Consider the following 144,179-nt stretch of genomic DNA (forward strand, 5'->3'; position numbering starts at 1 on the left):
GCACCCGGAAGAGAGGACAGACAAAGGAGAGAAGCAAAGTACAGAGGAGAGGAGAGGGGAGACGATGGTGAGGACAGGAGAGGACAGGAGAGGACAGGAGTGGAGGGGACCTGAAAAACCTACCTGGACAAAGTCAGCATACAGACATCCAGGAAGGCAGGCAGGCATGCAGGCAGCTCTGGCCTGGGCTCCCTGGATCCCGGGCGCACCTCCACCTGTCTTCTCTTGGCTGCCAGCCCTGAGGTCCCTCGTCGGTCAGCACTGTCTTCCCATCCTTCCGTCCCTCTGTGCCAGGGTCCAGGCGTCTGGGCGCTGTTGCCTGACCTAGTGGCTGGGCAGTTGGGCTGCCCAGTGCCAGTGTGGCCAGCACAGATTGCCATGGGTTAGGACATCACAGAGGTCTCCTATGGTTGCTAGGCCACGGGGACCCCGCCCATCCAGTTGACCAGCAGCTATGATCCCCACCCTGAACTTGACCTGAGGGGTGGTGGCCAGCCACCAGAGCCAGATCCCCAGGCCAAAGCAGGTACCTGTCGGCCGGGCCAAGGTGATATGGACAGATTGGTGTGTGTCTGGGCATGGGGCTGGCATCTGACAGCCCAGGGCTGGGGACCAAGGTCCGCCGGGCCCCTGTTCCCCCATGTGCACTGACACACAGTCTTGCTGACGGACTGACAGTCCCTGCCCCAGAGATACCCACACCAGGTCCCTGGGTGCCCTGAGCTGCCCCTGATGGTTGGTGGGTGCCTGCCTGGGCACATGCCTCCGTAATGGCGGCCTCTATTAATCCCTTTGCCTACTGACAGCTGCCCTCTTGCCCCTCCTCCTCCTCCTCTTCTTCGTGCTCCTCTTCCTCCTCCTCCTCCTCCTACTCCTCCTCCTCCTGCTACTCTACCTCCTCCACCTCATCCTCCTCTTCCTCATCCTCAGAGGGACTCACTCAGGGCCCTTGGCCTAGGCAAGCCAGGGCTGCTGCTCTGGCTGCTGCAGCTTCTATCCAGTGGGAGGGTGCAGGAATCTGTTCCTGTCAGTCCCTGAATCCTGGGACCTTCCTTGACTCCAGATTCTCCCACTCTCTAGTCCAGAGCCCTCCTCAAGGATGCCCCCTTTCCCCTTGCCCTCTGTCCCCCAGCTCCCCAAATAACATCTACTGTGTGCCTCCCTACGCTACTTTACTGCCACCGTGCTTCAGCCCTTCAGCCCTGGGGGCAAAGGGCCAGCACAGCTGCCATCTCACCATCCAGCAGGGGGACCTGCCCTAACCCCCAGCCACCACTCCCACACACACAGCCCTGCACACACTCAGAGGCTCCCCTGCCTGCAGCCTGCCTCTCAAACTGTCTCCTTCTGCCCCCTAGCCCCCTTACAGACTCTGCCACGGTCCTCCTCAGACACCTGGGCATGAGCAGCGCAGACATGCAAACAGCTCCCCTGGCCCACTCTCCATTTGCTCCAAGGTTGTCAGGAATATTTTTTTCATGCTGTAGGGGAGGGAGTTAAGACAGTCCAATGTCCTGGGGAGCAAGAACTGCAAACAGTCCATCTACAATGTAACATTTGGGTCTCCTGCCACCCAATTCCTAGTGTGCTCTGCAGACCTTTGACTGGCAAAAACACCCCATCTGAGTGTGAGATCTGGCTGGGCTAGTGGCTCTTTCTGTGGACTAGGAGACAGACAGGCAGAGTTTTCAGGTTCAAAACCTGTACTTCACAGAAGATGGCCATGAGCTACTGTTAAAAAAAAAAGGCTTTTTATTTTTTTCCCCCTTCCTGGGTAACCTGTCTGCTGCCTGTTTCTCAGTGAAAAAAGGTAATAATCTTTTTTGGAGAGAAAAGGACCAAAATGCAGACAGGTGGACTCCATGTAGGGTGGATGGGGAGTTGCTCCTGCCCTGGCACTATATCCCCAGCTGCTGTTCCAGGTGCTCTCTGATAACAGAGATCTCCGTGTGTAGTGTCATGACACTGTCTCCAGGACTGACCCTCAGGATAATGAGGTTCAAAACGAGGCAGGTCATATTGCCTTCAAAAGTAAATCCAGGGAGGTTTGGCGGTATGTCAGAGGGTTAAGGGCTTGTGGCGCTCACGAAAAGAGGGGACAAATGTAAGGGTCTGGGGTCTAGCGCCCAGACCCCCAACTGCACTGGAGTCGCTTTACAGGGGGTGAAGCAGGTCTTTAGGGGCTCTATCTTTCTCTCCCACTCTGTATTTCCCCTGCTCTCTCCTTTTCTCTCTGTCCGATGCAAGGTCAGTAACAACAACAACAACCGCAGCAATAACCACCACAGTGACCAAGCAACAAGGGCAGTGAAAGGGAACAAATGGAGTGCAGGAGCTTTGGATTATTCGTGGCACAGGCACTGAGCTGAGGCAATAACCCCTTGAGGCAATCAATCCATAAATGAATAAATAATACAGGTAACAGAGATGTATATGTCCCTGTGTGTTTCCACTGAGTTAATGTAAATGCACTTTTATTTATTTATTCATTTATTTATTACCTTGCCACGAGAATTTCTTTTCATTGCTAAAAAAAGTGTCCCATCAAGGGTACCAGCTGGTGCCACACCCAGTTAAGCACTCATGTTACAAAGTAGGGGGACTGGGCTTCAAAACCCTGGTCCCCACCTGCCGGGGGAAATCTTTACAAGTGGTGCAGAAGTGCTGCAGGTGACTCTCTCTGTGTCTCAAACTCTCTATCCCTCCCTTCCTTCTCAATTCCTGTCTATTTATTCCAATAAATAATCAAGAAAATAGAAAGTAAAAAAAGAAAAAGAAAAAGGAAATATTCCACTTCTTCAATGGGGCTACTCAGGACAATGCTTTCCTTGTTAAGATCCTCATAGCATACCATATGCAGAAAGGCAAAGACGCCATGTATATTTTAACCCAGTTTATTTATTTATTCATTTATTTATTATTTAGGTGCTTATTCATTTTTGTTATTGATGAATTAATCTTTTACATTTGACATAGACTAGGGCTCTGACACCAGCGGTCTCAAGTACCCCTAGATGGTACTCTGCCTCTACAAAATCAATCCATTGACCTGTCCATCGATCCATCCACCCATCCATCTATCCATCCATCCATCCACCAGTCAACAAAGCTAAGTACAAAAGGAGATCTCTCCTGGAATGGTGAAGACAAACGATGCATAGGTAGCTTGCAAAGGGGCCGATTTGGCTGAATAGGGCAGAGGGGCTGAACCAGGGATTATGTTGAGGGTGTGGGTGTGGCTGGGTTGAGCTGGAGACCCTGTGAGCTGGGTCCCTTCAGGGGCAGGGAGGGGGTGGAAAGGGTTGGGAACAGCTGTCACTGGAGAACCATCACAAGTTCTGGAGCTGTTGAGCAGGGCACCCGGAAGAGAGGACAGACAAAGGAGAGAAGCAAAGTGCAGAGGAGAGGAGAGGGGAGACGATGGTGAGGACAGGAGAGGACAGGAGTGGAGGGGACCTGAGAAACCTACCTGGACAAACGCAGCATACAGATATGCAGGTTACAGAGCTGTATATGTCCCTGTGTGTTTCCACTGAGTTAATGTAAATGCACTTTTATTTATTTATTCATTTATTTATTACCTTGCCACGAGAATTTCTTTTCATTGCTAAAAAAAGTGTCCCATCAAGGGTAGCAGGTGGTGCCACACCCAGTTAAGCACTCATGTTACAAAGCAGGGGGACTGGGCTTCAAGACCCTGGTCCCCACAAGCCGGGGGAAATCTTTACAAGTGGTGCAGAAGTGCTGCAGGTGACTCTCTGTGTCTCAAACTCTCTATCCCCTCCTTTCCTCTCAATTCCTGTCTATTCATTCCAATCAATAATTAAGAAAATAGAAAGTAAAAAAAGAAATAGGGAAAGGAAATATTCCACTACTTCAATGGGGCTACTCAGGACAATGCTTTCCTTGTTAAAATCCTCATAGCATACCATATGCAGAAAGGCAAAGACGCCATGTATATTTTAACCCAGTTTTTATATTTATTTATTTATTTATTTATTTATTTATTTAGGTGCTTATTCATTTTTGTTATTGATGAATTAATGTTTTACATTTGACATAGATTAGGGCTCTGACACCAGGGGCCTCAAGTAACCCTATATGGTACTCTGACTCTACAAACCAATACATTGACCTGTCCATACATCCATCCACCCATCCATCTATCCATCCATCCATCCATCCATCCATCCACCAGTCAACGAAGCTAAGTACAAAAGGAGATCTCTCCTTGAATGGTGAAGACAAACAACGATGCATAGGTAGGTTGCAAAGGAGCCAGTTCGGCTGAATAGGGCAGAGGGGCTGAACCAGGGAATGTGTTGGGGGTTGTGGGTGTGGCTGGGTTGAGCTGGAGACCCTGTGAGCTGGGTCACACAGGGGCAGGGAGAGGGTGGAAGGGGTTGCGAACAGCTGTCACTGGAGAACCATCACAAGTGCTGGAGCTGTTGAGCAGGGCACCCGGAAGACAGGACAGACAAAGGAGAGAAGCAAAGTGCAGAGGAGAGGAGAGGGGAGACGATGGTGAGGACAGGAGAGGACAGGAGTGGAGGGGTCCTGAGAAACCTACCTGGACAAAGGCAGCATACAGACATCCAGTAGGCAGGCAGGCATGCAGGCAGCTCTGGCCTGGGCTCCCTGGATCCTAGGCGCCCCTCCACCTGTCCTCTATTGGCTGCCCGCCCTGAAGTCCCTCGTCGGTCAGCACTGCCCTCCCATCCTTCCGTCCCTCTGTGCCAGGGCCCAGGCATCTGGGCGCTGTTGCCTGACCTAGTGGCAGGGAAGTTGGGCTGCCCAGTGCCAGTGTGGCCAGCACAGATTGCCAGGGGCTAGGACATCACAGAGGGCTCCTGTGGTTGCTAGGCCACGGGGACCCCGCCCATCCAGTTGACCAGAAGCCATGACCCCCACCCTGAACTTGACCTGAGGGGTGGTGGCCAGACACCAGAGCGAGAGCCCCAGGCCAAAGCAAGTGCTGGTCGGCCGGGCCAAGGGGCTATGGGCAGATTGGTGTGTGTCTGGGCATGGGGCTGGCATCTGACAGCCCAGGGCTGGGGACCAAGGTCCGCCAGGCCCCTGTCCCACCATGTGCACTGACACACAGTCTTGCTGAATGACTGACAGTCCCCGCCCCAGAGATACCCACACCAGGTCCCTGGGTGCCCTGAGCTGCCCCTGATGGTTGGTGGGTGCCTGCCTGGACACATGCCTCCATAATGGAGGCCACTATTAATCCCGTTGCCTACTGACAGCTTCCCTCCTGCCCCTCCTCCTCCTCCTCCTCCTCCTCTTCTTCTTCCTCCTCCTCTTTCTCCTCCTCCTCCTCCTCCACCTGCTCCTCCTCTTCCTCATCCTCAGAGGGACTCACTCAGGGCCCTTGGCCTAGGCAAACCAGGGCTGGTGCTCTGGATGCTGCCTCTTAATTCCAGTGGGTGGATGCAGGAATGTGTTCCTGTCAGTCCCTCATTCTGGGGACCTGCCATGCCTCCAGCTCCCCCCACTCTCTAGTCCAGACCCCTCCTCAAGGATGCCCCCTTTCCCCTTACCCTCTGTCACCCAGCTCCCCAACAAACATCTACTGTGTGACTCCCTGCCCTACTTTACTGCCACTGTGCTTCTGCCCTTCAGCCCTAAGGATCCAGGGCCAGCCCAGCTGCCAGCTCACCATACAGCAGGAGGATCTGCCATAACCCCCGGCCACCACACCCACAAACACAGCCCTGAACACACTCATGGGCTCCCCTGCCTGCAGCCTGCATCTCAGTCTCCTTCTGCCTCCTTGCCCCCTTACAGCCTCTGCCTAGGCCCCCCGCAGACACCTGGGCATGAGCAGCACAGAAATGCAAACTGCTCCCCTCGCCCCCACTCCATTTGCTCCAAGGTTGTCAAGAGTCTTTTTTTCATGCTGCAGGGGAGGGAGTTGAGACAGTCCAATGTCCTGGGGAGCAAGAACTGCAAACAGTCCATCTACAATGTAACATTTGGGTCTCAGGCCGCCCAATCCCTAGTGCGCTGTGCAGACCTATGACTGGCAAAAACACCCCATCTGAGTGTGAGATCTGGCTGGGCTAGTGGCTCTTTCTGTGGACTATGAGACAGACAGACAGAGTTTTCAGGTTCAAAACCTATACTTCCCAGAAGATGGTCATTCACTTTGGTAAAAAAAAAAAAAAAAAAAAAAAAAAAAAAAAAAAAACTATTTTTATTTTTTTTTCCCCTGCCTTGGTAACCTTTCTGCTGCTTGTTTCTCAGTGACAAAGGGAAAAATCTTTTTTGGATGGAAAAGGACCAAAATGCAGGCAGGTGGACTCCGTGGAGGGTGAATGGGGAGTTGCTCCTGCCCTGGCACTAGAGGCCCAGCTGCTGTTTTAGGTGCTCTCTGATACCAGAGATCTCCGTGTGTCATGTCATGACACTGTCTCCAGGACAGACCCTCAGGATAATGAGGATTCAAAACGAGGCAGGTCATATTGCCTTCAAAAGTAAATCCAGGGAGGTTTGGCGGTATGTCAGAGGGTTCAGGGCTTGTGGCGCTCACGAAAAGAGGGGACAGGTGGAGGGATCCGGGGTCTGGCCCCCAGACCGCCACCTGCAGGGGATTCGCTGTTCAGGGGGTGAAGCAGGTCTTTAGGAGCTCTATCTTTCTCTCCCACTCTGTATTTTCTCTGCTCTCTCCTTTTGTGTCTGTCAGATGCATGGTCAGTAACAACAACAACAACAATAACCACCACAGTGACCAAGCAACAAGGGGAGCGAAAGGGGAACAAATGGAGTGTAGGAGTTGTGGATGATTCGTGGCGCAGGCACTGAGCTGTGGCAATAACCTCTTGAGGCAATCAATCCATAAATGAAGAAGTAATACAGGTAACAGAGACATATATGTCCCTGTGTGTTTCCACTGAGCTAATGTAAGTGCACTTTTATTTACTTCTTCATTTATTTATTACCTTGCCACAAAAATTTCTTTTCATTGCTAAAAAAAAGTGTCCCATCAAGGGTACCAGGTGGTGCCACACCCAGTTAAGCACTCATGTTACAATGCAGGAGGACTGGGCTTCAACACCCTGGTCCCCACCTGCAAGGGGAAATCTTTACAAGTGGTGCAGAAGTGGTGAAGGTATCTCTCTCTGTGTCTCAAACTCTCTCTCCCACCCTTCCCTCTCAATTCCTTTCTATTTATTCCAGTGAATAATCAAGAAAATAGAAAGTAAAAAAAGAAAAATGAAAAGGAAATATTCCACTACTTCAAAAGGGCTACTCAGGACAATGCTTTCCTTGTTAAGATCCTCACAGCATTCCATATGCCGAAAGGCAAAGACGCCATGTATTTTTTAACCCAGTTTTTATATTTATTTATTTATTTATTTAGGTGCTTATTCATTTTTGTTATTGATGCATTAATGTTTTACATTTGACATTGACTAAGGATCTGACACCAGCGGTCTCCAGTACCCCTAGATGGTACTCTGCCACTACAAAACCGATCCATTGACCTGTCCATCCATCCATCCACCCATCCAACTATCCATCCATCCATTCATCCATCCATCCATCCATCCATCCATCCACCAGTCAACCAAGCTAAGTACAAAAGGAGATCTCTCCTTGAATGGTGAAGACAATCAACGATGCACAGGTAGGTTGCAAAGGGGCCAGTTTGGCTGAATAGGTCAGAGGGGCTGAAGCAGGGAATGCGTTGGGGCGTGTGGGTGTGGGTGTGGGTGGTGTGAACCGAAGACCATGTGAGCTGGGTCACGTCAGGGGCAGGCAGGGGGTGGAAGGGGTTGCGAACAGCTGTCACTGGAGAACCATCACAAGTGCTGGAGCTGTTGAGCAGGGCACCCGGAAGAGAGGACAGACAAAGGAGATAAGCAAAGTGCAGAGGAGAGGAGAGGGGAGAGGATGGTGAGGACAGGAGAGGACAGGAGAGGACAGGAGTGGAGGGGTCCTGAGAAACCTACCTGGACAAAGGCAGCATACAGACATCCAGTAGGCAGGCAGGCATGCAGGCAGCTCTGGCCTGGGCTCCCTGGATCCCGGGCGCTCCTCCACCTGTCTTCTCTTGGCTGCCAGCCCTGAGGTCCCTCGTCTGTCAGCTCTGCCTTCCCATCCTTCCGACCCTCTTTGCCAGGGCCCAGGCATCTGGGCGCTGTTGCCTGACCTAGTGGCAGGGCAGTTGGGCTGCCCAGTGCCAGTGTGGCCAGCACAGATTGCCAGGGGCTAGGACATCACAGAGGGCTCCTGTGAATGCTAGGCCACGGAGACCCTGCCCATCCAGTTGACCAGCAGCCATGACCCCCACCCAGAACTTGACCTTGAGGGGTGGTGGCCAGCCACCAGAGCCAGAGCCCCAGGCCAAAGCAGGTGCTGGTCGGCCGGGCCAAGGGGCTATGGGCAGATTGGTGTGTTTCTGGGCATGGAGCTGCCATCTGACAGCCCAGGGCTGGGGACCAAGTTCCGCCAGGCCCCTGTCCCACCATGTGCACTGACATACAGTCTTGCTGACTGACTGACAGTCCCCGCCCCAGAGATACCCACACCTTGTCCCTGCTTGCCCTGAGCTGCCCCTGAGGGTTGATGGGTGCGTGCCTGGAAACATGCCTCCATAATGGAGGCCTCTATTAATCCCGTTGCCTACTGACAGCTGCCCTCCTGCCCCTCTTCCTCCTCCTCTTCTTCCTCCTCCTCTTCCTCCTCCTCTTCCTCCTCCTCCTCCTCCTACTTTTCCTCCTCCTGTTCCTCCTCCTCCTCCACCTCATCCTCCTCTTCCTCATCCTCAAAGTGACTCACTCAGGGCCCTTGGCCTAGACAAGCCAGGGCTGCTGCTCTAGCTGCTGCAGCTTCTATCCAGTGGGTGGGTGCAGGAATCTGTTCCTGTCAGTCCCTGATTCCTGGGACCTTCCATGCCTCCAGCTGCCCGCACTCTGTAGTCCAAAGATGGTACTCTGCCTCTACAAAACCAATCCATTGACCTGTCCATCCATCCATCCACCCATCCATCTATCCATCCATCCATCCATCCATCCACCAGTCAACCAAGCTAAGTACAAAAGGAGATCTCCCCTTGAATGGTGAAGACAAACAACAATGCATAGGTAGGTTGCAAAGGGGCCAGTTCTGCTGAATAGGGCAGAGGGGCTGAACCAGGGAATGTGTTGGGGTGTGTGGGTGTGGCTGGGTTGAGCCGGAGACCCTGTGAGCTGGGTCACGTCAGGGGCAGGGAGTGGGTGGAAGGGGTTGCGAACAGCTGTCACTGGAGAACCATCAAAAGTGCTGGAGCAGTTGAGCAGGGCACCCGGAAGAGAGGACAGACAAAGGAGAGAAGCAAAGTACAGAGGAGAGGAGAGGGGAGACGATGGTGAGGACAGGAGAGGACAGGAGAGGACAGGAGTGGAGGGGACCTGAGAAACCTACCTGGACAAAGTCAGCATACAGACATCCAGGAAGGCAGGCAGGCATGCAGGCAGCTCTGGCCTGGGCTCCCTGGATCCCGGGCGCACCTCCACCTGTCTTCTCTTGGCTGCCAGCCCTCAGGTCCCTCGTCGGTCAGCACTGTCTTCCCATCCTTCCGTGCCTCTGTGCCAGGGCCCAGGCGTCTGGGCGCTGTTGCCTGACCTAGTGGCTGGGCAGTTGGGCTGCCCAGTGCCAGTGTGGCCAGCACAGATTGCCATGGGTTAGGACATCACAGAGGTCTCCTATGGTTGCTAGGCCACGGGGACCCCGCCCATCCAGTTGACCAGCAGCTATGATCCCCACCCTGAACTTGACCTGAGGGGTGGTGGCCAGCCACCAGAGCCAGATCCCCAGGCCAAAGCAGGTACCTGTCGGCCAGGCCAAGGTGATATGGACAGATTGGTGTGTGTCTGGGCATGGGGCTGGCATCTGACAGCCCAGGGCTGGGGACCAAGGTCCGCCGGGCCCCTGTTCCCCCATGTGCACTGACACACAGTCTTGCTGACGGACTGACAGTCCCTGCCCCAGAGATACCCACACCAGGTCCCTGGGTGCCCTGAGCTGCCCCTGATGGTTGGTGGGTGCCTGCCTGGACACATGCCTCCGTAATGGCGGCCTCTATTAATCCCTTTGCCTACTGACAGCTGCCCTCTTGCCCCTCCTCCTTCTCCTCTTCTTCGTGCTCCTCTTCCTCCTCCTCCTCCTCCTACTCCTTCTCCTCCTGCTACTCCACCTCCTCCACCTCATCCTCCTCTTCCTCATCCTCAGAGGGACTCACTCAGGGCCCTTGGCCTAGGCAAGCCAGGGCTGCTGCTCTGGCTGCTGCAGCTTCTATCCAGTGGGAGGGTGCAGGAATCTGTTCCTGTCAGTCCCTGAATCCTGGGACCTTCCTTGACTCCAGCTTCTCCCACTCTCTAGTCCAGAGCCCTCCTCAAGGATGCCCCCTTTCCCCTTGCCCTCTGTCCCCCAGCTCCCCAAATAACATCTACTGTGTGCCTCCCTACGCTACTTTACTGCCACCGTGCTTCAGCCCTTCAGCCCTGGGGGCAAAGGGCCAGCACAGCTGCCATCTCACCATCCAGCAGGGGGACCTGCCCTAACCCCCAGCCACCACTCCCACACACACAGCCCTGCACACACTCAGAGGCTCCCCTGCCTGCAGCCTGCCTCTCAAACTGTCTCCTTCTGCCCCCTAGCCCCCTTACAGACTCTGCCACGGTCCTCCTCAGACACCTGGGCATGAGCAGCGCAGACATGCAAACAGCTCCCCTGGCCCCCTCTCCATTTGCTCCAAGGTTGTCAGGAATATTTTTTTCATGCTGTAGGGGAGGGAGTTAAGACAGTCCAATGTCCTGGGGAGCAAGAACTGCAAACAGTCCATCTACAATGTAACATTTGGGTCTCCTGCCACCCAATTCCTAGTGTGCTCTGCAGACCTTTGACTGGCAAAAACACCCCATCTGAGTGTGAGATCTGGCTGGGCTAGTGGCTCTTTCTGTGGACTAGGAGACAGACAGGCAGAGTTTTCAGGTTCAAAACCTGTACTTCACAGAAGATGGTCATGAGCTACTGTTAAAAAAAAAAAGGCTTTTTATTTTTTTTCCCCCTTCCTGGGTAACCTGTCTGCTGCCTGTTTCTCAGTGAAAAAAGGTAATAATCTTTTTTGGAGAGAAAAGGACCAAAATGCAGGCAGGTGGACTCCATGTAGGGTGGATGGGGAGTTGCTCCTGCCCTGGCACTATATCCCCAGCTGCTGTTCCAGGTGCTCTCTGATAACAGAGATCTCCGTGTGTAGTGTCATGACACTGTCTCCAGGACTGACCCTCAGGATAATGAGGTTCAAAACGAGGCAGGTCATATTGCCTTCAAAAGTAAATCCAGGGAGGTTTGGCGGTATGTCAGAGGGTTAAGGGCTTGTGGCGCTCACGAAAAGAGGGGACAAATGTAAGGGTCTGGGGTCTAGCGCCCAGACCCCCAACTGCACTGGAGTCGCTTTACAGGGGGTGAAGCAGGTCTTTAGGGGCTCTATCTTTCTCTCCCACTCTGTATTTCCCCTGCTCTCTCCTTTTCTCTCTGTCCGATGCAAGGTCAGTAACAACAACAACAACCGCAGCAATAACCACCACAGTGACCAAGCAACAAGGGCAGTGAAAGGGAACAAATGGAGTGCAGGAGCTTTGGATTATTCGTGGCACAGGCACTGAGCTGAGGCAATAACCCCTTGAGGCAATCAATCCATAAATGAATAAATAATACAGGTAACAGAGATGTATATGTCCCTGTGTGTTTCCACTGAGTTAATGTAAATGCACTTTTATTTATTTATTCATTTATTTATTACCTTGCCACGATTATTTCTTTTCATTGCTAAAAAAAGTGTCCCATCAAGGGTACCAGCTGGTGCCACACCCAGTTAAGCACTCATGTTACAAAGTAGGGGGACTGGGCTTCAAAACCCTGGTCCCCACCTGCCGGGGGAAATCTTTACAAGTGGTGCAGAAGTGCTGCAGGTGACTCTCTCTGTGTCTCAAACTCTCTCTCCCTCCCTTCCTTCTCAATTCCTGTCTATTTATTCCAATAAATAATCAAGAAAATAGAAAGTAAAAAAAGAAAAAGGAAAAGGAAATATTCCACTTCTTCAATGGGGCTACTCAGGACAATGCTTTCCTTGTTAAGATCCTCATAGCATACCATATGCAGAAAGGCAAAGACGCCATGTATATTTTAACCCAGTTTATTTATTTATTCATTTATTTATTATTTAGGTGCTTATTCATTTTTGTTATTGATGAATTAATCTTTTACATTTGACATAGACTAGGGCTCTGACACCAGCGGTCTCAAGTACCCCTAGATGGTACTCTGCCTCTACAAAATCAATCCATTGACCTGTCCATCCATCCATCCACCCATCCATCTATCCATCCATCCATCCACCAGTCAACAAAGCTAAGTACAAAAGGAGATCTCTCCTGGAATGGTGAAGACAAACGATGCATAGGTAGCTTGCAAAGGGGCCGATTTGGCTGAATAGGGCAGAGGGGCTGAACCAGGGATTATGTTGAGGGTGTGGGTGTGGCTGGGTTGAGCTGGAGACCCTGTGAGCTGGGTCCCTTCAGGGGCAGGGAGGGGGTGGAAAGGGTTGGGAACAGCTGTCACTGGAGAACCATCACAAGTGCTGGAGCTGTTGAGCAGGGCACCCGGAAGAGAGGACAGACAAAGGAGAGAAGCAAAGTGCAGAGGAGAGGAGAGGGGAGACGATGGTGAGGACAGGAGAGGACAGGAGTGGAGGGGACCTGAGAAACCTACCTGGACAAACGCAGCATACAGATATGCAGGTTACAGAGCTGTATATGTCCCTGTGTGTTTCCACTGAGTTAATGTAAATGCACTTTTATTTATTCATTCATTTATTTATTACCTTGCCACGAGAATTTCTTTTCATTGCTAAAAAAAGTGTCCCATCAAGGGTAGCAGGTGGTGCCACACCCAGTTAAGCACTCATGTTACAAAGCAGGGGGACTGGGCTTCAAGACCCTGGTCCCCACATGCCGGGGGAAATCTTTACAAGTGTTGCAGAAGTGCTGCAGGTGACTCTCTCTGTGTCTCAAACTCTCTATCCCCTCCTTTCCTCTCAATTCCTGTCTATTCATTCCAATCAATAATTAAGAAAATAGAAAGTAAAAAAAGAAATAGGGAAAGGAAATATTCCACTACTTCAATGGGGCTACTCAGGACAATGCTTTCCTTGTTAAAATCCTCATAGCATACCATATGCAGAAAGGCAAAGACGCCATGTATATTTTAACCCAGTTTTTATATTTATTTATTTATTTATTTAGGTGCTTATTCATTTTTGTTATTGATGAATTAATGTTTTACATTTGACATAGATTAGGGCTCTGACACCAGGGGCCTCAAGTAACCCTATATGGTACTCTGACTCTACAAACCAATACATTGACCTGTCCATACATCCATCCACCCATCCATCTATCCATCCATCCATCCATCCATCCATCCATCCATCCACCAGTCAACGAAGCTAAGTACAAAAGGAGATCTCTCCTTGAATGGTGAAGACAAACAACGATGCATAGGTAGGTTGCAAAGGAGCCAGTTCGGCTGAATAGGGCAGAGGGGCTGAACCAGGGAATGTGTTGGGGGTTGTGGGTGTGGCTGGGTTGAGCTGGAGACCCTGTGAGCTGGGTCACACAGGGGCAGGGAGAGGGTGGAAGGGGTTGCGAACAGCTGTCACTGGAGAACCATCACAAGTGCTGGAGCTGTTGAGCAGGGCACCCGGAAGACAGGACAGACAAAGGAGAGAAGCAAAGTGCAGAGGAGAGGAGAGGGGAGACGATGGTGAGGACAGGAGAGGACAGGAGTGGAGGGGTCCTGAGAAACCTACCTGGACAAAGGCAGCATACAGACATCCAGTAGGCAGGCAGGCATGCAGGCAGCTCTGGCCTGGGCTCCCTGGATCCTAGGCGCCCCTCCACCTGTCCTCTATTGGCTGCCCGCCCTGAAGTCCCTCGTCGGTCAGCACTGCCCTCCCATCCTTCCGTCCCTCTGTGCCAGGGCCCAGGCATCTGGGCGCTGTTGCCTGACCTAGTGGCAGGGAAGTTGGGCTGCCCAGTGCCAGTGTGGCCAGCACAGATTGCCAGGGGCTAGGACATCACAGAGGGCTCCTGTGGTTGCTAGGCCACGGGGACCCCGCCCATCCAGTTGACCAGAAGCCATGACCCCCACCCTGAACTTGACCTGAGGGGTGGTGGCCAGACACCAGAGCGAGAGCCCCAGGCCAAAGCAAGTGCTGGTCGGCCGGGCCAAGGGGCTATGGGCAGATTGGTGTGTGTCTGGGCATGGGGCTGGCATCTGACAGCCCAGGGCTGGGGACCAAGGTCCGCCAGGCCCCTGTCCCACCATGTGCACTGACACACAGTCTTGCTGAATGACTGACAGTCCCCGCCCCAGAGATACCCACACCAGGTCCCTGGGTGCCCTGAGCTGCCCCTGATGGTTGGTGGGTGCCTGCCTGGACACATGCCTCCATAATGGAGGCCACTATTAATCCCGTTGCCTACTGACAGCTTCCCTCCTGCCCCTCCTCCTCCTCCTCCTCCTCCTCTTCTTCTTCCTCCTCCTCTTTCTCCTCCTCCTCCTCCTCCACCTGCTCCTCCTCTTCCTCATCCTCAGAGGGACTCACTCAGGGCCCTTGGCCTAGGCAAACCAGGGCTGGTGCTCTGGATGCTGCCTCTTAATTCCAGTGGGTGGATGCAGGAATGTGTTCCTGTCAGTCCCTCATTCTGGGGACCTGCCATGCCTCCAGCTCCCCCCACTCTCTAGTCCAGACCCCTCCTCAAGGATGCCCCCTTTCCCCTTACCCTCTGTCACCCAGCTCCCCAACAAACATCTACTGTGTGACTCCCTGCCCTACTTTACTGCCACTGTGCTTCTGCCCTTCAGCCCTAAGGGTCCAGGGCCAGCCCAGCTGCCAGCTCACCATACAGCAGGAGGATCTGCCATAACCCCCGGCCACCACACCCACAAACACAGCCCTGAACACACTCATGGGCTCCCCTGCCTGCAGCCTGCATCTCAGTCTCCTTCTGCCTCCTTGCCCCCTTACAGCCTCTGCCTAGGCCCCCCGCAGACACCTGGGCATGAGCAGCACAGAAATGCAAACTGCTCCCCTCGCCCCCACTCCATTTGCTCCAAGGTTGTCAAGAGTCTTTTTTTCATGCTGCAGGGGAGGGAGTTGAGACAGTCCAATGTCCTGGGGAGCAAGAACTGCAAACAGTCCATCTACAATGTAACATTTGGGTCTCAGGCCGCCCAATCCCTAGTGCGCTGTGCAGACCTATGACTGGCAAAAACACCCCATCTGAGTGTGAGATCTGGCTGGGCTAGTGGCTCTTTCTGTGGACTATGAGACAGACAGACAGAGTTTTCAGGTTCAAAACCTATACTTCCCAGAAGATGGTCATTCACTTTGGTAAAAAAAAAAAAAAAAAAAAAAAAAAACTATTTTTATTTTTTTTTCCCCTGCCTTGGTAACCTTTCTGCTGCTTGTTTCTCAGTGACAAAGGGAAAAATCTTTTTTGGATGGAAAAGGACCAAAATGCAGGCAGGTGGACTCCGTGGAGGGTGAATGGGGAGTTGCTCCTGCCCTGGCACTAGAGGCCCAGCTGCTGTTTTAGGTGCTCTCTGATACCAGAGATCTCCGTGTGTCATGTCATGACACTGTCTCCAGGACAGACCCTCAGGATAATGAGGATTCAAAACGAGGCAGGTCATATTGCCTTCAAAAGTAAATCCAGGGAGGTTTGGCGGTATGTCAGAGGGTTCAGGGCTTGTGGCGCTCACGAAAAGAGGGGACAGGTGGAGGGATCCGGGGTCTGGCCCCCAGACCGCCACCTGCAGGGGATTCGCTGTTCAGGGGGTGAAGCAGGTCTTTAGGAGCTCTATCTTTCTCTCCCACTCTGTATTTTCTCTGCTCTCTCCTTTTGTGTCTGTCAGATGCATGGTCAGTAACAACAACAACAACAATAACCACCACAGTGACCAAGCAACAAGGGGAGCGAAAGGGGAACAAATGGAGTGTAGGAGTTGTGGATGATTCGTGGCGCAGGCACTGAGCTGTGGCAATAACCTCTTGAGGCAATCAATCCATAAATGAAGAAGTAATACAGGTAACAGAGACATATATGTCCCTGTGTGTTTCCACTGAGCTAATGTAAGTGCACTTTTATTTACTTCTTCATTTATTTATTACCTTGCCACAAAAATTTCTTTTCATTGCTAAAAAAAAGTGTCCCATCAAGGGTACCAGGTGGTGCCACACCCAGTTAAGCACTCATGTTACAATGCAGGAGGACTGGGCTTCAACACCCTGGTCCCCACCTGCAAGGGGAAATCTTTACAAGTGGTGCAGAAGTGGTGAAGGTATCTCTCTCTGTGTCTCAAACTCTCTCTCCCACCCTTCCCTCTCAATTCCTTTCTATTTATTCCAGTGAATAATCAAGAAAATAGAAAGTAAAAAAAGAAAAATGAAAAGGAAATATTCCACTACTTCAAAAGGGCTACTCAGGACAATGCTTTCCTTGTTAAGATCCTCACAGCATTCCATATGCCGAAAGGCAAAGACGCCATGTATTTTTTAACCCAGTTTTTATATTTATTTATTTATTTATTTAGGTGCTTATTCATTTTTGTTATTGATGCATTAATGTTTTACATTTGACATTGACTAAGGATCTGACACCAGCGGTCTCCAGTACCCCTAGATGGTACTCTGCCACTACAAAACCGATCCATTGACCTGTCCATCCATCCATCCACCCATCCAACTATCCATCCATCCATTCATCCATCCATCCATCCATCCATCCATCCACCAGTCAACCAAGCTAAGTACAAAAGGAGATCTCTCCTTGAATGGTGAAGACAATCAACGATGCACAGGTAGGTTGCAAAGGGGCCAGTTTGGCTGAATAGGTCAGAGGGGCTGAAGCAGGGAATGCGTTGGGGCGTGTGGGTGTGGGTGTGGGTGGTGTGAACCGAAGACCATGTGAGCTGGGTCACGTCAGGGGCAGGCAGGGGGTGGAAGGGGTTGCGAACAGCTGTCACTGGAGAACCATCACAAGTGCTGGAGCTGTTGAGCAGGGCACCCGGAAGAGAGGACAGACAAAGGAGATAAGCAAAGTGCAGAGGAGAGGAGAGGGGAGAGGATGGTGAGGACAGGAGAGGACAGGAGAGGACAGGAGTGGAGGGGTCCTGAGAAACCTACCTGGACAAAGGCAGCATACAGACATCCAGTAGGCAGGCAGGCATGCAGGCAGCTCTGGCCTGGGCTCCCTGGATCCCGGGCGCTCCTCCACCTGTCTTCTCTTGGCTGCCAGCCCTGAGGTCCCTCGTCTGTCAGCTCTGCCTTCCCATCCTTCCGACCCTCTTTGCCAGGGCCCAGGCATCTGGGCGCTGTTGCCTGACCTAGTGGCAGGGCAGTTGGGCTGCCCAGTGCCAGTGTGGCCAGCACAGATTGCCAGGGGCTAGGACATCACAGAGGGCTCCTGTGAATGCTAGGCCATGGAGACCCTGCCCATCCAGTTGACCAGCAGCCATGACCCCCACCCAGAACTTGACCTTGAGGGGTGGTGGCCAGCCACCAGAGCCAGAGCCCCAGGCCAAAGCAGGTGCTGGTCGGCCGGGCCAAGGGGCTATGGGCAGATTGGTGTGTTTCTGGGCATGGAGCTGCCATCTGACAGCCCAGGGCTGGGGACCAAGTTCCGCCAGGCCCCTGTCCCACCATGTGCACTGACATACAGTCTTGCTGACTGACTGACAGTCCCCGCCCCAGAGATACCCACACCTTGTCCCTGCTTGCCCTGAGCTGCCCCTGAGGGTTGATGGGTGCGTGCCTGGAAACATGCCTCCATAATGGAGGCCTCTATTAATCCCGTTGCCTACTGACAGCTGCCCTCCTGCCCCTCTTCCTCCTCCTCTTCTTCCTCCTCCTCTTCCTCCTCCTCTTCCTCCTCCTCCTCCTCCTACTTTTCCTCCTCCTGTTCCTCCTCCTCCTCCACCTCATCCTCCTCTTCCTCATCCTCAAAGTGACTCACTCAGGGCCCTTGGCCTAGACAAGCCAGGGCTGCTGCTCTAGCTGCTGCAGCTTCTATCCAGTGGGTGGGTGCAGGAATCTGTTCCTGTCAGTCCCTGATTCCTGGGACCTTCCATGCCTCCAGCTGCCCGCACTCTGTAGTCCAAAGATGGTACTCTGCCTCTACAAAACCAATCCATTGACCTGTCCATCCATCCATCCACCCATCCATCTATCCATCCATCTATCCATCCATCCACCAGTCAACCAAGCTAAGTACAAAAGGAGATCTCCCCTTGAATGGTGAAGACAAACAACAATGCATAGGTAGGTTGCAAAGGGGCCAGTTCTGCTGAATAGGGCAGAGGGGCTGAACCAGGGAATGTGTTGGGGTGTGTGGGTGTGGCTGGGTTGAGCCGGAGACCCTGTGAGCTGGGTCACGTCAGGGGCAGGGAGTGGGTGGAAGGGGTTGCGAACAGCTGTCACTGGAGAACCATCAAAAGTGCTGGAGCAGTTGAGCAGGGCACCCGGAAGAGAGGACAGACAAAGGAGAGAAGCAAAGTACAGAGGAGAGGAGAGGGGAGACGATGGTGAGGACAGGAGAGGACAGGAGAGGACAGGAGTGGAGGGGACCTGAGAAACCTACCTGGACAAAGTCAGCATACAGACATCCAGGAAGGCAGGCAGGCATGCAGGCAGCTCTGGCCTGGGCTCCCTGGATCCCGGGCGCACCTCCACCTGTCTTCTCTTGGCTGCCAGCCCTCAGGTCCCTCGTCGGTCAGCACTGTCTTCCCATCCTTCCGTGCCTCTGTGCCAGGGCCCAGGCGTCTGGGCGCTGTTGCCTGACCTAGTGGCTGGGCAGTTGGGCTGCCCAGTGCCAGTGTGGCCAGCACAGATTGCCATGGGTTAGGACATCACAGAGGTCTCCTATGGTTGCTAGGCCACGGGGACCCCGCCCATCCAGTTGACCAGCAGCTATGATCCCCACCCTGAACTTGACCTGAGGGGTGGTGGCCAGCCACCAGAGCCAGATCCCCAGGCCAAAGCAGGTACCTGTCGGCCAGGCCAAGGTGATATGGACAGATTGGTGTGTGTCTGGGCATGGGGCTGTCATCTGACAGCCCAGGGCTGGGGACCAAGGTCCGCCGGGCCCCTGTTCCCCCATGTGCACTGACACACAGTCTTGCTGACGGACTGACAGTCCCTGCCCCAGAGATACCCACACCAGGTCCCTGGGTGCCCTGAGCTGCCCCTGATGGTTGGTGGGTGCCTGCCTGGACACATGCCTCCGTAATGGCGGCCTCTATTAATCCCTTTGCCTACTGACAGCTGCCCTCTTGCCCCTCCTCCTCCTCCTCTTCTTCGTGCTCCTCTTCCTCCTCCTCCTCCTCCTACTCCTTCTCCTCCTGCTACTCCACCTCCTCCACCTCATCCTCCTCTTCCTCATCCTCAGAGGGACTCACTCAGGGCCCTTGGCCTAGGCAAGCCAGGGCTGCTGCTCTGGCTGCTGCAGCTTCTATCCAGTGGGAGGGTGCAGGAATCTGTTCCTGTCAGTCCCTGAATCCTGGGACCTTCCTTGACTCCAGCTTCTCCCACTCTCTAGTCCAGAGCCCTCCTCAAGGATGCCCCCTTTCCCCTTGCCCTCTGTCCCCCAGCTCCCCAAATAACATCTACTGTGTGCCTCCCTACGCTACTTTACTGCCACCGTGCTTCAGCCCTTCAGCCCTGGGGGCAAAGGGCCAGCACAGCTGCCATCTCACCATCCAGCAGGGGGACCTGCCCTAACCCCCAGCCACCACTCCCACACACACAGCCCTGCACACACTCAGAGGCTCCCCTGCCTGCAGCCTGCCTCTCAAACTGTCTCCTTCTGCCCCCTAGCCCCCTTACAGACTCTGCCACGGTCCTCCTCAGACACCTGGGCATGAGCAGCGCAGACATGCAAACAGCTCCCCTGGCCCCCTCTCCATTTGCTCCAAGGTTGTCAGGAATATTTTTTTCATGCTGTAGGGGAGGGAGTTAAGACAGTCCAATGTCCTGGGGAGCAAGAACTGCAAACAGTCCATCTACAATGTAACATTTGGGTCTCCTGCCACCCAATTCCTAGTGTGCTCTGCAGACCTTTGACTGGCAAAAACACCCCATCTGAGTGTGAGATCTGGCTGGGCTAGTGGCTCTTTCTGTGGACTAGGAGACAGACAGGCAGAGTTTTCAGGTTCAAAACCTGTACTTCACAGAAGATGGTCATGAGCTACTGTTAAAAAAAAAAGGCTTTTTATTTTTTTTCCCCCTTCCTGGGTAACCTGTCTGCTGCCTGTTTCTCAGTGAAAAAAGGTAATAATCTTTTTTGGAGAGAAAAGGACCAAAATGCAGGCAGGTGGACTCCATGTAGGGTGGATGGGGAGTTGCTCCTGCCCTGGCACTATATCCCCAGCTGCTGTTCCAGGTGCTCTCTGATAACAGAGATCTCCGTGTGTAGTGTCATGACACTGTCTCCAGGACTGACCCTCAGGATAATGAGGTTCAAAACGAGGCAGGTCATATTGCCTTCAAAAGTAAATCCAGGGAGGTTTGGCGGTATGTCAGAGGGTTAAGGGCTTGTGGCGCTCACGAAAAGAGGGGACAAATGTAAGGGTCTGGGGTCTAGCGCCCAGACCCCCAACTGCACTGGAGTCGCTTTACAGGGGGTGAAGCAGGTCTTTAGGGGCTCTATCTTTCTCTCCCACTCTGTATTTCCCCTGCTCTCTCCTTTTCTCTCTGTCCGATGCAAGGTCAGTAACAACAACAACAACCGCAGCAATAACCACCACAGTGACCAAGCAACAAGGGCAGTGAAAGGGAACAAATGGAGTGCAGGAGCTTTGGATTATTCGTGGCACAGGCACTGAGCTGAGGCAATAACCCCTTGAGGCAATCAATCCATAAATGAATAAATAATACAGGTAACAGAGATGTATATGTCCCTGTGTGTTTCCACTGGGTTAATGTAAATGCACTTTTATTTATTTATTCATTTATTTATTACCTTGCCACGAGAATTTCTTTTCATTGCTAAAAAAAGTGTCCCATCAAGGGTACCAGCTGGTGCCACACCCAGTTAAGCACTCATGTTACAAAGTAGGGGGACTGGGCTTCAAAACCCTGGTCCCCACCTGCCGGGGGAAATCTTTACAAGTGGTGCAGAAGTGCTGCAGGTGACTCTCTCTGTGTCTCAAACTCTCTATCCCTCCCTTCCTTCTCAATTCCTGTCTATTTATTCCAATAAATAATCAAGAAAATAGAAAGTAAAAAAAGAAAAAGGAAAAGGAAATATTCCACTTCTTCAATGGGGCTACTCAGGACAATGCTTTCCTTGTTAAGATCCTCATAGCATACCATATGCAGAAAGGCAAAGACGCCATGTATATTTTAACCCAGTTTATTTATTTATTCATTTATTTATTATTTAGGTGCTTATTCATTTTTGTTATTGATGAATTAATCTTTTACATTTGACATAGACTAGGGCTCTGACACCAGCGGTCTCAAGTACCCCTAGATGGTACTCTGCCTCTACAAAATCAATCCATTGACCTGTCCATCCATCCATCCACCCATCCATCTATCCATCCATCCATCCACCAGTCAACAAAGCTAAGTACAAAAGGAGATCTCTCCTGGAATGGTGAAGACAAACGATGCATAGGTAGCTTGCAAAGGGGCCGATTTGGCTGAATAGGGCAGAGGGGCTGAACCAGGGATTATGTTGAGGGTGTGGGTGTGGCTGGGTTGAGCTGGAGACCCTGTGAGCTGGGTCCCTTCAGGGGCAGGGAGGGGGTGGAAAGGGTTGGGAACAGCTGTCACTGGAGAACCATCACAAGTGCTGGAGCTGTTGAGCAGGGCACCCGGAAGAGAGGACAGACAAAGGAGAGAAGCAAAGTGCAGAGGAGAGGAGAGGGGAGACGATGGTGAGGACAGGAGAGGACAGGAGTGGAGGGGACCTGAGAAACCTACCTGGACAAACGCAGCATACAGATATGCAGGTTACAGAGCTGTATATGTCCCTGTGTGTTTCCACTGAGTTAATGTAAATGCACTTTTATTTATTCATTCATTTATTTATTACCTTGCCACGAGAATTTCTTTTCATTGCTAAAAAAAGTGTCCCATCAAGGGTAGCAGGTGGTGCCACACCCAGTTAAGCACTCATGTTACAAAGCAGGGGGACTGGGCTTCAAGACCCTGGTCCCCACATGCCGGGGGAAATCTTTACAAGTGGTGCAGAAGTGCTGCAGGTGACTCTCTCTGTGTCTCAAACTCTCTATCCCCTCCTTTCCTCTCAATTCCTGTCTATTCATTCCAATCAATAATTAAGAAAATAGAAAGTAAAAAAAGAAATAGGGAAAGGAAATATTCCACTACTTCAATGGGGCTACTCAGGACAATGCTTTCCTTGTTAAAATCCTCATAGCATACCATATGCAGAAAGGCAAAGACGCCATGTATATTTTAACCCAGTTTTTATATTTATTTATTTATTTATTTAGGTGCTTATTCATTTTTGTTATTGATGAATTAATGTTTTACATTTGACATAGATTAGGGCTCTGACACCAGGGGCCTCAAGTAACCCTATATGGTACTCTGACTCTACAAACCAATACATTGACCTGTCCATACATCCATCCACCCATCCATCTATCCATCCATCCATCCATCCATCCATCCATCCATCCACCAGTCAACGAAGCTAAGTACAAAAGGAGATCTCTCCTTGAATGGTGAAGACAAACAACGATGCATAGGTAGGTTGCAAAGGAGCCAGTTCGGCTGAATAGGGCAGAGGGGCTGAACCAGGGAATGTGTTGGGGGTTGTGGGTGTGGCTGGGTTGAGCTGGAGACCCTGTGAGCTGGGTCACACAGGGGCAGGGAGAGGGTGGAAGGGGTTGCGAACAGCTGTCACTGGAGAACCATCACAAGTGCTGGAGCTGTTGAGCAGGGCACCCGGAAGACAGGACAGACAAAGGAGAGAAGCAAAGTGCAGAGGAGAGGAGAGGGGAGACGATGGTGAGGACAGGAGAGGACAGGAGTGGAGGGGTCCTGAGAAACCTACCTGGACAAAGGCAGCATACAGACATCCAGTAGGCAGGCAGGCATGCAGGCAGCTCTGGCCTGGGCTCCCTGGATCCTAGGCGCCCCTCCACCTGTCCTCTATTGGCTGCCTGCCCTGAAGTCCCTCGTCGGTCAGCACTGCCCTCCCATCCTTCTGTCCCTCTGTGCCAGGGCCCAGGCATCTGGGCGCTGTTGCCTGACCTAGTGGCAGGGAAGTTGGGCTGCCCAGTGCCAGTGTGGCCAGCACAGATTGCCAGGGGCTAGGACATCACAGAGGGCTCCTGTGGTTGCTAGGCCACGGGGACCCCGCCCATCCAGTTGACCAGAAGCCACGACCCCCACCCTGAACTTGATCTGAGGGGTGGTGGCCAGCCACCAGAGTGAGAGCCCCAGGCCAAAGCAAGTGCTGGTTGGCCGGGCCAAGGGGCTATGGGCAGATTGGTGTGTGTCTGGGCATGGGGCTGGCATCTGACAGCCCAGGGCTGGGGACCAAGGTCCGCCAGGCCCCTGTCCCACCATGTGCACTGACACACAGTCTTGCTGAATGACTGACAGTCCCCGCCCCAGAGATACCCACACCAGGTCCCTGGGTGCCCTGAGCTGCCCCTGAGTGTTGGTGGGTGCCTGCCTGGACACATGCCTCCGTAATGGAGGCCACTATTAATCCCGTTGCCTACTGACAGCTTCCCTCCTGCCCCTCCTCCTCCTCCTCCTCTTCTTCTTCCTCCTCCTCTTTCTCCTCCTCCTCCTCCACCTGCTCCTCCTCTTCCTCATCCTAGAGGGACTCACTCAGGGCCCTTGGCCTAGGCAAACCAGGGCTGGTGCTCTGGATGCTGCCGCTTAATTCCAGTGGGTGGATGCAGGAATGTGTTCCTGTCAGTCCTTCATTCCGGGGACCTGCCATGCCTCCAGCTCCCCCCACTCTCTAGTCCAGACCCCTCCTCAAGGATGCCCCCTTTCCCCTTACCCTCTGTCACCCAGCTCCCCAACAAACATCTACTGTGTGACTCCCTGCCCTACTTTACTGCCACCGTGCTTCTGCCCTTCAGCCCTAAGGGTCCAGGGCCAGCCCAGCTGCCATCTCACCATCCAGCAGGAGGATCTGCCCTAACCCCCGGCCACCACACCCACAAACACAGCCCTGAACACACTCATGGGCTCCCCTGCCTGCAGCCTGCATCTCAAACAGTCTCCTTCTGCCTCCTTGCCCCCTTACAGCCTCTGCCTAGGCCCCCCGCAGACACCTGGGCATGAGCAGCACAGACATGCAAACTGCTCCCCTCGCCCCCACTCCATTTGCTCCAAGGTTGTCAAGAGTCTTTTTTTCATGCTGCAGGGGAGGGAGTTGAGACAGTCCAATGTCCTGGGGAGCAAGAACTGCAAACAGTCCATCTACAATGTAACATTTGGGTCTCAGGCCGCCCAATCCCTAGTGCGCTGTGCAGACCTATGACTGGCAAAAACACCCCATCTGAGTGTGAGATCTGGCTGGGCTAGTGGCTCTTTCTGTGGACTAGGAGACAGACAGACAGAGTTTTCAGGTTCAAAACCTATACTTCCCAGAAGATGGTCATTCACTTTGGTAAAAAAAAAAAAAAAAAAAAAAAAAAAAAAACTATTTTTATTTTTTTTTCCCCTGCCTTGGTAACCTTTCTGCTGCTTGTCTCTCAGTGAAAAAGGGAAAAATCTTTTTTGGAGGGAAAAGTACCAAAATGCAGGCAGGTGGACTCCGTGGAGGGTGAATGGGGAGTTGCTCCTGCCCTGGCACTAGAGGCCCAGCTGCTGTTTTAGGTGCTCTCTGATACCAGAGATCTCCGTGTGTCATGTCATGACACTGTCTCCAGGACAGACCCTCAGGATAATGAGGATTCAAAACGAGGCAGGTCGTATTGCCTTCAAAAGTAAATCCAGGGAGGTTTGGCGGTATGTCAGAGGGTTCAGGGCTTGTGGCGCTCACGAAAATAGGGGACAGGTGGAGGGATCCGGGGTCTGGCCCCCAGACCGCCACCTGCAGGGGAGTCGCTGTTCAGGGGGTGAAGCAGGTCTTTAGGAGCTCTATCTTTCTCTCCCACTCTGTATTTCCTCTGCTCTCTCCTTTTGTGTCTGTCAGATGCATGGTCAGTAACAACAACAACAACAATAACCACCACAGTGACCAAGCAACAAGGGGAGCGAAAGGGGAACAAGTGGAGTGTAGGAGTTGTGGATGATTCGTGGCGCAGGCACTGAGCCACGAATGGCAATAACCCCTTGAGGCAATCAATCCATAAATGAAGAAGTAATACAGGTAACAGAGACATATATGTCCCTGTGTGTTTCCACTGAGTTAATGTAAGTGCACATTTATTTACTTCTTCATTTATTTATTACCTTGCCACAAAAATTTCTTTTCATTGCTAAAAAAAAGTGTCCCATCAAGGGTACCAGGTGGTGCCACACCCAGTTAAGCACTCATGTTACAATGCAGGAGGACTGGGCTTCAAAACCCTGGTCCCCACCTGCAAGGGGAAATCTTTACAAGTGGTGCAGAAGTGGTGAAGGTGTCTCTCTCTGTGTCTCAAACTCTCTCTCCCACCCTTCCCTCTCAATTCCTTTCTATTTATTCCAGTGAATAATCAAGAAAATAGAAAATAAAAAAAGAAAAATGAAAAGGAAATATACCACTACTTCAAAAGGGCTACTCAGGACAATGCTTTCCTTGTTAAGATCCTCACAGCATTCCATATGCCGAAAGGCAAAGACGCCATGTATTTTTTAACCCAGTTTTTATATTTATTTATTTATTTATTTATTTATTTATTTAGGTGCTTATTCATTTTTGTTATTGATGCATTAATGTTTTACATTTGAAATTGACTAAGGATCTGACACCAGCGGTCTCCAGTACTCCTAGATGGTACTCTGCCACTACAAAACCGATCCATTGACCTGTCCATCCATCCATCCACCCATCCAACTATCCATCCATCCATTCATCCATCCATCCATCCATCCATCCATCCACCAGTCAACCAAGCTAAGTACAAAAGGAGATCTCTCCTTGAATGGTGAAGACAATCAACGATGCACAGGTAGGTTGCAAAGGGGCCAGTTTGGCTGAATAGGGCAGAGGGGCTGAACCAGGGAATGCGTTGGGGCGTGTGGGTGTGGGTGTGGGTGGTGTGAACCGAAGACCATGTGAGCTGGGTCATGTCAGGGGCAGGCAGGGGGTGGAAGGGGTTGCGAACAGCTGTCACTGGAGAACCATCACAAGTGCTGGAGCTGTTGAGCAGGGCACCCGGAAGACAGGACAGACAAAGGAGAGAAGCAAAGTGCAGAGGAGAGGAGAGGGGAGAGGATGGTGAGGACAGGAGAGGACAGGAGTGGAGGGGTCCTGAGAAACCTACCTGGACAAAGGCAGCATACAGACATCCAGTAGGCAGGCAGGCATGCAGGCAGCTCTGGCCTGGGCTCCCTGGATCCCGGGCGCTCCTCCACCTGTCTTCTCTTGGCTGCCAGCCCTGAAGTCCCTCGTCGGTCAGCTCTGTCTTCCCATCCTTCCGACCCTCTTTGCCAGGGCCCAGGCATCTTGGCGCTGTTGCCTGACCTAGTGGCAGGGCAGTTGGGCTGCCCAGTGCCAGTGTGGCCAGCACAGATTGCCAGGGGCTAGGACATCACAGAGGGCTCCTGTGAATGCTAGGCCACGGAGACCCTGCCCATCCAGTTGACCAGCAGCCATGACCCCCACCCTGAACTTGACCTGAGGGGTGGTGGCCAGTCACCAGAGCCGGAGCCCCTGGCCAAAGCAGGTGCTGGTCGGTAGGCCCCGCCAAGGGGCTATGGGCAGATTGGTGTGTCTGGGCATGGGGCTGGCATCTGACAGTCCAGGGCGTGGGACCAAGTTCCGCCAGGCCCCTGTCCCACCATGTGCACTGACACACAGTCTTGCTGACTGACTGACAGTCCCCTCCCCAGAGATAACCACACCATGTCCCTGGGTGCCCTGAGCTTCCCCTTAGTGTTGGTGGGTGCCTGGCTGGACACATGCCTGCATAATGGAGGCCTCTATTAATCCTGTTGCCTACTGACAGCTGCCCTCCTGCCCCTCCTCTTCCTCCTCCTCTTCTTCCGCCTCATCTTCCTCCTCCTCCTCCTCTACCTGCTCCTCCTGTTCCTCATCCTCAGAGGGACTCACTCAGGGCCCTTGGCCAAGGCAAGCCAGTGTTGGTACTCTGGCTGCTGCAGCTTCTATCCAGTGGGTGGGTGCAGGAATCTGTTCCTGTCGGTCCGTGATTCCTGGGACCTTCCATGCCTCCAGCTCCCCCCACACTCTAGTACAGACCCCTCCTCAAGGATGACCCTTTCCCCTTGCCCTCTGTCCCCCAGCTCCCCAACTAACATCTACTGTGTGGATCCCTGCGCTACTTTACTGCCACCCTGCTTCAGCCATTCAGCCCTGGGGGCCCAGGGCCAGCACAGCTGCCATCTCACCATCAAGCTGGGGGACCCGCCCTAACCCCCTGCCACCACACCCACACAGAGACCTGCACACACACACTGGCTCTCCTGCCTGCAGCCTGCCTCTCAAACAGTCTCCTTCTGCCCCTTAGCCCCCTTACAGCCTCTGCCACGGCCCCCCACAGACAACTGGGCATGAGCAGCACAGACATGCAAGCAGCTCCCCTCGTCCCCACTCCATTTGCTCCAAGGTTGTCAGGAGTCTTTTTTTCATGCTGTAGGGGAGGGAGTTGAGACAGTCCAATATCCTGGGGAGCAAGAACTGCAAACAGTCCATCTACAATGTAACATTTGGGTCTCAGGCCGCCCAATCCCTAGTGCTCTGTGCACAACTTTGACTGGCAAAAACACCCCATCTGAGTGTGATATCTGGCTGGGCTAGTGGCTCTTTCTGTGGACTAGGAGACAGAAAGGCAGAGTTTTCAGGTTCAAAACCTGTACTTCCCAGAAGATGGTCATTCGCTATGGTTAAAAAAAAAAAAAAAAAAAAAAAAAAAAAGCTTTTTATTTTTCCCCCTTCCTGGTTAATCAGTCTGTTGCCTGTTTCTCAGTGAAAAAATGGAAAAACCTTTTTTTGGAGGGAAAAGGACCAAAATGCAGGCAGGTGGACTCCGTGGAGGGTGGATGGGGAGTTGCTCCTGCCCTGGCACTAGAGCCCCAGCTGCTGTTCCAGGTGCTCTCTGATACCAGAGATCTCCGTGGCATGTCATGACACTGTCTCCAGGACTGACCCTCAGGATAATGAGGATTCAAAACGAGGCAGGTCATATTGCCTTCAAAAGTAAATCCAGGGAGGTTTGGCGGTATGTCAGAGGGCTCAGGGCTTGTGGCGATCACGATAAGAGGGGACAGGTGTTAGGATCCTGGGTCTGGCCCACAGACCGCCACCTGCAGGGGAGTCGCTTTACAGGGGATGAAGCAGGTCTTTAGGAGCTCTATCTTTCTCTCCCACTCTGTATTTCCTCTGCTCTCTCCTTTTGTGTCTGTCAGATGCAGGGTCAGTAACAACAACAACAACAACAATAATAACCACCACAGTGACTAAACAACACGGGCAGCGAAAGGGGAACAAACGGAGTGCAGGAGCTGTGGATTATTTGTGGCGCAGGCACTGAGCTGTGGCAATAACCCCTTGAGGCAATCAATCCATAAATGATGAAGTAATACAGGTAACAGAGACGTATATGTCCCTGTGTGTTTCCACTGAGTTAATGTAAATGCACTTTTATTTACTTCTTCATTTATTTATTTATTACCTTGCCACGAGAATTTCTTTTCATTGCTAAAAAAGAGTGTCCCATCTGGGTACCAGGTGGTGCCACACCCAGTTAAGCACTCATGTTACAATGTAGGAGGACTGGGCTTCAACACCCTGGTCCCCACCTGCCAGAAAAGTAAAAAAAGAAAAAGGAAAAGGAAATATTCCACTACTTCAATGGGGCTACTCAGGATAATGCTTTCCTTGTTTAGATCCTCACAGCATACCATATGCAGAAAGGCAAAGACGCCATGTATATTTTAACTCAGTTTTTATATTTATTTATTTATCTATATATTTAGGTGCTTATTCATTTTTGTTATTGATTAATTAATGTTTTACATTTGACATAGACTAGGGCTCTGACACCAGCAGTCTCAAGTACCCTAGATGGTTCTCTGCCTCTACAAAACTAATCCATTGACCTGTCCATACATCCAAGCACCCATCCATCTATCCATCCATCCATCCATCCATCCATCCATCCACCAGTCAACCAAGCTAAGTACAAAAGGAGATCTCTCCTTGAATGGTGAAGACAAACCAGGATGCATAGGTAGGTTGCAAAGGGGCCGGTTCAGCTGAATAGGGCAGAGGGGCTGAACCAGGGAATATGTTGGTGGGTGTGGGTGTGGCTGGGTTGAGCCGGAGACCCTGTGACCTGGGTCACGTCAGGGGCAGGCAGGAAGTGGAAGGGGTTGCGAACAGCTGTCACTGGAGGACCATCACAAGTGCTGGAGCTGTTGAGCAGGGCACCCGAAAGCGAGGACAGACAAAGGAGAGAAGCAAAGTGTAGAGGAGAGGAAAGAGGAGATGATGGTGAGGACAGGAGAGGACAGGAGAGGACAGGAGTGGAGGGGACTTGAGAAACCTACCTGGACAAAGGCAGCATACAGACATCCAGGAACGTAGGCAGGCATGCAGGCAGCTCTGGCCTGGGCTCCCTGGACCACGGGCGCACCTCCACCTGTCTTTTCTTGGCTGCCAGCCCTAAGGTTCCTCGTCGGTAAGCACTGACTTCTCATCCTTCCGTCCCTCTGTGCCAGGGCCCAGGCATCTGGATGCTGTTTCCTGACCTAGTAGCAGGGCAGTTGGGCTGCCCTGTACCAGTGTGGCAAGCACAGATTGCCAGGGGCTAGGACATCACAGAGGGCTCCTGTGGTTGCTAGGCCATGGGGACCCTGCCCATCCAGTTGACCAGCAGCCATGACCCCCACCCTGAACTTGACCTGAGGCGTGGTGGCCAGCCACCAGAGCCAGAGCCCCAGGCCAAAGCAGGTGCTGGTCGGCCGGGCCAAGGGGCTATGGGCAGATTGGTGTGTGTCTGGGCATGTGGCTGGCATCTGACAGCCCAGGGATGGGGACCAAGGTCCGCCAGGCCCCTGTCCCACCATGTGCACTGACACTCAGTCTTGATGACTGACTGACAGTCCCCGCCTCAGAGATACCCACTCCTGGTCCCTGGGTGCCCTGAGCTGCCCCTGAGGGTTGGTGGGTTCCTGCCTGGACACATGCCTTCGTAATGGCGTCCTATATTAATCCCGTTGCCTACTGACAGCTGCCCTCCTGCCCATCCTCCTCCTCCTCCTCCTCATCTTCTTCCTCCTCCTCTTCCTCCTCCTCCTCCTCCTATTTCTCCTCCTCCTCCTTCACCTCATCCTCCTCTTCTTCATCCTCAGTGGGACTCACTCAGGGCCCTTGGCCTAGGCAAGCCAGGGCTGCTGCTCTGGCTGCTGCAGCTTCTATCCAGTGGGTGGGTGCAGGAATCTGTTCCTGTCAGTCCTTGATTCCTGGGAACTTCCATGCCTCCAGCTCCCGCCACTCTCTATTCCAGACCCCTCCTCAAGGATGCCCCCTTTCCCCTTGCCCTCTGTCCCCCAGCTCCCCAACTAACATCTACTGTGTGCCTCCCTGCGCTACTTTACTGCCACCCTGCTTCTGCCCTTCAGCCCTGGGGGCCCAAAGCCAGCCCAGCTGCCATCTCACCATCCAGTAGGGGGACCTGCCCTAAACCCCTGCCACCACACCCTCACACACTGCCCTGCACACACTCACAGGCTCCCCTACCTGCAGCCTGTCTCTCAAACAGTCTCCTTCTGCCCCCTAGCCCCCTTACATCCTCTGCCACAGCCCCCCACAGACACCTGGGCATGAGCAGCGCAGACATGCAAACAGCTCCCACTGCCATAGCTCCAAGGTTGTCAGGAGTCTTTTTTTCATGCTGCAGGGGAGGTAGTTGAGACAGTCCAATGTCCTGGGGAGCAAGAACTGCAAACAGTCCATCTACAATGTAACATTTGGGTCTCAGGCCGCCCAATCCCTAGTGCGCTGTGCAGACATTTGATTGGAAAAAACACCCCATCTGAGTGTGAGATCTGGCTGGGCTAGTGGCTCTTCCTGTGGACTTGGAGACAGACAGGCAGAGTTTCCAGGTTCCAAACCTGTACTTCCCAGAAGATGCTCATTCGCTACGGTAAAAAAAACAAACAAAAAAAACGCTTAATTTTTTTCCCCCCTACCTGGTTAACCTCTCAGTGAAAAAAGGGAAAAATCTTTTTTGAGGGAAAAGGACCAAAATGCAGGCAGGTGGACTCCATGGAGGGTGGATGGGTAGTTGCTCCTGCCTTGGCACTAGAGCCCCAGCTGCTGTTCCAGGTGCTCTCTGCTACCAGAGATCTCCGTTTGTCGTGTCATGACACTATCTCCAGGACTGACCCTCAGGATAATGAGGATTCAAAACGATGCAGGTCATATTGCCTTCAAAAGTAAATCCAGGGAGGTTTGGCGGTATGTCAGAGGGTTAAGGGCTTGTGGCGCTCACGAATAGAGGGGACAGGTGGAAGGGTCTGGGGTCTGGCATCCAGACCCCCACCTGCAGGGGAGTCGCTTTACAGGGGGTGAAGCAGGTCTTTAGGGGCTCTATCTTTCTCTCCCACTCTGTATTTCCCCCCGCTCTCTCCTTTTCTCTCTGTCTGATGCAAGGTCAGTAACAACAACAACAACCGCAACAATAACCACCAGAGTGACTAAGCGACAAGGGCAGCGAAAGGGGGACAAATGGAGTGCAGGAGCTGTGGATTATTCGTGGCGGAGGCACTGAGCTGAGGCAATGACGCCTTGAGGCAATCAATCCATAAATGAATAAGTAATACAGGTAACAGAGATGTATATGTCACTGTGTGTTTCCACTGAGTTAATGTAAATTCACTTTTATTTATTTCTTCATTTATTTATTACCTTGCCACGAGAATTTCTTTTCATTGCTAAAAAAAAGTGTCCCATCAAGGGTACCAGGTGGTGCCACACCCAGTTAAGCACTCATGTTACAAAGCAGGGTGACTAGGCTTCAAGACCCTGGTCCCCACCTGCCGGGGGAAATCTTTACAAGTGGTGCAGAAGTGCTGCAGGTGTTTCTCTCTGTGTCTCAAACTCTCTATCCCTCCCTTTCCTCTCAATTCCTGTCTATTTATTCCAATAAATAATTAAGAAAATAGAAAGTAAATATAGAAAAAGTAAAAGGAAATATTCCACTACTTCAATGGGGCTACTCAGGACAATGCTTTCCTTGTTAAAGATCCTCATAGCATTCCATATGCAGAAAGGCAAAGATGCCATGTATATTTTAACCCAGTTTATTTATTTATTTATTAGGTGCTTATTCATTTTTGTTATTGATGAATTAATGTTTTACATTTGACATAGACTTGGGCTCTGACAACATCGGACTCAAGTAGACCTAGATGGTACTCTGCCCCTACAAAACCAATCCATTGACCTGTCCATACATCCATCCACCCATCCATCTATCCATCCATCCATCCATCCACCAGTCAACCAAGCTAAGTACAAAAGGAGATCTCTCCTTGAATGGTGAAGACAAACCAGGATGCATAGGTAGGTTGCAAAGGGGCCCGTTCGGCTGAATAGAGCAGAGGGCCTGAACCAGGGAATGTGTTGGGGTGTGTGGATGTGGCTGGGTTGAGCTGGAGACCCTGTGAACTGGGTCACGTCAGGGGCAGGGAGGGGGTGGAAGGGGTTGCGAACAGCTGTCACTGGAGGACCATCACAAGAGCTGGAGCTGTCGAGCAGGGCACCCGGAAGAGAGGACAGACAAAGGAGAGAAGCAAAGTGCAGAGGAGAGGAGAGGGGAGACGATGGTGAGGGCAGGAGAGGACAGGAATGGAGGGGACCTGAGAAACCTACCTGGACAAAGGCAGCATACAGACATCCAGGATGGCAGGCAGGCATGCAGGCAGCTCTGGCCTGGGCTCCGTGGAATCCGTGCACACCTCCAACTGTCTTCTCTTGGCTGCCAGCTCTGAGGTCCCTCGTCAGTCAACACTGTCTTCCCATCCTTCCGTCCCTCTGTGCCAGGGCCCAGGTGTCTGGGCGCTGTTTCCTGACCTAGTGGCTGGGCAGATGGGCTGCCCAGTGTCAGTGTGGCCAGCACAGATTGCCAGGGGCTAGGACATCACAGAGGGCTCCTGTGGTTGCTAGGCCATGGGGACCCTGCCCATCCAGTTGAACTACAGCCATGACCCCAGCCCTGTACTTGACCTGAGGGGTGGTGGCCAGCCACCAGAGCCAGAGCCCCAGGCCAAAGCAGGTACTGGTCGTTGGGCCATCCCAAGGGGCTATGGGCAGATTGGTTGGTGTCTGGGCATGGGGCTGGCATCTGACAGCCCAGGGCTGGGGACCAAGGTCCGCCAGGCCCCTGTCCCACCATGTGCACTGACACACAGTCTTGCTGACTGACTGACAGTCCCCGCTCCAGAGATACCCACACCAGATGCCTGGGTGCCCTGAGCTGCCCCTGAGGGTTGGTGGGTGCCTGCCTGGACACATGCCTCCATAATGGAGGCCTCTATTAATCCCGTTGCCTACTGACAGCTGTCCTCCTGGCCCTCCTCCTCCTCCTCCTCCTCTTCCTCCTACTCTTCATCCTCCTGCTCCTACTCCTCCTTCTTCACATCCTCCTCCTCCTCTTCCTCATCCTCATAGGGACTCACTCAGGGTCCTTGTCCTAGGCAAGCCAGGGCTGCTGCTCTGGCTGCTACAGCTTCTATCCAGTGGGTGGGTGCAGGAATATGTTCCTGTCAGTCCCTGGTTCCTGGGACCTTCCATGACTCCAGCTGCCCCCACTCTCTAGTCCTGACCCCTCCTCAAGGATTCCCCCTTTCCTCTTGCCCTCTGTCCCCCAGATCCCCAACTAACATCTACTGTGTGCCTCCCTGCGCTACTTTACTGCCACCCTGCTTCTGCCCTTCAGCCTTGGGGGCCCAGGGCCTGCCCAGCTGCCATCTCACCATCCAGTAAGGGGACGTGCCCTAACCCCTTGCCACCACACCCACACACACAGCCCTGCACACACTCAGGGCTCCCCTGCCTGCAGCCTGCCTCTCAAAAAGTCTCCTTCTGCCCCCTAGCCCCCTTACAGCCTCTGCCACGGCCCCCCACAGACACCTGGGCATGAGCAGCACAGACATGCAAGCAGCTCCACTCGCCCCCACTCCACTTGCTCTAAGGTTGTGTCAAGAGTCTTTTTTCATGCTGTAGGGGAGGGAGTTGAGAAAGTCCAATGTACTGGGAAGCAAGAACTGACACCAGTCCATCTACAATGTAACATTTGGGTCTCAGGCCGCCAAATCCCTAGTGCGATGTGCAGACCTTTGACTGGCAAAAACACCCATCTTAGCGTGAGATCTGGCTGGGCTAGTGGCTCTTTCTGTGGACTAGGAGACAGACAGACAGAGTTTTCAGGTTCAAAACCTGTACTTCCCAGAAGATGGTCATTCGCTACTGGTTAAAAAAAAAAGGCTTTTTATTTATTTTTTATCCCCCTGCCTCTGTAACCTGTCTGATGCCTGTTTCTCAGTGAAAAAAGGAAAAATCTTCTTTGGAGGGAAAAGGACCAAAATGCAGGCAGGTGGACTCCGTGGACGCTGGATGGGGAGTTGCTCCTGCCCTGGCACTAGAGCCCCAGCTGCTGTTCCAGGTGCTCTCTGCTACCAGAGATCTCCGTGAGTCGTGTCATGACACTGTCTCCTGGACTGACCCTCAGGATAATGAGGATTCAAAATGAGGCAGGTCATATTGCCTTCAAAATTAAATCCAGGGAGGTATGGTGGTATGTCAGAGGGTTAAGGGCTTGTGGCGCTCACGAATAGAGGGGACAGGTGGAAGGGTCTGGTGTCTGGCACCCAGACCCCCACCTGCAGGGGAGTCGCTTTACAGGGGGTGAAGTGTTGGGTAGTTGCCATCTCCCCCTGGCTTCTTCTTATCCATATGCCTATATAGGGATTTACTGATCCAAATGTTTGGTCTATTTACATAAATCACTTTTACATAAAGCACTCCAGGGCATTGGTGGTTCAGTTATAGGATTCTCGCCTGTTCCGCCCCCTCCTTGTCACACTCTGATTTTCACCAGTCACTTTTCTCTCCACCCTCTCTATATCACATCCTGTTTCCACCCTACTTGGAGAGTATAAAAACAGCTGCTCTTCTGATTAAAGACACTTGGAAATTGCTTTCCGGCTCCGAGAGTTCCAGAGTGTATCTCCTGCGGAAGTTGGTGCAGCACGCGTTCCTGATCCCTCTCCCACACAGCAGCCTAGATCAGCTCCAGTTGAGTTCTCTCCAACCCAGAGAGCACCGGCTCGGGAAGAAGTACCCTCAGGCTATCCCGGCATCTGGCGCCCGAACAGGGACCCGTAAGCAGCAGATTTACAAGAAGACATCTTAGATAAGTACACACCTTTTGGGTATCTGCAATATTGTGTTAAGGCACTGTGATTTTTTTTTCTTTTTTATTGTTTTCCGGAGATCTTTCCACCATGGAAAATCTTTTCCAAATCCTGCATTCTTTTTCCAGTATACAATTTTTATATATCTGGGACATTTTTCTCAGGGCTTCACCTTATATCCTGTTGATCATCATAGCAGCTTTTAAGGGATATATAGGGCAACCTCTCAAAAGGCTTAAGAAACTAGAGGCTGAGGTCCAAGTGATAAAGGAAGTAATCATAGAACTTAACCAGCACCTTAAAAACAAGAAGAAGCAAAGGCCTGTCGTGATCTTGACCCACCCTAATTCCTCTGCATCTTGCCCTGAGGCCCCTATTTTGGCATCTTGCCCTGAGGCCCCTATTTTGGCAGACACGTGTCCGAATTCTCCTTTGGACTCCACAGCCACTTCTTCGGCCACCCCCATTTTGGCAGAAACGTGTCCGGAACCTCCTGCTGCCTCCACGGCTGCTTCTTCACCCCACCCTGTTTTGATAGACACATGTCCGAATTCTCCTGTAGCCTCCAAAACCACTTCTTCGGCCACTTGTCCAGAAGCTTCCACTTCAGTGACTCCTCCTACCGCTACACACTTATCAGAGGAAGTCCACACATTTCCGGTCAATGTTGCCCCCAATAGACAAAAACCTCAGGCCTGGTATCCATATTCCACCACAGACCTGAAGGAACTACGCCAGGCTATCAAAGATGACGGTGTTCATGCCCCATGGACCAGTTCCATTTTACAAGGCCTGCTTCAGAACCTTAATACCTCTCAAGATTGGAGAGATGTGACTCGTGCTACGCTCCCAGGCCCCCTCTTCCTGCAATGGGAGGCATTCTTTCGCGATGAATGTTTACAACAATCGCGGAAAAATATTCAAAATCAGCCAGAGGGTAATTTTGATGCATTGTTTGGAACAGGCCAATTAGAAACAGGGATTCAACAGGCGGAAGCCAAGTTTCCAGCGGGGTATTTTGATCAAGTACACCTGTGTGCATTAAAAGCATGGGAGCGATTAACACCACCCATGGGAGCAGCCTCAGCCCCCATTCTCTCCCTGCAACAAGAACCTGATGAATCCCTCGCTAAATTCATTGCCAGGGTCCAGTCGAGTTTGGAAAGGAAGATTTATAATCCTGATGCTCGTTTTCTCCTACTGCGATCCATAGTCTGGGATGGAATGCTTCCGCATTTTCGACAGGCCTGTATCACTCTTAAAAATGAACACCCAGATACTTGGATTCTAGCTACACAGGATCTCAGATCAAGCTCTTTTCAAGGACCTATGTTACAGGCCTATGCAGCTACCTTACATAAGCAAAAAGGAGCTTGCTTTCAGTGCGGTCGCCAAGGGCATTGGCGTAACCAATGTCCAGAAAATAGACCGCGACCCCGCCTCCAGTCAGGGCGACCCCACCTCCAGTCAGGGCAACCCCGCCTCCAATCAGGGCAACCCCGCATCCAGACAGGGAATCAGAGACCACGAATGCCTTGTCCCAGATGCCAGAAAGGATTTCACTGGAGGAGAGATTGTTGGTCAAGGTTCCATAGGAACGGCACGCCTCTGCCAAATGTAAACAGGGATTTAAACTAGGTATGGGGCTTCCCTTAGCCCCGCCCCCAAGAGGGAAGGAAGCAGGTCGCCCGCTTGGTGCTGTGCCCTTCTTCCACAAACAGAAGCCCAGCTTGGGACCCAATCCGTCGCTATACCCACCACGCCAAGTAACAATAACAGAGGGTGAGCAGAAGGAGGAACCCGTGGTATGTGGGAACTTCCAGCATAGAAATAACCGGCTGGAGCAAGAGAACAGCTCGAATTCAGAGCCTGAGATTTTATGGACCACCCCTGTTTTAGAAAGGGGTCACCCAACTATGACAGTAAAGATTGGTAATATTCCTTTTAAGTGTTTGATTGACACGGGAGCAGATAAGACAATATTAAGACAAGCAGAGGTTCCCCAGAGTTGGGAACTCCTCCCAGGACCACGCTTACATGGTGTTGGAGGATTGACTCAGGCATTCCGCACACGAGATTCCCTTGTGTGGGAAGATCCAGAAGGGACTACCGGACGCTTTCAGCCTTTAATAGCTGATATAAGCACCAATTTATTGGGAAGAGACTTGCTGGAATCTTTAGATGTAGTGATATCCTCAGACACCTCTGCAGGACACCACACTCACTCCTGTGAGACTGCTAGACCCAACCAGCACCCCCAATACTAACTGCCACTGTTCGTAACAGAACTCCCCGCTTAGATTGGCTTTCTAATGAGCCTGTCTGGGTGGAACAGTGGCCTTTGCCTAGGGAGAAGCTAGAAATTTTTAAAAAAACTCATCCAAGAGCAGTTATCGTTGGGACACATTCGTCATTCTCGGAGCCCATGGAATACTCTAGTCTTTGTAATTAAAAAGCACTCAGGAAAATGGCGCCTCCTCCAAGATCTTCGTGCAGTTAATAAAACCATGCAGGTTTGGGGCTCCCCCCAAAGGGGTTTGCCTCTTGCTTCCGCAATTCCCACAGGAATTCCAATCATAGCTATTGATATACAGGATTGTTATTTCTCTATTCCCTTACACCCACAAGATTGTAAACGTTTTGCTTTCTCTGTTCCTTCTATTAATAATGCCAGCCCTGCCGATAGATTTGAATGGGTGGTACTGCCCCAGGGCATGGCTAATAGTCCTACTATTTGTCAAGAGGTTGTTAAATCTGCCCTTTTTCCATATATTCATAAGGGCCTTAAGGTTTTTCATTATATGGATGACGTGTTAATATGGGAAGAATTAGATACAGATCTCTCCGCCCTACGTGATTTTCTAATCCCTGCCTTAAAGAGAAGTGGACTTAATGTAGCTCCTGAGAAGATACAGCTAATCCCTCCAATATCTTTCTTAGGCTCAGAGATTTCCCTAACGCAGATTCGTCCTTTAAAACCTTGTGTTACTTTTCCTTCTAATCTCACTCTTGCTTCTTTACAAAGTTTTCTTGGAAATTTGAATTGGCTTAGGCAGTATCTTTATTTGCCTACGAGCTGCCTGCAACCACTGTTCGATCTGTTAAAAGGAAACAAACAGCCCTCCTCAAAGCGTATGTTAACCCCCGAAACATCCTTGGCTCTGGAAAAAGTTAACCAGGCTCTCCAGGACATGCACCTCGTTCGATTCTCCCCCTCCTCTCCAGTAAATCTTCTAATCTTTAACTCCACCCCCACGGTAGTGGGGGCATTGTGGCAGAAACATGGCGTTCTCGAATGGCTTCATACGCCAGTAGGCGGAGCTCCAAGACTCCTTACCGAGATTGATGCCTTAGCATTTATGGTTCACCAAGGAAGAAACAGATCGGTTCAGGTCTTAGGAAGGGAACCAGATTCAATCATTCTTCCCTTTTCTCTCACTGATACAGAATGGCTCATACGCCACCATTCTCGTTTTGCCATAAGTTTAATGGGTTTTCCAGGACAATTAGATAATCATTTTCCCTCTAATAATTTGATAGCTTCTTTACCTCTGTTGCCTCTACTAGTACCTAAACTTTTCTCTCGAGATCCCATCCCCTCTGCTCCTACAGTGTTCACTGATGGTGGAAAAAAGGGAGCTGCTGCCCTTATATATTATCCAGACCAGCAATACCCCAAACCTCTCTTTACTGAACTTCCTGATAATTCCCCTCAGTACAAAGAACTTTATGCTGTTTTCCTTGCATTAAAAGCTGTACCAGAATCCTTCAACCTTTTTTCTGACAGTGTGTATACTGTTAACTTACTTCCATGGCTTGCTCGATCTTATGTAAGAATTGATGACAACCCACTTTCTCCTCTTTTAATTCAAATTGCCTCTATGCTCTGTTCTCGAACCCATCCACTGTATGTTCAGCACCTACGTTCCCACAGCCCTCTTCCTGGTCCCCTGTCCGAAGGGAATGCTGCAGCTGACCGCCTTGCCTCCACAGGAATTCTCCTAGCCTCTGTCTCTAATCCTGCTGACTTTCATTCCCTAACCCATGTTAATCTTAAAGGTCTTCGAGCTCGATTTCCTGATATTCCTCTGCCACAGTTAAAACGTATTCTTGCTACATGTTCCTCCTGTGCAGGTCTAATCAAAACACCTGCTATTCAGACTCTAGGGGTTAATCCTCGAGGTTTAAAAGCCAACGCTCTTTGGCAAATTGATGTTACCCACATACCTAACTTTGGCAAACAAAAATATGTGTTCGTCTCAATTGATACCTTCTCTAAGTTTATGTGGGCTACAGCTCAGACTGGAGAAAACTCAAAAAAGCTTATAAGCCATATGCTCTCCTGTTTTGCTGTAATGGGCTTACCTCTTCAACTTAAAACGGATAATGGACCTGCTTTTACCAGCAAACAATTTAAAGATTTTTGTTCCCTCTGGAACATTACTCATACTACAGGCATTCCGTATAATCCACAGGGACAAGGCATTGTTGAGAGGGCCCATCAAACTCTTAAGGCTCAATTAAATAAAGAAAAAGGGGAAATGTACCCCCCTAATATCCAGCTGGCAAAAGCCTTAACTACATTAAATCTCTTTAATATTTACAAAAACTCCGACCAACCTCCTATAATTCTTCATTGGCAAACATCACCCACCCTCCCAGCTATTAAAGTCAAATGGAAAGACCCACTTGATAAAATTTGGAAAGGACCTGACCCCCTGTTGACTTTGGGGAGTGGTTTCGCATGTATTTTTCCACAAAATTACTCCAAGCCTGTTTGGGTTCCTGCCTGCCATGTCCGGCAATACCCACATGATGGCGCTGATATCCCTGAAGAACAAGAAACACTGCAAGAGGACTGGCTGCAAGAGGACAGGCTACAGGATGCACCCCAGGATCCATAATACAGCATGGCAGAATCAAAAAAAACAAATCTGATTCACAGAACTTCCCCCCCCCCGAATGAATGTCTTATGCTATGACTGGCCAGTTGTGTTTTGTGAGTGAGTGAGTGAGTGAGTGAGTGAAAAAAAAATTGAGTGACCAAAATTTTTGTATGACCCATTGTGCTCAGAGTACTCTGAAAGTTAACTGACTTTATATCAAACGGCTGGACGCAGCCATGGTTTCTGGAGACGTCCAGAAACAGTCCAAAAATTGTTCATTCCCCCTTTTGATTTCTTTTTTAAGTCTTGATATCAATATGAAATGTTTAGTCTTAAACTGTGTGAGTAAAGATGGTTCAACTATGACAGTAGTTCTAAATTCACATTTGAAATGATATATCTTATTTACAAGTTTTTATCCTCCTGTGTGTTATAAACTATATATTTAATATGCGTGTTTCAAGTTTGGTAAACATTAACTTGACAGTTAAATCGTAACTTCGAAGTTACATTTTTACGAGAAGAGGTAAAATCAATTCATTTAAGTAACTGAGTGTTTAAGGTAAAACTCTAAATATTCAATGTGACAATTCATCATCTCCTAAGTTAAAATACAAATTCTCTATACAGGACATTTTTGGAGGGCCCCCCAAAATGTCCTGTAAGCTATCTTGTGGAAATTAATCCACAACAAATTTGGCATCAATCTGATATTGTAAATGTACCAAAAAAAAATTGTCACTAAAATGTGTTAACTCTAGTAACCTGAGTTTGCTTAAAAACCCAATGTAAAAATAATCAAGAATCAATATATGTAACTTAAACTCGGTATGAAAACTTTGCTATATAAAGACTGCTACATGAGGTCACGTAAGATGACCTTTACACAAAATTATAAAGATACCTAAACCAGTTATAATCATTGAGTTATCAATTGTAGTAAACTTCTAATTTTTTACAAAGTTTTTTCATAAGTAATTGACTACAGCTATGACAAGCCTTCGCATAAAGAAGCATCTGCTCATATAGAATCCCGAGAAATCCATCTTGGACCCCTGACCTCTGACATCACCCACAATTACAGCCATCCCCAGAAACCCATGATGTGACCTGACACGATCTGGAGAACCTGATTCACAGACTCCGAAGGACAAGACTTTCCTACTGCCTTTCTCTCAACCATCGGTGTCTGCTCTTCCTGCTTCTGTTTCGCCCATCATGTTTTGGCGGTTCCAGGTCACTCTCTACAGAGAAGAAAAGTTCCGGTGGCCGTCCTCCTCCATCAAGATAGACGTGTGGCATTTATTTCCTGGCCGTTGACATTGGACTGATGCTTCTATAGAACTTGCTGGACACTCCTTTTATACTCCTGGACTTCTTGAAGAATGACTGTAGCAGGCTGACTTGGGATTTTGCAATGCCAGATCACCCCTCTAGCCCCTCGGCTTATCAGGCCCCCACTCCTCCACCCATCAGGCTCACTCTGTCTCTTGCTACTCTTACTTATCCCTCCGTCTTGTGCTAGTTCTTTTTAAAGACACTTACACACTATCATTCTGCTTTCTTCCCAACAGGTTTCCGTTCACCCCTACACTGCTATTCCCCTGACAGAGATGAAGCCTTTTACAGACATTGACCCAGTTATATATGGCCATTAAGTAAGAGGAAGATGTTGGGGAATTGTGAGGATATGGTTGAGCTTGGAAGGGCTTGAGCCTGAGGGGTGTGTCAATCCTGTTAGTCTCTCTCTCCACGGAGAGGTTGAGCAAGGAGGGACAGTAGAACCCCAAAAAAGGTGTGCCTCTTATCAGTCTCCCTGCCTCACAAAGTGCCCCACACTCCTGATACTATGGCAAAAAGTTAAAAAGAAAGGGGGAGATGTTGGGTAGTTGCCATCTCCCCCTGGCTTCTTCTTATCCATATGCCTATATAGGGATTTACTGATCCAAAGGTTTGGTCTATTTACATAAATCACTTTTACATAAACACTCCAGGGCATTGGTGGTTCAGTTATAGGATTCTCGCCTGTTCCGCCCCCTCCTTGTCACACTCTGATTTTCACCAGTCACTTTTCTCTCCACCCTCTCTATATCACATCCTGTTTCCACCCTACTTGGAGAGTATAAAAACAGCTGCTCTTCTGATTAAAGACACTTGGAAATTGCTTTCCGGCTCCGAGAGTTCCAGAGTGTATCTCCTGCGGAAGTTGGTGCAGCACGCGTTCCTGATCCCTCTCCCACACAGCAGCCTAGATCAGCTCCAGTTGAGTTCTCTCCAACCCAGAGAGCACCGGCTCGGGAAGAAGTACCCTCAGGCTATCCCGGCAGTGAAGCAGGTCTTTATGGGCTCTATCTTTCTCTCCCACTCTGTATTTCCCCTGCTCTCTCCTTTTCTCTCTGTCTGATGCAAGGTCAGTAACAACAACTGCAACAATAACCACCACAGTGACCACGCAACAAGGGCAGCGAAAGGGGAACAAATGGAGTGCAGGAGCTGTGGATTATTCGTGGCGCAGGCACTGAGCTGTGGCAATTACCCCTTGAGGCAATCAATCCATAAATTACCCCAACCAGCAGGGCGGTGAACAGGGGCTAGGAATCCAATTAGACCTGAAATGAAGGAACATGAGACACGAGAGAAAGACAGCTGCTGATCAAGCTGCAAATTTTTATTGTGAACACAGGCATTATAAGTCTTTGGGGAATGAGAAAGAATGCTGGAGGACGGGGGAGGGGGAGCAAACTTCAAAGCGGAATTGTCCTTGCAACAAATGGCATGAACCAAACTGTGTGTTGACTCACTTGTGTTGACTCACTTGATTACTGATAAATGGTTTACCTAAGGGGAATTGGCCTGCCCAGGGGGGAATTAACGCTTGTCTTGAGGGGTTCCGTTGTCTCAAAGCTTATCATCTATAAAGCAGAGAAATGGTTCCTGGCATATCACCCTTTGTTATAATTTTAAATTGAGGCAGGTAATGGGGGTGAGGAGCAGAGACCCTAACAGCAGGTTTGGTGGGCGTAACCAGAGGAGGGAAGTATTGACCCGATTCCTCCCATGGGGTGGGTGCAAAACCAACCTTCCCGCATCTTATAAGGCTCTTGGTTTCTTTTTGGGGAGGGGAGGCAGAGCCACAGTTTCTAGGGAATCAATTTTTTTTGCTGACACCAACCTCCATGCAAATCAGGTTTGCTTCACAGGGGACTCAGAGGCGGACGATAGGGTCCTCCCCCTGCAGTGCTTTGCCTTGCACCCCTTACTGGTGTCCTTGCCCTGCCAAGGTTGGATGTCTCCATGCATAATTCTGAGTTTTATGCCATCCGAAAAGGGGGTCTATGCCTTCCGAAAAGAGGGTCTGTCATCCTCTGGTTCAGCCATGCCTCTGTCTGCCAAATCAAGTCTGTGATAATATATTTGCAAAGGTTTTGATGCCAAGGAGTCAATATGCCATTTTATAAAATCAGTAACCTTATTAAAAATAAAGGACCTTAAGGTAATCATTAACAAAAGACTAATAAAGGTCTCATAATGGGCTCTGTAGTGACTCAAGACTATTTGTGGTGGAGTCTATAACCTGTTGTAATTTGTCAGAAAATTCATGGGAGGATTATATAGAGTGTCCTAGCATGCCACCAGCAAGTCTAAGGGAAGCATCACATCCCTGGATGTGATGTCCAGGGGAAGAAACACAGCATGTCTGGTCTGGTCAGCGCCAACTGATGAACTTTTTGTTCTTCATAGAGGGTAAGCTGTGGAACAAGCAAAAATAGGAGGCAAGGACCAGGTAGAGAAGAATTGACATGAAAATATAGGATGGTGTTGTACCAAAACACAGAGGAGGTACATACACATTAGGAGTTAAGGTGAGGTTCCTTGAACATCGAGGGATATTTTGAGAAAAGTGAGCAGTCAATAAACATGCAAAGATGAAGTCAGCAGTGGTAGGTCAGCAGAAAGAGAAGACTTGGTTAGGCTGGTGAGGTTAGCTGGAGTATATACTGCCATGGCGTCCTTTATGGTAAGGACTTGCTAACAGAGACTCTGTGGATTTTGCAAGAGAAATGTCATCCACCATAATAAAAGGAAAACATGGACATCCAGTGTTGAAAAAAGAGAAAAGGGAAATATGTCTCTAACTGTAAAAGTGGGTGGCTTTGTCAATGAGATATAATAAATGGACAATTCAAATTTTTGTAAATATTAAAAAGGTTTAGTATGTTACTTCAATGACACTTTAGCCAACTGAATACTCCTTTTTTATTAATTAAGCTTAAGGGTTTTAGTTTTTCTTGTTTGAGCTTTAGCCCACAAAATTTTTGAGATTAATCTTAAAAGTCTGAATAGCAGGATCTTAATTAAACAATGCAGGAGCCAGTAAAGTGCTCTCACTATGGCGGGTCAAGCATTAAAATTTTTATGAGGCTTGTAAAAAATGAGAAAAATTTTAGGATATGAGTGACTTTAGGAGTCATCACACACCCATAAATAAAAAAAAATTAAAAATGTTTAGTTTTAAATCTTATCATATGAGCTATCAGTTCTTCATGTGCAGATGTACCTATAATTATTTACTTAGGGAGAGAACTTGTACCAAGTTAATTGATGATCTAATGGTTAGAATTGGCTTGAGGTTTTTTCTATGATTTTAGAAGGCTCTTTATTAGAATATACCAATATGTTATAGAAAGTCAATACCTAATGTGTTGACATGATAAAATGTTTACCATTTTTGGCATTATTTTAAACTGATTAGACAGTTTAAGTACAATACTATAACTTTAGTTTACTAAGATCTTTACTCATCACAAGGCTATCATGAGTAAGCATAGATATAAAACTCTTAATAGATTTTACTCTTTAGAACTCTAATATGGCAACTTAAAAGGCTAAAATAAAACCTCATAGTTTAAATGTTCAAAATTTTAATTTTGTTAAATCAGGATTTGCCAAAACAAATCTTCTATCAGACCAAAAACACCATTTATTACCTTAATTTATCAAGAATAAACCTCTTAAAACAAACCAGATAATTTTTAAAAGCAGAAAGATATAAAGAGGAAAACCAGCGCAAAAGCCTCTGGCATGTAAATAATTAACATAACTATTGTGTTATCTTTCACTAACCCAAGCAGTCTTAAAAACAATTTTAAGTAAAATGTTAAACTTTGTTTGCTAGGACATTTGTTTATCACAAAGCTATCACACCCTTAGGGCAGCTATGAACAAGGGTGGGTACACAACTTAATTGATCTTTCACTTTGATTTGGATGGGTAACTTAAAAAGCTAAGATAAACTTTATAGCTGAAATGTTAAAATAAATTTTTACTGTTAACATTTTTAGATGACCCTTTTACACTAAATAATTTTGTTGAATCACATCTGTTGAATAAAAATTTTTTTATCAGGCCAGGAATAGCACGTTTAACCCTTTTTTTCCTGGCAAGGCCACTGCTCTACACTGACTGGGTTATTAGAAAGTCAGTTCAAGCATGGAATTAAATTAACAAACAGTGGCAGTTGATATTGGGGTGCTGGTAATATCTACAATTTTCACAAGAGTGAGAGAGACTACAGAGGCATATTACCAAACCTAGATATCTCAGAAAATCTTTTTAACTAATGAATTGATGCTGATATTAGCTATCAAAAGGACGGAACTGTCCTATATTTTACTCTGGTAAAGGTGTGCCAACTCTATGAGTCTGGATCTTTAAAACCACATTTAACTTAACTAAATCTTATTTAAAATTTAAAACAATCTTTAGTTACTTAGGGGTTAACACACATTAATGAAAACAAGGTTAGCACAGACCTAAAATATACATTTTTGGTGAAGAGAAAAATTTTCCCTTTGAAAAACCGCTTTGGTTTTTGGATTCCTAACTCACAGCCTATCTACCCAGGAGGGGCGTTAGTGGCTAGGGAATGATTGACTGCAGTCTTTGCCAATCTGTGGAGCAGGGGCTCTGTGCTGTGATTGGCTGTGAGGGCGGAACAGGCGGGCTTAGTTTACCACTGCACCACCACGCAGAGAAAAATCTTTGAAATTTTTTTTTCTAGGCTAAGGTATATTTTACAGTTTTAAAGAAAGTGTTCTAATCAGTATTATTGGCCAAGTCAGGGACCAGAGCACAAAACAGAGGGACGGTGGTGTAGGGAGGCAGTCTGGACAAGGAAGAGCATAGGGGTTAGGGTTAGCCAGTTTGAGCCTGGCTCTGAGTAACTTGGAAAGCCAAAACCGGTTTTGATTTGGATGGTTTAGTTTTAGCTTTAGTTTTAGGGATTGGGTTTAGGTTTTTTGGTGAGGCTAAAAATGTAAGCTCTTCTGTAACTGCAGCTATTTCTTTCATTAATTGAAGCTGCTCTCTCCGGTCAGCAAGGACCTTGCAGAGGGTGAAAATTCCTGTAAGGGCTCCTAAGCTTGCCCACCTGACAGAAGGATTGTCAAGAATAGGGTCAGGCTGGAGAGCAGGGGCATGGATATAGGGAGGGGAATTAAAGGGCGGATGACACCAATCAGGATTTTAGTATCTTGCAGCCTCTTTCTAGTAAAGCCTCATTCTCCGTGGGAAGTGCTTCAGGAGAGGGGGGGGTTTGTAAAACTGGATAGAGGCGGGGGGAGGAATGCTGGGTTTCATTCTCATGTGAATTAGCAATAGGAGGGTCAATGGAGGGAACTTTAGTGAGTGAGGTGGAACCTGTAGGGAGGGGAACAGGGCTTTTACATTCATTGGGTGCTGGGAGGCTTTTATTTTGACTGGGTACTGGGTGATGAAGATCAATAATCACAGAAAGGCATGGAGATGGGGTCTTTGTCCTGGACGGCGGACTAGAAAGTTGCCGGAGGACCTTTTCGCCCTCTGTAATAAGGTTTTCAATATCAGTGTGATTATTATAGATTTTTAAGATATCATTAATTAAATTCCAGTAACAAAATGCAGAAACAGGTACACGTTCAGGACCAAAAGATTGATAGTAATCATTAAGACAGTCACCAATTCTCCTCCAAGGTTTCTCATCTATAGTGTCTTCCTGGGGGAACCAGGGGCAAATATTCCAATATAATCTAAAAACTTCTTTAATTTTTTTTCTTTTTAACCCTAGTTCCTTGTGTCTTGAGTGACTCCTTGAGTCCTTTAATAAATAAATCTTGTTTGCTAAATTCATGTCCCATGGTTTTGCTTACCTCAGCCACTGACACTCTCCTCCAGATGCTACTCATGGTCAGGTATTTCCGTGGCGATCTCTGCGAGTCTTTGCATTACCCCCCTTGGGCTGCGGTGCCTCAGTGAATTCGGGTAGTCCTACCCCCTTGATCAGCAGAGTTTCTAGGTCCGGAAGATTTCTTCGCCCCACGCTCAGGCACCAGAATGCCCCGGCCAGCAGGGCGGTGAGCAGGGGCTAGGAACCCAATGAGACCTGAAATGATAGGGACACGACACACGAAGAATGGCAGCAAGTCACGTTTCTGATCAAGCTGTAAATTTTATTGTGAACACAGGCATTATAAGGCTTTGGGGAAGGAGGGGGGAAGTGCTGGAGGAGGAGGAGGGGGAGCAATCTTCAAAGGGGGAATGTTCCTTGCAACATACAATGGATGAAATCATGTTTGCTACCACAACTATGTGTTGTGTCACTGTTTCTGGTAAATGGTCTACCTGAGGGGAAAATGGCCTGCCCAGGGGGAAATGAAACTTGTCTCTAGGGCTTCCATTGTTTCAAAGCTTATCATCTATCAAGCAGAGAAATGGATCCTGGCAGGCAGCAGTCTCATGTCAGGGGAACCCAGACAACCCCAGCCTTCACCATTTGTGTGGAGTATTTACGACAGGAAATGTATTATGAGTGTAAACTTCCCTTCAATTACAAGAGAAATATCTATCAAGCAGAAGAAATGACCACTCGTGTAATATAGGACTAAATAAATAAATATGCAAATAAATGGGGATGATCGAGGAGGATTTGAAAAAATGAAAAAGAAAAAGAAAAAGCAGAAGAAGACCTGATTACAGCAGAAACATAGAAACCATCTGCTGAGAAACAGAGGGCAGCTTAAAAAATCCCGAGACACTTTAGAGTCCAGGGAAATTAAGATTTCAGGAGAATGAAAAGAAACTCATATGTATTGAACCTTACACTAGAGAAAGGAGGCAAGTTCTGTACTATGATAATTACAATAAGGATGCTGATAGAAATGCTATTAGAAATGCTACTGGAAGGTTCTATTATTTATAATTGTATTGATCCTGCTCCAACTATGTGGCCAATTATTAATAAAAAAGGAAGCTGTTATAAATGTGTTAATTCTGATTAAGATCAATTACCTAGGTTGACAATTCTAAAAATGACAGAAATATATAGATATATATGTACATTTATATATGTATATGGATATATATCTCTTTTATAAAGTCTGAGAGATACAGCCATGGATACGAGGAGACATAATATGGCTTGTGTCAGAGAGAGTTACAAAGCTGAGGCTCCAGTAGCCTAGGTGAAATCACCAACAAAACAAGCCAGAGCTCAGCAGTGCTCTGGCAACTCTCTTTGTATATCTGGGCCTGTCTATAAAATAAGGATATAAGTAAAATATTACTGAGTGCAGACAGAGTGAGTGAGAGCCTGTGAGAGTCAGAGACAGTGAAGGCGAGTAGAGAAATAGAAGAGTTGGAAAGAGACCAGAAAATCAAAACCCCCCTAGACTGTGTTCATTCATGAAAGGTTCAAACCTGGGTCATAGAGATTGTAAGGCAGCAGCTCTAAAGCCCACAGACCCCAGACAACACAAGCCTACACCATATGTGTGTAGTATTTGCCCCAGGAAATGTATTGTGCGTCAAAAGTTCCCTTCAATTATAAGAGAAAATATATCAAACAGAAGAAAGGACCCTCATGTGATACCTGACTAAATAAATATGCAAATAAATGGGGATGATCTAGGAGGACTTGAAAAAATAAAACAAAAATAAAAACAAAAACCACAAGAAGACCTGATTACAGCAGAAACATAGAAACCATTAGCTGAGAAACAGAGGGCTTCCTTAAAAAATTCCCTAAATCTTCAAGGTCCAGGGAAATTAAGATTTCCAGAAAAAGAAAACAAACACATATGTATTGAAGCTTACCCTAGAAAAAGGAGGGAAGTTCTGGGCTATGATAATTACAATAAGGATGCTGATAGAAACACGATTAGAAATGCTACTGGAAGGTTCTATTATTTATAATTGTATTGAATCCTGTTCCAATTATATGGCCAATTATTTCTGAAAAACTAGGCTGTTATAAATGTGCTAATTCTGAATTAAGGTCAAATACATAGGTTGACAATTCTAAAAATGACAGATATATAAATATATATGTATATATGTATATATATGTATGTATATCTTTATTATAAACTCTCAGTGATACTGGCATGGAAATCAGGAGACAGAATATGGCTTGTGTCAGAGAGACTTACAAACTGAGGCTCCAGTAGCCTAGGTGAAAGCGCCAACACAACAAGCCAGAGCTCAGCAGTGCTCTGACAACTCTCTTTGTATATCTGGGCCTGTCAGTAAAATAAGTATATAAGTAAAATATTAATGAGTGAGACAGAGTGTGTGAGAGCATGTGAGAGTTAGAGACAGAGAAGGCGAGAAGAGACATAGATGAGTTGGAAAGAGACCAGAATTCAAAAACCTCCTACACTGTGTTCATTGATGACAGGTTGCAACCTGACTTGTAGAGATTGTAAGGCAGCAGCTCTCATGCCCACAGACCCCAGACAGCCCCATCCTTCACCATATGCTGTACTACCAGACCTGACAGTAATGTGTGTGTATGTGTGTGTCTGTCTGTCTGTCTGTCTGTGTCTGTGTGTGCTCAGAACTCACCTATAGTAGTCGCAGAGCATGGGTGGCAAGGTAGCCAGCCTCACCTGCAACTTATGTACAGAGAACCTAGATGCTTAGGGCAAGCCAGAAAAGGACTGAAATTCTGGTCCTGTGTTGATCATTGCCAGAGCACTGAAGACAAACGCTCCATGCCCATGCATACTTCTTACAAGTGGCATTGCTATTTTATGTTGTGAGGAAAGTAACACTTAGAACATCTAGATCTTAGCCCACTCTGAGAAGCAACACTTGGCCTGCCGCCCACTCTCCAAAACTGCCCTCGCCTCTCCAAATTAGAAGTAGTCTTAGTGATGCTCCAGCTAAGATGCAGGCTGACGTATTGCATCTCCTTGGTCCAGCCTCAGCCTGTCCTGTGTGCAGGGAACTGCACTATATCTATTTGTTCTTTGATTTACAGTTTTGGGATAGGAGTCGTTGGACAAAATGAGCAAGAGGGAGGTAGATGATTTGACAGCTGTAGTTTGTGCTGAGAGAGATTTTTAGAGTGATAAGAGGTATACGAATGGCTCTGTGAGATGTATCTCATGACTGTGACTCAGAAGGGCCAGGGGTTTCCGCATTACTACACTAATCCAGAGCTGTGCAGGTCTCTAGCTAAAAAATATTTTCAGACATCTACATGTTACATATATATATATATAGAGAGAGTGAGCGAGATACTGATGTAGTCATTTTCTACAATGGATTCGATATGACATTCAAACAATTTATTGCTAAAACCTGGAGGGAAACAGTGCATCAGGAAAAGAATTGTCCAAAGGAGTAAAATCTCCAAATCATTAGCTATATGCAGCTCCAACGGGACTGAGCAAAAAAGGCTTGAGTAGAAACTCATACAGGAGACACTCCACATGGACAGTCTCACAAGTTTCCTAGTCTGGGAACAAACTCAGGGCAGCTGCTAGTTCCCAGTGCAAGCCACAGCGCAAAAACCTCACCCTCTTCAGTGTCTTCACATCTGAAAAGAAGAAAAGTGGCCAATGGCCTAGGAGAGCTATAATGGTGTCATATTGAGCTATAAATCAGAATGTGGCAAGTGCTTTGCACAAAATCACCTGTGCCACAGTGATTCTGTTGTTCTCTCTCTCTATCCCTCTCTCTCTCTCACACACACACACACAGAAACACACACTCTCACAGCCACACACACGCACACATCCACAGAGGCACAGGCACCAACGGAGTTATACACATGCGCACTGGACAGCTTCTGCAAGGCAGGGCCCTGGGCTGAACCCTGCTTCGAACTTCCTGGAAGCATGCCCAGCCTTTTAAGGCCAGCTCTGAGCTCCCATTGGCGGGCTTCCTTCAGAAGGCCCACACACAGGGCGCCAGCCAGGCTCTGATAGGCCAGAGGCCTAGGCCACGTCCAGAACCCCTGCCAACCAATCTCATTGGCCAGTGTGCTTGGACAAGCCCAGGAGGGTCAGGGCCTCTAGTCAGTGATAGGACAGCAGCCTTGAGTACCATGAGTGAAGACAGAGTGTGTGAGAGCATGTGAGAGTTAGGGACAGAGAAGGCAAGAAGAGAAATAGATGAGTTGGAAAGAGACCAGAATTCAAAAACCTCCTACACTGTATTCATTGATGACAGGTTCAAACCAGGCTTGTAGAGATTGTAAGGCAGCAGCTCTCATGCCCACAGACCCCAAACAGCCCAAGCTTTCACCATATGCTGTACTACCAGACCTGACAGTAGTGTGTGTGTGTGTGTGTGTGTGTGTGTGTGTGTGTGTGTGTGTGTGTGTGTCGATCTCTCCCTCTCTGTGTGTCTGTGTGTGTTCAAAGCTCACCTGTAGTAGTCTCAGAGCATGGGTGTCAAGGTAGCCCACCCCAACTGCAACTTATGTACAGAGAACCTAGCTGGTCAGGGAAAGCCAGCTAGCCCAGATTCTGGCTAAGGAAGAATGCCAGAGAACTATGTGGAAGCCCAGGACCCCATTTTGAGCCCCTGGCTCAATACATACGTATTGAAGCTTACACTAGAAAATGGGGGCAAGTTCTGTGCTATGATAATTACAATAAGGATACTGATAGAAAGGCTATTGGAAATGCTCCTGGAAGGTTTCTAACTTAAAATTGTAGTGAATCCTGCTCCAACTATGTGACCAATTATTTATGAATAAGGAGGCTGTTATAAATGCAGTAATTCTGCGTTAAGATCAAATAAAAAAGTCAACAATTCTAAAAATAACAGATATATATATATATATGTATATATATGTACATATATGTATGTGTATATTTATTATCAACTATGAGGGATACTGGCATGGTTATGAGGAGACAGAGTATGGTTTGTGCCAGAGAGACTTACAAAGCTGAGGCTCCAGAAACCTAGGTGAAATCGCCAACAAAACAAACCAGAGCTCAGCAGTGCCCTGGTGACTCTCTTTGTATATCTGGGCCTGTCAGTAAAATAATATATAAGTAAAATATTAATGAGTGCAGACAGAGTGAGTGAGAGCCTGTGAGAGTCAGAGACAGAGAAGACAATAAGAGAAATAGAAGAGTTGGAAAGAGACCAGAAGTCCAAAATCTTCCACACTGTGTTCATACATGACAGGTTCAAACCTGGGTTGTGGAGATTGTGAGGCAGCAGTCTCATGTCCACAGACCCCAGACAACCCTAGCCTTCACCATATGTGTAGTATTTACCACAGGAAATGTATTGTTAGTGTAAACTTAGCTTCAATTATAAGAGAAAAATCTATCAAGCAGGATAAATGACCCCTCATATAATATAGGACTAAATAAATAAATAAATATGCAAATAAATTTGGATGATCTAAGAGGATTTGACAAAAATGAAAAATAAAAACAAAAAGCACAATAAGACCTGATGAGAGCAGAAACAGAGAAACCATCTGCTGAGAAACAGAGGGCTGTTTCAAAAATTCCGAGTCACTTCAGAATCCAGGGAAATTAGGATTTCAGGATTTTGAAAAGAAACTCATATGTATTGAAGCTTACACTAGAGAAAGGAGGCAAGTTCTGTACTATAATAATTACAATAAGGATGCTGATAGAATGCTATTAGAAATGCTACTGGAAGGTTCTATTATTTATAATTGTATTGAATCCTGCTCCAACTATGTGGCCAATTATTAATGAAAAAGGAAGCTGTTATAAATGTGTTAATTCTGATTAAGAACAATTACATAGGTTGATAATTCCAAAAATGACAGATATATATGTATATATATATATATATATATATATATATATATATATATATATATATATATATATATGGATTTATATCTTTATTATAAAGTCTGAGACATACTTCCATGGATATGAGGAAACAGAATATGGCTTGTGTCAGAGAGACAAAGCGGAGGCTCCAGTAGCCTAGGTGAAATCACCAACAAAACAAGCCAGAGCTCAGCAGTGCTCTGGCAACTCTCTTTGTATATCTGGGCCTGTCAATAAAATAAGGATATAAGTAAAATATTACTGAGTGCAGACAGAGTGAGAGCCTGTGAAAGTCAGAGACAGAGATGGCAAGAAGAGAAATAGAAGAGTTGGAAATAGACCAGAAGACAAAACCCCCCTAGACTGTGTTCATTCATGACAGGTTCAAACCTGGGTTGTAGAGATTGTAAGACAGCAGTTCTAATGCTCACAGACCCCAGACAACCCAAGCCTTCACCATATGTGTGTAGTATTTCCCCCAGGAAATGTATTGTGCGTCAAAAGTTCCCTTCAATTATAAGAGAAAATCTATCAAGCAGAAGAAATGACCTATCATGTGATACCTGACGAAATAAATAAATATGCAAATAAATTTGGATGATCTAGGAGGACTTTAAAAAATAAAAAAAAATGAAAACAAAAACCACAAGAAGACCTGATTACAGCAGAAACATAGAAACCATCTGTTGAGAAACATAGGGCTGCTTCAAAAATTACCTAACACTTCAGGATCCAGGGAAATTAAGATTTCCAGAAAAATAAAACAAACACATACGTATTGAGGCTTACACTAGAAAAAGAAGGGAAGTTCTGGGCTATGATAATTACAATAAGGATGCTGATAGAAACACTATTAGAAATGCTACTGGAAGGTTCTATTATTTATATTTGTATTGAATGTTGCTCCAACTATATGGCCAATTATTTCTGAAAAACTAAGCTGTTATAAATGTGGTATTTCTAAATTAAGGTCAAATACACATGTCAACAATTCTAAAAATGACATATATGTAAATATATATGTATATATTTTTATATATGTATCCATATCTTTAATATAAACTCTGAGTGATACTGGCATGGAAATGAGGAGACAGAATATGGCTTGTGTCAGAAAGACTTACAAACTGAGGCTCCAGTAGCCTAGGTGAAATCGCCAACACAACAAGCCATATAAAGTCGCTCTGCTTGAAGCAAGCACAAACTCCCAGGGCCCTTGCTATGGAGAGACAAAAGGAAGATGGATGCCTCCATTGGCTGAATTAGGAGTTTCCAGTGGAGATCACAGCCCTGCCCCTCGCCTGAGGGCCTGGCTGCTGCTAATACAGGCAATTGGAAACACCTGTTACCACTTGGGACCTGAGGACATACTCAGGAATCCCTCCAGGAGCTAGCAGGCTGGCAGACCTCCTGACCCCAGGATAGCTGTGCTCCTAGTTGGGGATGACTTCGGGCCAGAGGTGAGAATATTCCCTAGATACAAGAAAGAACTTCAGGTTTCAAAAGGATTTGAAACCCCATGAGACACTTGGAAAAGACATTTCACAGCCATCAAAAAACCTTCTTTCTGAACCCTGGAAGCTTCCGTTTTGCGTGGAAAATATGGACACTGGTGTGGCCATCAGTACCACAGATCCTTTACATTCAGCCCAATAGAGGGAAAGCACAATGTGTGTGCCAGGGTGGTAGAGTTTCACTTCTCTTGACCTGGGCTCTCATGGAATAAGGACAAGGATGTGGTGCAGGAAATTGAGGAGGGCTGCATTTAGGGTGAGTGTCAGCCTCAGGGCCCTGGAGAATGGGAGTCAAGCACAGAGGGCCTGGACAGCTGGGGCTGGAGATGGACATATGCCTGTTACCTGCAGCAGGATCGCTGTCTCCTCAGTTCTCCAATGTACTACGCCATATGCAGGAGACTGAATAATCCAAAGGGAATAGAAAGGAAAATTTCAACACCAGGAAGTCGGAGATCACGATGCATGCACTGACTTACATTAGGGCCCAATGAAGAAGGCAAGTAGAGACAGTCAGAGAGACAGGATGACAGAGACAGAAAAGGACTGAAATTCTGGCCCTGTGTTGATCAGTGCCAGAGCACTGAAGACAAACCCTCCATGCCCATGCTTACTTCTAACAAGTGGCATTGTTATTTTATGTTTGTGAGGAAAGGTTACACTTAGAACATCTAGGTCTTAGCCCACTCTGAGAAGCAACACTTGGCCTGCAGCCCACTCCCCAAAACTGCACTCACCTCCCCAATTTGGAAGTAGTCTTAGTGATGCTCCAGCCAAGATGCAGGCTGGTGTATTGTATCTCGCTGGTCCAGCCTCAGACTGTCCTGTGTGCTGGGATAGTTTTGGGATAGGACTCGGTGGACAAAAAGAGCAAGAGGGAAGTAGATGATTTGGCAGCGGTAGTTTGTGCTGAGAGAGATTTGTAGAGTGATAAGAGGTATACAAATGGCTCTGTGAGATGTCTCTCATGACTGTGGCTCAGAAGGGCCAGGTCTATCCGCATAACTACCCTAATCCCGAGCTGTGCAGGGCTCTAGCTAAAAAATATTTTCAGATCTCTACATGGTATATATATATATATATACACAGAGAGAGAGAGAGAGAGACACTGATGTAGTCATTTTCTACAATGGATTCAATATGACATTCAGACAATTGATTGCTAAAACTTGGAGAGAAACGGTGCATCAGGAAAAGAATTGTCCAAAGGAGTAAAATCTCAAAATCATTAGCTATATGCCGCTACAACAGGACCTAGTGAAAAAGGATTGAGAAGGAACTCATCAAGGAGACTCTCCACATGGACAGGCACCACAAGTTTCCTAGTCTGGCAACACACACAGGGCAGCTGCTAGTTCACAGTGCAAGCCTCAGGGCAAAAACCTCTCCCTCTTCAGTGTCTTTACATCTGAAAATAAGAAAAGTGACCAAGGGCCAAGGAGAGCTACAATGGTGTCAATATTGAGCTGTAAATCAGAATGTGCCAAGTGTTTTGCACAAAATCACTTGTGACACAGTGATTCTGTTGTTCTCTCTGTCTCTCCCTCCCTCACACACACACACAAACACACACAGACACACACTCTCACAGTTACACACACGCACACATGAACAGAGGCACAGGCACAAACGGCGTTATACACATGCACACTGGACAGCTTCTGCAAGGCAGGGCCCTGGGTGAACCCTGCTTCGCACTTCCTGGAAGCACGCCCAGCCTTATAAGGCCAGCTCTGAGCTCCCATTGTCGGGCTTACTTCAGCAGGCCCTCAGACAGTTCACTAGCCATGCTCTGATATGCCAGAGGCCTAGGCCATGCCCAGAACCCCTGCCAGCAATATCATTGGCCAGTGTGCTAGGACACGCCCAGGAGTGTCAAGGCCCCTAGTCAGTGATTGGCCAACAACCTTGAGCACAGCACACACGGCCCTGCAGCACGCTCATTGGGCAGCCTCTAGAAGGCCCGCCCACCAACCACTTCTGCTGGAAAGAGATGAGAATTCAAAAACCTCCTACACTGTGTTCATTGATGACAGGTTCAAACCTGGCTTGTAGAGATTGTAAGAGAGCAGCTCTCATGCCGACAGACCGCAGACAGCCCCAGCCTTCACCAAATGCTGTACTACTAGACCTGAAAGTAATGTGTGTGTGTGTGTGTGTCTGTCTGTCTGTCTGTCTGTGTCTGTGTGTGCTCAGAGCTCACCTATAGTAGTCTAAGAGCATGGGTGGTAAGGTACCCAGCCTCACTTGCAACTCATGTACAGAGAACCTAGCTGGTCAGGAAAAGCCAGCTAGCCCTAATTCTGGCTCAGCAAGAATGCACATGCAAAGGGACTCTCATGTCTCCCTCTCCTGAGTTTCCGATTCAATCTCATGCCTCACTGTCATCCAAACACTGCCAATAGGGTAAGCTGGGGCACCCCTCAGAATTCAAGGGCAGGAGCCTGTCCAGTCACGTTTGGCTGTCTACTCAGCCTGCAGACTCTCAGTCCACTGCTCAGGGCAGCTGATTACAAGCCAGAATGAACCCAGAAAGAGCTTTGTTTCAACATAGATGGGAACTGTGTTTGACCAAACAATAGTGTATGAACCCGTCCCCTTACACCTACCCTTTGGGTCTGGCTAAGACAATTGCTCCTGTGGCCTCACAATCCCTGATCACGGTGTCCTGGTGTCCACACATCACACTCAGACAGATTCCCAGAGTAGGTATGCATGAGTGTCCCATACAAAGTCGCTCTGCTTGCAGGAAGCACAAACTCCCCGGGCCCTTGCTACAGAGAGACAAAAGGAAGATGGATGCCTCCATTGTCTGAATTAAGAGCTTCCAGTGGAGATCACAGCCCCACCCCTCACCTGGAAGGGTCCGTTTTGTATGGAAAATCTGGACACTGGTGTGGCCATCAGTACCACAGATCCTTTACATACGGCCCAATAGAGGGAAAGCACAATATGTGTGCCAGGGTGGTAGACTTTCACTTCTCTTGACTGGGGCTCTCATGGAATAAGGACAAGGATGTGGTGCAGGAAATTGTAGAGGGCTGCATTTAGGCTGACTGTCAGCCACAGGGCCCTGGAGAATGGTAGTCAAGCTCAGAGGGCCTGGACAGCTGCAGCTGGAGATGGACATATGCCTGTTAGCTGCAGCAGGCACGCTGTCTCCTAAGTTCTCCTCTGTACTACGCCATATGCACGAGACTAACTAAACCAAAGGGCAAAGAAAGGAAAATTTCAACACCAGGAAGACCGAGTTCAGGATGCATGCACTGACTTCCATGAAGGGTCCAGGGAAGAAGGCACGCAGAGACAGTCAGAGAGACAGTATGACAGTGACTGAAAAGGACATGAATTCTGCCCGTGTTGATCAGTGCCAGAGCACTGAAGACAAACCCTCCATTCCCATGCATACTTATTACAAGTGTCATTTTTATTTTATGTTTGTGAGGAAAGTTTACACTTAGAAGATCTAGGTCTTAGCCCACTCTGAGAAGCAACCCTTGGCCTTCAGCCCACTCTCCAAAACTGCCCTTGGCTCTCCAATTTGGAAGTAGTTTTAGTGATGCTCCAGCCAATGCAGGCCGGCGTATTTCTTCCTCCCAGTCCAGCCTCAGCCTGTCCTGTGTGCAGGGAACTGAACTATGTCTATTTCTTCTTTGATTTACAGTTTTAGGATAGGACTCGGTGGACAAAAAGAGCAAGAGTGAAGTAGATGATTTGGCAGCTGTAGTTTGTGCTGAGAGATTTGTAGAGTGACAAGAGGAAAACGAATGGCTCTGTGAGATGTCTCTCATGACTGTGGCTCAGAAGGGCCAGGTGTATCCGCATTACTACCCGAATCCAGAGCTGTGCAGGTCTCTAGCTAAAATATATTTTCAGACCTCTACATGTTATATATATATATATATATATATATATATATATATATATATATATATAGAGAGAGAGAGAGAGAGAGAGAGAGAGAGTGCAAGACAATGATGTAGTCATTTTCTACATTGGATGCGATATGACATTCAAACAATTGATTGCTAAAACCTCGAGAGAAACTTTGCATCAGGAAAAGAATTGTCCAAAAGAGTAAAATCGCCAAATTATTAGCTATATGCAGCTCCAAAGGGACCTAGCGAAAAAGGCTCGAGAAGTAACTCATCCAGGAGACTCTGCAAATGGACAGGCACCACAAGTTTCCTAGTCTGGCAACACACACTGGGCAGCTGCTAGTTCCCAGAGCAAGCCTCATGGCAGAAACGTCTCCGATTTCAGTGTCTTTTTATCTGAAAATACGAAAAGTGACCAAGGGCCAAGGAGAGCTACAATGGTGTCAATATTGAGCTGTAAATCAGAATGTGCCAAGTGTTTTGCACAAAATCACTTGTACCACAGTGATTCTGTTTTTCTCTCTCTCTCTCCCTCCCTCTCACACACACACAAACACACAAAAACACACTCTCTCACTGTTACACACACGCACACATCCACAGAGGCACAGGCACAAACGGAGTTATACACATGCACACTGGACAGCTTCTGCAAGGCAGGGTCCTGGGCTGAACCCTGCTTTGCACTTCCTGGAAGCATGCCCAGCCTTTTAAGGCCAGCTCTGAGCTCCCATTGTTGGGCTTACTTCAGAAGGCCCACAGACAGGGCACCAGCCTTTCTCTGATAGTCCAGAGGCCTATGCCACGCCCAGAACCCTTGCCAGCAATATCATTGGCCAGTGTGCTATGACACGCCCAGGAGTGTCAAGACCCCTAGTCAGTTATTGGCTAGCAATCTTGATCACCGCCCACACGGCCCTGCAGCACGCTCAGAGGGCAGCCTCTGGAAGGCCAGCCCACCAGCCACATCTGCTGGAAAGAGTGAGAATATAAAAAGCTCCTACACTGTGGTCATTGATGATGGGTTAAAACCTGGCTTGTAGAGATTGTAAGGCAGCAGCTCTCATGCCCACAGACCCCAGAGAGCCCCAGCCCTCACCATATGCTGTACTACCAGACCTGACAGTAATGAGTGTGTGTGTGTGTCTCTGTCTGTCTGTCTGTCTGTCTGTCTGTCTCTGTCTGTGTGTGCTCAGAGCTCACCTATAGTAGAATCAGAGCATGGCTGGGAAGGTATCCAGCCTCACCTGCAACTTATGTACAGAGAACCTAACAGGTCAGGGCAAGCCAGCTAGGCCAGATTCTGGCTAAGCAAGAATCCACATGCAAAGGGACTCTCATGTCTCCCTCTCCTGAGTTCCCGATTCAATCTCATGCCTCACTATCATACAAACACAGCCAACGGGTAAGCTGGGGCACCCCTCAGAATTCAGGGGCAGTAGCCTGTCCAGTCACGTTTGGCTGCCTATTCAGCCTCCAGACTCTCAGTCCACTGCTCAGAGCAGCAGAATACAAGCCCAGAAAGTACCCAGAAAGATCTGTGTTTCAACATAGATGGGAACTGTGTTCGACAAAGCAATAGTGGATGAACCTGGTCCCTTACAACTACCCTTTGGGTCCGGCTTAGGCAATTGCTCCTGTGGCATCACTTTCCTGATCATGGGGTCCTGGTGTCCACACATCACACTCAGAGAGATTCCCAGAAGTAGGCATGCATGAGTGTAACATACAAAGTCGCTCTGGTTGCAGGAAGCACAAACTCCCCGGGCCCTTGCTATGGAGAGACAAAAGGAAGATGGATGCCTACATTGGCTGAATTAGGAGCTTCCAGTGGAGATCTCAGCCCCGCCCCTCACCCTAGGGCCTGGCTGCTAATAATAATTGCAATTGGAAACACCTGTTACCACTTGGGCCCTGAGGACATACTCAGGAATCCCTCCAGGAGCTAGCAGGCTGGCAGGCCCCCTGACCCCGGGATAGCTGTGCTCCTAGTTGGGAATGACTTCGGGCCAGAGGTGAGAATATTCCCTAGATAAAAGAAAGAACTTCAGGTTTCAAAAGGATTTGAAACCCCAGGAGCCACTTGGAAAAGACATTTCACAGCCACCAAAACACCCTCTTTCTGAACCCTGGAAGCTTCCGTTTTGCATTCAAAGTCTGGACACTGGTGTGGCCATCAGTACCACAGATCCTTTACATTCGGCCCAATAGAGGGAAAGCACAATGTGTGTGCCAGGGTGGTAGAGTTTCACTTCTCTTGACCGTGGCTCTCATGGAATAAGGACAAGGAGAGTTTTGGGATAGGACTCGGTGGACAAAATGAGCAAGAGGGAAATAGATGATTTGGCAGCGGTAGTTTGTGGTGAGAGAGATTTGTAGAGTGATAAACGATATGGCTCTGTGAGATGTCTCTCATTACTGTGGCTCAGAATGGCCAGGTGTATCCACTTTACTACCCTAATCCAGAGCTGTGCAGGTCACTAGCTAAAAAATATTTTCAGACATATATATATATATATATATATATATATATATATATATATATATAGAGAGAGAGAGAGAGAGAGAGAGAGAGAATGACACTTATGTAGTAATATTCTACAATGGAATCGATATGATATTCAGACAATTGATTGCTAAAACCTGGTGTGATACTGTGCATCAGGAAAAGAATTGTCCAAAGGAGTAAAATCTCCAAATCATTAGCTATATGCAGCAAGAGCGGAACCAATTGAAAAAGGCTCGAGAAGGAACTCATCCAGGAGACTCTCCACATGGAAAGGAACCACAAGTTTCCTAGTCTGTCAACACACACAGGAAAGCTGCTAGTTCCCAGTGCAAGCCTCAGGGCAAAAACCTCTCCCTCTTCAGTGTCTCAGAATTCAAAAACCTCCTACACTGTGTTCATTGATGACAGGATCAAACCAGGCTTGTAGAGATTATAAGGCAGCATCTCTCATGCCCACAGACCCCATACAGCCCCAGCCTTCAACAAATGCTGTACTACCAGACCTGAGAGTATTGTGTGTGTATCTGTCTGTCTGTCTTTCTGATTGTGTGTGTGTGTGAGATCAGAGCTAACCTGTAGTAGTCTCAGATCATGGGTGGCAAGGTAGCCAGCCTCACCTGCAACTTATGTATAGAGAACCTAGCTGGTCAGGGCAAGCCAGCTAGCCCAGATTCTGGCTAAGCAAGAATGCATATGCAAAGGGACTCTCATGTCTAAATCTCCTGAGTTCCCCATTCAATCCCATGTCTCACTATCTATCATCCAAACACTACCAACGGGGGAACCAGGGGAACCCCTCAGAATTCAGGGGCATGAGCCTGACCAGTCACATTTGGCTGCCTACTCAGCCTCCAGGCTTCAGTCCACTGCTCAGTGCAGCAGATTACAAGCACAGAAAGTACCCAGAAACAGCTGTGTTTCAACATAGATGGGAACTGTTTTCGACCAAACAAAAGTGGATGAACCCAATCCCTTACACCTACCCTTTGGGTCCGGCTAGGTCAATTGGTCCTGTGGTCTCACATCCCTGATCATGGTGTCCTGGTGTCCACACATCACACTCAGAGAGATTCCCAGAAGAAGGCATCCATGAGTGTCCCATACAAAGTCGCTCTGCTTGCAGGAAATATAAACTCCCCTGGCCCTTGCTATGGACAGACAAAAGAAAGATGGATGCCTCCATTGGCTGAATTCGGAGCTTCCAGTGGATATCACAGCCCCAACCTCACCTGAGGGCCTGGATGCTGCTAATAAAGGCAATTGGAAACACCTGTTTCCACTTGGTCACTGAGGACATACTCAGGAATCTCTCCAGGAGCTAGCAGGCTGGCAGACCTCCTGACCCCGGGATAGCTGTGCTCCTAGTTGGGCGGCCCTTCTGGCCAGAGGTGAGAATATTCCCTAGATACAATAAAGAACTTCAGGTTTCAAAAGGATTTGAAACCCCATGAGGCACTTGGAAAAGACTTTTCACAGCCATCAAAACACCCTCTTTCTGAACGCTGGAAGCTTCCGTTTTGCGTGGAAAATCTGGACACTGGTGTGGCCATCAGTACCACAGGTCCTTTACATTCAGCCCAATAGAGGGAAAGCACAATGTGTGTGCTAAGGGGGGTAGAGTTTCACTCCACTTGACCTGGGCTCTCATGGAATAAGGACAAGGATGCAGTGCAGGAATTTGAGGAGGGCTGCATTTAGGCTGAGTGTCAGCCTTAGGGCCCTGGAGAATGGGAGTCAAGCACAGAGGGCCTGGAGAGCTGCAACTGGAGATGGACATATGCCTGTTACCTGCATCAGATTTGCTGTCTCCTCAGTTCCCCAATGTACTATGCCATATGCAGGAGACTAAATAATCCAAAGGGCAAAAAAAGGAATATTTCAACACCAGGAAGTCCGAGATCACGATGCATGCACTGACATCCAATAAGGGCCCAGTGAAGAAGGTACCTAGAGACAGTCAGAGAGACAGAATGACAGTGACAGAAAAGGACTGAAATTCTGCCCCTGTGTTGATCAGTGCCAGAGCACTGAAGACAAACCCTCCATGACCATGCATACTTCTTACAAGTGGCATGGTTATTTTTTGTTTGTGAGGAAAGGTTACACTTAGGACATCTAGGACTTAGCCCACTCTGAGAAGCAACACTTGGCCTGCAGCCCACTCTCCAAAACTGCCCTGGCCTCTCCAATTTGGATGTAGTCTTAGTGATGCTCCAGCCAAGATGCAGGCTGGTGTATTGCATCAGCCTGGTCCAGCACAGACTGTCCTGTGTGCAGGGAAATGCACTATGTCTATTTCTTTTTTGATTTGCAGTTCTGGGATAGTACTCAGTGGACAACAAGAGCAAGAGGGAAGTAGATGATTTGGCAGAAGTAGTTTGTGCTGAGATTTGTAGAGTGATAAGAGCTATACGACTGGCTCTGTGATATGTCTCTCATGTCTGTGGCTCAGAAGGGCCAAGTGTATCCGCATTCGTACCCTAATCCAGAGCTGTGCAGGTCTCTAGCTAAAGAATATTTTCAGACCTCTACATGTTATATATATATATATATATATATATATATATATATATATATATAGAGAGAGAGAGAGAGAGAGAGAGAGAGAGAGACTGATGTAGTCATTTTATACACTGGATTCGATATGACATTCAGACAATTGATTGCTAAAACCTGGAGAGAAACTGTGCATCAGGAAAAGAATTGTCCAAAGGAGTAAAATCTCAAAATCATTAGCTATATGCAGCTCCAACAGGACAGAGCGAAAAAGGCTTGAGAAGGAACTCATCAAGGAGACTCTCCACATGGACAGGCACCACAAGTTTTCTAGTCTGGAAACAGACAAGGGGCAGCTGGTAGTTCCCAGTGCAAGCCTCAGGGCAAAAACCTATCCCTCTTCAGTGTTTTTACATCTGTAAAGAAGCAAAGTGACCAAGGGCCAAATACAGCTACAATGGTGTCAATATTGAGCTGTAAATCAGAATATACCAAGTGTTTTGCAAAAAATCACTTTATTATAAACTCTGAGTGATAATGGCATGGAAATGAAGAGACAGAATATGGCTTGTGTCAGAAAGACTTACAAACTGAGGCTCCAGTAGCCTAGGGGAAATCGCCAACACAACAAGCCAGAGCTCAGCAGTACTCTGGTAACTCTCTTTGTTTATCTGGGCCTGTCAGTAAAATAAGTATATAAGTAAAATATTAATGAGTGAAGATAGTGTGTGAGAGCATGTGAGAGTTAGAGACAGAGAAGGCGAAAGGGAAATAGATGATTTGGAAAGAGACCAGAATTCAAAAACCTCCTACACTGTGTTCATTGATGACAGGTTCAAACCTGGCTTGTAGAGATGGTTAGACAGCACCTCTTATGCCCACTGACCCCAGACACCCCGAGTCTTCACCATATGCTGTAGTACCAGACCTGACAGTAATGTGTGTGTGTGTGCCAAATCACCAACAAAACAAGCCAGAGCTCAGCAGTGCCCTGGTGACTCTCTTTGTATATCAGGGCCTGTCAGTAAAATAAGTATATAAGTAAAATATTAATGAGTGCAGACAGAGTGAGTGAGAACCTGTGAGAGTCAGAGACAGAGAAGGCAAGAACAGAAAAAGAAGAGTGGGAAAGAGACCAGAAGTCAAAAACCTCCCACACTGTGTTCATACATGACAGGTTCAAACCTGGGTTGTAGAGATTGTAAGTCAGGAGTCTCATGTCCACAGACCCCAGACCCCCCCAGCCTTCACCATATGTGTGTAGTATTTACCACACGAAATGTATTGTGAGTGTATACTTCCCTTCAATTATAAAAGAAAAATCTATCAAGTAGAAGAAATGACCCCTCATGTAATATAGGACTAAATAAATAAATATGCAAATAAATGTGTATGATCTAGGAGGATTTGAAAAAAATGAAAAATAAAAACAAAAAGCACAAGAAGACCTGATTACAGCAGAAAATGGAAACCATCTGCTGAGAAACAGAGAGCTGCTTCAAAAATTCCGAGACACTTCAGAGTCCAGGGAAATTAAGATTTCAGTAGAATGAAAATAATCTCATATGTACTGAAGCTGACACTAGAGAAAGGAGGCAAGTTCTGTACTATGATAATTAAAATAAGGATGCTGATAGAAATGCTATTAGAAATGCTACTGGAAGGTTCTATTATTTATAAGTGTATTGAAACCTGCTCCAACTAGGTGGACAAATATTAATGAAAAAGGAAACTGTTATAAATGTGTTAATTCTGATAAAGATCAGTTACATAGTTCTACAATTCTATAAATTATATATATATATATGTATATGTTTATTATAAAGTCTGAGATATACTGCCATGGGAATGAGGAGACAGAATAAGGCTTGTGTCAGAGAGACTTACAAAGCTGTAGCTCCAGTAGCCTAGGTGATATCACCAACAAAACAAGCCAGAGCTCAGCAGTGCTCTGGTAACTCTCTTTGTATATCTGGGCCTGTCAGTAAAATAAGTATATAAGTAAAATATCAATCAGTGAAGACAGAGTGTGTGAGAGCATGTGAGAGTTAGAGACAGTGAAGGCGAGAAGAGAAATAGATGAGTTGGAAAGAGACCAGAAGTCAAAAACCTCCTACACTGTGTTCATTGACGGCAGATTCAAACCTGGCTTGTAGAGATTATAAGGCAGCAGCTCTCATGCCCACAGACACCAGACAGCCACAGCCTTCACCATATGCTGTACTTACAGACCTGACAGTAATGTGTGTGTGTCTGTCTGTCTGTATGTCGGTGTATGAGTGCGCTCAGAGCTCACCTATAGTAGTCTCAGAACATGGGTGTCAAGGTAGCCAGACTCACCTGCAACTTATATACAGAGAACCTATCTGGTTACCAAAAGCCAGCTAGCCCAGATTCTGGCTAAGAAAGAATGCATATGCAAAGGGAATCTCATGTCTCCCTCTACTGAGTTCCCGATTCAATCCAATGCCTCACTATCATCCAAAAACTGCCAACGGGGTAAGCTGGGGCATCCCTCAGAATTCAGGGGAATGAGCCTGTCCAGTCACGTTTGGCTGCCTACTCAGCCTCCAGACTCTCAGTCCACTGCTCATGGCAGCAGTTTACATGCCCAGAAAGAGCTGTGTTTCAACATAGATGGGAACTGTGTTTGACCAAACAACTGTGGAGGAACCTGGCCCATTACACCTACCCTTTTGGTCCGGCTAAAGCAATTGCTCCTGTGGCCTCACAATCCCTGATCATGGTGTCCTGGGGTCCACAAATCACACTCAGAGAGATTCCCAGAAGTAGGCATGCATGAGTGTCCTATACAAAGTCGCTATGCTTGCAGGAAGCACAAACTCCCCAGGCCCCTGCTATGGAGAAACAAAAGGAAGATGGATGCCTCCATTGGCTGAATTCAGAGCTTCCAGTGGATTTCACAGCCCGCCCCTCACCTGAGGGCCTGGCTGCTGCTAATAAAGGCTATTGGAAACAGATGTTAGCACTTGGGCCCTGAGGACATACTCAGGAATCCCTCCAGGAGCTAGCAGGCTGGCAGACCTCCTGACCCCGGGATAGCTGTGCTCCTAGTTGGGCAGGCCTTCTGGCCAGAGGTGAGAATATTACCTAGATACAAGAAAGAACTTCAGGTTTCAAAAGGATTTGAAACCCCATGAGAAACAAGGAAAAGAATTCTCACTGCCTTCAAAACACCCTCTTTCTGAACCCTAAAAGCTTCCGTTTTGCATGGAAAATCTGGACACTGGTGTGGCCATCAGTACCTGACCTGGGCTCTCATGGAATAAGGACAAGGATGCAGTGCAGAAAATTGAGGAGGGCTGCATTTAGGCTGAGTGTCAGCCTCAGGGCCCTGGAGAATGGGAGTCAAGCACAGAGGGCCTGGACAGCTGCAGCTGCAGATGGACATATGCCTGTTACCTGCAGCAGGAACACTGTCTCCTCAGTTCCCCTCTGTACTACGCAATATGCAGGAGACTAAGTAATCCAAAGGGCAAAGAAAGCAAAATTTCAACACCAGGAAGACCGAGTTCATGATGCATGCACTGACTTCCACGAAGGGTCCAGGGAAGAAGGCACGCAGAGACAGTCATTGAGACAGAATGACAGTGACGGAAATGGACAGAAAATCTGGCCCTGTGTTGATCAATGCCAGAGCACTAAAGACAAACCCTCCATGCCTATGCATACTTTTTCAAGTGGCATTGTTATTTTATGTTTGTGACGACAGGTTACACTAAGACCATCTAGGTCTTAGCCCACTCTGAGAAGCAACACTTGGCAGGCAGCCCACTCTCCAAAACTGCCCTTGCCTCTCCAAATTGGAAGTAGTTTTAGTGATGCTCCAGCCAAGATGCAGGCTGGTGTATTCATCTTCCTGGTCCCCCCTCAGCCTGTCCTGTGTACAGGGAACTGCTCTATGTCTTTTTCTTCTTTGATTTACAGTTATGGGATAGGACTCGGTGGACAAAAAGCAACAGGGAATTAGATGATTTGGCAGCTGTAGTTTGTGCTGAGAGAGATTTGTAGACTGACAAGAAGTAAATGAATGGCTATGTGAGATGTCTCTCATGACTGTGGCTCAGAAATGCCAGGTGTATCCACATTAATACACTAATCCAGAGCTGTGCAGGTCTCTAGTTAAAATATATTTTCAGACCTCTACAAGTTATATATATATATATATATATATATATATATATATATAGAGAGAGAGAGAGAGAGAGAGAGAGAGAGAGAGCAAGACACTAATATAGTCATTTTCTACAATGGATTCAATATGACATTCAGACAATTGAATTCTAAAACATAGAGAGAGAATGTGCATCAGGCAAAGAATTGTCCAAAGCAGTAAAATCTCCAAATCATTAGCTATATACAGCTCCAACGGGACAGAGCGAAAAAGGCTCGAGAAGGAACTCATCCAGGAGAATCTCCACATGGACAGACACCACAAGTTTCCTAGTCTGGCAACACACACAGGGCAGCTGCTAGTTCCTTGTGCAAGCCTCAGGGCAAAAACCTCTCCCTCTTCAGTGTCTTTACATCTGAAAAGAAAAAAAATGACCAAGGGCCAAGGAGAGGTACAATGGTGTCAATATTGAGCTGTAAATCGGAATGTGCCAAGTGTTTTGTACAAAATCGCCTGTGCCACAGTCATTCTGTTGTTCTCTCTCTCCTTCCCACACATACACACACACACACACAAACACACACAAAGACATACTCTCACAGTCACACACACGCACACATCCACAGAGGCACAGGCTCATACAGAGTTATACACATGCGCACTGGACAGCTTCTGCAAGGCAGGGCCTTGGGCTGAACCCTGCTTCGCACTTCCTGGAAGCACGCCCAGCCTTTTAAGTCCATCTCTGAGCTCCTATTGGTGGGTTACATTCAGAAGGCTGCTCTCAGAGTCCCGCCCTCGCAACTTCTCTGTTCTCATTTGCCAGCTCTTGGTTCACGCCCCTGAGGGTGATGTTCCTCTTCTCTAATGGCCAGCTGTCTCTATGAATGCACACTGGGCCCTCCCCTCAGGCTTAGTGGGCACTGGCTCTTAGTCCCACCCCCTGGGACTGTCTGCCGTCCTCTGAATGCCCTGTTTCTGCCAACACAACCCACACAGCTCCTGTCTGGACCCATCCTTAGGACACTGCCTGCTTGTGCTAGGTTGGCCATACTCTTGGGGCACACCCAGAAACACTGTCTTCACTATCTTAGCCCAGTGCCTCAAGGCACTTACCCCATGGAGCCTTAGTCCCACACTGGTGCTGTCCTCTTGTGGACACCCAGCAGAATGCAGCTGAGCACAGGGATTCACAAGCTCACAGTAGAGTCATCCCAGACAAAGAGAGAAACCCCTTCCACTTGCAAAGCTAAACAGGGGATCCCCCCACCCCACAGGAAAGAACAGATGTCTAGTGCACTCTACGTCAATTTCAACCTTGCTGTCCATGGGCCACAAGTCCCAGAGTTCTCCTCATTCCACAGAATCACTACACTCAACTATGGGCTTTGCTGCCACCTTTTGGAGACACAGAACAATGCAGCTGAGCTCCCCCATGCCACTCCACTTTTGAGTCTACACAGAAAATTACACACAGCATGGAAATAGTAAAGGAAAGAACCCATCTGAGGACCACCTGGGAGAATGCACAACAGTGTCCAGAATATCCAATGTGCCATTCATATCTGAAAAACCACTTGTGCAGTGGAAACTTCCTTTGTCATAGCACAACCCAGTTCCTAAGACCCTGCATCAGGAATAAAGAAAAAAACAGCAGTAATCATAACTGAAACACACTTATGTACACACACACACAGACACACACACACACACACCCTCCCACAGAGACCCACACACTTTCCCCTGAAATAATGTGGATTGGGGTTGCTGTTTTGCACTCAGGTAAATGGTCAAAGTTTCATGGGTGGAGGGGAGAAGTGTTAAGTTTCTGGCATATGAAGGTGAGAAGTGCCTAGAGCAGATCCATAGTTACATGGACAATGAAGGGAGCATGGTGCCAGGAGCCAAAACCTTAACTAAGTCTCTCACATAACCAGTGAACGGACATTCTGATCATTGTAACTGCGATTACCATCTAACTGTTTGGAAAGTTGCTCACCCACCTCCCTCCCCCCGTACCTTAGCAGAACTTCCTCATGGTGTGTGCTTAAAATGCGGCTGTAAAATAAAATTTTCAGAGCTTGATCAGAAACCTGTCTTGCTCTCGTTCTTCGTGTCTCTTGTCCTCTCCATTCTCTTGCCCCCTACCCTAGGTTTCCGTCGATAACCCCGCAGGCCGGGGCACCTGGCGCCCGACGTGGGACCTTTTTGGGTCTGGGGTCCGAGAGAACGTCGCTCCCCGATGGCATATGTACCGCCACTTCAGAGAAGGAATGAGTGAAGGTTCACATTGGATCGCCGCTCTAGCCCAGAGTGAGTGAAGATCCGCATGGTGATCGCCGCAGATTCACCTGTCTGTGAGATTGATCCATTTTGAGGTAAGAAAGAGCGATGCAATTATGGGACAAGCATTGAGTAAACATGATTTGTTGCTTAAGGGCCTCAAAGAGTCCCTCAAGACACGAGGAGTAAGGGTTAAGTAAAAAGATCTCAAGAAGTTTTTTTTTTTTTTTTTTTTTTTTGAGTGATGTTTATCCTTGGTTCCCCTTAGAAGGGACTATTGATGATATAAGATGGGCCAGAGTAAGAAAATGTTTAAGAGATAACCTTCTGTTTGTAAGTCTGTCTCTATTCCCATGCCTGATTCAGGAGACCCCATCCCTGAGGCTCCTGCTAAGTCTCCTCCTGTTAAGATTTATCCCTCTTTGACAACCTTAAGACCCCCCGCCAAAGATGGGCCTGATGATAGTCTTTCTCCTGAAGAGGCCTTATCCCTTGATGAAGAGATGGCCAAATATCATAGTCCTGACTGGCCACCCCTTTGCTCTTCTTTGTACAGACCGCCTCCCTATGCCACCACCCCTCCATTTTGTGCTCCGGTCCTCAACTTGGCCAACACCACCAAGGCTAAAACTCAACTAGCACAAAAAACAGCTTCCCCTAGAAAATTAGTAGAATAAAAATGAGACCATTTACAATTAGTTAAAGAAATGTGGGCTTTTGATTTGGCATTATCTTAAAACTAGCCAGCAAAAAAAAAATCCAGGTTTTTCCCTCTGGCTACCACCAGAGCTCTCAGAAAGCCAGTTCTGAGTGAGATCTTATCTGGCTAGCAAGCTATTCTCTAAAGAAAGAATAAAATCAATCAAACAAGACATTCTCTCTAACTTAAAAACTATTAATCAGAGAACCAGTACACACCTTTGATAGAAATTTAATGATTTGTTTCTTTAAAACTCTAAAAATGTACCTTAGCCCAGAAAAAAGAATTTCCAAGATTTTTCTCTGCGCGGTAAACTAAGCCCAACTGTTCTGTCCGTGCAGCCAATCATGGCAAAGAGCTACTGCTCCACAGATTGGCAAATTCAGTCAATCATTCCCCTAAGCCACAAAGGCCCCTCCTGGTGGGGGGGTGTAGAGGATGGAGTTAAGAATCCAAAATCCAAAGCGGTTTTTCAAAGGGAAATATTTCTTTTCACCAAGAATGTCTGTTGTAAGTCTGTGTGTTAATCTTGTTTCCATTAATGTGTGTTAACCCCTAAGTAACTAAAGGTTGTTTTAAGTTTTAAATAAGATTCAGTTAAGCTAAATGTGGTTTTAAAGATCCCGACTCATAGAGTTGGCACACCTTTACCAGAGTAAAATATAGGACAGTTTCATCCTTCTGATAGCTAATATCAGCTTCATTAGTTAAAAGATTTTCTGAGATCTCTAGGCATGGTAAAATGCCCCTGCAGTCTCTCTCTCTCTCTTGTGAGAATTGTAAATCTTACCAGCACCCCAATACCAACTGCCACTGCTTGTTAATTTGTTAATTCCATGCTTGAAGTGGCTTTCTAATAACCCAGTGTAGAGCAGTGGCCTTGCCAGGAAAAATGGGTTAAATGTGGTATTCCTGGCCTGATAAAATTTTATCATTTGGTAGATGTGATTCAAGAAAATTATTTAGAGTAAAATGGTCATCTAAAAGAAATGTTAACAGTAAAAATTTATTTTGAACATTTTCAGCTATGAGGTTTATCTTAGCTTTTTAAGTTACCTATCCAAATCAAAGTGAAAGATCAATTAAGTTGTGCACCCACCCTTATTCATAGCTGTCCTAAGGGTGTGATAGCTTTGTGATAAGCAAAGATCCTAACAAAGTTTAACATTTTACTTAAAATTGTTTTAAAAATACTTTCTCAACTAAACAGGCAAAACTGGCTTGGGTTAGTAAAAGAAAACACAATGGTTATGTTAATTATCTAACTCCAGAGGCTTTTGCTCTGATAAATGAGATTTAATTTAAATAAGGTATGTAAAATTTTTTTCCAAATAAAACTTATCAAATAAATATGGGGCGGCCTAATGTAGAGCTGTATAGATGTTTTAGCTAACCTTTTTACATTTTATTCAAGAAGTATGCCCCTGGTTTCCCTGAAAAAGAACTCTAGATATTAAAACATGAGAGAGTAGGTAAAAAGTTAAGAGAGTTTTATGTCTGATATAGACAAAAATGTTCCAGTTAAAACTTTTATTTTAAAACTTGTTAAGAGATTTTTAAATCTTACTCATGAGTTAGTTACTTTTGCTTTTACAGTGACTTACTCCTTCTAATAAAGTTGTTACTGAGATAACTCCCCTATTTTAAAAAAAACTACAAAAATTATTATCAAATAATTGGCTTTTGAGAGTACAGATTCTACATGTCAAACTTTAATTAGTTCTTTTAGAGAGTAAAAAAATAAATTTCTGGCTTGTTTTAAGACACTGTCAGAGGTTTATTCTTGATAAATTAAGGTAATACATGATGCTTCTGCTCTGATAGATTTGTTTTGGCAAATCCTGATTTAACAAAATTAGTACTTTGAACAATTAAGCTATGAGGTCTTATTTTAGCCTTTTAAGTTGCCATATTAGAGTTCTAAAGAGCAAAATCTATTAAGAGTTTTATATCTATGCTTACTCATGATAGCTTTGTCATGAGTAAAGATCTTAGTAAACTAAAGTTATAATAATGTGCTTAAACTGTCTAATCAGTTTAAAATAATGCTAAAAATGGTAAACATTTTATCATGTCAACACATTAGGTATTGACTTTCTATAACATATTGGTATAGTTTAATAAAGAGCCTTCTAAAATCATATGAAAGAACTGAAGCTAACTCTAACCATTAGATCATCAATTAACTTGGTACAAGTTCTCTCCCTAAGTAAATAATTATAGGTACATCTGCACATGAAGAACTGACTGCTCATATGGTAAGATTTAAAACTAAACATTTTTAATTTTTATTTATGGGTGCGTGATGACTCCTAAAGTCACTCATATCCTAAAATTTTTCTCATTTTTTACAAGCCTCTTAAAATTTTAATGCTTGACCTGCCATAGTGAGAGCACTTTACTGGCTCCTGCATTGTTTAATTAAGATCCTGCTATGCAGACTTTTAAGATTAATCCCCATTGATAAAAGCCAATGCTCTCTGGCAGATTGATGTAATTCACCTGCCCATGTTTAGTAAACAAAAACTTTTTTTTTCTCAGTTGGTACTTTTTCTAAATTTATGTGGGCTACAGCTCAAACAAGAAAAAGCTCAAAAACCTTAGGAGTCATATGCTCTGTTTTGTTTCAATAGACATCCAATCCATGTATTTATGTTTCCTTTAGAACATTAAAAGCTCATAAAATAAATAAAAAAGAAGGGGAATGCACCCCCAATATTCAGTTGGCTAAAGAGTCAATGAAGTAATTATACTAAGCCTTTTTAATATTTACAAAAATTTGAATTGTCCATTTATTATATCTCATTGACAAAGCCACCCACTCTCCCAGCCATAGAGACATATTCTTTTTCTTCTGTTTTTCAACACTGGATGTCCATGTTTTGTTTTCCTTTTATTATGGTGGATGACATTATTGATCTTGCAAAATTCACAGTCCCTGTTGGCAAGTCCTTACCACAAAGGACGCCATGGCAGTATATATTCCAGCTAACCTGACCAGCCTATCCAAGTCTTCTCTTTCTGCTGACCTACCACTGCTGACTTCATCCTTACATGTTTATTGACTGCTCACTTTTCTCCCAATATTCCTCATGTTCAGGGAACCTCACCTTGACTTCTAATGTGTATGCACCTCCTCTGTGTTTTGGTACAACACCACCCTATATTTTCATGTCAATTCTTCTCTACCTGGTCCTTGCCTCCTAGTTTTGCTTGTTCCACAGCTGACCCTCTATGAAGAAGAAGAATTTCATCAGCTGGCGCTGACCCACCGGAGGACCAGATGTGCTGTTTCTTTCCCTGGACATCACATCCACTGACTGCTTCCCTTAGACTTGCTTGTGGCGCACTAGGACACTAGGACACTTTGATGCCCCTTATGGGACCCCTGATTAGTCTTTTGTTAATGATTACCTTGGGACCCTTTATTTTTAATAAGATTATTGGCCTTATAAAACAACAAATTGACTCCTTGGCATCAAAACCCTTACAAATATATTACCACAGACTTGATTTGGCTGACAGAGGCTTGGCTGAACCTGAGGGTGACACACCTCTTTTAGGAGCTGCATAAAACTCAGATTTATGCACACCAGCCTTGGCATGGCGTGGGCACCGGTAAGGGGTGCAGGGCTAAGCACTGCAGGGGGAGGACCCTATAGTCCGCCTCTGAGTCCCCCGTGAATCAAACCTGATTTGCATGGAGGTTGGTGTCAGTCATCAGAACTCTTCGCCGTGAGTTTTTCTCACATTAGAAATAGTGGCTCTTCCTTCTCTCCCAAAAAAGACACCAAGAGCCGTATGAGATGCGGGAAGATCAGTTCTATATTTACCCCACGGGAGAAATCAGGTCAATACTTCACCCCTCTGGTTAATGCCTGCTTATCTCTTGATAAGATTCCTAGCTTTTACCCTCAATTGCCGCCTCACTTTAATTGTAAAAAGGGAGGACATGCCAGGAGCCAAAACCTTAGCTAAGTCTCTCACATAACCAGTGAACGGACATTCTGATCATTGTAACTGCGATTACCATCTAACTGGAAAGTTGCTCACCCACCTCCCTCCCCCCACTACCATAGCAGAACTTCCTCATGGTGTGTGCTTAAAATGTGGCTGTAAAATAAAATTTTCAGAGCTTGATCAGAAACCTGTATTGCTCTCATTCTTCGTGTCTCTTGTCCCCTCCATTCTCTCTTCCCCTACCCTAGGTTTCCGTCGATAACACCACAGAACAGTGTCCAGAATATCCAATGTGCCATTCATATTTGAAAAACCACTTGTGCAGTGGAAAATTCCTTTGTCATAGCACAACCCAGTACCTAAGACCCTGCATCAGGAATAAAGAAAAAAACAGCAGTAATCATAACTGAAACACACTTATACACACACACACACACAGACACACACACACATGTCCATGGGCCACAAATCTCAGAGTTCTCCTCATTCCACAGAATCACTACACTCAACTATGGGCTTTGCTGCCACCTTGTGGACACACAGCAAAATGCAGCTGAGCTCCCCCATGCCACTCCACTTTGAGTCTACACAGAAAATTACACACAGCATGGGAATAGTAAAGGAAAGAACCCATCTGAGGACCATCTGGGAGAATGCACAACAGTGTCCAGAATATCCAATGTGCCATTCATATTTGAAAAACCACTTGTTCAGTGGAAACTTCCTTTGTCATAGCACAACCCAGTTCCTAAGACCCTGCGTCAGGTATAAAGAAATAACAGTGGTAATCATAACTGAAACACACTTATGTACACACGCACACACACACACACACACACACCCTCCCACAGAGATCCACACACTTTTCCCTGAAATAACTGTTTTGCACTCAAGTAAAAGGTCAAAGTTTCATGGGTGGAGGGGAGAAGTGTTGTTACTGGCAAATGAAGGTGAGAAGTGCCTAGAGCAGATCGATAGTTACATGGACAATGAAGGAAGCATGGCTTGGAGGCACAGCTGGTGGAGCTGACAGGGAACTATGTGGAAGAGCACGATGCCGTTTTGAGCCCCTGCTCACCACTTACCCAATTAGGGAAAAGCTGGGCTAGTGTCAAATCTGAACTGCAGCTGTCTCTCTGTCTCTCTTCCTGCTTGGGCCCTGCTCTCTCAATTTATGACTGTTTCCTTCTCCTCAATAAGAAAGTTACAAATGATGTACAGAAATACAAGGAAAGTGAGAAAAATTACCCCCGTGCCCACTATTACATGTAACTGTTGACTGTAAGCCATTCATCCCACAAAAAAGAACAGATTAAATATTTGTGAGGTTAAAAACATTGTAGGTTAAATAGTGAACATTCTTTAGACCCAAGCAATACTAATCCATTGTGCATTGGATGTCACTGTCAAAAACAGTGCAGTAATAGTTGTAGTAGTGTGTAGTATCTGAAAAAGGAAATGTATTGTGTGTCCAAAGTTCCCTGAAATTATAAGAGAAAATCTATCAGGCAGAAGAAATGACACCTCATGTGACATGGGACTAAATAAATAAATGAATATGCAAATAAATGGGGATGATCTAGGAGTATTTGAAAAAAAATAAAACAAAAACTACAGGAAGACCTGATTACAGCAGAAATATAGAAAACATCTGCTGAGAAACAGAGGGCTGCTTTGAAAATTATCTGACACTTCAGGGTCCAGGCAAATTAAGAATTCCTGTGAATGAAAAGAAAGGCATACATATTGAAGCTTACACTAGAAAATGGAGGCAAGTTCTGTGCTATGATAATTACAATAAGGATACTGATAAGAAAGGCTATTGGAAATGCTCCTGGAAGGTTTATAATTTATAATTTTAGTGAATCCTGCTCCAACTATGTGACCAATTAATTATGAATGAGGAGGATGTTATAAATGTGATAATTCTGCATTAAGATCAAATAAAAAGGTCAACAATTCTAAAAATGACTGATATATATGTATATATATACATATATGTATGTGTATCTTTATTATAAACTCTGAGGGATACTGGCATGTCTATGAGGAGACAGAGTATGGCTTGTGCCAGAGAGACTTACAAAGCTGAGGCTCCAGAAATCTAGGTGTAATCGCCAACAAAACAAGCCAGAGCTCAGCAGTGCCCTGGTGACTCTCTTTGTATATCAGGGCCTGTCAGTAAAATAAGTATATAAGTAAAATATTAATGAGTGCAGACAGAGTGAGTGAGCGCCTGTGAGATTCAGAGACAGAGAAGGCAAGAAGAGAAATAGAAGAGTGGGAAAGAGACCAGAAGTCAAAAACCTCCCACACTATGTTCACATTACAGGTTCAAACCTGGGTTGTAGAGATTGTAAGGCAGGAGTCTCACATCCACAGACCCCAGACCACCCCAGCCTTCACCATATGTGTGTAGTATTTACCACACGAAATGTATTGTGAGAGTAAACTTACCTTCAGTAATAAGAGAAAAATCTATCAAGCAGAAGAAATGACCCCTAATGTAATATAGGACTAAATAAATAAGTAAATATGCAAATAAATGGGGATTATCTAGGAGGATTTGAAAAAAATGAAAAATAAAAACAAAAAGCACAAGAAGACCTGATTACAGCAGAAAATAGAAACCTTCTGCTGAAACAGAGGGCTGCTTCAAAAATTCTGAGACACTTCATAGTCCAGAGAAATTAAGATTTTAGGAGAATGAAAAGAAACTCATACGTACTGAAGCTTACACTAGAGAAAGGAGGCAAGTTCTGTACTATGATAGTTACAATAAGGATGCTGATAGAAATGCTATTAGAAATGCTACTGGAAGGTTCTATTATTTATAATTGTATTGAATCCTGCTCCAACTAGGTGAACAATTATTAATGAAAAAGGAAGCTGTTATAAATGTGTTAATTCTGATAAAGATCAATTACATAGGTCGACAATTCTAAAAATGACAGATATATATATATATATATATGTATATTTATATATATTTATGGATGTATATGTTTATTATAAAGTCTGAGAGATACTGCTATGGATATGAGGAGACAGACTATGGCTTGTGTCAGAGAAACTTACAAAGCTGTGGCTACAGTAGACTAGGTGATATCACCAACACAACAAGCCACAGCTCAGCAGTGCTCTGGTAAGTCTCTTTGTATATCTGGGTCTGTCAGTAAAATAAGTATATAAGTAAAATATCAATGAGTGAAGACAGAGTGTGTGAGAGCATGTGAGAGTTAGAGACAGAGAAGTCGAGAAGAGAAATAGATGAGTTGGAAAGAGACCAGAAGTCAAAAACCTCCTACACTGTGTTCATTGATGACAGGTTCAAAGCTGGGTTGTAGAGATTGTAAGGCAGGAATCTCATATCCACAGACCCCCGACAACCCCAGCCTTCGCCATATGTGTGTAGTATTTACGACAGGAAATGTATTGTGAGTGTAAACTTCTCTTCAATTATAAGAGAAAAATCTATAAAGCAGAAAAATTTCCCCTCCTGTAATATAGGACTAAATAAATAAATAAATATGCAAATAAATGGGGATTATCTAGGAGGATTTGAAAAAAATGAAAAATGAAAACAAAAAGCACAAGAAGACCTGATTACAGCAGAAAATGGAAACCATCTGCTGAGAAACAGAGGGCTGCTTCAAAAATTCCGAGACATTTCAGAGTCCAGGGAAATTAAGATTTCAGGAGAATGAAAAGAAACTCATATGTACTGAAGCTTACACTAGAGAAAGGAGGCAAGTTCTGTACTATGATAATTACAATAAGGATGCTGAAAGAAATGCTATTAGAAATGCTACTCGAAGGTTCTATTATTTATAATTGTATTGAATCCTGCTCCAACTGGGGGCCAATTATTAATGAAAAAGGAAGCTGTTATAAATGTGTTAATTCTGATAAAGATCAACATAGGTCGACAATTCTAAAAATAACATATATATATATATATATATATATATATATATATGGATGTATATGTTTTTTATAATGTCTGAGAGATACTGCCATGGAAATGAGGAGACAGAATATGGCTTGTGTCAGAGAGACTTACAAAGCTGTGGCTCCAGTAGCCTAGGTGATATCACCAACAAAACCAGCCACAGCTCAGCAGTGCTCTGGTAACTCTCTTTGTATATCTGGGCCTGTCAGTAAAATAAGTATATAAGAAAAAAATTAATGAGTGAAGACAGAGCGTGTGAGAGCATGTGAGAGTTAGAGACAGAGAAGGCGAGAAGAGAAATAGATGTGATGGAAAGAGACCAGAAGTCAAAAACCTACACTGTGTTCATTGATGACAGGTTCAAAGCTGGCTTGTAGATATTTTAAGGCAGCAACTCTCATGCGCACAGACCACAGACAGCCCCAGCCTTCACCATATGCTGTACTACAAGACCTGACAGTATTGTGTGTGTGTGTCTGTCTGTCTGTGTCTGTGTGTGCTCAGAGCTCACCTATAGTAGTCTCAGAGCATGGGTGGCAAGGTAGCCAGCGTCACTTGCAACTTATGTTCAGAAACCTAGCAGGTCAGGGCAAGCCAGCTAGCCCAGATTTTGGCTAAGCAAGAATGCACATGCAAAGGGACTCTCGTGTCTCCTTCTCCTGAGTTCTCTATTCAATCTCATGCCTCACTATCATCCAAACACTGCCAATGAGGTAAGCTGGGGCACGCCTCAGAATTCAGGGGCAGGAGCCTGTCCAGTCACGTTTGGCTGCCTACTCATCCTCCAGACTCTCAGTCCGCTGCTCAGGGCAGCAGATTACAAGCACAGAAAGAACCCAGAATTAGCTGTGTTTCAACATAGATGGGAACTGTTTTTGACCAAACAATAGTGGATGAACCCGGCCCCTCACACCTACCCTTTGGGTCCAGCTAAGATAATTGCTCCTGTGGCCTCACAATCCCTGATCATGGTGTCCTGGTGTCCACACATCACACTCAGAGAGATTCCCAGAAGTAGGCATGCATGAGTGTCCCATACAAAGTCGCTCTGCTTGCAGGAAGCACAAACTCCCTGGGCCCTTGCTATGGACAGACAAAAGGAAGATGGATGCCTCCATTGGCTGAATTAGTAGCTTCCAGTGGAGATCACTGCCCTGCCCCTCACCTGAGGGTCTGGCAATTGGCTGCTAATAAAGGCAATTGGAAACACCTGTTACCACTTGGGGCCTGAGGAAATACTCAGGAATCCCTCCAGGAGCTAGCAGGCTGGCAGACTTCCTGACCCCGGGATAGCTGTGCTCCTAGTTGGGAGGGCCTTCGGGCCAGAGGTTAGAATATTCCCTAGATACAAGAAAAAACTTCAGGCTTCAAAAGGATTTGAAACACAGGAGGCACTTGGAAAAGACATTTCACAGCAATCAAAACACCCTCTTTCTGAACCCTGGAAGCTTCTGTTTTGCGTGGAAAATCTGGAAACTGGTGTGGCCATCAGTAACACAGATCCTTTACATTCTGCCCAATAGAGGGAAAGCACAATGTGTGTGCCAGGGTGGTAGAGTTTCACTTCTCTTGACCTGTACTCTCATGCATAAGGACAAGGATGTGGTGCAGGAAATTGAGGAGGGCTGCATTTAGGCTGAGTGTAAGCCACAGGGCCCTGGAGAATGGGAGTCAAGCACAGAGGGCTTGGACAGCTGCAGCTGGAGATGGACATATGCCTGTTACCTGCAGCAGGAACACTGTCTCCTCAGTTCCCCTCTGTACTATGCCATATGCACGAGACTATGTAATCCAAAAGGCAAAGAAAGGAAAATTTAAACACCAGGAACACCGAGTTCATGATGCATGCACTGACTTCCACGAAATGTCCAGGGAAGAAGGCACATAGAGCCAGTCAGAGAGAAAGAATGACAGTGACTGAAAGGACAGAAATTCTGGCCCTGTGTTGATCATTACCAGAGCACTGAAGACAAAGCCTCCATGCCCATGCATACTTCTTACAAGTGGCATTGTTATTTTATGTTTGTGAGGAAAGTTTACACTTAGAACATCTAGGTCTTAGCCCACTCTGAGAAGAAACACTTGGCCTGCAGCCCACTCTCCAAAACTGCCCTTGCCTCTCCAAATTGGAAGTATTTTTAGTGGTGCTCCAGCCAAGATGCAGGCTGGCGTATTTCGTCTCCTGGGTCCAGCCTCAACCTGTCCTGTGTGCAGGGAACTGCACTATGTCTATTTCTTCTTTAATTTACAGTTTTGGGATAGGACTCAGTGGACAAAAAGAGCAAGAGGGAAGTAGATGATTTGACAGCTTTAGTTTGTGATGAGAGAGATTTGTAGAGTGACAAGAGGTAAATGAATGGCTCTGTGAGATGTCTCTCATGACTGTGGCTCAGAAGGGCCAGGTGTATCCACATTACTACCTGAATCCAGAGCTGTGCAGGACTCTAGCTAAAATATATTTTCAGACCTCTACATGTTATATATATATATATAACATGTTATATATATATATATATATATATATATATATATAGAGAGAGAGAGAGAGAGAGAGAGAGAGAGAGAGAGCAAGACACTGATGTAGTCATTTTCTACAATGGATGCGATATGACATTCAGACAATTGATTGCTAAAACCTGGAGAGAAACTGTACATCATGAAAAGAATTGTCCAAAGGAGTAAAATCTCCAAATCATTAGCTATATGCAGCTCCAACGGGACCTAGCGAAAAAGGCTCGGAGAAGGAACTCATCCAGGAGACTCTCCACATGGACAGGCACCACAAGTTTCCTAGTCTGGCAACACACACAGGGTAGCTGCTAGTTCCCAGTGCAAGCCTCAGGGCAAAATCCTCTCCCTCTTCAGTGTCTTTACATCTGAAAAGAAGAAAAGTGACCAAGGGCCAAGGAGAGCTACAATGGTGTCAATATTGAGCTGTAAATCAGAATGTGCCAAGCGTTTTGCACAAAATCACTTGTGCCACAGTGATTCAGTTGTTCTCTCTCTCCCTCCCCCCCACACACACAAACACACACAAACACACACAAACACACACTCTCAGTTACACACGCACACATCCACAGAGGCACAGGCACAAACGGAGTTATACACATGCACACTGGACAGCTTCTGCAAGGCAGGGCCCTGGGCTGAACCCTGCTTTGCACTTCCTGGAAGCACGCCCAGCCTTTAAGGCCAGCTCTAAGCTCCCATTATCGGGCTTACATCAGAAGGCCTGCACACAAGGCACCAGCCATGCTGTGATATGCCAGAGGCCTAGGCCACGCCCAGAAATCTGCCAGCAGTATCAATGGCCAGTGTGCTAAGACACGCCCAGGAGTGTCAATGCCCCTAGTCAGTGATTGGCCAGCAACCTTGAGCACCGCCCACACGGCCCTGCAGCATGCTCATTGGGCAGCCTCTGGAAGGCCCGCCCACCAGCCACTACTGCTGGAAAGAGATGAGAATTCAAAAACCTACTACACTGTGTTCATTGATGACAGGTTCAAACCTGGACTGTAGAGATTGTAAGGCAGTAACTCTCATACCCACAAACCCCAGACAGCCTCAGCCTTCACCATATGCTGTACTACCAGACCTGACAGTAATGTGTGTGTGTGTGTGTCTGTCTGTCTGTCTGTGTCTGTGTGTGTTCAGAGCTCACCTATAGTAGTCTCAGAGCATGGGTGGGAAGGTAGCCAGCCTCACCTGCAACTTATGTACAGAGAACCTAGCTGGTCAGGGCAAGCCAGGTAGCCAAGATTCTGGCTAAGGAAGAATACATATGCAAAGCGACTCTCATGTCTAATCTCCTGAGTTCCCTATTCAATCCCATGCCTCACTATCTATCATCCAAAACTGCCAACGGGGGAAGCTGGGGAAACCTTCACAATTCAGTGGCATGAGCTTGTCCAGTCATGTTTGGCTGCCTACTCATCCTCCAGGCTCTCAGTCCACTGCTCAGGGCAGCAGATTACAAGCACAGAAACTACACAGAAATATCTGTGTTTCAACATAGATGGGAACTGTGTTGGACCAAACAATAGTGGATGAACCTGGTCCCTTACACCTACCCTTTGGGTCCGGCTAAGGCAATTGCTCCTGTGGCCTCACTACCCTGATCGGGGTGTCCTGGTGTCCACATATCACACTCAGAGAGATTCCCAGAAGTAGGCATGTATGAGTGTCCCACACAAAGTCGCTTTGAATTCAGAGCTTCCAGTGGAGATCACAGCCCCGCACCTCACCTGAGGGCCTGGCTGCTGCTAATAAAGGCTATTGGAAACACCTGTTACCACTTGGGCCCTGAGGACATATTCAGGAATCCCTCCAGGTGCTAGCAGGCTGGCTGACCTCCTGACCCCAGGATAGCTGTGCTCCTAGTTGGGAAGGCCTTCTGGCTAGAGGGGAGAATATTACCTGATACAAGGAAGAACTTCAGGTTTCAAAAGGATTTGAAACCCCATGAGGAACTTGGAAAAGACACTGCACAGCCATCAAAACACCCTCTTTCAGAACCCTAAAAGCTTCTATTTTGCGTGGAAAATATGGAAACTGGTGTGGCGATAAGTACAACAGATCCTTTACATTCGGCCCAATAGAGGGAAAGCACAAATGTGTGTGCCAGGGGGATAGAGTTTCACTTCTCTTGACCTGGGCTCTCATGAAATAAGGACAAGTGTGGTGCAGGCAATTGAGGAGGGCTGCATTTAGGCTGAGTGTCAGCCTCAGGGCCCTGGAGAATGGGAGTCAAGCACAGAGGGCCTGGACAGCTGCAGCTTGAGATGGACATATGCCTGTTACCTGCAGCAGGATCACTTTCTTCTCAGTTCCCCTATGTACTACGACATATCCATGAGACTAAATAATCCAAAGGGCAAAGAATGGAAAATTTCAACTCCAGGAAGACTGAGTCTACAATGCATGCACTGACTTCCAGTAAGGGCCCAGTGAGGAAGGCACATAGAGACAGTCAGAGAGACAGAATGACAGAGACAGAAAAGGACTGAAATTCTGGCCCTATTTTGGTCAGTGCCAGAGCACTGAAGACAAACCCTCCATGCCCATGCATACTTCTTACAAGTGTCATTGTTATTTTATGTTTGTGAGGAAAGGTTACACTTAGAACATCTAAGTCTTAGCCCACTCTGAGAAGCAACACTTGTCCTGCAGCCCACTCTCCAAAACTGCCCTCGCCTCTCCATTTGGAAGTAGTCATAGTGATGCTCCAGCCAAGATGCAGGCTGGTGTACTGCATCTCCCTGCTCCAGCCTCAGACAGTGCTGTGTGCAGGCAAATGCACTATGTCTATTTCTTCTTTGATTTACAGTTTTGGTATAGGACTCTGTGGCCAAAAAGAGTAAGAGGGAAGTAGATGATTTGGCAGCGGTAGTTTGTCCAAAGAGAGATTTGTAGAGTGATAAGAGGTATACGAATGGCTCTGTGAGATGTCACACATGACTGTGGCTCAGAAGGGCCAAGTGTATCCGCATTCTTACCCTAATCCAGAGCTGTGCAGGACTCTAGCTAAAAAAATTTTCTCAGACCTCTACATGTTACATATATATATATATATATATATATATATATATATATATATATATATATATATATATGTATAGAGAGAGAAAGAGAGAGAGAGAGAGAGAGGGAGACTGATGTAGTCATTTTCTACAATGGATTCGATATGACATTCAGACAACTGTTTGCTAAAATCTGGAGCGAAACTGTGCATCAGGAAAAGAATTGTCCAAAGGAGTAAAATCTCAAAATCATTAGCTATATGCAGCTCCACCGGGACAGAGCGAAAAAGGCTTGAGAAGGAATTCATCAAGGAGACTCTCCACATGGACAGGCACCACAAGTTTCCTAGTCTGGCAACAGACACAGGGCAGCTGGTAGTTCCCAGTGCAATCCTCAGGGCAAAAACCTCTCCCTCTTCACTGTTATTACATCTGAAAAGAAGCAAAGTGACCAAGGGCCAAAGAGAGCTATAATGGTGTCAATATTGAACTGTAAATAAGAATGTACCAAGTGTTTTGCAAAAAAATCACTTTATTATAAACTCTGAGTGATACTGGCATGGAAATGAGGAGATAGAATATGGCTTGTGTCAGAAGGACTTACAAACTGGGGCTCCAGTAGCCTAGGTGAAATTACCAACACAACAAGCCAAATATTAATGAGTGAAGACAGAGTGTGTGAGAGCATGTTAGAGTTAGAGACAGAGAAGGCGAGAAGAGAAATAGATGAGTTGGAAAGAGACCAGAAGTCAAAAACCTCCTACACTGTGTTCATTGATGACAGGTTCAAACCTGGCTTGTAGGGATTGTAAGGCAGCAGCTCTCATGCCCACAGACCCCAGACAGCCCCAGCCTTCACCATATGCTGTACTACCAGACGTGACATTAATGTGTGTGTGTGTGTGTGTCTGTCTGTGTCTGTGTGTGCTCAGAGCTCACCTATAGTAGTGTCAGAGCATGGGTGTCAAGGTAGCCAGCCTCACCTGCAACTTATGTACAGAGAACCTAGCTGGTCAGGGCAAGCCAGCTAGCCCAGATTCTGGCTAAGCAAGAATCCATATGCAAAGGGACTCTCATGTCTCGCTCTCCTGAGTTCCCGATTCAATCTCATGCATCACTATCATACAAACACTGCCAATGGGGGAAGCTGGGGCACCCCTCAGAATTCAGGGGCAGGACCCTGTCCAGTCACGTTTGGCTGCATACTCAGCCTCCAGGCTCGCAGTATACTTCTCAGTGGACAGCAAATTACAAGCCCAGAAAGAACCCAGAAAGAGCTGTGTCTCAACATAGATGGGAACTGTGTTTGACCAAACAATAGTGGGTGAACCCAGCCCCTTACACCTCCCGTTTGGGTCCTGCTAAGGCAATTGCACCTGTGGCCTTACAATCCCAGATCACGGTTTCCTAGTGTCCACACATCACACTCAGAGAGATTCCCAGAAGTAGGCATCCATGAATGTCCCATACAAAGTCGCTCTGCTTGCAGGAAGCACAAACTCCCCAGGCCCTTGCTATGGAGAGACAAAAGGAAGATGGATGCCTCCATTGACTGAATTAGGAGTTTCCAGTGGAGATCAAATCCCCGCCCCTCTGGTAACTCTCTTTGTATATCTGGGCCTGTCAGTAAAATCAGTATATAAGTAAAATATTAATGAGTGAAGACAGAGTGTGTGAGAGCATCTGAGAGTTAGAGACAGAGAAGGCGAGAAGAGAAATAGATGATTTGGAAAGAGAACATAATTCAAAAACTGCCTACACTGTGTTAATTGATGACAGGTTCAAATCTGGCTTATAGGGATTGTTAGGCAACAGCTCTCATGCCCACAGACCCCAGACAGCCCCAGCATTCACCATATGCTGTACTACAAGACCTGACAGTAATGTTTGTGTGTGTCTGTCTGTCTGTCTGTCTGTCTGACTGTGTGTCTCTGTGTGCTCAGAGCTCACCTGTAGTATTCTCAGAGCATGGGTGTCAAGGTAGCCAGCTTCACCTGCAACTTATGTACAGAGAACCTAGCTGGTCAGGGCAAGCCAGCTAGCCCAGATTCTGGCTAAGCAAGAATGCACATGTAAAGGGACACTCATGTCTCCCTATCCTGAGTTCCCGATTCAATCCCATGCCTCCCTATCATCCAAACATTGCCAAAGGGGTAATCTGGGGCACTCCTCAGAATTCAGGGGCAGAAGCCTGTCTAGTTACGTTTGGCTGCCTACTCAGCCTCCAGACTCTTAGTCCACTGCTCAGGGCAGCATATTACAATCCCAAAAAGAACCCAGAAAGAGCTGTGTTTCAACATAGATGGGAACTGTGTTCGACCTACAATAGTGGATGAACCAGGCCACTTACATCTACCCTTTGGGTCCAGCTAAGACAATTGCTCCTGTGGCTTTACAATCCCTGATCATGGTGTCCTGGTGTCCACACATCACACTCAGAGAGATTCCCACAAGTAGGCATGCATAAGTGTCCCATACAAAGTCGCTCTGCTTACAGGAAGCACAAACTCCCCAGGCCCTTGCTATGGAGAGACAAAAGGAAGATCGATGCCTCCTTTGGCTGAATTAGGAGCTAACAATGGAGATCACAGCCACGCCCCTCACCTGAGGGCCTGGCTGCTCCTAATAAAGGCAATTGGAAACACCTGTTACCACTTGGGGCCTGAGGAAATCCTCCAGGAGCTAGCAGGATGGCAGACCTCCTGACCCCGGGATAGCTGTGCTCCTAGTTGGGAGGGCCTGCGGGCCAGAGGTGAGAATATTCCCTAGATACAAGAACGAACTTCAGGTTTCAAAAGGATTTGAAACCCCAGGAGGCACTTGGAAAGGACATTTCACAGCCATCAAAACACCCTCTTCTGAACCCTGGAAGCTTCCGTTTTGCATGGAACATCTGGACACTGGTGTGGCCATCAGTACCACAGATCCTTTACCTTCGGCCAAATAGAGGGAAAGCACAATGTCTGTGCCAGAGTGGTAGAGTTTCACTACTCTTGACCTGGGCTCTCATGGAATAAGGACAAGGGTGCAGTGCAGGAAATTGAGGAGAGCTGCATTTAGTCTGAGTGTCAGCCACATGGTCCTGGAGAATGGGAGTCAAGCACAGAGGGCCTGGACAGCTGCAGCTGCAGATGGACATATGCCTGTTCCCTGCAGCAGGAACACTATCTCCTCAGTTCCCCTCTGTACTACGCCATATGCACAAGACTAAATAATCCAAAGGGCAAAGCAAGAAAAATTTCAACACCAGGAAGACGAAGTTCACGATGCATGCACTGACTTCCACGAGGGTCCAGGGAAGAAGGCACGCAGAGACAGTCTGATAGACAGAATGACAGTGACTGAAAAGGAAAGAAATTCTGGCCCTGTGTTTATCAGTGCCAGAGCACTGAAGTCAAAGCCTCCATTCCCATGCATACATCTTACAAGTGGCATTGTTATTTTATCTTTGTGAGGAAAGGTTACACTTGGAACACCTAGGTCTTAGCCCACTCTGAGAAGCAACACTCGGCCTGCAGCCCACTCTCCAAAACTGCCCTTGCCTCTCCAAATTGGAAGTAGTTTTAGTGATGCTCCAGCCAAAAGCAGGCGGGCGTATTTCATCTCCCTGGTCCAGCCTCAGCCTCTCCTGTGTGCAGGGAACTGCACTATGTCTATTTCTTCTTTGATTTACAGTTTTGGGATAGGACTCGTTGGACAAAATAGTAAGAGGGAAGTAGATGATTTGGCAGCAGTAGTTTGTGCTGAGAGAGATTTGTATAGTGATAAACGATATGGCTCTGTGAGATGTCTCTCATGACTGTGTCTCAGAAGGGCCAGGTGTATCCACTTTACTACCCTAATCCAGAGCTGTGCAGGTCTCTAGCTAAAAAATATTTTCAGACCTCTACATGTTACAAATATATATATATATATATAGAGAGAGATAGAGAGAGAGACACTGATGTAGTTATTTTCTACAATGGATTCGATATGACATTCACACAATTGATTGATAAAACCTGGAGAGAAACTGTACATCAGGAAAAGAATTGTCCAAAGGAGTAAAATATCCAAATCATTAGCTATATGCAGCTCCATCGGGACCGATCATAAATGGCTCGAGAAGGAACTCATCCAGGAGACTCTCCACATGGACAGGCACCACAAGTTTCCTAGTCTGTCAACACACACAGGGCAGCTGGTAGTTCCCAGTGCAAGCCTCAGGGCAAAAACCTCTCCCTCTTCAGTGTCTCAGAATTCAAAAACCTCCTACACTTTGTTCATTGATGACAGGTTCAAACCTGGCTTGTAGAGATTGTAAGGCAGCAGCTCTCATGCCCGCAGACCCCAGACAGCCCCAGCCTTCACCATATGGGGTACTACCAGACCTGACAGTAATGCGTGTGGGTGTCTGTCTGTCTGTCTGTCTGACTGTGTGTGTCTGTGTGTGCTCAGAGCTCACCTGTAGTAGTCTAAGAGCATGGGTGGCAAGGTAGCCAGCCTCACCTGCAACTTATGTACAGAGAACATAGCTGGTCAGGGCAAGCCAGCTAGCCCAGATTCTGGCTAAGCAAGAATGCATATGCAAAGGGACTCTCATGTCTAAATCTCCTGAGTTCCCTATTCAATCCCATGCCTCACTATCTATCATCCAAAACTGCCAACAGGGGCAGCTGGGGCACCCCTCAGAATTCAGAGGCATGAGCCTGTCCAGTCACATTTGGCTGCCTACTAAGCCTCCAGGCTCTAAGTCCAGTTCTCAGGGCAGCAGATTACAAGCACAGAAAGTACCCAGAAAGAGCTGTGTTTCAACATAGATGGGAAATGTGTCGACCAAACAATAGTGGATGAACCCAGTCCCTTACACAAACCCTTTGGGTCCAGCTGACACAATTACTCCTGTGGCTTCACATCCCTGATCATGGTGTCCTGGTGTCCACACATCACACCCAGAGAGATTCCCACAAGTAGGCATGCATGAGTGTCCTGTACAATGTCTCTCTGCTTGCAGGAAGCACAAACTCCCCGGGCCCTTGCTATGGACAGACAAAAGAAAGGTGGATGCCTCCATTGGCTGAATTCGGAGCTTCCAGTGGAGATCGCAGCCCCGCACCTCACCTGAGGGCCTGGATGCTGCTAATAAAGGCAATTGGAAACACCTGTTACCACTTGGGCCCTGAGGACATACTCAGGAATCCCTCCAGGAGCTAGCAGGCTGGCAGACCTTCTGACCCCGGGATAGCTGTGCTCCGAGTTGGGCGGCCCTTTTGGCCAGAGGTGAGAATATTCCCTAGATACAAGAAATAACTTCAGGTTTCAAAAGGATTTGAAAACCCCATGAGGCACTTGGAAAAGACATTTCACAGCCATCAAAACACCCTCTTTCAGAACCCTGGAAGCCTCCGTTTTGCGTGGAAATCTGGACACTGGTGTGGCCATCAGTACCATATAAACCTTACATTCGGCTTAATAGAGGGAAAGCACAATGTGTGTGCGAGGGGGATAGAGTTTCACTTCTCTTCACCTGGGCTCTCATGGAATAAGGACAAGGAGGCTGTGCAGGAAGGTGAGGAGGGCTGCATTTAGGCTGAGTGACAGCCTCAGGGCCCTGGAGAATAGGAGTCAAGCACAGAGGGCCTGGACAGCTGCAGCTGCAGATGGACATATGCCTGGAACCTGCAGCAGCAATGCTGTCTCCGCAGTTCCCCTCTGTACTACACCATGTGCAGGAGACTAAATAATCCAAAGGGCAAAGAAAGGAAAATTTCAACACCAGGATGACTGAGTTCACGATGCATGCACTGACTTCCAGTAAGGGCCCCGGGAAGAAGGCACGTAGAGACAGTCAGAGAGACAGAATGACAGAGACAGAAAAGGACTGAAATTCTGGCCCTGTGTTGATCAGTGCCAGAGCACTGAAGACAAAACCTCCATGCCCATACATACTTCTTACAAGGGGCATTGCTATTTTATGTTTTTGAGGAAAGGTAACACTTAGAACATCTAGGTCTTAGCCACTCTGAGAAGCAACACTTGGGGGGCAGCCCACTCTCCAAAACTGCCCCCGCCTCTTCAAATTGGAAGTAGTCTTAGTGAGGCTCCAGCCAAGATGCAGGCTGGCGTATTGCATCTCCTTGGTCCAGCCTCAGCCTGTCCTGTGTGCAGGGAACTGCACTATGTCTATTTCTTCTTTGATTTACAGTTTTTAGGTTAGGACTCAGTGGACAAAATGACCAAGAGGGAAGTAGATGATTTGGCAGCAATAGTTTGTGCTGAGAGAGAGTTGTAGATTGCTAAAAGATATGGCTCTGTGAGATGTCTCTCATGACTGTGGCTCAGAAGGGCCAGGTGTATCCACTTTACTATCCTAATCCAGAGCTGTGCAGGACTCTAGCTAAAAAATATTTTCAGACCTCTACATATTACATATATAGAGAGAGAGACAGACAGAGAGAGAGAGAGAGAGAGAGAGAGAGAGAGACTGATGTAGTCATTTTCTACAATGGATTCGATATGACATTCAGCAATTGATTGCTAAAACCTGGAGAGAAACTGTGCATTGGGAAAAGAATTTTCCAATGGAGTAAAATCTCAAAATCATTAGCTATATGCAGCTCCAACGGGACAGAGCGAAAAAGGCTTGAGAAGGAATTCATCAAGGAGACTCTCCACATGGACAGGCACCACAAGTTTCCTAGTCTGGCAACACACACAGGGCAGCTGCTAGTTCCCAGTGCAAGCCTCAGGGCAAAAACCTCTCCCGCTTCAGTGTCTCAGATTTCTAAAACCTCCTACACTGTGTTCATTGATGTGTGTGTGTGTGTTTGTGTCTGTCTGTCTGTCTGACTGTGTGTCTGTGTGTGCTCAGAGCTCACCTGTAGTAGTCTCAGAGCATGGGTGGCAAGGTAGCCAGCCTCACCTGCAAATTATGTACAGAGAACCTAGCTGGTCAGGGCAAGCCAGCTAGCCCAGATTCTTGCTAAGCAAGAATGCATATGCAAAGGGACTCTCATGTATAAATCTCCTGAGTTCCAGATTCAATCCCTTTCCTCACTATCTATCATCCAGGGGAAGCTGGAGCACCCCTCAGAATTCAGGGGCATGAGCCTGTCCAGTCACGTTTGGCTGCCTACTCAACCTCCAGGCTCTCAGTCCACTGCTCAGGGCAGCAGATTACAAGCACAGAAAGCACCCAGAAAGATCTGTGTTTCAACATAGATGGGAATGGTGTTCGACCAAACAATAGTGGATGAACCCGGCCCCTTACACCTACCCTTTGGGTCCAGCTATGACAATTGCTCCTGTGGCCTCACTATCCCTGATCATGGTGTCCTGGTGTCCACACATCACACTCAGAGAGATTCCCAGAAGTAGGCATGGATGAGTGTCACATACAAAGTCGCTCTGATTGTAGGAAGCACAAACTACCATGGCCCTTGCTATGGAGGAATAAAAGGAAGATGGATGCCTCCAGTGGCTGAATTAGGAGCTTCCAGTGAAGATCACAGCCCTGCCCCTCACCTTAGGGCTTGGATGCTGCTAATAAAGGCAATTGGAAACACCTGTTACCACTTGGGGCCTGAGGACATACTCAGGAATCCCTCCAGGAGCTAGCAGGCTGGCAGACCTCCTGACCCTGGGATAACTGTGCTCCTAATTGGGAGGGCCTTTGGGCCAGAGGTGAGAATATTCCCTAGATACAAGAAAGAAATTCAGGTTTCAAAAGGATTTGAAACCCCAGGAGGCACTTGGAAAGGACATTTCACAGCCATCAAAACACCCTCTTTCTGAATGCTGGAAGCTTCCGTTTTGCGTGGAAAATCTGTAAACTGGTGTGGCCATCAGTACCACAGATCCTTTACATTCGGCCCAATAGAGGGAAAGCACAATGTGTGTGCCGGGGTGGTAGAGTTTCACTTCTCTTGACCTGGGCTCTTATGGAATGAGGACAAGGATGCAGTGCAGGAAATTGAGGAGTGCTGCATTTGTGAGGAAAGGTTACACTGCTCCTTGAAGGTTTATAATTTATAATTGTGGTGAATCCTGCTCCAACTATGTGACCTATTATTTATGAATAAGGAGGCTGTTATAAATGTGGTAATTCTTCAATATGATCAAATAAAAAGGTCAACAATTCTAAAAATGACTGATTATACATATACATATACATATACATATACATATACATATACATATACATATACATATACATATACATATACATATACATATACATATACATATACATATACATATACATATACATATACATATACATATACATATACATATACATATATATAGAGAGAGAGAGCAAGACACTGATGTAGTCATTTTCTACAATGGATGCAATATGACATTCAGACAATTGATTGCTAAAACCTGGAGAGAAACCGTGCATCAGGAAAAGAATTGTCCAAAGCAGTAAAATCTCCAAATCATTAGCTATATGCAGCTCCAATGGGACCTAGCAAAAAATGTTCCAGAAGGAACTCATCCAGGAGACTCTCCACATGGACAGACACCACAAGATTCCTAGTCTGGCAACACACACAGGGCAGCTGCTAGTTCCTTGTGCAAGCCTCAGGGCAAAAACCTCTCCCTCTTCAGTGTCTTTACATCTGAAAAGAAAAAAAGTGACCAAGGGCCAAAGAGAGCTACAATGGTGTCAATATTGAGTGGTAAATCAGAATGTGCCAAGTGTTTTGCACAAAATCACTTGTGCCACAGTGATTCTGTTGTTCTCTCTCTCTCCCTCCCACACACACACACACACACAAACACACACAAAAACACACTCTCACAGTCACAGACACACACACATCCACAGAGGCAAAGGCACAAACGGAGTTATACCCATTCCTCAGAATCACTACACTCAACTATGGGCTTTTCTGCCACCTTGTGGACACACAGCAGAATGCAGCTGAGCTCCCCCATGCCACTCCACTTTGAGTCTACACAGAAAATTACACACAGCATGGGAATAGTAAAGGAAAGAACCCATCTGAGGACCATCTTGGAGAATGCACAACAGTGTCCAGAATATCTAATGTGCCATTCATATTTGAATGTGCCACAGAGGGCCTGGACAGCTGCAGCTGGATATGGACATGTGCTTGTTACCTGCAGCATGAACGCTGTCTCCTCAGTTCTCCTCTGTACTACGCCATATGCACTAGACTAAATAATCCAAAGGGCAAAGAAAGGAAAATTTCAACACCAGGAAGACCGAGTTCACGATGCATGCACTGACTTCCACGAAGGGTCCAGGGAAGAAGGCACGCAGAGACAGTCAGAGAGACAGAATGACAGAGACTGAAAAGGACACAAATTCTTGCCCTGTGTTGATCAGTTCCAGAGCACTGAAGACAAACCCTCCATGCACATGCATACTTCTTACAAGTGGCATTGTTATTTTATGTTTGTGAGGAAAGTTTACACTTAGAACATCTAGGTCTTAGCCCACTCTGAGAAGCAACACTTGGCCTGCAGCCCACTCTCCAAAACTTCCCTTGCCTCTCCAAATTGGAAGTAGTTTTAGTGATGCACCAGCCAAGATGCAGGCTGGCGTATTTCATCTCCCTGGTCCAGCCTCAGCCTGTTCTGTGTGCAGGGAACTGCACTATGTCTATTTCTTCTTTGATTTACAGTTTGGGGATAGGACTCAGTGGACAAAAAGAGCAAGAGGGAAGTAGATGATTTGGCACCTGTAGTTTGTGCTGAGATAGATTTGTAGAGTGACAAGAGGTATGTGAATGGCTCTGTGAGATGTCTCTCATGACTGGCTCAGAAGGGCCAGGTGTATCTGCATTACTACCCTAATCCAGAGCTGTGCAGGTCTCTAGCTAAAATATATTTTCAGACCTCTACATGTTATATATATATATATATATATATATATATATATATATATATATATATAGAGAGAGAGAGAGAGAGAGAGAGAGAGGGAGCAAGACACTGATGTAGTCATTTTCTACAATGGATTCGATATGACATTCAGACAATTGATTGCTAAAACATGGAGAGAGACTGTGCATCAGGAAAAGAATTGTCCAAAGGAGTAAAATCTCCAATACATTAGCTATAGAGTTCTGGGATAGGACTTGGTGGACAAAAAGAGCAAGAGGGAAGTAGATGATTTGGCAGCTGTAGTTTGTGCTGAGAGAGATTTATAGAGTGACAAATGGTAAACGAATGGCTCTGTGAGATGTCTCTCATGACTGTGGCTCTGAAGAGCCAGGTCTATCCGCATTACTACCTGAATCCAGAGCCTTGCAGGTCTCTAGCTAAAATAAATTTTCAGAGAGAGATAAAGAGCAAGACACTGATTTAGTCATTTTCTACAATGGATGCTATATGACATTCAGAGAATTGATTGCAAAAACCTGGAGAGAAACTGTGTATCAGGAAAAGAACACTCAAGTAGAAGGTCAAAGTTTCATGGGTGGAGGGGAGAAGTGTTAAGTTTCTGGCATATGAAGGTGAGAAGTGCCTAGAGAAGATCGATAGTTACATGGACAACGAAGGGTGCATGGGTTGGAGGCACTGCTGGTGGAGATGGCAGGGAAATATGTGGAAGCCCAGGACCCTGTTTTGAGCCACTGCTCACCACTTACCAAGCTAGGGAAAAGCTGGGCTAGTGTCAAATCAGAACTTCAGCTGTCTCACTGTCTCTCTTCCTGCTTCGGCCCTGCTCTCTCAATTTATGAATGTTTCCTTCTCAATAAGAAAGTTACAAATGATATACAGAAATACAGGGAAAGTGGGAAAAATTACCCCCGTGCCCACTATTACATGTAACTGTTGACTGTAAAGCATTCATCCCCCAAGAAAGAACAGAATAAATATTTGTGAGGTTAAAAACATTGTAGGGTAAATAGTGAACATTCTTTAGAGCCATGCAATACTAATCCATTGTGCATTGGATGTCACTGTCAAAAACAGTGCAGTAGTAGTTGTAGTAGTGTGTAGTATCTGCAAAAGTAAATGTATTGTGTGTCAAAAGTTCCCTTCAATTATAAGAGAAAATCTATCAGGCAGAAGAAAAGACCCCTCATGTGATATGGGACTAAATAAATAAACAAATATGCAAATAAATGGGGATGATCTAGGAGGATTTGAAAAAAAGAAAAACAAAATCACAGGAAGACCTGATTACAGCAGAAATATAGAAAATATCTGCTGAGAAACAGAGGGCTGCTTCAAAACTTCCCTGACACTTCAGGGTGCAGGCAAATTAAGAATTCCCGAGAATGAAAAGAAAGGCATACGTATTAAAGCTTACACTAGAAAATGAAGACAAGTTCTATGCTATGATAATTATAATAAGGATACTGATAGAAAGGCTATTGGAAATGCTCCTGGAAGGCTTATAATTTATAATTGTAGTGAATCCTGCTCCAATTATGTGACCAATTATTTATGAATAAGGAGGCTATTATAAATGTGGTAATTCTGCATTAAGATCAAATAAAAAGGGCAACAATTCTAAAATGACTGATATATATATATATGTATATATATACATATATGTAAGTGTATCTTTATTATAGACTCTGAGGGATACTGGCATGGCTATGAGGAGACAGAGTATGGCTTGTGCCAGAGAGACTTACAAAGCTGAGGCTCCAGAAACCTAGGTGAAATCACCAAAAAAAACAGCCGGAGATCAGCAGTGTCCTGGTGGTTCCCTTTGTATATCTGGGCCTGTCAGTAAAATAATGTATAAGTAAAATATTAATGAGTGCCGACATAGTGAGTGAGATCCTGTGAGAGTCAGAGACAGAGAAGGCAAGAAGAGAAATAGAAGAGTGGGAAAGAGACCAGAAGTCAAAAACCTCCCACACTGTGTTCATACATGACAGGTTCAAACCCGGGTTGTAGAGATTGTAAGGCAGAAGTCTCAAGTCCACAGAACCCAGACCACCCCAGCCTTCACCATATGTGTGTAGTATTTACCACACGAAATGTATTGTGAGTGTAAACTTCCCTTCAATTATAAGAGAAAAATCTATCAAGCAGAAGAAATGACCCCTCATGTAATATAGGACTAAATAAATAAATAAATATGCAAATAAATGGGGATGATCTAGGAGGATTTGAAAAAAAAATGAAAAATAAAAACAAAAAGCACAAGAAGACCTGATTACAGCAGAAACATAGAAATCATCTGCTGAGAGGAAGATGGCTGCCTGAGAAGTTGCTGACAGCGAGCGCTCTGACCGCATCGTCGGCAACGGTAGGATTTTCTGCCTTTAGCAGGCCAGTTAATAAGGGGTGACACCAAAGAGTGGGTACAATTTAATTTGGGTTAAGAATTAGAGTAAAGGTGACACGGACTAGCGGGGCTCCAGAATTCCCAGGGCGCCGGGCAAGGAGAGTGCGCCGGGCATTGTCCTCCGCCCGCCCAGGAAGGAGGCTCCTCCGCCAGTTGCAGAGCGCAGCGGGCAGAGGACCCGGAGAGAGCACTTTAGCTCGGGGGCTTCCTCTTGGGAGAATCCAGGGTCCACCGCGACTCTGAGAGCAGATCCAAAGACTTCTTGAATATAGCTCTCATTGGATCAAAGGATTTGGAGCTAGTTTTCTATTTTGAGAAATCCTTTAAAAAAGTCTGGGGGGGGGGTTTCCTGGAAGATGGCGGACTACGGAGAAGCGGTTAGCCTTTGAGCTCCGGACACATCTCGTGTAAACAATAGGATTTTCTGCCTTTAGCAGGCCAGCCAATAAGGGGCCACAGCGGTCATACCAAGGTGTCTATAACTTAATTTGGGTTAAGAATTAGAGTAGGGGAAAAATTCTTTTTTCTTCCTTTTAATTTTCAAGCATACATCCTTCCCGCCGCTCCCCCCACCCCACCATAAACAGTGCCTGGGACCAGCTACTAGCAGGATACCCCATACCACCAAACAGGGTTTTTTTTTTTTTTTGTTTTTTTTTTTAAACTCACTGATACACATTTGGGAAGTTCCTCGCACTGCTCTTTAATTACAACCCTTCTTCTTATATTCTCCTTTTTCTCTCTCTTATCTCTCTCTATCTCTTTTTTATTTTTTATTATTACTATTTTTTTTATCCTGTCATACACTTCTTTCTTCTTTGCCTTTCTGAATTTGTGAATTACTTTGGGGAAGAAATCTGACCCAGAGTGGACTTTCTATGTGTGTATCTCTGCTCTAGTTCCCTTTACACTATTGTTACCCCTAGAATATACACTGGATAGTAGATTTGCATAACTGTCTATTATTGCTATCCTCTCTTTCTTTTCTCTTTCTTCACTGGGATTTGGTTACTATTTTTTCACGGACTGGAGAAATTTTTTGGCTAACTGGTAATGATTAAACTCCTTCAATACTTACTTCAGTTGCTACTGTAATTCCGGAGGTTGGTGAGTGCAATTGTCATAAAGGTATTTAGTACAGTGCTACTTGTGCTCACAACACAACAACTGAGGAACAACAGAGCATTAAAAAAAGAGAGAGAGAGAAACACATAAATAAAAAAAATATGGGTAGATTAAAAACAAATAAAACTGCTACCCCAATGAATGAAGACAAGAGCCCAGAAGAAACCATAAATCAATCAGAAGTAACCATAGATAAGAAAAGTATGCAAGCAATAATAAACTTATTAATCACAGAAATGAAAACAACATTGGAGGAAAGGAATGGCAGTATTAGGGAAACAACAGTTGAGACACCCAAGGAAAATACTGATTATCTTGAGACAATTAGAGAACTGAAAGCTGAAATAGCTGTAATGAAGAAAGAAGCTGAGGCAAGGGAAAGCAGACTAACAGAAGCAGAAAACAGAATTAGTCAGACAGAGGATGAGTTAGAGAAAACTAAGAAAGAGGTGAAAGAGCTTAAAAAGAGATTGAGAGACACTGAAAACAACAACAGAGACATATGGGATGATCTCAAAAGAAGTAACATTCGTATAATTGGCCTGCCAGAGGAAGAAAGAGAGGAAGGGGAAGCAAACATTCTAGAGGAAATAATACAAGAAAATTTCCCAGACCTGAATAACAGAAAGGATATCAAGGTGCAAGAGGCCCAGAGAGTACCAAACAGAATCAACCCAGACCTGAAAACACCAAGACACATCATAGTCACAATGAGAAGAAGTAAGGATAAAGAAAGGATCCTAAAGGCTGCAAGAGAGAAACAAAAAGTCACATACAGGGGAAAACCCATAAGACTTTCTGCAGATTTCTCCACTCAAACTCTAAAAGCCAGAAGGGAGTGGCAAGATATTTATCGATCCCTTAATGAAAAAGGGTTTCAACCAAGGATAATATATCCTGCTAGACTTTCATTCAAGCTAGATGGAGGGATCAAAACCTTCTTAGACAAACAACAGTTAAAGGAGGCAACTATCACCAAGCCGGCCCTGAAAGAGGTACTAAAAGACCTCTTATAAACAAGAACATCACTATAATACTTGTAATATATCAGAGTAAACAAATCGTTTTTTAGAACAATGGCACTACAATACATTAAATCCATGATATCAATAAATGTCAATGGCTTAAACTCACCCATCAAAAGGCACAGGGTGGGGGGATGGATCAGAAAACATAACCCAACCATATGCTGCTTGCAAGAATCCCATCTGTCACAACAAGATAAACACAGACTTAAAGTGAAAGGATGGAAAACTATCATACAGGCTAACGGTCCACAAAAAAGGGCAGGAACAGCCATTCTCATCTCAGACACGATAGATTTTAAATTAAATAAAGTAATAAAAGATAGGCAAGGGCATTACATAATGATTAGAGGATCAATCAGCCAAGAAGACTTAACAATTATTAACATCTATGCACCCAACGAGGGACCATCTAAATACATTAAACACCTACTGAAAGAATTTCAAAAATACATCAATAGTAATACAATAATAGTGGGAGACTTCAATACCCCACTCTCACACTTAGACAGATCAACAAAGCAGAGAACCAATAAAGATACAAGAGAATTGAATGAAGAGATTGACAGACTAGACCTCTTGGACATTTTCAGACTCCTCCACCCCAAAAAACTGGAATACACCTTCTTTTCAAATCCACATAACACATACTCAAGGATAGACCACATGTTAGGCCACAAAGACAGCATCAATAAATTTAAGAGCATTGAAATCATCCCAAGTATCTTCTCAGACCACAGTGGAGTAAAACTAACTTTTAACAACAAACGGAAAATTATTAAAAGACATAGAATTTGGAAACTAAACAACATGCTCCTTAAGAACCACTGGGTCAGAGACTCACTCAAACAGGAAATTCAAATGTTCCTGGAAACTAATGAAAATGAAGACACAACCTATCAAAATATTTGGGACACAGCGAAAGCAGTACTGAGAGGGAAACTTATTGCCATACAATCACATATTAAACACCAAGAAGAAGCCCAAATGAACGACCTTACTAGACACCTCAAGGACTTAGAGGAAGAGGAACAAAGGAACCCTAAAGCAACCAGAAGGACAGAAATCACTAAAATTAGAGCAGAAATAAACAACATCGAAAATAAAAGAACCATACAAAAGATCAATGAAGCCAAATGTTGGTTCTTTGAAAGATTAAACAAAATTGACAAACCCCTAGCCAGACTCACCAAACAAAAAAGAGAGAAGACTCAAATTAATAGAATTGTAAACGATGCAGGAGATATCACAACTGACACCACAGAAATCCAGAGAATTCTGCGAAACTTCTATAAAGAACTATATGCCACCAAGCTAGAGAATCTGGAAGAAATGGAACAATTCCTAGAAACCTATGCACTTCCAAAACTGAACCAAGAAGAACTACAAAATCTAAATGCACCAATCACAGACAAAGAAATTGAAACCGTTATTAAGAATCTCCCCAACAACAAAAGTCCTGGACCAGATGGTTTCACAAATGAATTCTACAAAACTTTCAGGAAACAGTTAATACCCATACTTCTTAAGCTATTCCATAAGATTGAAGAAACAGGAATACTCCCTTCCACCTTTTATGAAGCCAACATCACCCTGATACCAAAAGCTGATAGGGACAGAACAAAAAAGGAAAACTACAGACCAATATCTCTGATGAACATAGATGCCAAAATATTAAACAAGATCTTGGCCAACCGGATACAGCAACACATCAAAAAGATTGTTCATCATGACCAAGTGGGATTCATCCCAGGAATGAAAGGCTGGTTCAACATCCGTAAATCAATCAATGTCATTCATCACATCAATAAAAGCAAAGCCAAAAACCACATGATTATCTCAATAGATGCAGAGAAAGCCTTTGACAAAATCCAACACCCATTCATGCTCAAAACTCTACAGAAAATGGGAATAGATGGGAAATTCCTCAAGATAGTGGAGTCTATATATAGCAAACCTACAGCCAACATCATACTCAATGGAGAGAAGCTGAAAGCATTCCCCCTAAGATCGGGGACTAGACAGGGCTGTCCACTGTGACCGTTACTCTTCAACATAGTATTGGAAGTTCTTGCCATAGCAATCAGGCAAGAGAAAGAAATCAAAGGGATACAGATTGGAAGGGAAGAAGTCAAGCTCTCACTATTTGCAGATGATATGATAGTATACATAGAAAGACCTAAAGAATCCAGTAGAAAATTACTGGAAGTTGTTAGGCAATATAGCAAGGTATCAGGCTACAAAATCAATGTACAAAAATCAGTGGCATTTCTTTATGCAAACACTAAATCTGAAGAAGAAGACATCCAGAAATCACTCCCATTTACTGTTTCAGCAAAATCAATCAAATACCTAGGAATAAAGTTGACCAAAGAAGTGAAAGACTTGTATACTGAAAACTATGAGTCGCTACTCAAGGAGATAGAAACTGATACCAAGAAATGGAAAGATATCCCATGCTCATGGATTGGAAGAATAAATATCATCAAAATGAATATTCTCCCCAGAGCCATATACAAATTTAATGCAATACCCATCAAAGTTCCACCAGGCTTCTTTAAGAGAATAGAACAAACGCTACAATCATTTATCTGGAACCTGAAAACACCTAGAATTGCCAAAACCATCTTAAGGAAAAGAAACAGAAATGGAGGCATCACACTCCCAGACCTTAAACTATATTATAAAGCCATCATCATCAAAACAGCATGGTACTGGAACAAAAATAGGCACACAGACCAGTGGAACAGAATTGAAAGCCCAGAAGTAAATCCCAACACCTATGGGCATCTAATCTTTGATAAGGGGGCCCAAAGGATTAAATGGAAAAAGGAGGCTCTCTTCAATAAATAGTTCTGGAAAAACTGGGTTGAAACATGCAGAAGAATGAAATTGAACCACTTTATCTCACCAGAAACAAAAATCAACTCCAAATGGATCAAAGACCTCGATGTCAGACCAGAAACAATCAAATACTTAGAAGAAAACATTGGTAAAACACTTTCCCACATACACCTCAAGGACATCATTGATGAATCAAACCCAATTGCAAGGAAGACCAAAGCAGAAACAAACCAATGGGACTACATCAAATTGAAAAGCTTCTGCACATCCAAAGAAACTATTAAACAAACAGAGAGACCCCTCACAGAATGGGAGAAGATCTTCACATGCCAGACATCAGACAAGAAACTAATCACCAAAATATATAAAGAGCTCAGCAAACTTAGCCACAAAAAAGCAAATGACCCCATCCAAAAATGGGCAGAGGAAATGAACAAAACATTCACCACAGAGGAGATCCAAAAGGCTAACAAATATATGAAAAACTGCTCTAGGTCACTGATTATCAGAGAAATGCAAATCAAGACAACACTAAGATACCACCTCACTCCTGTAAGAATGGCATACATCAAAAAGGACAGCAGCAACAAATGCTGGAGAGGATGTGGGGACAGAGGAACCCTTTTACATTGCTGGTGGGAATGTAAATTGGTACAGCCTCTGTGGAGAGCAGTCTGGAAAACTCTCAGGAGGCTAGACATGGACCTTCCATATGACCCAATAATTCCTCTCCTGGGGTTATACCCCAAGGACTCCATAACACCCAACCAAAAAGAGGTGTGTACTCCTATGTTCATAGCAGCACAATTCATAGTAGCTAAAGATGAGTATGGGATGATCCCACTCATCAACAGAAGCTGACTAAGAAGATCTGAAAGGGAAACTAAAAGCAGGACCTGATCAAATTGTAAGTAGGGCACCAAAGTAAAAACCCAGTGGTGAGGGGTAGACATGTAGCTTCCTGGGCCAGTGGGGGGTGGGAGTGGGCGGGAGGGATGGGTCACAGTCCTTTGGTGGTGGGAATGGTGTTTATGTACACTCCTAGCAAAATGTAGACATATAAATCAGGAGCTAATTAATATGAGAGGGGGAAATCAATTGTATGTCTCAAAGTTTCTCAAAAGACAAACTGAATCTTTTTAATATATAGGCTATGTATTTGATATGCGGACTCTCTCAAAAGCCTAGACCAAGTAGATTAGAAGCTTCCAATAGCACAGCTATATACAAGATACTGGGTAGTGTCCAGCAAACCATAACAAAGGGACTTTTCAAAGTTAACCCAATTAAATAATGTGATGATAATATTAACTATTGAGTGTCTTTTTGAACCCTAAGACAGCAGGAACCTCACATCTTCACTATAGAGCCCCTACTTCCCCCAGTCCTGGAACCCTTGGATAGGGCCCACTTTCCCGTATGCATCTCCCAATCCAAACCAAATAACATTGCATCTGCCGATCACAACCTAACCAAAGCAACGATTGCTACCTCAACATGCTTCACCTCAGAATGTATCCAGAGACTTCACGTGTGGAATGACAACCCTTCAGCTTCATTACTCGGGTGAGACCTTTCCTTTAATAGTACACTCTAATTTCATCTCAGGTAGTTCACTTTCCAACAAAGTCCCATAACCTAGATATACACCAGTTTCTGTGAGAGAGAGCTTATGTGCACACGTATCCATAAACTACTGCAAAATATATACCTGAAAGCAGGACTCCACTAGAGTTTGCAGTGAGTACCTCCCTAACACTTCCTCTCCACTATTCCAAGCTTGGGATCCATGATTGCTCAACAAATTGTTTGGCTTCATATGTTAACTCTGTTTTCAATCACCAGGTTCCAGATGCCACCAGGATGCTGGCTAGGCTTCCCTGGATTGAAGACCCCACCAATGTGTCCTGGAGCTCAGCTTCCCCAGAGTCACACCCTACTAGGGAAAGAGAGAGGCAGACTGGGGGTATGGACCGACCAGTCAACGCCCATGTTCAGCGGGGAAGCAATTACAGAAGCCAGACCTTCTACCTTCTGCATCCCTCAACGACCCTGGGTCCATGCTCCCAGAGGGATAGAGAATGGGAAAGCTACCATGGGAGGGGGTGGGTTATGGGGATTGGGTGTTGGGAATTGTGTGGAGTTGTACCCCTCCTACCTTATGCTTTTGTTCACTAATCCTTTCTTAAATAAAAAATTTAAAAAAAAAAGAAATCATCTGCTGAGAAACAGAGGGCTGCTTCAAAAATTCGGAGACACTTCAGAGTCCAGGGAAATTAAGATTTCAGGAGAATGAAAAGAAACTCATATGTACTGAAGCTTACACTAGGGAAAGGAGGCAAGTTCTGTACTATGATAATTACAATAAAGATGCTGATAGAAATGCTATTAGAAATGCTACTGGAAGGTTCTATTATTTATAATTGTATTGAATCCTGCTCCAAAAAGGTGGCCAATTATTAATGAAAAAGGAAGCTGTTATAAATGTGTTAATTCTGATAAAGGTCAATTACATAGGTCGACAATTCTAAAAATAACAGATATATATATATATGTTTATTATAAAATCTGAGAGATACTGCCATGGAAATGAGGAGACAGAATATGGCTTGTGTCAGAGAGACTTACAAAGCTGAGGCTCCAGTAGCCTAGGTGAAATCACCAAGACAACAAGCCAGAGCTCAGCAATGCTCTGGCAAATCTCTTTGTATATCTTGGCCTGTCAATAAAATACGGATATAAGTAAAATATTACTGAGTGCAGACAGAGTGATTGAGAGCCTGTGAGAGTCAGAGACACAGAAGGAGAGAAAATAAATAGATGAGTTGGAAAGTGACCAGAAGTCAAAAACCTCCTACACTGTGTTCATTGATGACAGGTTCAAACGTGGCTTGTAGAGATTGTAAGGCAGCAGCTCTCATGCCCACAGACCCCAGACAGCCCCATCCTTCACCATATGCTGTACTACCAGACCTGACAGTAATGTGTGTGTGAGTGTGTTTCTGTCTGTCTGTCTGTGTGTGTCTCTGAGTGCTCAGAGCTCAACTATAGTAGTCTCAGACCATTGGTGTCAAGGTAGCCAGCCTCACCTGCAACTTATGTACAGAGAACCTAGCTGGACAGGGCAAGCCAACTAGACCACATTCTCAATAAGCAAGAATGCATATGCAAAGGGACTCTCATGCCTCCCTCTCCTGAGTTCCCAATTCAATCCTATGCCTCACTATCATCCAAAAACTGACAACGGGGTAAGCGGGGGCACCCCTCAGAATTCAGGGGCATAAGCCTGTCCAGTCACATTTGGCTGCCTACTCAGCCTCCTGAATCTCAGTCCACTGCTCAGGACAGCAGATTACAAGCCCTGAAAGAACCCAGAAAGAGCTGTGTTTCAACATAGATGGGAACTGTATTTGACCAAACAATAGTGGATGAACCCGGCCCCTTACACCTACCCTTTGGGTCTAGCCAAGGCAATTGCTCCTGTGGCCTCACAATCCCTGATCCTGGTGTCCTGGTGTCCACACATCACACTCAGAGAGATTCCCAGAAGTAGGCATGCATGAGTTTCCCATACAATGTCGCTCTGCTTGAAGGAAGCACAAACTCCCCGGGCCCTTGCTATGGACAGACAAAAGAAAGATGGATGCCTCCATTGGCTGAATTAGAAGCTTCCAGTGGAGATCACAGCCCCGCGCCTCACCTGAGGGCCTGGCTGCTGCTAATAAAGGCAATTGGAAAAACGTGTTACCCCTTGGACCCTGATGACATACTCAGGAATCCCTCCAGAAGCTAGCAGGCTGGCAGACCTGCTGACCCAGGAATAGCTGTGCTCCGAGTTGTGTGGCCCTTCTGGCCAGAGGTGAGAATATTCCCTAGATACAAGAAAGAACTTCAGGTTTCAAAAGGATTTGAAAACCCCATGAAGCACTTGGAAATGTCATTTCACAGCCATCAAAACACCCTCTTTCAGAACCCTGGAAGCTTCCATTTTGCCTGGAAAATCTCAGAATTCAACATCCTCCTACACTGTGTTCATTGATGACAGGTTCAAACCTGGCTTGTAGAGATTGTAGGCAATAGCTCTCATGCCCACAAAACCCAGACAGCCCCAGTCTTCACCATATGCTGTACTACCAGACCTGACAGTAATGTGTGTGTGTGTGTCTGTCTGTCTCAATGTGTGTGTCTGTGTGTGCTCAGAGCTCAACTGTAGTCAGAGCATGGGTGTCAAGGTAGCGAGCCTCACCTGCAACTTATGTACAGATAACCTAGCTGGTCAGGGCAAGCCAGCTAGCCCAGATTCTGGCTAAGCAAGAATTCATATGCAAAGGGACTCTCATGTCTAAATCTCCTGAGTTCCCTATTCAATCCCATGCCTCACTATCTATCATCCGGGGGAAGCTGGGGAACCCCTCAGAATTCAGGGGCATGAGACTGTCCAGTCACGTTTGGCTGCCTACTCAGCCTCCAGACTCTCAGTCCACTGCTCAGGGCAGCAGATTACAAGCACAGACAGTAGCCAGAAATAGCTGTGTTTCAACATAGATGGGAACTGTGTTCGACCAAACAATAGTGGATGAACCCGGTCCCTTACACCTACCCTTGGGTCTGGCTAAGGCTATTGCTCCTGTGGCCTCAAATCCCTGATCATGGTGTCCAGGTGTCCACACATCACACTCATAGAGATTCCCAGAAGTAGGCATGTATGAGTGTCCCATACAAAGTTGCTCTGCTTGCAGGAAGCACAAACTCTCCTGGACCTTGCTATGGACAGACAAAAGAAAGATGGATGCCTCCATTGGCTGAATTCGGAGCTTGCAATGGAGATCACAGCCCCGCACCTCACCTGAGGGCCTGGCTGCTGATAATAATGGCAATTGGAAACACCTGTTACCACTTGGGCCCTGAGGACATACTCAGGAATCCCTCCAGGAGCTAGCAGGCTGGCAGATCTCCTGCCCCCGGGATAGCTGTGCTCTAAGTTGGGTGGCCATTATGGCCAGAGGTGAGAATATTCCCTAGATACAAGAAAGAACTTCAGGTTTCAAAAGGATTTGAAAACCCCATGAAGCACATGGAAATGTCATTTAACAACCATCAAAACACCCTCTTTCAGAACCCTGGAAGCTTCCATTTTGCGTGGAAAATCTCAGAATTCAAAATCCTCCTAAACTGTGTTCATTGATGACAGGTTCAAACCTGGCTTGTAGAGATTGTAAGGCAGCAGCTCTCATGCCCAGAGAACCCAGACAGCCCCAGCCTTCACCATATGCTGTATTACCAGACCTGACAGTAATGTGTATGTGTGTGTGTGTGTGTGTCTGTCTGTCTGAATGTGTGTGTCTGTGTGTGCTCAGATCACCTGTAGTAGTCTCAGAGCATGGGTGGGAAGGTAGCCAGCCTCACCTGCAACTTATGTACAGAGAACCTAGCTGGTCAGGGCAAGCCAGCTAGCCCAGATTCTGGCTAAGCAAGAATGCATATGCAAAGGGACTCTCATGTCTAAATCTCCTGAGTTCCCTATTCAATCCCATGCCTATCTATCATCCGTGGGAAGCTGGGGAACCCCTCAGAATTCACGGGCATGAGCCTGTCCAGTCACATTTGGCTGCCTACTCAGCCTCCAGGCTCTCAGTCCACTGCTCAGGGCAGCAGATTACAAGCACAGACAGTACCCAGAAAGAGCTGTGTTTCAAGATAGATGGGAACTGTGTTCGACCAAACAATAGTGAATGAACCCGGTCCTTTACACCTACCCTTTGGGTCCGGCTAAGGCAATTGCGGCTGTGGCCTCACATCCAAGATCATGGTGTCCTGGTGACACACATCACACTCATAGAGATTCCCAGAAGTAGGCATGCATGAGTGTCCCATACAAAGTCGCTCTGCTTGCAGGAAGCACAAAATCCCTGGGCCCTTGTTATGGACAGACAAAAGAAAGATGGATGCCTCCATTGGCTGAATTAGGAGCTTCCAGTGCAGATCACAGCCCCGCACCTCACCTGTGGGCCTGCCTGCTGCTAATAAAGGCAATTGGAAACACCTGTTTCCACTTGGTCACTGAGGACATACTCAGGAATCCCTCCACGAGCTAGCAGGCTGGCAGACCTCCTGACCATGGGATAGCTGTGCTCCTAGTTGGGCGGCCCTTCTGGCCAGAGGTGAGAATGTTCCCTAGATACAAGTACGAACTTCAGGTTTCAAAAGGATTTGAAAAACCCATGAGGCACTTGGAAAATACATTTCATAGCCATCAAAACACCCTCTTTCAGAACCCTGGAAGCTTCCGTTTTGCGTGGAAAATCTGGACACTTGTGTGGCCATCAGTACCAAATATCCTTTACATTCGGCTTAATAGAGGGAAAGCACAATGTGTGTGCCAGCGGGATAGAGTTAGACTTCTCTTCACCTGGGCTCTCATGGAATAAGGACAAGGACACTCTGCAGGAAGGTGAGGAGGGCTGCATTTAGGCTGAGTGTCAGCCTTAGGGCCATGGAGAATGGGAGTCAAGCACAGAGGGCCAGGATAGCTGCAATTGCAGATGGACATATGCCTGGAACATGCAGCAGCAAAGCTGTCTCCGCATTGCCCCTCTGTACAACACCATGTGCAGGAGACTAAATAATCCAAAGGGCAAAGAAAGAAAAATTTCAACACCAGGATGACTGAGTTCACGATGCATGCACTGACTTCCAGTAAGGGCCCCGGGAAGAAGGCACGTAGAGACAGTCAGAGAGACAGGATGACAGAGACAGAAAAGGACTGAAATTCTGGCCCTGTGTTGATCAGTGCCAGAGCACTGAAGACAAACACTCCATGCCTATGCATACTTCTTACAAGTGGCATTGCTATTTTATGTTTTTGAGGAAAGGTAACACTTAGAACATCTAGGTCTTAGCCACTCTGAGAAGCAACACTTGGCCGGCAGCCCACTATCCAAAACTGCCCCTTCGTCTCGAAATTGGAAGTAGTCTTAGTGATGCTCCAGCTAAGATGCAGGCTGGCGAATTGAATATCCTTGGTCCAGCCTCAGCCTGTCCTGCGTACAGGGAACTGCACTATGTCTATTTCTTCTTTGATTTACAGTTTTGGGATAGGACTTGGTGGACAAAATGAGCAAGAGGGAAGTAGATGATTTGGCAGAGGTAGTTTGTGCTGAGAGAGATTTGTAGAGTGATAAATGATATGGCTCTGTGAGATGTCTCTCATGACTGTGGCTCAGAAGGGCCAGGTGTATCCACTTTACTACCCTAATACAGAGCTGTGCAGGTCTCTAGCTAAAAAAATATTTTCAGACCTCTACAAGTTACATATATATATAGAGAGAGAGAGATTGAGAGAGAGAGAGACACTGATATAGTCATTTTCTACAATGGATTCGATATGACATTCAGATAATTGATTGCTAAAACCTGGAGAGAAACTGTGAATTAGGAAAAGAATTGTCCAAAGGAATAAAATCTCCAAATCATTAGCTATATGCAGCTCCAACGGGACAGATCGAAAAAGGCTCGAGAAGGAACTCATCCAGGAGACTCTCCACATGGACAGGCACCAGAAGTTTCCTAGTCTGGCAACAAACACAGGGCAGCTGCTAGTTCCCAGTGCAAGCCTCAGGGCAGAAACCTCTCCCTCTTCATTGTCTCAGATTTCAAAAACCTCCTACACTGTGTTCATTGATGACAGGATCAAACCTGGCTTGTAGGGATTCTAAGGCAGCAGCTCTCATGCCCACAGACCCCATACAGCCCCAACCTTCACCATATGCTGTACTACCAGACCTGACAGTAATGTGTGTGTGTGTGTGTGTGTGTGTGTGTGTGTGTGTGTGTGTGTCCGTCTGTCTGTCTGACTGTTTGTCTTAGACCGTCTGTCTGTGTGTGCTTAGAGCTCACCTCTAGTAGTCTCAGAGCATGGGTGTCAAGGTAGCCAGCCTAACTGCTACTTATGTACAGAGAACCTAGCTGGTCAGGAAGAGCCAGCTAGCCCAGATTCTGGCTAAGCAAGAATGGATATGAAAAGGGACTCTCATGTCTAAATCTCCTGAGTTCCCTATTCAATCCCATGTCTCACTATGAATCATCCAAACACTGCCAACGGGGGAAGCTGGGGAACCCCTCAGAATTCAGGGTCATGAGCCTGTCCAGTCACGTTTGGCTGCCTACTCAGCCTCCAGACTCTCAGTCCACTCCTCAGGGCAGCAGATTACAAGCACAGAAAGAACCCAGAAATAGCTGTGTTTCAACATAGATGGGAACTGTGTTTGACCAAACATTAGTGGATGATCCCGGTCCCTTATACCTACCCTTTGGGTCTGGCTAAGGCAACTGCTCCTGTGGCCTCACATCCCTGATCATGGTGTCCTGGTGTCCACACATCACACTCATAGAGAATTCCAGAAGTAGGCATGCATGAGTGTCCCATAAAAAGTCGCTCTGCTTGCAGGAAGCACAAACTCCCCGGGCCCTTGCAATGGAGAGACAAAAGGAAGATGGATGCCTCCATTGGCTGAAATAGGAGCTTCCAGTGGAGATCACTGCCCAGCCCATCACCAGCGTGCCTGGCTGTTGCTAATAAAGTCAATTGGAAACACCTGTTACCTCTTGGGGCCTGAGGATATACTCAGGAATCCCTCCAGGATCTATCAGGATGGCAGACCTCCTGACCCCGGGATAGCTGTGCTCCTAGTTGGGAGGGCCTTCGGGCCAGAGGTGAGAATATTCCCTAGATACAAGAACAAACTTCAGGTTTCAAAAGAATTTGAAACCCCAGGAGGCACATGGAGAAGACATTTCACAGCCATCAAAACACCCTCTTCCTGAACCCTGGAAGCTTCCGTTTTGCGTGGAAAATCTGGACACTGGTGTGTCCATCAGTACCACAGATCCTTTACATTTGGCCCAATACAGGGAAAGCACAATGTGTGTGCCAGGGTGGTAGAGTTTCACTTCTCTTGACCTGGGCTCTCATGGAATAAGGACAAGGATGCGGTGCAGGAAATTGAGGAGGGCTGCCTTTAAGCTGAGTGTCAGTCACAGGGCCCTGGATAATGGGAGTTAAGCCCAGAGGGCCTGGAGAGCTGCAGCTGAAGGTGGACATATGCCTGTTACCTGCAGCAGGAACGCTGTCTCCTCAGTTCCACTCTGTACTACGCCATATGTACTAGACTAAGTAATCTAAAGGGCAAAGAAAGGAAAATTTCAACACAGGAAGACCTAGTTCACGATGAATGCGCTGACTTCCACAAATGATCCAGGGAAGAAGGCACACAGAGACAGTCAGAGAGACAGAATGACAGTGACTGAAAAGGACAGAAATTCTGGCCCTGTGTTGATCAGTGCCAGAGCACTGAATAGAAAGCCTCCATGCTCATGCATACTTCTTACAAGTGGCATTGTTATTTTATCTTTGTGAGGAAAGGTTACACTTAGAACACCTAGGTCTTAGCCCACTCTGAGAAGCAACACGTGGCCTGCAGCCCAGTCTTCAAAACGGCCCTTGCCTCTCCAAATTGGAAGTAGTTTTAGTGATGCTCCAGCCAAATGCAGGCTGGTGTATTTCATCTCCCTGGTCCAGCCTCAGCCTCTCCTGTGTACAGGGAACTGCACTATGTCTATTTCTTCTTTGATTTACAGTTTTGGTATAGGACTCGGTGGAAAAAAAGAGTAAGAGGGAAGTAGATGATTTGGCAGCTGTAGTTTGTGCTGAGAGAGATTTGTAGAGTGATAAATGTTATGACTCTGTGAGATGACTCTCATGACTGTGGCTCAGAACGGACAAGTGTATCCACTTTACTACCCTAATACAGAGCTGTGCAGGCCTCTAGCTAAAAAATATTTTCAGACCTCTACAAGTGACATATATATATATATGTATATATATATATATATATATATATATATATATATATATATAGAGAGAGAGAGAGAGAGAGACACTGATATAGTCATTGTAGTCATTTTCTACAATGGATTCAATATGACATTCAGACAATTGATTGCTAAAACCTGCAGAGAAACTGTGCATCAGGAAAATTGTCCAAAGGAGTAAAATATCCAAATCATTAACTATATGCAGCTCCATCGGGACCGATCGAAAAAGGCTCGAGAAGGAACTCATCCAGGAGACTCTCCACATGGACAGGCACCACAAGTTTCCTAGTCTGGCAACACACACAGGGCAGCTGCTAGTTCCCAGTGCAAGCCTCAGGGCAAAAACCTCTCCCTCTTAAGTGTCTCAGAATTCAAAAACCTCCTACACTTTGTTCATTGATGACAGGTTCAAACCTGGCTTGTAGAGATTGTAAGGCAGCAGCTCTCATGCCCACAGACCCCAGACCGTCCCAGCCTTCTCCATATGTTGTACTACCAGACCTGACAGTAATGTGTGTGTGTGTGTGTCTGTCTGTCTGACTGACTGACTGTGTGAGTCTGTGTGTGCTCAGAGCTCACCTATAGTAATCTCAGAGCATGGGTGGCAAGGTAGCCAGCCTCACCTTCAACTTATGTACAGAGAACCTAGCTGGTCAGGGCAAGCCAGCTAGCCCAGATTCTGGCTAAGCAAGAATGCACATGCAAACCGACTCTCATGTCTCCCTCTCCTGAGTTCCCTATTCAATCTCATGCCTCACTATCATCCAAAAACTGCCAACAGGGGAAGCTGGGGCACCCCTAAGAATTCAGGTGCAGGACCCTGTCCAGTCACGTTTTGCTGCATACTCAGCCTCCAGGCTTCCAGTCCACTTCTCAGGGCAGCAGATTACAAGCCCAGAAAGAACCAAGAAAGATTTCCAACATAGATGGGAACTGTGTTTCACCAAACAATAGTGGATGAACCCGGCTTCTTACACCTCCCCCTTGGGTCGGGCTAAGGCAATTGCTCCTATGGCCTCACAATCACTGATCATGGTGTCCTGGTGTCCACACATCACACTCATAGAGATTCCCAGAAAGTAGGCATCAATGAGTGGCCCATACAAATTCACTCTTCTTGCAGCAAGCACAATCTCCCCGGGCCCTTGCTATGGAGAGACAAAAGGAAGATGGATGCCTCCATTGGCTGAATTCGGAGCTTCCAGTGGAGGTCACAGCCCAACACCTCACCTGAGGGCCTGGCTGCTGCTAATAAAGGCAATTGGAAACACCTGTTACCACTTGGGGCCTGAGGACATGCTCAGGAATCCCTCCAGCAGCTAGCACACTGGCAGACCTCCTGAACCCGGGATAGCTGTGCTCCTAGTTGCAGGGCCTTCGGGCCAGAGGTGAGAATATTCTCTAGATAAAAGAAAGAACTTCAGGTTTCAAAAGGATTTGAAACCCCAGGAGACACTTGGAAAAGACATTTCACAGCCATCAAAACACCCTCTTTCTGAACCCTGGAAGCTTCTGTTTTGCGTGGAAATCTGGACACTGGTGTGGCCATCGGTACCACAGATCCTTTACATCGGCCCAATAGAGGGAAAGCACAATGTGTGTGCCAGGGGGATAGAGTTTCACTTCTCTTCACCTGGGCTCTCATGGAATAAGGACAAGGATGCGGTGCAGGAAATTGAGGAGAGCTGCATTTAGGCTGAGTGTCAGCCACAGGGCCCTGGAGAATGGGAGTCAAGCACACAGGGCCTGGACAGCTGCAGCTGAAGATGGACATATACCTGTTACCTGCAGCAGGAACGCTGTCTCCTCAGTTCCCCCCTGTACTACGCCATATGCAAGAGACTAAATAATCCAAAGGGCAAAGAAAGGAAAATTTCAACACCTTGAAGACCGAGTTCACGATGCATGCACTGACTTCCAGGAAGGTTCCAGGGAAGAAGGCACACAGAGACAGTCTGAGAGACAGAATGACAGTGACGGAAAAGGACAGAAATTCTGGCCCTGTGTTGATCAGTGCAGGAGCACTGAAGACAAACCCTCAATGCCCATGCATACTTCTTACAAGTGGCATTGTTATTTTATGTTTGTGAGAAAAGGTTACGCTTAGAACATCTAGGTCTTAGCCCACTCTGCGAAGCAACACTTGGCCTGCAGCTCACTATCCAAAATTGCCCTTGCCTCTCCAAATTGGAAGTAGTTTTAGTGATGCTCCAGCCAAATGCAGGCTGGCGTATTTCATCTCCCTGTTCCAGCCTCAGCCTATCCCGTGTGTAGGGAACTGCACTATGTCTATTTCTTCTTTGATTTACAGTTTTGGGATAGGACTCGGTGGACAAAAAAGCAAGAGGGAAGTAGATGTTTTGGAAGCGGTAGTTTGTGCTGAGAGAGATTTGTAGAGTGACAAGAGGTAAACGAATGGCTCTGTGAGATGTCTCTCATGACTGTGGCTCAGAAGGGCCAGGTGTATTCGCATTACTACCCGAATCCAGAGCTGTACAGGTCTTTAGCTAAAATAAATTCTCAGACCTCTACATGTATATAATGAGAGAGAGAGAGAGAGAGAGAGAGAGAGAGAGAAAGAGACAGCAAGACACTGATGTACTCATTTTCTACAATGGATGCGATATGACATTCAGACAATTGATTGCTAAAACCTGGAGAGAAACTGTGCATCAGGAAAAGAATTGTCCAAAGGAGTAAATTCTCCAAATCATTAGCTATATGCAGCTCCAACGTGACCGATCGAAAAAGGCTCGAGAAGGAACTCATTCAGGAGACTCTCCACATGGACAGGCACCACAAGTTTCCTAGTCTGCAACACACACAGGGCAGCTGCTAGTTCCCAGTGCAAGCCTCAGGGCAAAAACTTCTCCCTCTTCAGTGTTTTTACATCTGAAAATAAGAAAAGTGACCAAGGTCCAAGGAGAGCTACAATGGTGTCAATATTGAGCTGTAAATCAGAATGTGCCAAGTGTTTTGCACAAAATCACCTGTGCCACAGTGATTCTGTTGTTCTCTCTGTCTCACCCTCCTTCACACACACACACACACACACAAACACACACAAACACACACTCTCACAGTCACACACAGGGACACATCCACAGAAGCACTGGCACAAAGGGAGTTATATAAATGCGCACTGGACAGCTTTTGCAAGGCAGGGCCCTGGGCTGAACCCTGCTTTGCACTTCCTGGAAGCACACCCAGCCTTTTAAGGCCAGCTCTGAGCTCCCATAGTCGGGCTTCCTTCAAAAGGCCCTCCCACAGGGCGCCGGCCATGCTCTGAGAGGCCAGAGGCCTAGGCCACGCCCAGAACCCCTGCCAGCAATCTCATTGGCCAGTGTGCTTGTACATGCCCAGGAGGGTTCGGGCCCCTAGTGAGTGATTGGCCAGCAGCCTTGAGCAACAGCAACAGGGCCTTGGAGCACGCTCATTGGGAAGCCTCTGGAAGGCCCGGCCACCAGCCACATCAGCTCGACTCTGATTGGCCTGTTGTACAAGGGACATGCCCCCAGCCAGCCAGAGAATGTGAGAGTTAGAGAAGGTGAGAAGAGAAATAGATGAATTGGAAGGAGACCAGAATTCAAAAGCCTACTACACTGTGTTCATTGATGACAGGTTCAAACCTGGCTTGTAGAGATTGTAAGGCAGCAGCTCTCATGCCTACAGACCCCAAACAGCCCCACTCTTCACCATATGCTGTACTACCAGACCTGACAGTAATGTGTGTTTGTTTGTGTGTGTGTGTGTGTCTGTGTGTGCTCAGAGCTCACCTGTAGTAGTCTCAGAGCATGGGTGTCAAGGTAGCCGACCCCAACTGCAACTTATGTACAAGGAACCTACCTGGTTAGGGCAAGCCAGCTAGCCCAGATTCTGGCTAAGCAAGAATGCCAGAGAACTTTGTGGAAGCCCAGGAACCCATTTTGAGCCCCTGGTCACCATTTACCAAGCTAAGGAAAAGCTCGGCTAGTGGCAAATCAGAGCTACAGCTGTCTCTCTGCCTCTCTTACTGCTTGGGCCCTGCTCTCTCAATTTATGACTGTTTCCTTCTCATCAATAGGAAAGTTACAAATGATGTACAGAAATACAGGTAAAGTGGGAAAAATTACCCCCGTAGCGACTATTACATGTAACTGTTGACTGTAAACCATTCATCCCACAAAAAAGAACAGAATAAATATTTGTGAGGTTAAAAACACTGTAGGTTAAATAGGGAACATTCTTTAGAGCCATCCATACTAATCCATTTTGCATTGGATGTTTCTGTCAAAAACAGTGCAGTAGTAGTTGTAGTAGTGTGTAGTATCTGCAAAAGGAAATGTATTGTGTGTCCAAAGTTCCCTGAAATTATAAGAGAAAATCTATCAGGCAGAAGAAATGACCCCTCATGTGATATCGGACTAAATATAAAAATAAATATGCAAATATATGGGGATGATCTAGGAGGATTTGAAAAAATAAAAAAATAATAAAAACCACAGGAAGACCATAGGTCGAGAATTCTAAAAATGACAGATATATATGTATATTTATATATGTATATAGATGTATATCTTTATTATAAAGTCAGAGATACTGCCATGGATATGAGGAGACAGAATATGGCTTGTGTCAGAGAGACTTACAAAGCTGAGTCTCCAGTAGCCTAGGTGAAATCACCAACAAAACAAGCAAGAGCTCAGCAGTGCTATGGCAACTCTCTTTGTATATCTGGGCCAGTCAATAAAATAAGGATATAAGTAAAATATTACTGAGTGCAGACAGAGTAAGTGAGAGCTTGTGAGAGTCAGAGACAGAAAAGGCAAGAAGAGAAAAAGAAGAGTTGGAAATCAACCAGAAGTCAAAACCACCCTAGACTGTGTTCATTCATGAAAGGTTCAAACCTGGGTTGTAGAGATTGTAAGGCAGCAGCTCTAATGCTCACAGACCCCAGAAAACCCAAGCCTTCACCATATGTGTGTAGTATTTGCCCCAGGAAATGCATTGTGCGTCAAGAGTTACCTTCAATTATAAGAGAAAATCTATCAAGCAGAAGAAATGACCCTCATGTGATACCTGACTAAATAAATAAATATGAAAATAAATGGGGATGATTTAGAAGGACTTGAAAAAATAAAAAAAAAATGAAAACAAAAACCAGAAGAAGACGTGATTACAGCAGAAACATAGAAACCATCTGCTGAGAAACAGAGGGCTGCTTCAAAATTCCCTAACCCTTCAGGGTCCAAGGAAATTAAGATTTCCGGAAAAAGAAAACAAACACATACGTATTGAATCATACACTAGAAAAAGGAGTGAAGTTCTGGGCTATGATAATTACAATAAGGATGCTGATAGAAACACAATTAGAAATGCTACTGGAAGGTTCTATTATTTATAATTGTATTGAATCCTGCTCACACTATATGGCCATTATTTCTGAAAAACTAGGCTGTTATAAATGCGGTCACTCTAAATTAAGGTCAAATACATAGTTCGACAATTCAAAAAATGACAGATATATAAATATATATGTATATATATATATATGTGTTAATTTATTATAAACTCTGAGTGATACTGGCATGGAAATGAGGAGACAGAATATGGGTTGTGTCAGAAAGACTTACAAACTGAGGCTCCAGTAGCCTAGGTGAAATCGCCAACACAACAAGCCAGAGCTCAGCAGTGCTCTGGTAACTCTGTTTGTATATATGGGCCTGACATTAAAATACTTATATAAGTAAATTAGTACTGAGAGAAGACAGAGTGTGTGAGAGCATGTGAGAGAGACAGAGAAGGCAAGAAGAGGAATAGATGAGTTGGAAAGAGACCAGAATTCAAAAACATCCTACATTGTGTTCATTGATGGCAGGTTCAAACCTGGCTTGTAGAGATTGTAAGGCAACAGCTCTCATGCCCACAGACCCCAGACAGCCCCAGCCTTCACCATATGCTGTACTACCAGACCTGACAGTAAAGTGTGTTTGTGTCTGTCTGTCTGTCAGTGTGTGTCTATGTGTGCTCAGAGCTCACGTGTAGTAGTCTCAGAGCATGGGTGGCAAGGTAGCCAGCCTCACCTGCAACTTATTTACAGAGAACCTAGCTGGTTAGGGAAAGCCAGCTAGCCCAGATTTTGGCTCAGCAAGAATGCATATGCAAAGGGACTCTCATGTCTCGCTCTCCTGAGTTCCCTATTCAATCTCATGCCTCACTATCATCCAAACACTGCCAACGGGGTAAGCTGGGGCACCACTCAGAATTCAGGGGCAGGACCCTGTCCAGTCACGTTTGGCTGCATACTCAGCCTCCAGGCTCCCAGTCCACTTCTCAGTGGACAGCAGAAAACAAGCCCAGAAAGAACCCAGAAAGAGCTGTGTCTCAACATAGATGGGAACTGTGTTTGACCAAACAATAGTGGATGAACCCAGCCCCTTACACCTACCATTTGGGTCCTGCTAAGGCAATTGCTCCTGTGGCCTCACAATCCCTGATCATGGTGTACTGGTGTCCACACATCACTCTCAGAGAGATTCCCAGAAGTAGGCATCCATGAGTGTCCCATACAAAGTCACTCTGCTTGCAGGAAGCACAAACTCCTGGGCTCTTGCTTTGGAGAGACAAAAGGAAGATGGATGCCTCCATTGGCTGAATTAGGAGTTTCCAGTGGAGATCACAGCCCCACCCCTCACCTGAGGGCCTGGCTGCTACTAATAAAGGCAATTGGAAACACCTGTTACCACTTGGGATCTGAGGACATACTCAGGAATCCCTCCAGGAGCTAGCAGGCTGGCAGTCCTCCTGACACCGAGGTACCTGTGATTCTAGTTGGGAGGGCATTCTGACTAGAGGTGAGAATATTCCCTAGATACAAGAAAGAACTTCAGGTTTCAAAAGGATTTGAAACGCCATGCGGCACTTGGAAAAGACTTTTCACAGCCATCAAAACACCCTCTTTCAGAACCCTGGAAGCTTCCGTTTGGCGTGGAAAATCTGGACACTGGTGTGGCCATCAGTCCCACAGATCCTTTACATTCGGTCCAATACAGGGAAAGCACAATGTGTGTGCCAGAGGGATAGAGTTTCACTTCTCTTGACCTGGGCTCTCATGGAAAAAGACAAGGATACAGTGCAGGAAATTGAGGAGAGCTGCATTTAGGCTGAGTGTCAGCCTCAGGGCCCTGGAGAATGGGAGTCAAGCACAGAGGGCCTGGACAGCTGCAGCTGGAGATGGACATATGCCTGTTACCTGCAGCAGGATCACTGTCTCCTCAGTTCCCCAATGTACTACACCATATGCAGGAGACTAAATAATCCAAAGGCAAAGAAAGGAAAATTTCAGCACCAGGAAGCGGAGTTCTCGATGCATGTAGTGACTTCCAGTAAGGGCCCAGTCAAGAAGGCTCCTAGAGACAGTCAGAGAGACAGAATCACAGTGACAGAAAAGGACTGAAATTCTGGCCCTGTGTTGATCAGTGCCAGAGCACTGAAGACAAACCCTCCATGCACATGCATATTTTTACGAGTGGCATTGTTATTTTATGTTTGTGAGGAAAGGTTACACTTAGAACATCTAGGTCTTAGCCCACTCTGAGAAGCAACATGTGGCCTGAAGCCCACTCTCCAAAACTTCCCTCTCCTGACCAATTTGGAAGTAGTCTTAGTGATGCTCCAGCCAAGATGCAGGCTGGCGTATTGCATCTCCCTGGCCCAGCCTCAGACTGTCCTGTGTGCAGGGAACTGCACTATGTCTATTTCTTCATTGATTTACAGTTTTGGGATAAGACTTGGTGGACAAAAAAAGCAAGAGGTAAGTAGATGATTTGGCAGCGGTAGTTTGTTCTGAGAGAGATGTGTAGAGTGATAAGAGGTATACAAATGGCTCTGTGAGATGTCTCTTATGACTGTGGCTAAGAAGGGCCAGGTGTATCCACATTACTACCCTAATCCAGAGCTGTTCAGGTCTCTAGCTAAAAAATATTTTCAGACCTCTACATGTTATATATATATATATATATATATATATATATATATAGAGAGAGAGAGAGAGAGAGAGAGAGAGACTGATGTAGTCATTTTCTACAATGGATTCGATATGACATTCAAACAATTGATTGCTAAAACCTGGAGACAAGCTGTGCATCAGGAAAAGAATTGTCCAAAGGAGTAACATCTCCAAATCATTAGCTATATGCATCTCCAACGGGACCGATCGAAAAAGGCTCGAGAAGGAACTCATCCAGGAGACTTTCCACATGGACATGCACCACAAGTTTCCTAGTCAGGCAACACACACAGGGTAGCTACTAGTTTCCAGCAAAAGCCTCAGGGAAAAAAAACTCTCCCTCTTCAGTGTCTTTAGATTTGAAAAGAAGAAAAGCGACCAAGGGCCAAGGAGAGCTACAATGGTGTCAATATTAAGCTGTAAATCAGAATGTGCCATGTGTTTTGCACAAAAATACCTGTGACACAGTGATTCTGTTGTCCTTTCCCTCTCTCCCTCCCTCACACACTCACACACACACAAACACACACTGTCAGAGTCACACACACACACAAACATCCATCGTTGCACAGGCATGATATATATATATATATAATGACTGATATATATATTTGTATATATATGTATGTGTTTCTTTATTATAAACTATGAGATATACTCGCATGGCTATGAGACAGAGTATGGCTTGTGCCAGAGAGATTTACAAAGCTTAGGCTCCAGAAACCTAGGTGAAATCGCCAACAAAACAAGCCAGAACTCAGCAGTGGCCTAGTGACTCACTTTGTATATCTGGGCCTGTCAGTAAAATAATATATAAGTAAAATATGAATGAGTGCAGACAGAGTGAGGGAGAGCCTGTGAGAGTCAGAAACAGCGAAGGCAAGAAGAGAAATAGAAGAGTTGGAAAGAGACCAGAAGTCAAAAACCTCCCACACTGTATTCATACATGACAGTTTCAATCCTGGGTTGTAGAGATTGTAAGGCAGCAGTCTCATGTCCACAGACCCCAGACAACCCCAGCATTCACCATATGTGTGTAGTATTTATGACAGGAAATATATTGTGAGTGTAAACTTCCCTTCAATTATAAGAAAAAATCTATCAAGCAGAAGAAATGACCTCTCATGGAAATGGACTAAATAAATCAATAAATATGCAAATAAATGTGTATGATCGAGGTGGATTTGAAAAAAAAATAATAAATAAAGCACAAGGAGACCCGATTACAGTAGAAACATAGAAACCATCTGCTGAGAAACAGAGGGTTGCTTCAAAAATTCCGAGACACTTCAGAGTCCAGGAAAATTAAGATTTCAGGAGAATGAAAAGAAACACATATGTATTGAAGCTTACACTAGAGAAAGGAGGCAAGTTCTCTAATATGATAATTTCAATAAGGATGCTGATAGAAATGCTATTAGAAATGCTACTGGAAGGTTCTATTATTTATAACTGTATTGAATCCTGCTCCAGCTATGTGGCCAATTATTCATGAAAAAGAAGCTGGTAAAATGTGTTAATTCTGATTAAGATCAATTACATAGGTTGGCAATTCCAAAAATGACATATATATATGTATATTTATATATGTATATTTATATATGTATATGGATGCATATCTTTATTATAAAGTCTGAGAGATACTGCCATGGATATGAGGAGACAGAATATGGCTTGAGTCAAACAGACTTACAAAGCTGAGGCTCAAGTAGCCTAGGTGAAAACACCAACAAAAAAGCCAGAGCTCAGCAGTGCTCTGGCAACTCACTTTGTATATCTGGGCCTGTCAATAAAATAAGGATATAAGTAAAATATGACTGAGTGCAGACAGAGTGAGTGAGAGCCTGTGAGAGTCAGAGACAGAGAAGGTGAGAACAGAAATAGAAGAGTTGAAAAGAGACCAGAATTCAAAAACCTCCTACACTGTGTTCATTAATGACAGGTTCAAACCTGGCTTGTAGAGATTGTAAGGTAGCAGCTCTCATGCCCACAGACCACAGACAGCCCCAGCCTTCACCATATGCTGTACTACGAGACCTGACACTAATGTGTGTGTGTGTGTGTGTGTGTGTGTGTGTGTGTGTGTGTGTGTGTGTCTGTCTGTGTGTGTCTGTGTGTGCTCAGAGCTCACTTGTAGTAGTCTCAGAGCATGGGTGTCAAGGTAGCCAGCCTCACCTGCAACTTATGTACAGAGAACCTAGCTGGTCAGGGCAAGCCAGCTAGCCCAGATTCTGGCTAAGGAAGAATGCCAGAGAACTATGTGGAATCCCAGTACCCCATTTTGAGCTGGGAAAAGCTGGGCTAGTGGCAAATCAGAGCTGCAGCTGTCTCTCTGTCTCTCTTACTGCTTGGGCCCTGCTCTCTCAATTTCTGAGTGGTTCCTTCTCCTGAATAAGAAAGTTACAAATGATGTACAGAAATACAGGGAAATTGGGAAAAATCACCCCCGTAGCCACTATTACATGTAACTGTTGACTGTAAACCATTCATCCCCCAAAAAAGAACAGAATCAATATTTGTGAGGTTAAAAACACTGTAGGTTAAATAGGGAACATTCTTTAGAGCCATGCAATAATAATCCATTGTGCATTGGATGTCACTTTCAAAAACAGTGCAGTAGTAGTTGTAGTAGTGTGTAGTATCTGCAAAAGGAAATGTATTGTGTGTCCAAAGTTCCCTGAAATTATAAGAGAAAATCTATCAGGCAGAAGAAATGACCCCTCATGTGATATCGGAATAAATATATAAATAAATATGAAAATATATGGGGATGATCTAGGAGGATTTGAAAAAGATAAAAAATTAAAACAAAAACCACAGGAAGACCTGATTACAGCAGAATTATAGAAAACGTCTGCTGAGAAACAGAGGGCTGCTTCAAATATTCCTTGACAATTCAGGGTCCAGGCAAATTAAGAATTCCCGAGAATGAAAAGCAACACATACATATTGAAACTTATACTAGAAATTGGAGGCAAGTTCTGTGCTATGATAATTACAATAAGGATACTGATAGAAAGGTTATTGGAAATGCTCCTGGAAGGTTTATAATTTATAATTGTACTGAAACCAGCTCCAACTATGTGCCCAATTATTTATGAATAAAAAGGCGGTTATAAATGTGGTAATTCTGCATTAAGATCAAATAAAAAGGTCAACAATTCTAAAAATGACTGATATATATATTATATATGTATGTACATATATGTATGTGTTTCTTTATTATAAACTATGAGGTATACTGGCATGTCTATGAGGAGACATAGTATGGCTTGTGCCAGAGAGACTTACAAAGCTGAGGCTCCAGAAACCTAGGTGAAATCGCCAACAAAACAAGCCAGAGCTCAGCAGTGCCCTGGTGACTCTCTTTGTATATCTGGGCCTGTCAGTAAAATAATATATAAGTAAAATATTAACGAGTGCAGACAGAGTGAGTGAGAGCCTGTGAGAGTCAGAGACAGAGAAGACAAGAAGAGAAATAGAAGATTTGGAAAAAGACCAGAAGACAAAAACCTCCCACAATGTGTTCATACATGACAGGTTCAAACCTGGGTTGTAGAGATTGTAAGGCAGCAGTCTCATGTCCACAGACCCCAGACAATCCCAGCCTTCACCATATGTGTGTACTTTTTATGACAGGAAATGTATTGTGAGTGTAAACTTCCCTTCAATTATAAGAGAACTATCTATCAAGCATAAGAAATGACCCCTCATGTTATATAGGACTAAATAAATAAATAAATATGCAAATAAATGGGTATGATCTAGGAGGAATTGAAAAAAATGAAAAATAAAAACAAAAAGCACAAGAAGACCTGATTACAGTAGAAACATAGAAACCATCTGCTGAGAAACAGATGGCTGCTTCACAAATTCCGAGATACTTCAGAGTCCAGGGAAATTAAGATTTCAGGAGAATGAAAAGAAACTCATATGTCTTGAAGCTTACACTAGAGAAAGGAGGCAAGTTCTGTACTATGATAATTTCAATAAGGATGCTGATATAAATGCTATTAGAAATGCCTCTGGAAGGTTCTATTATTTATAATTGTATTGAATCCTGCTCCAACTATGTGGCCAATTATTAATGAAAAAGGAAGCTGTTATAAATGTGTTAATTCTGATTAAGATCAATTACATAGGTCGAAAATTCCAAAAATGACATATATATATGTATATTTATATATGTATAAGGATGTATATCTTTAGTCTGAGAGATACTGCCATGGATATGAGGAGACAGAATATGGCTTGAGTCAAAGAGACTTACAAAGCTGAGGCTCAAGTAGCCTAGGTGAAAACACCAACAAAAAAGCCAGAGCTCAGCAGTGCTCTGGCAACTCACTTTGTATATCAATAAAATAAGGATATAAGTAAAATATGACTGAGTGCAGACAGAGTGAGTGAGAGCCTGTGAGAGTCAGAGACAGAGAAGGCGAGAAGAGAAATAGAAGAGTTGCAAATAGACCAGAAGTCAACCCCCCCCTAGATTTTGTTCATTCATGACAGGTTCAAACCTGGGTTGTAGAGATTGTAAGACAGCAGCTCTAATGCCTACAGACCCCAGAGAACGTAGGCCTACTCCATATGTGTGTACTATTTGCCCCTGGAAATGTATTGTTCTTCTAAAGTTCCCTTCAATTATATGAGAAAATATATCAAACAGAACAAATGCCCCCATATGTGATACCTGACTAAAGAAATAAATATGCAAATAAATGGGGATGATCTAGGAGGACTTGATAAAATAAAAAAATAAATAAAAACAAAAACCACAAGAAGACCTGATTACAACAGAAACATAGAAACCATCTGCTGAGAAACAGAGGGCTGCTTCAAAAATCCCCTAACACATCAGGGTCCAGGGAAATTAAGATTTCCGGAGAAAGAAAACAAACACATATGTATTGAAACTTACACTAGAAAAAGAAGGGAAGTTCTGGGCTATGATAATTACAATAAGGATGCTGAGAGAAACACGATTATAAATGCTACTGGAAGGTTCTATTATTTATATTTGTATTGAATGCTGCTCCAACTATATGGCCATTATTTCTGAAAAAATAGGCTGTTATAAATGTGGTAATTCTGAATTAAGGTCAAACACATAGTTCGACAATTCTAAAAATGACAGATATATAAATATATATATATATATATATATATATATATATGTATATCTTTATTATAAACTCTGAGTGATACTGGCATGGAAATGAGGAGACAGAATATGGCTTGTGTCAGAAAGACTTACAAACTGATGCTACTATAGCCTAGGTGAAATCGCCAACACAACAAACCAGAGCTCAGCAGTGCTCTGGTAACTCTCTTTGTATATCTGGGCCTGTGAGTCAAATAAGTATGTAAGTAAAATATTAATGAGTGAAGACAGAGTGTGTGAGAGCATGTGAGAGTTAGAGACAGAGAAGGCGAGAAGAGAAATAGATGAGTTGGAAATAGACCAGAATTCAAAAACATCCTACACTGTGTTCATTGGTGACAGGTTCAAACCTGGCTTGGAGAGATTGTTAGGCATCAGCTCTCATGCCCACAGACCCCAGACAGCCCCAGCCTTCACCATATGCTGTACTACCAGACCTGACAGTAATGTGTGTGTGTGTGTGTGTGTCTGTCTGTCAGTGTGTGTCTGTGTGTGCTCAGAACTCACCTATAGTAGTCTCAGAGCACGTGTGTCAAGGTTGCCAGCCTCACCTGCAACTTATGTACAGAGAACCTAGCTGGTTAGGGAATTTTAGCTAGGCCAGATTCTGGCTAAGCAAGAATGCATTTGCAAATGGACTCTCATGTCTCGCTCTCCAGAGTTCCCGATTCAATCTTCATGCCTCACTATCATACAAACACTGCCAATGAGGGAAGCAGGGGCACCCCTCAGAATTCAGGGGCAGGACCTTGTCCAGTCACGTTTGGCTGCATACTCAGCCTCCATGCTCCCAGTCCACTTCTCAGTGGAAAGCAGATTACAAGCCCAGAAAGAACCCAGAAATAGTTTCAACATAGATGGGAACTGTGTTTGACCAAACAATAGTGGATGAACCCTGCCCTTACACCTCCACTTTGGGTCCGGCTAAGGCAATTGCTCCTGTGGCCTCACAATCACTGATCATGGTGTCCTGCTGTCCACACATCACACTCAAAAAGATTCCCAGAAGTAGGCATCCATGAGTGTCCCATACAAAGTTGCTTTGCTTGCAGGAAGCACAAACTCCCCAGGCCCTTGCTATGGAGAGTCAAAAGGAAGATGGATGCCTCCATTGGCTGAATTAGGAGATTCCAGTGGAGATCACAGCCCCGCCCCTCACCTGAGGGCCTGGATGCTGCTAATAAAGGCAACTAGAAGCACCTGTTACCACTTGGGAACTGAGGACATACTCAGAAATCCCTCCAGGAGCTTGCAGGCTCTCAGACCTCCTGACTACAGGATAGCTGTGCTCCGAGTTGGGAGGGAATTCCGGCCAGAGGTGAGAATATTCCCTAGATACAAGAAAGAACTTCAGGTTTCAAAAGGATTTGAAACCCCATGAGGCACTTGGAAAAAGACTTTTCATAGCCATCAAAACACCCACTTTCAGAACCCTGGAAGCTTCCGTTTTGCGTGGAAAATCTTGACACTGGTGTGGCCATCAGTACCACAGATCCTTTACATTCGGCCCAATAGAGGGAATGCACAATGTGTGTGCCAGGGGGATAGAGTTTCACTTCTCTTATTCTGGGCTCTCATGGAATAACGACAAGGATGTGGTGCAGGAAATTGAGGAGGGCTGCATTTAGGCTGAGTGTCAGCCTCAGGGCCCTGGAGAATGGGAGTCAAGCACAGAGTGCCTGGAAAGCTGCAGCTGGAGATGGACATATGCCTGTTACCTGCAGCAGGATCACTGTCTCCTCAGTTCCCCAATGTACTATGGCATATGCAGGAGATTAAATAATCCAAAGGGCAAAGAAAGGAAAATTTCAACACCAGGAAGTCTGAGATCACGATGCATGCACTGACTTCCAATAAGGGCCCAGTGAAGAAGGCACCTAGAGACAGTCAGAGAGACAGAATGACAGTGACAGAAAAGGACTGAATTTCTGGCCCTGTGTTGATCAGTGCCAGAGCACTGAAGACAACCCCTCCATGCCCATGTATACTTCTTACAAGTGGCATTGTTATTTTATGTTTGTGAGGAAAGGTTACACTTAAAACATCTAGGTCTTAGCCAACTCTGAGAAGCAACACTTGGCCTGCAGCCCAGTCTCTAAAACTGCCCTCGCCTCTCCAATTTGGAAGTCGTCTTAGTGATGCTCCAGCCAAGATGCAGGCTGGTGTATTGCATCTCCCTGGTCCAGACTCAGACTGTCCTGTGTGCAGGGAACTGCACTATTTCTATTTCTTCTTTGATTTACAGTTTTGGGATAGGACTCGTTGGACAAAATGAGCAAGAGGGAAGTAGACGATTTGGCAGAGGTAGTTTTGCAGAGAGAGATTTGTAGAGTGATAAGAGGTATACGAATGGCTCTGTGAGATGTCTCTCATGACTGTGGCTCAGAAGGACCAAGTGCAACCGCATTCTTACCCTAATCCAGAACTGTGCAGGTCTCTAGCTAAAAAATATTTTCAGACCTCTACATGTTATATATATATATATATATATATATATATATATATATATATATATATATATATATTGAGAGAGAGAGAGAGAGAGAGAGGGAGACAGAGAGAGACTGATGCAGTCATTTTCTACAATGGATGTGATATGACATTCAGACAATTGATTGCTAAAACCTGGAGAGAAACTGTGCATCAGGAAAAGAATTGTCCAAAGGAGTAAAATCTCCAAATCTTTAGCTATATGCAGATCCAACGAGAACTAGCTAAAAAGGCTCGAGAAGGAACTAATCCAGGGGACTCTCCACATGGACACGCCCCACAAGTTTCCTAGTTTGGAAACACACACAGGGCAGCTGCTAGTTCCCACTGCAAGCCTCAGGGAAAAATCCTCTCCCTCTTCAGTGTCTTTACATCTGAAAATAAGAAAAGTGACCAAGGGCCAAGGAGAGCTACAATGGTGTCAATATTGAGCTGTAAATCAGAATGTGCCAAGTGTTTTGCACAAAATCACCTGTGCCACAGTGATTCTGTTGTTCTCTCTCTCTCTCCCTCCCTCACACACACACACAAACACACACAAACACACACTCTCACAGTTACACATGCACACATCCACAGAGTAACAGGCACAAACGGAGGTATACACATGCACACTGGACAGCTTCTGCAAGGCAGTGCCCTGGGTGAACCCTGCTTCACACTTCCTTGAAGCACGCCCAGCCTTTTTAGGCCAGTTCTGAGCTCCCATTGTCAGGCTTACTTCAGAAGGCCCGCAGAGAGGCACCAGCCATGCTCTGATATGCCAGAGGCCTAGGACACACCCAGGACCCCTGCCAAATGTCATTGGCCTGTGTGCTTGGACACGCCCAGGAGTGTCAAGGCCCCTAGTCTGTGATTGGCCAGCAACCTTGAGCACTGCCCACACGGCCCTGCAGCACGCTCTTTGGGCAGCCTCTGAAAGGCCCGCCCACCAGCCACTTCTGCTGGAAAGAGATGAGAATTCAAAAACCTCCTACACTGTGTTCATTGATGACAGGTTCAAAGCTGGCTTGTCCCCATCCAAAAATGGGCAGAGGAAATGAACAAAACATTCACCACAGAGGAGATCCAAAAGGCTAACAAACATATGAAAAACTGCTCTAGGTCACTGATTATCAGAGAAATGCAAATCAAGACAACACTAAGATACCACCTCACTCCTGTAAGAATGGCATACATCAAAAAGGACAGCAGCAACAAATGCTGGAGAGGATGTGGGGACAGAGGAACCCTTTTACATTGCTGGTGGGAATGTAAATTGGTACAGCCTCTGTGGAGAGCAGTCTGGAAAACTCTCAGGAGGCTAGACATGGACCTTCCATATGACCCAATAATTCCTCTCCTGGGGTTATACCCCAAGGACTCCATAACACCCAACCAAAAAGAGGTGTGTACTCCTATGTTCATAGCAGCACAATTCATAATAGCTAAAACCTGGAAGCAACCCAGGTGCCCAACACCAGATGAGTGGCTGAGAAAGCTGTGGTATATATACACAATGGAATACTATGCAGCTATCAAGAACAATGAACCCACCTTCTCTGACCCATCTTGGACAGAGCTACAAGGAATTATGTTAAGTGAAATAAGTCGGAAAGATAAAGATGAGTATGGGATGATCCCACTCATCAACAGAAGCTGACTAAGAAGATCTGAAAGGGAAACTAAAAGCAGGACCTGATCAAATTGTAAGTAGGGCACCAAAGTAAAAACCCAGTGGTGAGGGGTAGGCATGTAGCTTCCTGGGCCAGTGGGGGGTGAGAGTGGGCGGGAGGGATGGGTCACAGTCCATTGATGGTGGGAATGGTGTTTATGTACACTCCTAGCAAAATGTAGACATATAAATCAGGAGCTAATTAATATGAGAGGGGGAAATCAATTGTATGTCTCAAAGTTTCTCAAAAGACAAACTGAATCTTTTTAATATATAGGCTATGTATTTGATATGCGGACTCTCTCAAAAGCCTAGACCAAGTAGATTAGAAGCTTCCAATAGCACAGCTATATACAAGATACTGGGTACTGTCCAGCAAACCATAACAAAGGGACTTTTCAAAGTTAACCCAATTAACAAATAATGTGATGATAATATTAACTATTGATTGTCTTTTTGAGCCCTAAGACAGCAGGAACCTCACATCTTCACTATAGAGCCCCTACTTCCCCCAGTCCTGGAACCCTTGGATAGGGCCCACTTTCCCGTATGCATCTCCCAATCCAAACCAAATAACATTGCATCTGCCGATCACACCTAACCAAAGCAACGATTGCTACCTCAACATGCTTCACCTCAGAATGTATCCAGAGACTTCACGTGTGGAATGACAACCCTTCAGCTTCATTACTCGGGTGAGACCTTTCCTTTAATAGTACACTCTAATTTCATCTCAGGTAGTTCACTTTCCAACAAAGTCCCATAACCTAGATATACACCAGTTTCTGTGAGAGAGAGCTTATGTGCACACGTATCCATAAACTACTGCAAAATATATACCTGAAAGCAGGACTCCACTAGAGTTTGCAGTGAGTACCTCCCTAACACTTCCTCTCCACTATTCCAAGCTTGGGATCCATGATTGCTCAACAAATTGTTTGGCTTCATATGTTAACTCTGTTTTCAATCACCAGGTTCCAGATGCCACCAGGATGCTGGCTAGGCTTCCCTGGATTGAAGACCCCACCAATGTGTCCTGGAGCTCAGCTTCCCCAGAGTCACACCCTACTAGGGAAAGAGAGAGGCAGACTGGGGGTATGGACCGACCAGTCAACGCCCATGTTCAGCGGGGAAGCAATTACAGAAATCAGACCTTCTACCTTCATCAACCCTCAACGACCCTGGGTCCATAATCCCAGAGGGATAGAGAATGGGAAAGCTACCATGGGAGGGGGTGGGTTATGGGGATTGGGTGTTGGGAATTGTGTGGAGTTGTACCCCTCCTACCTTATGCTTTTGTTCACTAATCCTTTCTTAAATAAAAAATTTTAAAAAAAAGCTGGCTTGTAGATATTGTAAGGCAGCAGCTCTCATGCCCACAGACCCCAGACAGCCCCAGCCTTCACCATATGCTGTACTACCAGAACTGACAGTAATGTGTGTGTGTGTGTCTGTCTATCTATCTGTCTGTGTCTGTGTGTGCTCAGAGATCACCTATAGTAGTCTCAGAGCATGGGTGGCAAGGTAGCCAGCCTCACCTGCAACTTATGTACAGAGAACACAGCTGGTCAGGGCAAGCCAGCTAGCCCCGATTCTGGCTAAGCAAGAATGCACATGCAAAGGGACTCTCATGTCTCCCTCTCCTGAGTTCCCGATTCAATCTCTTGACTCACTATCATCCAAACACTGTCAACGGGGTAAGCTGGGGCACCCCTCAGAATTCAGGGACAGGAGCCTGTCCAGTCACATTTGGCTGCCTACTCAGCCCCCAGACTCTCAGTCCACTGCTCAGGACAGCAGATTACAAGCCCAGAATGAACCCAGGAAGAGCTGTGTTTCAATTTAGATGGGAACTGTGTTTGACCAAACAATAGTGGATGAACCCGGCACCTTACACCTACCCTTTGGTTCCGGCTAAGGCACACAATCCCTGTGGCCACACAATCCCTGATCATGGTATACTGGTGTCCACACATCACAGTCAGAGAGATTCCCAGAAGTAGGCATGCATGAGTGTCCCATACAAAGTCGCTCTGCTTGTAGGAAGCACAAACTCTCTGGGCCATTGCTATGGAGAGACAAAAGGAAGATGGATTCCTCCATTGGCTGAATTACGTTCTTCCAGTGGAGATCACATCCCCGCTCCAAATCATTAGCTATATGCAGCTCCAATGGGACTGAGCGAAAAAGGCTGGAGAAGGAACTCATCCAGGAGACTCTCCACATGGACAGACACCACAAGTTTCCTATTCTGGCAATACACACAGGGCAGCTGCTAGTTCCTTGTGCAAGCCTCAGGGCAAAAACCTCTCCCTCTTCAGTTTCTTTACATCTGAAAAGAAAAAAAGTGACCAAGGGCCAAGGAGAGCTACAATGGTGTCAATATTGAGCTGTAAATCAGAATGTGCCAAGTGTTTTGCACAAAATAACCTGTGCCACAGTGATTCTGTTGTTCTCTCTCCCTCCCACACACACACACACACACACTCTCACAGTCACACACACACACATCCACAGAGGCACAGGTACAAACGGAGTTATACACATGCGCACTGGACAGCTTCTGCAATGCAGGGCCCTGGGCTGAACCCTACTTTGCACTTCATGGAAGCACACCCAGCATTTTAAGACCAGCTCTCAGCTCCCATTGGCAGGCTTCCTTTAGAAGGCTGATCTCTGAGTCCCGCCCTTGCAACTTCTCCTCTGTCTCATTGGCCAGCTCTCGGTTCACGCCCCTGAGTGTGATGTTCCTCTTCTCTAATTGCCAGCTGTCTCCATGAATACACACTGGGCCCTCCCCTCAGGCTCAGTGGGCACGGGCTCTTAGGCCCGCCCCCAGGGACTGCCTGCCGTCCTCTGAAGGCCCTGTTTGTGCCAACACGACCCACACAGCTCCTGTCTGGACCCATCCTTAGGACACTGCCTGCTTGTGCTAGGCTGGCCATGCTCTTGGGGAAACCAGAAACACTGTCTCCACTCTCATAGCCCAGTGCCTCAGGGCACTTGCCCCATGGAGCCATAGACCCGCCCTGGTGCTGCCCTCTTGTGGACACCCAGCAGAATGCAGCTGAGCACAGGGATTCACAAGCTCACAGTAGAGTCATCCCAGACAAAGAGAGAAACCCCTTCCACTTGCAAAGCTAAACAGGGGATCCCCCCACCCCACAGGAAAGAACAGATGTCTAGGGCACTCTACGTCAATTTCAACCTTGCTGTCCATGGGCCACAATTCCCAGAGTTCTCATTCCACAGATTCACTACACTCAACTATGGGCTTTGGTGCCACCTTGTGGACACACAGCAGAATGCAACTGAGCTCCCCCATGCCACTCCTCTTTGAGTCTACACAGAAAATTACACACAGCATGGGAATAGCAAAGGAAAGAACCCATCTGAGGACCACCTGGGAGAATGCACAACAGTGTTCAGAATATCCAATGTGCCATTCATATTTGAAAAACCACTTGTGCAGTGGAAACTTCCTTTGTCATAGCACAACCCAGTTCCTAAGACCCTGAGTCAGGAATAAAGAAACAATAGCGATAATCATAACTGAAACACACTTACGTACACATACACAAACACACACCCTCCCACAGAGACGCACACACTTTTCCCTGAAATAACGTGGATTGGGGTTGCCGTTTTGCACTCAAGTAAAAGGTCAAAACTTTTGGGTGGAGGGGAGAAGTGTTAAGTTTCTGGCATATGAAGGTGAGAAGTGCCTAGAGCAGATCGATAGTTACATGGACAATGAAGGGAGCATGGGTTGTAGGCACAGCTGGTGGAGATGACAGGGAACTATGTGGAAGCTCAGGACCTAGTTTTGAGCCCCCGCTCACCACTTACCCAGCTAGGGAAAAGCTGGGCTAGTGGCAAATCAGAACTGCAACTGTCTCTCTGTCTCTCATCCTGCTTGGGCCCTGCTCTCTCAATTTATGATTGTTTCCACTTCCTCAATAAGAAAGTTACAAAGGATGTACAGAAATACAGGGAAAGTGGGAAAAATTACCCCCGTGCCCACCATTACATGTAACTGTTGACTGTAAACCATTCATCCCACAAGAAAGAACAGAATAAATATTTGTGAGGTTAAAAACATTGTAGGTTAAATAGTGAACATTCTCTAGAGCCATGCAATACTAATCCATTGTGCATTGGATGTCACTGTCAAAAACAGTGCAGTAATAGTTGTAGTAGTGTGCAGTAACTGCAAAAGGAAATGTATTGTGTGTCAAAAGTTCCCTTCAATTATAAGAGAAAATCTATCAGGCAGAAGAAATGTCCCCTCATGTGATATGGGACTAAATAAATAAATAAATATGCAAATAAATGGGGATGAACTAGGAGGATTTGAAAAAAATAAAAACAAAAACCACAGGAAGACCTGATTACAGCAGAAATATAGAAAATGTCTGCTGAGAAACAGAGGGCTGCTTCAAAACTTTCCTGACACTTTAGGTTCCAGGCAAATTAAGAATTCCCGAGAATGAAAAGAAAGGCATACATATTGAAGCTTACACTAGAAAATGGAGGCAAGTTCTTTGCTATGATAATTACAATGAGGATACAGATAGAAAGGCTATTGGAAATGCTCCTGGAAGGTTTATAATTTATATTTGTAGTGAATCCTGCTCCAACTATGTGACCAATTATTTATGAATAAGGAGGCTGTTATAAATGTGATAATTCTTCATTAAGATCAAATAAAAAAGGTCAACAATCCTAAAAATGACTGATATATATATGCATATATGTACATATATGTATGTGTTCCTTTATTATAAACTATGAGGGATACTGGCATAGCTATGAGGAGACAGAGTATGGTTTGTGCCAGAGAGACTTACAAAGCTGAGGATCCAGAAACCTAGGTGAAATCACCAAGAAAACAAGCCAGAGGTCAGCAGTGCCCTGGCGACTCTCTTTGTATATCAGGGCCTGTCAGTAAAATAAGTATATAAGTAAAATATTAATGAGTGCAGACAGAGTGAGGGAGAGCCTGTGAGAGTCATAGACAGAGAAGGCAAGAAGAGAAATAGAAGAGTGGGAAAGAGACCAGAAGTCAAAAACCTCCCACACTGTGTTCATACATGACAGTTTCAAACATGGGTTGTAGAGATTGTAAGGCAGCAGTCTCAAGTCCACAGACCCCAGACCACCCCAGCCTTCACCATATGTGTGTAGTATTTATGACACGAAATGTATTGTGAGTGTAAACTTCCCTTAAATTATAAGAGAAAAATCGGTCAGGCAGAGAAATGACCCCTCATGTCATATAGGACTAAATAAATAAATAAATGTGCAAATAAATTTGGACGATCTAGGAGGATTTGAAAAAAATGAAAAATAAAAACAAAAAGCACAAGAAGACCTGATTACAGCAGAAAATGGAAACCATCTGCTGAGCAACATAGGGCTACTTCAAAAAAGCGAGACACTTCAGTGTCTAGGGAAATTAAGATTTTTAGGAGAATGAAAAGAAGCTCATATGTACTGAAGCTTACACTAGAGAAAGGAGGCAAGTTCTGTACTATGATAATTACAATAAGGATGCTGATAGAAATGCTATCAGAAATGCTACTGGAAGGTTCTATTATTTATAATTGTACTGAATCCTGCTCCAACTACGTGGCCAATTATTAATGAAAAAGGAAGATGTTATAAATGTGTTAATTCTGACAAAGATCAACATAGGTTGACAATTCTAAAAATGACAGATATATATATGTATGTATATATATATATATATATATATATATATATATATATATATATATAGATGTATATGTTTATTATAAAGTCTGAGAGATACTGCCATGGAAATGAAGAGACAGAATATGGCTTGTGTCAGAGAGACTTACAAAGCTGTGACTCCAGGAGCCTAGGTGATATCACCAACAATACAAGCCAGAGCTCAGCAGTGTTCTGGTAACTCTCTTTGTATATCTGAGCCTGTCACTTAAATTATTATATAAGTAAAATATCAGTGAGTGAAGACAGAGTGTGTGAGAGCATGTGAGAGTTAGAGACAGAGAAGGTGAGAAGAGAAATAGATGAGTTGGAAAGAGACCAGAATTCAAAAACTTCCTACACTGAGTTCATTCATGACAGGTTCAAAGCTGGCTTGTAGAGATTGTAAGGCAGCAGCTCTCATGCCCACAGACCCCAGACAGCCCCAGCCTTCACCATATGCTGTACTACCAGACCTGACAGTAATGTGTGTGTCTGTGTGTGTGTGTGTGTCTGTCTGACTGTCTCTTTGTGTCTGTGTGTGCTCAGAGCTCACCTATCGTAGTCACAGAGCATGGGTGGGAAGGTAGCCAGCCTCACCTGCAACTTATGTACAGTGAACCTAGCTGGTCAGGGAAAGCCAGCTAGCCCAGATTCTGGCTAAGCAATAATGCATATGCAAAGGGACTCTCATGTCTCACTCTCCTGAGTTCCCCTTTCAATCCCATGCCTCACTATCATCCAAACACTGCCAACGGGGTAAACTGGGGCACCCCTCTGAATTCAATGGCAGGAGTCTGTCCAGTCACATTTGGCTGCCTAATCAGCCTCCAGACCCTCAGTCCACTGCTCAGGGCAGCAGATTACAAGCACAGAAAGAACCCAGAAAGAGCTGTGTTTCAACATAGATGGGAACTGTGTTTGACCAAACAATAGTGGATGAACAAGGCCCCTTATACCTACCCTTTGGGTCCGGCTAAGGCAATTGTTCCTGTGGCCTCACAATCCCTGATCATGGTGTCCTGGTGTCCACACATCACAGTCAGAGAGATTCCCAGAAGTAGGCATGCATGAGTGTCCCATACAAAGTCGCTCTGCTTGCAGGAAGCACAAACCCCCCAGGCCCTTGCTATGGAGAGACAAAAGGAAGATGGATGCCTCCATTGGCTGAATTAGGAGTTTCCAGTGGAGATCACAGCCCTGCCCATCACCTGAGGGCCTGGCTGCTGCTAATAAAGGCAATTGGAAACAGCTGTTACCACTTGTGCCCTGAGGACATACTCAGGAATCCCTCCAGGAGCTAGCAGGCTAGCAGACCTCCTGACCCCCGGATAGATGTGCTCCTAGTTGGCAGGGCATTCTAGCCATAGGTGAGAATATTCCCTAGATACAATAAAGAACTTCAGGTTTCAAAAGGATTTGAAACCCCATTGGCCACTTGGAAAAGACATTTCACAGCCATCAAAACACCCTCTTTCTGAACCCTGGAAGCCTCCGGTTTGCGTGGAAAATCTGGACACTGGTTTGGCCATCAGTATCACAGATCCTTTACATTCGGCCCAATAGATGGAAAACACAATGTGTGTGCCAGGGTGATAGAGTTTCACTTCTCTTCACCTAGGCTCTCATGGAATAAGGAGTAGGATGCTGTGCAGGAAGGTGAGGAGGGCTGCATTTAGGCTGAGTGTCAGCTTCAGGGCCCTGGAGAATGGGAGTCAATCACAGAGGGCCTGGGCAGCTGCAGCTGGAGATGGACACATGCCTGTTACCTGCAGTAGGATCACTGACTCCTCAGTTCCCCACTGTACGACACCATATGCACAAGATTAAATAATCCAAAGGGCAAAGAAAGGAAAATTTCAACACCAGGAAAACCGAGTTAATGATGCATGCACTGACTTCCAGTAAGGGACCAGTGAAGAAGGCATATAGAGACAGTCAGAGACAGAATGACAGTGACTGAAAAGGACAGAAATTCTGGACCTCTGTTGATCAGTTCCAGAGCACTGAAGACAAATCCTCCATGCTCATGCATACTTCTTACAAGTGCCATTGTTATATTATGTTAGTGAGGAAAGGTTACACTTAGAACATCTAGGTCTTACCCCACTCTGAGAAGCAACACTTGGCCTGCAGCCCACTCTCCAAAACTGCCCTCGCCTCTCCAATTTGGAAGTAGTCTTAATGATGCTCCAGCCAAGATGCATGCTGCCATATTGCATCTCCCTGGTCCAGCCTCAGACTGTCCTGTGTGCAGGGAACTGCACTATGTCTATTTATTATTTGATTTACAGTTTTGGGAAAGGACTCGGTGGACAAAAAGAGCAAGAGGGAAGTAGATGATTTGGCAGCTGTAGTTTGTGCTGAGAAAGATTTGTAGAGTGATAAGAGGTATATGAATGGCTCTGTGAGATGTCTCTCATGACTGTGGCTCAGAAGGGCCAGGTGTATCCACTTTACTACACAAATCCAGAGCTGTGCAGGTCTCTAGCTAAAAAATATTTTCAGACATATACAAGTTACATATATACATATATATATATATATATATATATATAGAGAGAGAGAGAGAGAGAGAGAGAGAGATAGAGAGAGAGACAATGATGTAGTCATTTTCTACAATGGATTCGATATGACATTCAGACAATTGATTGCTAAATCCTGGAGAGAAACTGTGCATCAGGAAAAGAATTGTCCAAAGGAGTAAAATCTCCAATACATTAGCTATATGCAGCTCCAGTGGGACCGATCGAAAAAGGCTCGAGAAGGAACTCATCCAGGAGACTCTCCACATGGACAGGAACCACAAGTTTCCTAGTCTTGCAACACACACAGGGCAGCTGCTAGTTCCCAGTGCAAGCCTCAGGGCAAAAACCCCTCCCTCTTCAGTGTCTCAGAATTCAAAAACCTCATACACTGTGTTCATTGATGACAGGTTCATACCTGGCATTAAGAGATTGTAAGGCAGCAGATCTCATGCCCTCAGACCCCAGACAGCCCCCGCCTTCACAATATGGGGTACTACCATACCTGACAGTAATGTGTGTGGGTGTCTGTCTGTCTGACTGTGTGTCTGTGTGTGCTCAGAGCTCACCTGTAGTAGTCTCAGAGCATGGGTGGCAAGGTAGCCAGCCTCACCTGCAACTTATGTACAGAGAACATAGCTGGTCAGAGCAAGTCAGCTAGCCCGGATTCTGGCTAAGCAAGCATGCATATGCAAAGGGACTCTCATGTCTAAATCTCCTGAGTTCCCCATTCAATCGCATGTGTCACAATCATCCAAAAACTGCCAATGGGGGAAGCTGGGGAACCCCTCAGAATTCAGGTGCATGAGCCTGTCCACTCACGTTTGGCTGCCTACTCAGCCTCGAGGCTCTCAGTGGACTTCTCAGGGCAGCAGATTACAAGCACAGAAATAACCCATAAAGATATGTGTTTCAACATAGATGGGAACTGTGTTTGACCAATCAATAGTGGATGAACCCGGCACCTTACACCTACCCTTTGGGTCCGGAATAGGCAATTGCTCCTGTGTCCTCACAATCCCAGATCATGGTGTCCTGGTGTCCACACATCACACCCAGAGAGATTCTCACAAGTAGGCATGCATGAGTGTCCTAAACAATGTCTCTCTGCTTGCAGGAAGCACAAACTCCCCGAGCCCTTACTATGGACAGACAAAAGAAAGATGGATGACTCCATTGGCTGAATTCGGAGGTTTCAGTGGAGATCACAGCACCGCACCTCACCTGAGGGCCTGGCTGATGCTAATAAAGGCAATTGGAAACACCTGTTACCACTTGGGGCCTGAGGACATACTCAGAAATCCCTCCAGGAGCTAGCAAGCTGGCAGACCTCCTGAACCCGGGATAGCTGTGCTCCTAGTTGGGAGGGCCTTCGGGCCAGAGGAGAGAATATTCCCTAGATACAAGAAAGAACTTCAGGTTTCAAAAGATTTGAAAACCCCATGAGGCACTTGGAAAAGACATTTCACAGCCATCAAAACACCCTCTTTCAGAACCCTGGAAGCTTCCGTTTTGCTTGGAAAATCTTGACACTGGTGTGGCCATCAGTACCACAGATCCTTTACATTCGGCTTAATAGAGGGAAAGCACAATGTGTGTGCAAGGGAGATAGAGTTTCACTTCTCTTCACCTGGGCTCTGATGGAATAAGGACAAGGACACTGTGCAGGAAGGTGAGGAGGGCTGCATTTAGGCTGAGTGTCAGCTTCAGGGCCCTGGAGAATGGGATTCAAGCACAGAGGCCCTGGACAGCTTCAGCTTCAGATGGACATATGCCTGGAACCTGCAGCAGCAACGCTGTCTCCGCAGTTCCCCTCTGTACTACATCATGTGCAGGAGACTAAATAATCCAAAGGGCAAAGAAAGGAAATTTTCAACACCAGGATGACTGAGTTCACAATGCATGCACTGACTTCCAGTAAGGGCTCAGGGAAGAAGGCACATAGAGACAGTCAGAGAGACAGAATGACAGAGACAGAAAAGGACTGAAATTCTGGCCCTGTGTTGATCAGTGACAGAGCACTGAAGACAAACACTCCATGCCTAAGCATACTTCTTACAAGTGGCTTTGTTATTTTATGTTTTTGAGGAAAGGTAACACTTAGAACATCTAGGTCTTAGGCACTCTGAGAAGCAACACTTGGCTGGCACCCCACTGTCCAAAACTTCCCCCGCTTCTCCATCTTGCAAGTAGTCTTAGTGATGCTCCAGCCAAGATGCAGGCTGGCTTATTGCATCTCCCTGGGCCAGCCTCAGCCTGTCCTGTGTGCAGGGAACTGCACTATGTCTATTTCTTCTTTGATTTAAGTTTTGGGATAGGACTCCGTGGACAAAAAGAGCAAGAGGGAAGTAGATGATTTGGCAGCTGTAGTTTGTGCTGAGAGAGATTTTTAGAGTGATAAGAGGTATACAAATTGTTCTGTGAGATGTCCCTCATGACTGTGGCTCAGAAGTACCAGGTGTATCCGCATTACTACCTGAATCCAGAGCCTTGCAGGTCTCTAGCTAAAATAAATTTTCAGAGAGAGATAAAGAGCAAGACACTGATTTAGTCATTTTCTACAATGGATGCGATATGACATTCAGACAATTGATTGCTAAAACCTGGAGAGAAACTGTGTATCAGGAAAAGAATTGTCCAAAGGAGTAAAATCTCCTAATCATTATCTATATGCAGATCCAATGGGAACTAGCTAAAAAGGCTCAAGAAGGAGCTCATCCAGGAGACTCTCCACATGGACACGCACCACAAGTTTCCTAGTTTGGCAACACACAGGGCAGCTGATAGTTCCCAGTGAAAGCCTCAGGGCAAAAACCTCATGCCCACAGACCCCAGACAGCCCCAGCCTTCACCATATGCTGTACTACCAGACCTGACAGTAATGTGTGTGTGTGTGTGTGTGTGTGTGTGTGTGTCTGTCTGTCTGTCTGTCTATCTGTCTGTGTGTGTTCAGAACTCACCTATAGTAGTCTAAGACCATGCTGGCAAGGTAGCCAGCCTCACCTACAACTTATGTACAGAGAACCCAGCTGGTTAGGGAAAGCCAGCTAGCCCAGATTCTGGCTAAGCAAGAATGCATATGCAAAGGGACTCTCATGTCTAAATCTCCTGAGTTCCCTATTCAATCTCATGCCTCACTATCTATCATCCAAACACTGCCAATGGGGGAAGCTGGGGCACCCCTAAGAATTCAGGGGCAGGACCCTGTCCATTCACCTTTGGCTGCATACTCAGACTCCAGGCTCCCAGTCCACTTCTCAGTGGACAGCAGATTACAAGCCCAGAAAGAACCCAGAAAGAGCTGTGTCTCAACATAGATGGGGACTGTGTTTGACCAAACAGTAGTGGATGAACCCAGCCACTTACACCTCCCCTTTGGGTCCTGCTAAGGCAATTGCTCTTATGGCCTCACAATCCCTGTCCTGGTGTCCACATATCACACTCAGAGAGATTCCCAGAAGTAGGCATCCATGAATGTCCCATAAAAAGTCACTCTGCTTGCAGGAATCACAAACTCCCCGGGCCCTTGCTATGGAGAGACAAATGGCAGATGGATGCCTCCATTGGCTGAATTAGGAGTTTCCAGTGGAGATCACATCCCCGCCCCTCACCTGAGGGCCTGGCTGCTGCTAATACAGGCAATTGGAAACACCTGTTACCACTTGGGACCTGAGGACATAATATTCAGGAATCCCTCCAGGAGCTAGCAGGCTGGCAGACCTTCTGACCCCAGGATAGCTGTGCTCCTAGTTGGGAGGGCATTCTGGCCAGAGGTGAGAATATTCCCTAGATAAAAGAAAAGAACTTCAGGTTTCAAAAGGATTTGAAACCCCATGAGGCACTTGGAAAGGACATTTCACAGCCATCAAAATGCCCTCTTTCTGAACCCTGGAAGCTTCCGTTTTGCATGGAAAATCTGGACACTGGTGTGGCCATCAGTACCACAGATCCTTTACATTCGGCCCAATAGAGGGAAAGCACAAAGTGTGTGCCAGGGGGATAGAGTTTCACTTCTCTTGACCTGGGCTCTCATGTAATAAGGACAAGGATGCAGTGCAGGAAATTGAGGAGGGCTGCATTTAGGCTGAGTGTCAGCCTCAGGGCCCTGGACAATGGGAGGCAAGCACAGAGGGCCTGGACAGCTGCAGCTGGAGATGGACATATGCCTCTTACCTGCAGCAGAATCGCTGTCTCCTCAGTTCCCCAATGTACTACGCCATATGCAGGAGACTGAATAATCCAAAGGGCAAAGAAAGGAAAATTTCAACACGAGGAAGTCTGAGTTCACGATGCATTCACTGACTTCCATAAGGTCCCAGTGAAGAAGGCACATAGAGACAGTCAGAGAGACAGGATGACAGAGACAGAAAAGGACTAAAATTCTGGCCCTGTGTTGATCAGTGCCAGAGCACTGAAGACAAAACCTTCATGCACATGCATACTAATTACGAGTGGCATTGCTATTTTATGTTTTTGAGGAAAGGTAACACTTAGAACATCTAGGTCTTAGGCACTCTGAGAAGCAACAATTGGCCGGCAGCCCAGTCTCCAAAACTGCCCCCGCCTCTCCAAATTGGAATTAGTCTTAGTGATGCTCCAGCCAAGATGCAGGCTGGCTTATTGCATCTCCCTGGGCCAGCCTCAGCCTGTCCTGTGTGCAGGCAACTGCGCTATGTCTATTTCTTCTTTGATTTACAGTTTTGGGATAGGACTCGGTGGACAAAATGTGCAAGAGGGAAGTAGATGATTTGTCAGCGTTAGTTTGTGCTGAGAGATATTTGTAGATTGCTAAAAGATATGGCTCTGTGAGATGTCTCTCATGACTGTGTCTCAGAAGGGCCAGGTGTATCCACTTTACTACCCTAATCCAGAGCTGTGCAGGTCTCTAGCTAAAAAATATTTTCAGACCTCTACATGTTACATATATATGTGTATATATATATATATATATATATATATATATAGAGAGAGAGAGAGAGAGAGAGAGATTGAGAGAGAGACACTGATGTAAACATTTTTTACAATGGATTCGATATGACATTCAGACAATTTATTGCTAAATCCTGGAGAGAAACTGTGCATCAGGAAAAGAATTGTCCAAAGGAGTAAAATCTCCAAATCATTAGCTATATGCAGCTCCAACGGGACCGATCGAAAAAGGCTTGAGAAGAAACTCATCCAGGAGACTCTCCACATGGACAGGCACCAAAGTTTCCTAGTCTGGCAACACACACAGGGCAGCTGCTAGTTCCCAGTGCAAGCCTCAGGGCAAAAACCTCTCCCTCATCAGTGTCTCAGAATTCAAAAACCTCCTACACTGTGTTCATTGATGACAGGTTCAAACCTCGCTTGTACAGATTGTAAGGCAGTAGCTCTCATGCCCACAGACCCCAGACAGCCCCAGCCTTCAACACATATGCTGTACTACCAGACCTGACAGTAATGTGTGTGTGTGTGTGTGTGTGTGTGTCTGTCTGTCTGTCTGTCTATCTGTCTGTGTGTGTCTGTGTGTGCTCAGAACTCACCTATAGTAGTCTAAGACCATGGCTGGCAAGGTAGCCAGCCTCACGTGCAACTTATGTACAGAGAACCCAGCTGGTTAGGGAAAGCCAGCTAGCCCAGATTCTAGCTAAGCAAGAATGCATATGCAAAGGGTCTCTCATGTCTAAACCTCCTGAGTTCCCTATTCAATCTCATGCCTCACTATCTATCATCTAAACACTGCCAATGGGGGAAGCTGGGGCACCCCACAGAATTCAGGGGCAGGACCCTGTCCAGTCACCTTTGGCTGCATACTCAGACTCCAGGCTCCCAGTCCACTTCTCAGTGGAAAGCAGATTACAAGCCCAGAAAGAGCTGTGTCTCAACATAGATGGGGACTGTGTTTGACCAAACAGTAGTGGATGAACCCAGCCACTTACACCTCCCCTTTGGGTCCTGCTAAGGCAATTGCTCTTATGGCCTCACAATCCCTGATAATGGTGTCTTGGTGTCCACACATCACACTCAGAGAGATTCCCAGAAGTAGGTATCCATGAGTGTCCCATATCAAGTCGCTCTGCTTGCAGGAAGCACAAACTCCCCGGGCCCTTGCTATGGAGAGACAAAAGGAAGATGGATGCCTCCATTGGCTGAATTAGGAGTTTTCAGTGGAGATCACATCCCCGCCCCTCACCTGAGGGCCTGGCTGCTGCTAATAAAGGCAATTGGAAACACCTGTTACCACTTAGGACCTGAGGACATAATATTCAGGAATCCCCCCAGGAGCTAGCAGGCTGGCAGACCTCCTGACGCCAGGATAGCTGTGCGCCTAGTTGGGAGGGCAATCTGGCCAGAGGTGAGAATATTCCCTAGATACAAGAAAAGAACTTCATGTTTCAGAAGGATTTGAAACCCCATGAGGCACTTGGAAAAGACATTTCACAGCCATCAAAAAACCCTCTTTCTGAACCCTGGAAGCTTCCATTTTGCGTGGAAAATCTGGACACTGGTGTGGCCATCAGTACCACAGATCCTTTACATTCGGCCCAATAGAGGGAAAGCACAAAGTGTGTGCCAGGGGGATAGAGTTTCACTTCTCTTGACCTGGGCTCTCATGTAATAAGGACAAGGATGCAGTGCAGGAAATTGAGGAGGGCTGCATTTAGGCTGAGTGTCAGCCTCAGGGCCCTGGACAATGGGAGGCAAGCACAGAGGGCCTGGACAGCTGCAGCTGGAGATGGACATATGCCTCTTACCTGCAGCAGGATCGCTGTCTCCTCAGTTCCCCAATGTACTACGCCATATGCAGGAGACTGAATAATCCAAAGGGCGAAGAAAGGAAAATTTCAACACGAGGAAGTCATAGTTCACGATGCATTCACTGACTTCCATAAGGTCCCAGTGAAGAAGGCGAATAGAGACAGTCAGAGAGACAGGATGACA

The sequence above is a fragment of the Erinaceus europaeus genome, assembly GCF_950295315.1.
Source record: "Erinaceus europaeus chromosome 6 unlocalized genomic scaffold, mEriEur2.1 SUPER_6_unloc_24, whole genome shotgun sequence".
Taxonomy (NCBI): Eukaryota; Metazoa; Chordata; class Mammalia; order Eulipotyphla; family Erinaceidae; genus Erinaceus; species Erinaceus europaeus.